Source organism: Colossoma macropomum, unplaced genomic scaffold (assembly GCF_904425465.1).
Source record: "Colossoma macropomum unplaced genomic scaffold, Colossoma_macropomum, whole genome shotgun sequence".
Lineage (NCBI taxonomy): Eukaryota > Metazoa > Chordata > Actinopteri > Characiformes > Serrasalmidae > Colossoma > Colossoma macropomum.
In genome coordinates this window covers 3,532,973-3,648,516 of record NW_023494808.1, presented here as the reverse complement: position 1 = coordinate 3,648,516, position 115,544 = coordinate 3,532,973, and the positions used below count along the sequence as shown (strand labels likewise).

The 115,544-nt window shown below is 39.2% G+C and overlaps 1 protein-coding gene across 1 annotated transcript; it reads right to left on the bottom strand.

Moving 5' to 3' along the window:
- Positions 1-4,493: 4,493 nt before the first annotated feature.
- On the bottom strand, positions 4,494-62,106 carry LOC118797731 (B-cell receptor CD22-like). Its single transcript, XM_036556998.1, has 9 exons — positions 62,081-62,106; positions 19,648-19,714; positions 10,101-10,445; positions 8,581-8,829; positions 7,597-7,857; positions 7,464-7,501; positions 5,740-5,826; positions 5,543-5,623; positions 4,494-4,547 (listed from the first exon to the last, which is right to left on the bottom strand). Exons 2-9 carry the CDS (start codon positions 19,703-19,705, stop codon positions 4,494-4,496), a joined length of 1,173 nt encoding a protein of 390 aa, XP_036412891.1. The 5' UTR covers positions 19,706-19,714; positions 62,081-62,106.
- Positions 62,107-115,544: the final 53,438 nt, after the last annotated feature.

Sequence of the window (115,544 nt, the reverse complement as noted above, 5' to 3'; positions counted from 1 at the left end):
ACTGCAGTTCCTGCTAAGAACACATCTCAAGTCAGGAGCAGACATCATATTGGAGATGATGTCTTCAAGAGAACAGAATATGATGAAAAGCCAGCCTTTGCCATTGAAGACCTGACCTTCTTCCATGTCATGAAACAAGGCCTTTATAAAAATGAGGAGAACAGTCAGGTAGCACCTCTTCCCTTCAAGCCTCAAAGAAGGCGTCTACCCAATAACAGAGAACAGGCCTTCGCCTTCGTTTTTTACAGCGGACTTTCTCGAAGAAACCGGAAATGAAGGAACACTTCTTTGGCTTCATGGAGAAGATGCTGGAACAAGGTCATGCTGAAAAGTCTCCCCCACTCTAAAAACAAGAAGATTGCTGGTATCTTCCGCTGTTTGGGGTTTATCACCCAAGAAAGCCAGGCCAGATGAGAGTAGTTTTAGATTCAAGCTGTCAGTACGAAGGTGTATCCCTCAATGATGTACTCCTGACTGGACCCGACCTCAATAATAGCCTTCTTGGATTGCTTATGCGCTTTAGGAAAGAAGCAGTGGCTGTTACCACAGACATACAGCAGATGTTCTACTGTTTTGTCGTTAGACCGCTAGACAGAAATTTTCTCAGGTTCTTTTGGTATGAGGACAACAACGAAAGCCAGAACGTCAGCGAGTTTAGGATGAAAGTTCATGTCTTTGGAAACAGCCCCTCTCCTTTGGTTGCAATTTATGGCCTCAGAGAAGCGGCGAGAGAGGATGAGGCAGAGTTTGGAGCTGATACCCTGGAATTTGTGGAAAGGGACTTCTATGTTGATGATGGTTTAAAATCACTGCCTACTGCTGCAGCTGCCGTTGAGCTCCTTAAAAGAACACAAAGGATGCTAGCTTGTTCTAACCTGAGGTTGCACAAGATTACCTCAAACTGTGAAAAAATCGTGAGTGCCTTCCCTCCAGAAGATCATGCTAGTGGTCTGAGAAACCTAGATCTGGGTAGTGACACAATGCCGGTTCATTGAACTCTTGGAGTTGCCTGAGATCTTAAGAGTGACACATTCACTTTCCAAGTGTCCAGCGACAAGAAACCGTTCACACGACGTGGAATCCTTTCTACTGTAAACAGCCTATTCGATCTCCTTGGGTTCACTGCCCCAGTCATTATCCAAGGCAAAGCTCCACTTAGAGACCTTACAGCAGACACTCAAGACTGAGATGAACCTCTACCTCTGGATAAACAAGAACTGTGGGAACAGTGGAGAGACTCCCTGCAAGAGCTCCAAAATCTGCACATTCCCAGAACTTACACGCAAGCTTCCCCTTCTGCTGCTCTAAAACGAGGGCTCTGCATCTTCTCGTATGCCTCTGTCTTGGCAATAGGTGCAGTGGCATATCTAAAGATTTTAGGTGGAAATCACCAGACAGGCTTCATCCTTGGTAAAGCTAAGCTTGCACCATGTCCCGATTTAACTATACCCCGCCTTGAACTTTGTGCTGCGGTATTAGCTGTGGATGTGGCTGAAGTTATAACATCAGATGTCGACATTGAATTTGACAAAGTCACCTTTTTTACTGACAGCAAAATAGTCCTTGGCTACATCAACAATGAAAAACATAGATTCTGTGTGTTTGTGAGCAACAGAGTCCAGAGAATTAGAAGAAGCACCCAGCCTCAACAGTGGTGCTATGTGCCAAGCAATTGGAATCCAGCTGATCTAGCAACAAAAGGTGTCCCTGCAGCCTACCTTAGGGACACCACATGGCTCACAGGGCCTGCATTCTTGACTCAGCCAGACGTGACATCTTGCAGCAAAGACGCATTCGACCTGGTGAATCCTGACGAAGGTGTAGATGTCCCGAAGTAACAACATTCGGCACTATTGAACTTAGAACATAATCTTGGCTCAGGACGCTTTGAGTGCTTTTCGATCTGGAAGTCATTACTTCGGAGTGTCGCATGTCTGATACACATTGCTCACTCTTTCAAAAAAGATTGCCCCAGAGAGTCAAGAGATTGTAAAGGCTGGCACCTCTGCAGTGGAGCCTGCATTGCCTATGAGCTTGCACATGCCAAGAATGCCATAATTAAAGCTGTACAGGCAGAAGTTTATACGAGAGAACTTAAGTGAGTTAGAAATGGCGAAAACCTCCCTAAAGGTAGCCCCCTACTTACTCTGAATCCTGTCATGGGAGAGGATGGCCTCCTGAAAGTTGGAGGGCGTATTTCCCAAGCAAATATTAGGTACAATGAAAAGAGCCCTGTAATAATCCCTGGATGACATCACTTTACAGTTCTGACTGTGAGACACTATCACGAGCAATGTCACCATCAGAGGCGGCATTTTACGGAAGGTGCTGTGCGTACCGCAGGTTATTGGATTGTGGGGGCAAAAATATGCATATGCTCTCTTATCTACAAGTGTGTTACTTGCCTGGAGGCTCCTTGGTGAGACTGGAATACAGAAAATGGCAGACCTACCTGTGGACAGAGTAAGCATGGAACCTCCATTTACATACGTGGGAGTTGACACGGTTGGGCCCTGGACCATTTCTACTCGCCGCACTAGAGGAGACCATGCTAATGACAAGAGATGGGCAGTACTGTTCACTTGCTTGAGCGTCAGAGCAATCCATATTGAAATCATCGAGAGTATGGACACTTCTTCTTTCATAAACGCCATGAGACGCTTCATTGCTCTTCGCGGTCCAGTGAAGCAGATGTGCTCTGATCGGGGAACCAATTTTATAGGAGCGTGTAGGAAGTTGAACATCTCTTCCAGCTTAGATGAGAGCAAATTGTCTAAGTTTCTTGTGGAGCAAGGATGCTCTTGGATCTTTAATCCGCCCCAAGCCTCTCATATGTGTGGTGCATGGGAGCAGATGATTGGCATTACCCGAAAAATTCTGGACTCTATGATGCTTCAAATGCAACCTGTGAGAATGACCCACAAAGTTCTGAGTACATTCATGGCTGAGGTGGCTGCCTTTGTGAATTCCAGGCCTCTGATACCTATCTCCATGGATCCTGAGGATCCTTTCATTCTAACGCCTGCAAGTCTATTCACGCAAAAGACCGGTCCATGTCCAGTTCCCCCAGGTCATTTTAATGGTACTGACCTCTATAGACACCAGTGGAAGCAAGTACAAAGTTTGGCAAACACCTTTTGGGACAAATGGCAAAAGCAATACCTGTCTAAATGTCAACCAAGAAAGAAGTGGCAGAACGACAAGCAGAACATTACGGAGGGTACTGTGGCGCTTATGAAAGACTGTCAGTTCAAACAAAACGACTGGCCGTTGGGCCGCATCACCAAAGTATTCCCAAGTGAAGATGGATGAGTTCGCAAGGCAGAGATCAAGGTTGCAGATAAAGCAGGGACAAAGTTGTTACTAAGACCTATGACACAAGTCGTGACAATGCTTCCTGCTGAGTAATGAAGGACTGCTGATGTTTTGTTAAGTTGTGTTGAGCTAAGATAGTGGTATCTTAAGATACCAGGCGAGGAGTATGCAGTCAGTGTATGTATGGAGCGGATTCTTCAAGAGACTTTTACTTTGGCGATGATGTCATCGGCTTTGTGTCACAGTTCAGGAAGTATACTAGCAGAAAATGAGGGGAGAGCCTCATGGTGTTCCATGTATCATAATCTTTGTTCATCTGTTACATTTCATGCTTTGCAGATACACTGCCGGTATGTTAGTTTGTCAACATAAATCTTAATTGATATTTAGTTTGTATTAGTAACATTAGATGGTATTTCATGCAGTGTTAATGGCATGTTCCAGCTCTTAGTGTATCAAGATGTATGCAGTAATCGATTGTCTCCAGTTAAAATTCATGTTTATTTAAACAATGGAAGGCATAAAATACCATGGCAGTGGATTAGTGTTTTAAATATCATTGTATAGCAATTTGTGTTCTCACGTTAGTACTCATACCCTGGTGATGTATTTTCTTGTAGTTTTACCCTACTTCCAGTCAACCATTAAAAGAGACAAACTGGGCTTCCTCTTCAGCGTTGTGATTGGGGGAGGAGTTGTCTATCTGCTGACTTATGCAGGGCGTATAAGGGTGGCAGAATACCCACACTGATCTACAGTATAGTAATAAAAGATTAGATCTGCTGAACAGAGAGAGAGAGTTAATTTTATATCAATTTAATTAGCTGTATTTTAAGCCCTATATATCTGAAAAGAAAATGATGTATTTAAAGCTGGTGAAAAGTTTCTTTGACTAACTGCAAGCCAGGACAGGGATATCTTTCTCTGGAGAATTATGGACTAAATATCTTGACTCACTTTGATTAATAAGTAGAACAAAATAAACTCTACTAACAGATTAAAGTGAGTCCTAGAACGTTCTAGGCTTGTGAGGATGGGGATTGTAATAAAGTGCTGAGTTAAATCAGATTCTGGATCAGCCATTTTGACACTATTTAACATTTTTAATAAGTACCAACCAGTTATAGAAACAGGACTTTTCATTTCTCCATTCAGGAGTCTGTTTAGTGTCTGTACTGTCACTCTGAGAGACAGTAGGGTTTGACGTCATCATTGGTCTCTGGACTGTCTATCTGCAGTTTGTGAGTTAACAAGAAGAGGGCGCTGTTTTGTCTGCTGTGTGAAATTAGGAACTTTAAATGTGTTCATGTTCTTATGCAGTTACACACACACACATTAAAGTTAGTAGAACTCATAAATATGTGGAATGATGTTAAATTACAAAAAAAGCACTTGTAGAAAAAGAAAATGAGCCTAATATACATGAAACCGTTGTACAAGTCAGCATATTTTTACATATTAATTACACAGAAAAGTATAATCATACACATACAGAGAAGCAGAGAGCTGAGGTCCGCCCAGCATGTGAATGTGGTGAGAACACAATGCAGATCACTAACAGCCTCACACTGAGCTTAACATACTGAGTATAAGAGCTGATACACAACATTTATATCAGAATGATTTCAGCTCTTAGCATTTCATACTCTTCATAGAGAAAAGACACTCTGCACTGAATCATACAGATATGATTATATTTACAAAAAAAGAAAAGGTTTTCACATTTTAACAGATATTTGGATTTACAGAAATTAAGAAAAAACCTGGAAGAATTTGAGGCTGTTATGTTACAGTTTGGAATTATAAGCACAAAAGTATTAATTTTAGATGTTCCTTTGTAGATTCTCTACATGAAGTTATGAGTAAGTACAGAGAAATGAAAGAATTTCCATAGTTTTACATCTTAGCAAGAACTAATAAAGAGATCACTGAGTCTCGTACATAAAGAAATGACACAGACTCAGACATTCAGGTTTATCTCCAAATAAACACAGAGCTCCAGAAACACTGAGCTCACAGATATCATGGAGAAACATGAACAAGAAAAAACAGACCTCAGAACAAACATCCACAAACATAGTTCAATACAATATCCTTAATCTTAGTCCTAATCCACAATGTTCACTCACACTGGATCATGATGAAGAGGTCTAAAGTGAATCCACTGTATATGGAGTTTATCACCTTCTCTGTTACTGAGTATCACAGTTTAATGTGTAGAACTCACTGCTAGAGTGTGGTACTCAGGAGAACTGGACTGAGGGTCCAGAGCTGTATACGTGTCATCAGGAGAACTGGACTGAACAGCCTGTGTGAGGGAAAGAGAGAATGAAGCAGAGGAGGAGAAATGAAGAACTCCATTTAGTTTTCTGAGTTAGGAATTCTTTACAGATCTAGAGGGAGGATTTGTGAAGAGACACTTACTGCAAGTGTGTGGTACACATTATCAGAGGACCTGGCTGTGGGCTGAAGAGCTGTGTACGTGTCGTCCTTAGCATTAGGGTCAGCATTCTGGACAGAGGATGGTTAGAGAAGGTGTAGAGAGACTGAAGGAGTTTAGAAATCACTAGTTTAACAATTTACTGTTTGAAACAAATCATCTCGATCATGATTTACTGACTGAAACCAAAAGGTAAGTAGCTCAGAACAGCACCTTGGACAGCACTCTCACCTTTTCACAGCTCCATCTTAAAACACTTCATCCTACTCTGCCATCTAGAGGAAGAGTTTTCGGTAACACTTTATTTTGCAGTGACCTTTTTTACATGAACAATGTAACTGTGTTAAATAGTTCACAATATGTGGATTATTTCTATTATGACATGCAGTTACATTGTGTCATGTTACAAAACAAGATCAAGATTAGAGCCTGAGATGTTTTTGGTGATGATTTTAATATAAAAATGTAAGGATTTTTCAATTATTTGTTATCCTATTTTATCCTATCTGTACTTAGACATCAACACACATGCCTTTACGTTAATTATGTTTTTAGGTTAATTCTTATTCTGAATTGACACTGTTACAATTCTGATATGGACTATATCTATTATTATTCTTCACCTCCTGGACTTGTCCTATAATGAAAGCACCCCAAAGCAAGTGTATTTCCCAAATATCACCCAGTAAAGGAAACTAGGTAGTAAGAAAATGTTGCAAGACAGCAAGAGTAAAGTTGCACTTTTAACAGTCGTATTCTGTCAGTCAGTCCATCAAGGTGGAGCAGTAGAACTCTTATCAGAGAATTTGTAGTGAGGAGAACTGATACTTTATAAAATCAGATGCTAAAAGGCTCCTGAGAAAATCCAAAATGAATGGACGTCTATGGGACATTTGTGCACAGTTGTAACATGATGGTTAATTTATTCAGACAAATACACTCGTTTTCTCAACAGAGAACAACATGAAGTGTTTCAACACTTATTTTTTTTTATGCTTTTTAACTCCAGCTTTGGGACTTTCTAAATGTGCCTTATTTACACTCATGACATCAGTGAGTGCAAATCACTTTACTCAGCCAATGAGCTGAGATTATTCAGCATGTTTTTGACTAATTATTCACATGAATGATACATGTACAAATTAGAAGTGATTAAATGGAATTAAGTACAATGAAATGGCCTACTTAATTTAGTGTTCTTAAGCAGCTATAATGTGGTAATAACACTGTATTTACACACTAATTACATTAAGATCAATATTGATTTTTATTGCTTGTTACTGAGACATTCTAGGCTTTAGTAAACCCATGTAATCACATTAAAGATTAATGTTACAGCATTTTTAAAATAAAATATAATTTAACATTTACAGTGTAGCAAATGTAATCACAAAGACTGATGTTACAGCATTTTTAAAATAAAATATAATTCAACATTTACTTTGTAGCAAATATAGTACAAATATGAAACTGCATTTCTCACCTGATAATCTTGTTTATCTGAAAGTCTTGTCTTCCTATTGATCCTGATGGGCAAAACAATGAATACATTCTAATTACTTCTAATTACTCTGACAATCTATGTTCATCTGTTGACACATTACTAATAAACCCAAACAAGTTATTTTGTTTTTATTGTGGGAAGATTTGTGCTACATTTTACTGACCTGCAGATGCAGATTAAGACAGTAATAAGGACAAAGCTTACTCCTCCCACTGCAATCCAGACTGCATACAAACTCTGACCTGCGGAGAATAGGATCATTTCCATCATTTTAGAGTCCTTATTTTAAATGTGGACACTGAAATATGAAGTATATCTATTATTATTCACCACCTACTCTTAACAGTGACCATCACAGTTCCATTCTGAGCTCCATGTTCATTCTGAGCTTCACAGTGATACAGTCCAGTGTGGTCAGCAGTGATGTTGATTATGCTGCAATTCTGTCCAGATCCTACAGGTGAGGTTCCACCTTCTTTAAACCAGGTGTAGTTCTTCACAGGTGGGTTTGCATCACTGCTGCAGGTCAGAGTCAATGAACTGCCCTCCACTATTCCACCAGAGGGACTGATGGACACTGAAATGTTCTTTGGAGGATCTTCAATAGAAGAAAAATGTAAAGGAAATGATGCCTTTATGTTTATTAAGATTCAGCTAAATTTAAGTTTAACCCCTTAAATATTCAGGGCCCAATGTTTTATTACACGCATTTCTTACTTATGAATAGCTCAAATAGATTGGATTGAAGTCCATGTAGTTACTGAATAATAAACCTGAGTAATAAGGATTTTGAGGGGTTGATACTTCAGCATTAACTCACATGTAACATTAATCTGCACAGCAGTGGATCTTCTGTCTCCCATGTTCATCATGACACTGACATGTGTATTCTCCACTGTCCTCAGATCTGATGTTGGGAATGCTATAGGTTTTTCCTTCTCCTACTGATGTTGATCCCTTAAACCAGGTGTAGTTCTTCACAGGTGGGTTTGCATCACTGCTGCAGGTCAGAGTCACTGAACTGCCCTCCACTATTTCACCAGAGGGACTGATGGACACTGAGACGCTCATTGGAGGATCTAGACAAAATTAAATAATTAGTTGATTTATATTTGCAGGTTTGCATATTATTAAACCTGAAACATTTATCAGACATTTAATATCTTGCTTAATTAATGCAAATGGTGGAAATAAATAAAATAAATAATTATTTTAATATAATTTAAATAAAGCAACAAACAGTGAACCAAGCCCAGAAAGCCAGGATACATTTTTAAAGTCTACATTGATTTACTTTGGGGGAATAAATGAGATGACTCACATCTGACTCTGAGGTTGTGAGCAGTAGAGCTGAGATGTTGATATCCTCTTACAGCACAGCTATAACTGCCTGCATCCTCACTGCTGACTGTCTGCAGGTGGAGCTGGTTGTTCTTGATGGTCTTTGTGGTTAAAGGACGTCCATTTTTGTACCAGATGAATGTTGGGTCAGTCAGACTGCAGGTGGTTTTACATGTCAGATCTGCTGTTTCTCCCTCTGTCACTTCTTCAGGAGTTTCTACATGGAGCTCTAAGACAGTAAGAGGACCATCAGATTAGGAGAGTAAAGCTGTAAAGACAGTGAACTTCATTCATCAAAGTTACAAACAAGTGTAGAAACGAGTGCAGATGTAACTAAACTGAATGATGTTTGATCTTCTATGCTTCTCAGTGAGGAAACTTTTGTACATCAAAACAAACAGTGATCTGGGTGCAATTTATAAATCAGCTTCATAGACGTTCATAGAAGCAAGTGAGAACCTTATTTACATATCATTTGCAACAAGTAGTGCTCATGAATATAATTTAAATGAAGTTTGTCCTGCAGATGTAAAGATGGTCAATCAATATAACAAATATTCAGCAGCTGATGCAACATAAGGGAGGTTTCTGGTCGAGTAGTGAAAGCTTTGAAATCTTGAAACTACAATGAGTTAAAAAAAATAAAATGTGAAATGAACAAAATGTAGCCCTTTTTTCAGATGGGAAAATTGATGTGATTGTTTAGTGTGATTCATTTTATAAAACACTGACTGCTTGAGTGATAATATTGCAGTATATGATATTCTAATGTACTCTGTAAGCTATGATTTGTATTGACAGGTGGTACATTTTATTCAAATATCAATCGGTAATGAGCTCATTTTCAGATGTGACCTCACAAATATTTGATGGATGAAGTCCAATGAAAAAAAAAAATATTCATCTAGTCTTTACACACGCACACACACACACACACACACATATATATATATATATATATATGTTCTCATACCTCCTTTTTTGCTTTTTTTAATTTTGTAGAATTTAAAAACATCTCTGCATTGTGTAATATTTTCACTGTAAACAGAGAAAAAGAAATAGATTTAAAAATGTTTAAAAATGTGTAAATCTTCTTCGATATATTACCATTTTTGAGACACTCTTTTTTTTTCAGCAACGGCAATGTGTGTGTTATTTATCATTTGCCAAATAATTGCTCTTATTATTCATGACTTTAACATGAAAATTCTTTAAATCAATCAATTAATAACAAGACTGTTTTTTGAAAGGACTAATGTTTTTCCATGATTTGACATGGACAGAATCAAAAATAAAATGAGCAGATCAATTTAATCAGGTGTAAGAACAGATAAAATGATGTAGGAGTGAATCAGAACAGAAGCTGAACATCATTAGAGCAGATTAATAAAATCAGTGATGAAAAAACAACATGAATATTCAGAGCAGTCATGAATAAGAAACATTACTCTGAAACCAGAGCTGTGTCTTATAGCTGGGACAATGGGATGATTAACTCACCTGTAACTCTGAGCCGAACTCCAGGTTTACCTGTCCATTTTTGTTTATCTACTTTTGCTATGATTCTGAAGCAGTACTGATGTTCATCCTTCTTCATTACATCACTCAGTTTGAGGGAGAAGTGTTTCTGTTCATCAGTGAAATACTCAACTCTGCCTGAATAATCTGGGTCTTTACTCAGATCAGTCAGCTTCACACCCTTAACTGGGTCTATGTACCAAAAGGCTGCTCTCACTGTAAGATGTTCTGGGTGAGTATAAGTTCCATTTATAAACACTGTGGATCCTTTTAAAGCACATATTTCCTGTTGGTTGTACTTCACACTCCACTCTGTTCCAAAAGCTCCTGAAACATATGATGCATGAAAGAGCTGATTACAGAGTCTGGAGCCCATAAGACAGTCAGAGTTACTGTAGCTTACAGCTTCACTTCTCTCCTCTCTAACTCCAGCAGCTCCTCTACAACACTGAGCTGATTCTGAGAGAAACCACAAACCACAACAAACACTGACTCACCAACAGTCATGAGCAGAAAGATCAGAGGAAGAGGAGGAGCCATTCTCAATGACCTCATCACAGCAGCCTGGAGGATATTTTTAGTTAATGACAGTGAAATAAAGTCTCCACGTCTTCGTTTTCAAATTCCTTAAGAAGTCTAAGATTTGAAATGCTGAAACCATTATGAAGTCTGTCTTTTATTTAGTCAGTTTAATTTATTTAATCAGTTCTTCAACTCTGTGTTTATGATAACCTGACTGTAAAGAACATGAACTTATTATATTTTGAAAAGAGTGATTAATGTGACATTTCTGAGTATCTATGACCAGCAGGTTCTTTCCAAGGGAAGGTCTATACTGAGCAACATGGATCCCCTTCTTCATTCAGAGCTATTCTCCCTTCACAATGTAGATTTAAGGCATTATGTTTCTCAAACAAAAACAGAACTTAACAAACATTGTCTTTACAATGTATTTGTTTTTTATGTTACTACTTAAGCATCACGTGATCATATATGTTCTCCAAACTTTCCCCCAAAACAATCCCACATGAGACAATAAAGATAAACTGAACTTCTTTGAAACTGAAATGGTAGAAATATCAATCTCAACACAAAGACCTAAATTTGTACTGTATCTTTTTCATAAACTAATAAAATATTATGACTCAAACATACATCTTACCGTTCTGTAATGAGGCTCCTCTTCAACGTCCAAGTGATAAATGGTGAGAGCAGAGACAGAACTGAGATGATAAACTAGATGTGGTTAACAGATAAGTAGTCAGGTGAAACTCCCAGAGTTATTAATACACTCATTCCTCTTATAGAATATCTGTGGTCATCTTAGCTGCAGTAAGAGATGAACTTTACCTTCAACTTCTGGAAGGTCCAAAATTATCTCCCAGTGAAACTATGATGTCTTTCTGTTTTAGATGTCTATTAAAATCATTTAATATTAGACATGTACTGATGTAGGACCAGTTCCTCCTCTTCTCCTGCTCCTGTATGAAGCAGTAATGATCACTGGTGTGTTTATCAGTGCTGATCTCAGTACAGTGTTACCCAGCTGATAGAATAAACATCATCAGATCATCTGAAGAACACAGTGACTGATCTGCTGAATGTTCCAGGACTGTTTTTAAGGGATATTTTATTACTGTATGAAATGTTTTAGATGAGACTTCAGATGGATGAGTTTAATTATTTGAATTGTGTTTAACTGACTAACAATGTAAGAGTATGTTGGCTTAAAATATATTTTGACCTAGTAGTGATGTAAGTCTAACTCTGAGTGAAAATCAATCAGGTTAAAGTGGTTTAATTTAGTTAAGCCAACACATCTGCATCTCTGTCTGCTCATGTGGAAGAAAAACACTGGACTTTTCCTTTCCCTCCTTTCTTTCAGGCTGATAAACAGGCAATGCAGTGTTTTTATCGTAACTTCCACTGTCATTTTTTTCTTACTTTTTTTGGTTAGCATGTTGATTAGCACATTAGCTGTTTCATTACTTTGACGTTTTGTGTGTTAGCATGTAAGCTAGCATGTTTGTTTGCAGTTAGCGCAATCTCGGATAAGAAGTCAGCACCCAGCTCACTGTATGCCACTACTTGTCCATGCCCACACATTGAAAGTTTAGCTAGTTTAGATGTGGTCTAATATTCTGCTTAATCACCAGTGGGCCAACTGGACAAAAAGCCAGAGGGCTGCTATGTTTGCCATCAGTGGGCTTATAGTGGCCCACTACCCTACTGCAGACTGAGTTAGTTCAGGAATTAGCACATTGTTAGCACCTTAACTAGAATATTAGTTCACGTTTAATGTGTTAGCACCATAGCTAGCATGTTAGTTGACAGTTCACAGTTGACAGACACAGCAGTGCTGCTGGAGTTTTTAAACACCTCAGTGTCACTGCTGGACTGAGAATAGTCCACCAACCAAAAATATCCAGCCAAACAGCTTCCTGTGGGCAGCGTCCTGTGACCACTGACGAAGGACTAGAGGATGACCAACACAAACTGTGCAGCAGCAGATGAGCTATCGTCTCTGACTTCACATCTACAAGGTGGACAGATAAGGTAGGAGTGTCTAATTGAGTGGACAGTGAGCGCTGCTGTATCTGATCCACTCAGACCAGTGCAACACACACAAACACACCACCACCACATCAGTGTCAGTGCAGTGCTGAGAATGATCCACCACCCAAATAGTACCTGCTCTGTGAGGGCCCATGGGGGTCCTGACCACTGAAGAACAGGGTAAAAGGGGGCTAACAAAGTATACAGAGAAACAGATGGACTACAGTCTGTAACTGTAGAACTACAAAGTGCACCTATATAGTAAGTGGAGCTGATAAAATGGACAATGAGCGTAGAAACAAGGAGGTGGTCATAATGTATATCTGCACTTTGTTTAGTTGTGTGTTATGTGCTGCTGTATTGTGATGCACCGTGTGGCCGGAAGAATAACTTTTATATTAATAATATAAAACTATTGGATATATACATTTTAAAAGTGAATTTGTGTCTGTATTTTCCTGTGGCCTGTTTATAGTATTAAGCTTGGCTGCTGCTGCTGGGGCTCTCATAGCATGTCTGAGGTTACTGAGTGTGCACATTCATATGTGTCATGACTTTAGCCTGGCTAGGTGCTCAGAGGCCACGTCGGGGTATGAATGACGTCATTTTCTCTGAAAGTATGAGATGAACAACAGCAGCAGTAGCACATATTTTCAGGATTCTACTTTTAGAACTGAACTCATGATGATGGGTGTCTGATATGCTGATTAACTTAATGAATCATTGTTGTCTATTGTTACTGACTTTCAAAGGGGATCTTTTTTTTCTGGACATTTTGCTGTTAAGTAGGATCCCAACCCTGTTCCTGGAAATCTACCATCTGACATCAAGATGCTCCTGAAGGCCTTGATTAAAACAAAACTGGATTGGAATTTTGTTACATTATCCTGTAACAACAACAATATAATAATAATAATAATAATAATAATAATAATAATAATAATAATAATAATGATAATAATAATAATAATTTAGTCCTCTGAGTGGGACACACGGAATCTAGCTATGGAGCCCTCCAGTGGCCTGGCACAGAAAGAGCAGCTCTGGGAACCAGCACAGTAAGAAAGGTCCTAAAAGCCGACACTGAAAAAGGACAGGGAGCTACCACTGGAGCAGCAGCTGTTCTGGAAGCCAGCACAGGAACTGCACAGGGAACCCCCACAGGAGAAGCAGCAGTTTGAGTAGCCAGCACTGGATCAGGATGGAGAGTCAAAACAGGAGCTGTACAGTAAATCACCACTGGACAAGCAACAGCTCGGGAAGCCAGCACTGGATCAGGATGGGAAGCCACACAAGATACCAGCACTGGAGCAACCTGGAGGACTGAAACAGGAGCCCTGTGTAAGCATGGAGCCAGACCAGAGTCAAGCACTGGAGTGGCCCAGGAAACATGAACTGAAGCAACTCAAGAAGAAGAAACAGGAGCCTGGGAGCTGGAAGATGACCTAGAGTAGCCACCACAAAAGAGGAGGATCTGGGAGCCACTACAGGCAAGGTAACTTGGGGTGGCAGGATAAGGGCAGATGCCTATTGACCATTGCTTGTACCCTTGATTGTGCCACCACAGGAACAAAAGGGCCTCTACCCTAGTGACAGTTCAATACCTTCTTTTGAGTATCAGGAGAAAATCATCATCATTCTAAAGAAAAGACAACATGACCTACTGATGAACTTTCAGACAGCAGGTCCAGATCTCACTCTGTTCTTCAGATCTGATCAGGTTTGTCATCAAATTGTTAATACTGTACTGAGATCAGCACTGATAAACCTACCAGTGATAAACACTGCTTTTTGCAGTAACAGGAGAAGAGATAGAACTGACTAAATTAAACCAGAACATGCTCTGCACAGAAGACATCACAAACACAGTATAACTAACACATAACTTTGCAGGAGATTCAAGAGAAGCTCATCTTTTGCTGCAGTTAAGATGCTCACATGCTTCCTGTAGGAGGAAGTAGCATGTTAATGAGCCTGGGTATTTTTTATTGAGCATGAGAGCTTACAGTTAAATGTTGACCACATGTAAATCAACACACATCAGTGCTGCCTGTGTTCTCACCATCTCCCATGAAGACACTGCAGAATTAGAATTAAAATTCAGAACCATTAGCCAACTGTGTTGGCACAGGAATTAGACCTCTGCATTTAACCCATCTGTTCAGTGAAACACCCACATACATGCACAGCTGTGAACACACACACACTAGGGGGCAGTGAGAACACTTGCCCAGAGTGGTGGGCAGCCCTATCTGCAGTGCCCGGGGAGCAGTTGGGGGTTAAGTGCCTTGCTCAAGGGCACTTCAGTCACGTAATGTCAGCTGAGGGGATCAAACCAGTATGTCCAGTGCTACTGGGCGCTCCTGCGGGAGTCTAAATGAATGAGTTCCTATTGGGCTTTTGTGCAAATTCATAGTTTGTGCTGAAAGTACACATTCTTTAAAACACACCATTAAACATCAGAGAATATTTCAGTGCAACTGTTTTTGAGTGCTTTTGAGCTGTAGGACTGTCTAACAGTGTCTTATGTGTGTTCTTGATGTCATTGAAAATGAACTGCTTTACTCAGCCAGTGAGCTGATCAGCTTGCCTACCAATCAGTACTTAGTAGCAGTAATTCCAACCAGTTAGCAGTCAGTAACTGTAATGCCAACAAAACAGGATTTCATTTTTCATTTTTAGCTGTATCTCTCCATTCACCCCTCTTCAATGAGGACTTGCTCACAGGCACCCTCTATTGTTTTGTCATGTTTCTGATATAACAAGAGCAACAAGTCCTGAGTCATGTGATGCAGCAAGGAGTTCTGGGAATTGGAGTCCTGGGCAGCCGGGAGGGAGGCATGAAACCAAGTGTAACAGAGCTAAAACAAAAAGGAAAGAACTAATAATAATAATTGTAGTCCTTAGTTGTGTGAATTCTTCCAAAATTATTGTTCATAAGAAATCATTTTTGTTATATATTTCTTGTTACTTTGAGCTAAATTGTTGTTTTATATTTCATTTTTCAAAAAAATACAGATTCTTGCTATGTTAATACTACATACAAGTTCAATTTACTAATTTGGACTACAATTCCCTGCTGACATGCGCACAACTGCCGAAGCTCACGTTTTCTGTTAATTTTGTCCCTTCGCGCTTCCCTTACCCCCAGCAGCGCTTTGCACTATGCTGGAGGTAAGTTGTGTAGAAAAAGCTCTGTGAATAATCTCATATTTTAGGAAGCTCTATGTACTTCTGAGATGAATGTTTGCAAGCATCATCTGTAATACCAGTCATAGCGTTTATGTGCTGCGTTTTGGACAAGTATTAGCGCATATTTAACTCCCTCTCTGTGCTAGCTACAGTTCGTCCACTATACGATCACATAACTAAATGTACTAGCTAAGCTGTATATTGTATTACTTTATGTTATTTTCATGAGCAAATGTGTACTAGTAGTCAGCCCAGCAGCGCTTTACACAATGCTGGAGAGCTATGGGTAGTTGCAGCAAACATAATGTTGAAACGGATTGTGTGTGTGTGTATGCAGGAACAACAAAGACACAGGCAGAGAGGGAAGCCATTGAGTCAGCCGTTTTCTGTGCGTCCATCCTTTTAATGTGAGCTCTATGGTAACACCTACCGTTACACAAGCTGAAAGCAAGTCTGCAAAAAAAACATAAAACATTTAGGAGACCACAAGTAAACATATCAAATCTAATAAAAGTGCGGTGTGATTTGCCTCAAAACAGGCGTAGAAAGTGTTTAGCTCATCTGGAAGTGCAGCAATGATGTTATTCACAGAACGAGTTTCCCTCTTAAAGTCCGTTATTGTGTTTAGCCCCTCCCACAGGCTTCTCGTGTTGGTGGTGTTGAACTGTGATTCCACTTTAGCCCTGTACTCTCGTTTGGCAGCTCTTATGGTCTTACAGAGAGCATAGCTGGCTTTTTTATACTCATCTGTGTTTCCTGATTTAAAAGCAGCGGTACGTGCTTCTATTTGCATTATATAAGATTTTTCATTACAAATTACATTATAGTGTGGGGGTAAATCACTCTTATTTCGGGGTAGAAAAAATATCTCTTTAAACCTCAAGCACAGCCAGAATCAGGACCCAAACCTGGATGATGGTGACTAACTCTCCCAAACACAGTACCTTCCCAAACTGCTTTCACACAACCTGAACATTAACATCGCATACTTGAAAAGGCAACTGAAAACCTTCACTTAGTGTTTTAAGAACTATATACAGCTGGTTAAGCATGTGCAAAGCATCTTGGGAACAAAGCAACACTACAATATTACAAATGTGCATGAGAAGTGTCTTTGAAATTTTAACATGAAGTTCAGATTTTTTCCACCTTTTGCTTTAATAACAGTGAGCACTCAAGCTGACAATGAGCTCAGTTTGTGCAAAACCCTCTGATTAGTAGATCAAATCCACCTAAAAGTGGTCCAAACATGAGCTTTAATGAGGAGATAAGACCTGAAAACATCTTCTCATATGAAGGCCAAGTTTGAATAGTGACCTAAAAAACTGCAGAATATTTCCTTATTTTTCTTAACTTTTCTTTGTTTTAGTAAACTTCTAAAACTTAGGCTTAAAGGCTTAAAATGAAAAACATCCCAGATTTTCCATGTGGTCTCAGACTTTTGGACCCCAAAAGCACAAGATTCTCTTCTTTTAAGATGGAACTTCCATCATATCCTTTGTTCAGTATTATCACTCATTAAAATGTTATCAAACTGTATCCATTCATTCTACATATTCTATATTTAAAAATTATAGTCTGTTGTTTTGCTGTTATTCACAGTTTTATTCACAGTTCCTCTTGTTTTGTTCCTACTTTGTGTTTTTATATTTTGACATTGTGTCTTATTTTATCACTTTACAGTTGTAATATGATATTAGTATAAATAAAACATATATCCATTAAATGTATACTTTTTCTTATTATTGTAATTGTTATTATTTTTCCTGTAGACTATATATGAATGTATGTGTTGATTTCCACAATAAATATCCAGTTTCTCAGAGCAGAGAAACAGCACCCTCCTTCTGTCAATTCACAAACTGCAGACAAAGACACCAGTGATGACGTCAAACTTCACAGACTCTTAAAGTGGCAATAAAGACATTAATCATACCTCTGAATATGTGACAGTATGAAAGAAATGTCTGGCAAAAAAATATCAAAATTAATATACAGTTATTCAACAATATATAACTCTTTCCAAAAAAGTTGTGACGCTGTGCAAAATGTAAATAAAAACAGAAACCAATGATGTGCAAATCGATTTAACGCTATATTTATTGAAAATAATACAAGACAACATATCAACTGTTAAAACTGAGAAGTCTTATTGTTTTTTTTTTTTTGTTTTTTTTTGGAATATATATGCCCATTTTGAATTTGATGCCAGCAACATGTTCCAAAAAAGCTGTGATTGGGATGTGTTTAATGCATTGCTGCCTCAGGGCCTGAAATTCACGGCCATCCACTACTGATTTTTGGCCTTGTGCCTTAAATACAGAGATTTCTCTGGATTCTCTGAATCTTTTAATGATATTATGTACTGTAGATGATAAAAAGCAAATTTTTGCCATTTTACATTGAGGAAGTTATTCTTGAATTGTTAATGTATGTGTGCACAGTTTTTCACAGAGTGGTGAACTCTTCCCATTTTTACCTCTGAAACATTCTTTATATACATTCTTTTCAATCATTATTAGGTTTTATAGTATAATAAACACAATGAAGTAGTTCTGCTAAGGTTACATGGTATTAGTGGTTAAGTTGTTAAAATCAAGAAAAACATTGTCTGTAGGGGGGGTGGGTTGGGTTGGGGTAACAACAGTTAATGTCACCTGTTAGCCACATACTGTTAGTCTTATAGAAACCACAGATCTAAAAAAAAATAAATAAAACCATATAACAGTTATGTTTATATTAACTTATAGTTTAATAATGTAGAAAATTGGCATACACTCTTTGACCATTTTATTATTTATTATTTTTATTATTATCTTGTATTTTTTTTTTGTTAAATACAACCTCTTACCATATTATTACCATGTTATTACCAAATTATTACTGGTGTGTAAAGTAAAACGCAATTTTTTCTGCTTTGTGGTTTTCAGGATTGATAATATACTAAACTGTTTTTTAGCAGCTAATCAGACTTGAAGGAAACATTCAATCATTGATTATCTGTGAAAACAGAAAGATATAACTGTTTGACATGTAGGAGGTGCTCTAACACTCTAATCAACCTACAGAATCTCATGTAAAGAGAGACAGAGAGAGATACATGCCCAGATCCCCCTAAAATCCTAAAATCAGCCTCCATCTTTTTGTTTCATTGTATATCTTCTTGGGTGCCAGTCACCCAAGATCATCTCTGACGACCTTCGAATGTGATTTGAGTGATCTGATTACATTCACTGTGTGTTCTGGGTATGTTTACATTTGGCTTTTCATGCAGTCACATAAAATATGAACATTATCCAATCCTGTGGGGGAACAAAGGAAGAGAAAGTGGCATCCCAGAGGAAAGCAGGCCGGTGTCAGGAACAGGCTGAGGGCTTGAGCATAAAAAGCAACACTGCCTAGCATACTGCTAGCCAATGTTCAGTCTCTGGAGAACAAGTTGATGACCTCTGGGCCAGGATCAATTCCAGAGGGACATTTGGGACTGCAACCTCCTTTGCTTCTCCGAATCATGGCTGAGGCCAGCAGTACTGAACCACGCCATTTAGCCAGCCCAGTTCCTCTTGGTTTACCGCATTTAAACCTTCCTCATGCCAAAATATAAACAGAAGCTGAAACATATGATGCATGAAAGAACTGATTACAGAGTCTGGAGCCCATAAGACAGTCAGAGTTACTGTAGCTTACAGCTTCACTTCTCTCCTCTCTAACTCCAGCAGCTCCTCTACAACACTGAGCTGATTCTGAGAGAAATCACAAACCACAACAAACACTGACTCACCAACAATCATGAGCAGAAAGATCAGAGGAAGAGGAGGAGCCATTCTCAATGATCTCATCACAGCAGCCTGTAGGATATTTTTAGGTAATGACATTAGAAATTAAATGCTTTTATTGCTAACACAATGTTTTCTATGTAGTAATTAATCAATAATCCATGACTGTCTTATGTTAAGATGACTGTGATGAACACAAATGAATTACATAATAAACATGGCTGGTTTAGCAATAGGTGTTGCTTAGACATCTCAGAAATTTTTAGACCAGACCAAGGTCTGTATTGGAAAACATGGAGCACCATCTTCATTCGAAGCTACTTGCCCCTGACAATGAGGAACAATGAGGAACAATGAAACATATGATGCATGATATGTATGTATATATGTGTATGTGTATATATGTGTATATATATATACATATATATATATATATATATATATATATATATATATATATATATATATATCATCATCATTGTTAACCGCTTAGTCCAGATAGGGTCGCGGTAGCAGTTGGGAGAGCAGAGAATCCCAGGTGACCCTGTCCCCCGCAACTTCCTCCAGCTCATTCCCGGGGACCCCAAGCCGCTCTCAGGCCAACTTGGAGATATAATCCCTCCAGCGGGTCCTAGGACGACCCCGGGGTCTTATTCCGGTAGGCCGTGCCTGGTGCACCCCCACCGGGAGGCGTCCCGGGGGCATCCGGATCAGATGCCCGAACCACCTCAGCTGGCTCCTCTCCATGCGGAGGAGTAGCGGCTCTACTCCGAGCTCCTCCCGGATGGCTGAGCTCCTCACCCTATCAAATAGAGTGTAGTCCGCCACCCTGCGAAGAAAGCTCATTTCTGCCGCTTGTATTCGCGATCTCATTCTTTCGGTCATTACCCACAGCTCATGACCATAGGTGAGCGTCGGGATGTAGACCGATCGGTAAACAGAGAGCTTCGCCTTACGGCTCAGCTCCCTCTTCACCACTACAGTCCAGTACAGAGATCGCATTACTGCTGGCGCTTGTCCCAGCCTGCGGTCGATCTCACGATCCTTCTTCCCATCACTCGTGAACAAGACCCCGAGATACTTAAACTCCTCCACCTGGGGCAAGTCCTTTCCCCCTACCTGGAGTGGGTATACCATCCTTTTCCGGGCTAAGACCATGGACTCAGACTTGGAGGTGCTGATCCGCATACCAACCGCTTCACACTCAGCTGCAAACCACTCCAGTGTGCGCTGGAGGCATCCATGTGATCCAGCCAAAAGAACAACGTCATCTGCAAATAGCAGAGACGCCACCCTCCGGCCTCCACACATAATGCCCTCCTGACCCCGGCTACGCCTTGACACCCTGTCCATGAATATCACAAACAGGAGTGGAGACAGGGCACAACCCTGGCGGAGTCCAACGCTAACACTGAAAGAGTCCGACTTAATGCCGAGTATACGAACACAGCTCTCACTCCGGGCGTACAGAGATTGAATGGCCCGGAGTAGTAACTCCGGCACCCCATACTCCCGGAGGACCTCCCACAAGATATCTCGGGGAACACGGTCGTAAGCCTTCTCCAAATCCACAAAACACATGTAGACTGGGTTGGCAAACTCCCATGCCCCCTCAACAATCCGTGAGAGGGTGAAAAGCTGGTCCATTGTTCCACGGCCAGGACGGAATCTGCATTGTTCCTCCTCAATCTGAGGTTCAACTATCGGTCGAAGTCTCCTTTCCAGCACCTTGGCATAGACTTTCCCAGGGAGGCTGAGCAGTGTGATACCCCGATAGTTGGCACACACCCTCCGGTCCCCTTTCTTGAAAATAGGGACCACCACCCCGGTCTGCCAGTCCAAGGGTACTGTTCCCAAGGTCCATGCACTATTGCAGAGGCGTGTCAGCCATGACAGCCCCACAATATCCAGAGCCTTAAGCATCTCCAGGTGAATCTCATCCACCCCCGGTGTCTTGCCACTGAAGAGCTTGCCAACTACCTCAGTGACCTCCACCAGGGAAATGGAGCTTGACACACCAGAGGCCTCTGACCCTGACTCCCGTGAGGGAGGCATGTCACCCGGATTAAGGAGTTCTTCAAAGTGCTCTTTCCACCGACAATATCCTCATTTGAAGTCAGAGTTTCTCCACCCCTGCTGAATACAGCCTGGGCGCAGCCACCCCGACCACTCCTGAGTCGCCGGACAGTTGTCCAGAACCTCCTCGAGGCCGACCGAAAGTCTTTTTCCATGGCCTCACCAAACTCCTCCCACGCCCTGGATTTTGCTTCTGCCACCGTTGCAGCTGCCACCTTTTTTGCATGTCGGTACCTATCTGCTGAATCGGGAGTCCTTCGAGCCATCCAGTCCCTAAAGGCCTCTTTCTTCAGCTTGACGGCCTCCCTCACCACCGGTGTCCACCAGGGGGTTCTTGGGTTACCGCCATGACAGGCACCAACAAGCTTTTGGCCACAGCTGCGCCTGGCAGCTTCCACAATGGAGGTTTTGAACAGGGTCCATTCAGACTCTATGTCCCCTACCTCCTCTGGGACATGAGAAAAGCTCTCCCGGAGGTGGGAGTTAAAATCATTCCGAACAGGGGCCTCCGACGGTCGTTCCCAGCACACCCTCACTATTCGCTTGGGCCTACCGGGTCTAACCCTCAGTCTTCCCTGCCATCTGATCCAACTCACCACCAGATGGTGATCAGTTGACAGCTCAGCACCTCTCTTCACCCGAGTGTCCAGAACATATGGTCCCAAGTCAGATGAAACGACAACAAAGTCGATCATTGACCTTTGACCCAAGGAGCTCTGGTACCATGTACACTTATGAACATCCTTGTGTTCGAACTTGATGTTCGTTATGGACAATCCATGCCTGGCACAGAAGGCCAATAACAATTCACCATTCGGGTTTAGATTGGGCAGGCCGTTCTTCCCAATCACGCCTCTCCAGGTCTCCCAGTCATTGCCAACATGAGCAATGAAGTCTCCCAGTACGACTATGGAGTCTGTGGTCAGGACCCTTTCCAGAACCCCGCCCACTTGCTCCAAGAAGGCCGAATACTCCGACCTGTTGTTTGGTGCATAAGCACACACAACAGTCAGAGTTTTCCTCTCTGCGATTTTAATACGCATTGAGGCGACCCTCTCGTCCACCAGGACAAACTCCAACTGTACTGCCGCCAGCCGGGGACTCGTGAGTATCCCCACACCCGCCCGGCGCCTCTCACCTTGTGCAACCCCGGAGTAGGAGAGGGACCAACCCCTATCCAGGAGTTTGGTTCCAGAGCCGATACTGTGGGTGGAGGTGAGCCCAACTATATCTAGTTGGTACCTCTCAACCTGCCGCACAAGCTCCGGCTCCTTCCCCCCCAGTGAGGTTACACTCCACGTACCAAGAGCCAGTTTCTGCCGTAGGGGCCTAGGCCACCAAGGGCCCCCCTGCAATCTCCCACTGCCTGTACGGCACTGCACCACTCCCCCATGCTGGACCTTGTGGGTGGTGGGCCCACATGGTCCCCCCACGTTGCCTCTTCCGGCTGAGCCCGGCCGGGTTACGTGGGCTGCCTGGCCACCAGGTGCTCGCCGATGGATGCTACCCCAGGCCTGGCTCCAGGGGTAGGTCCCGGTGACCCTCTCCCGGGCAGGGTACACAATGTTCTGTGTCCATTTTTCATGGAGGTTTTTGGATCGAGTTAGTCTGGGTCTTCACTCCAGACCTGTTCGCCCTGGGAGACCCTACCAGGAGCATGTTGCTCCCGACGACTTAGCTCTGAAGATCCCTAGACCACACAAGCCCTTCTGCCACGACAAGGCCCCGATCCAGGAAGGGCCCTATCACCCTAATTATTTTAAATCATTACAGGATGTTATGATATTCGGGGTATTACTGCAAAACAATGAGGTGGTTCTGCTAAGGTTACATGGTCTTAGTGGTTAAGTTCTTGTTATTATCATTAAAGACATTGTTGTTTCTTACCCATAATGTATTTATATGGTCAGGTACAGTGTGATGTTCAGACATAGTTACAGGCTGTAATTACAGTGAAACTAAATGTTATTGCAGCTGTCAAATCCTAACTTACTTCTTTCCATCTAGTTTCTAAGTTTCTGTATCTCATATCAGGTGAAAACAATGCTACTTTTCTGCTTTGTGGTTTTCAGGATTGATAATACATTAAACTGGTTTCTTTAGCAGCTAATCAGACTTGATGGAAATGTTCAATCAGACTGATGAAAAGTAAACTGTGAAAACAGAAGAGCATCACTGTTTGACATGTAGGCGGAGCTGTAACACTCTCGAATCAACCAGTAGAGTCTCATGTAGAAGAGACAGAGAGAGATACATGTGTGAAGTTGAACCTCATAAACAGCAAACAGCAGAAAGAGGAAGTTGCCATCACCATGACTGCAGATGCTGAGCTCACATAGCAGGGCTGTAATCATGTGCAGTGTTAGAGCTTCTTCATTTACAAAACACCAGAATAAGAGTGTATAGACGAAAACAGCCACTACAGCATCTTACAGACAAAATTGATTGCATGCAGTAAAATATACAGTGTATTTTATTTTTAAATTAATGTGTGTATGGATAAAAAACTAAAGATATCTACCATTTTTACGGGATTTCACTTCACCACACACTTTCTGTGATTTTGTGAAAGTCTTTGTGAGGAAAAATGCACCAAGCCTTGTCCTCATATCCAAAATAATATCTGAATAGATACAGTGAGGTGGAAATCAACTTTCCATGTTGTTTTATTCATGTTTCTAAACATGTTGAGCTTCCAAACTGTGTTACTCTTTGGTGAAGTCAGCAATATGCCGACATGTAGGGTGAGAGACCAGGAGCAGGTTTAAAAGCATGTTTTTGGGACAGATTTGTGTGAAATACAGACTGTGCATGTACTGTAACTGGTGAAATATCTAGAGATCATCTGTATTTTAACTCACATCTGAAAATCTTCTTCTCCACCATGTTGGCCTGACAGCTGTAAACAAACCCATCCACTCTGATTGGTCCTAGACTTCATCTCAATGAATTTTGGGAATGCAGGTGAGGATCAATCAGAGTGGATGGGTTTGTTTATATCTGTCAGACAAATGTGGTTGAGATAAGAGTCTCATGAGGACTGCCACCACACTGAAAAGCACAAATATATGTACCAGAGACAAAAACCCAGAATTAGTGACAGGTGGGCCTCTGATGTGAACAGAAGCCCCTGGTCTAGCTATGTGAAATGCTGGACACTAAACTTTATGACACATATGACATGTTTATGGCACAGTTATGTCAATGTTATGTAGCAGGTTCTAGTAATGTATTAGCTCCACTCCCACTCCTGGATAATTAATCTGGGATAGACCTTAAGCCTCCACTGTGAACCCACAAACAGAAGAGAAGTGGATAGACTGAGGGAGTAGATGCTGGAATGAGACTTGAGGACAGACAATTTAACCTTGACATTGTTTTCTTCTATTTTCACTGCCCTGCAGATTAAAATCCCTCAAATTGATAGGATTGATCACTATCATATTCACCTGATGTTTGATCTTTGTCAGTGTATTTGGTGAGACCACAAGTGTCTACAAGCCAGCGTCTGTAATATCTGCCAGGCTTTGCTGAAAAGAAAAGATATTTTATCCTGATTCAAAATCAGTATCACTCCTAATACCTACTGTAACTATTAGACTGAAAACACTGAAACTGATCTCAGATCATCTACTCACAATGGCAAATGCAGTCAGGAGGAAGTGGCTAAGATGTTGCTCAAAAGTGGACCAAATTTGTGGATTTAAAAGAAGTGAAAAGAGAGAGGAGGGGCGTTGGGCCTCTGCCACTTCAGGAAGTCTTAAAGCTTTGATAAATGTGAGCATTATGTATAAGGACACTGCTCACTTTGTCGGGTATAAACTGACCTGTTAGATATTTGAATCATGACCATCATCTGGATCATCATCTTCATTCTGACGCCTGGTGAGTTTTTCCTCTCACATCTGTGTTGAGTTTAAGATGATCTTTACAAACTCAGAGACACACAGTGTGTTAGATCAGTGACTGATAAAGAACAGAATATTTCCTCTTTCTCTCACTCATATTCATCACTGTTACTGTCTTAGTGAGACGTTTCTGTGTAGAGTCACTCGTGTTCTACAGCTGACTTTTCAGACTAAACAGTCCTGAGTAATGTCTCAGCCTCAGAGTTTGTTTATTACTCTCTTATACAACATGTTCTCTTTTACAGCTGGAATCAGTGCTGTAACTACTGTAACTGGATATGTAGGAGAGTCTGTTCAGATAAAATGCCCTTATGATTCTGGATATGAAACCAACATCTGCAGAGGACAATGTTCTGTATGGGGAACTAAAGACATTCCTGTTCAGTCTGGATCTGCTGAAGATCAGAGATTCTCTCTGGATGATGATACAGCAGACAGAGTCTTCACCATCACCATCACTGATCTGAGAACAGAGGATGGAGGAACATACTGGTATGGGATACAGAGGACTAAAGCACTTCCTGATCTTTACACAGAGATTCTATTAATGGTTAAAACTGGACACACGGTTCAGACTGATATCAGTTTTTCATAAACAGAGAAAAAACAAGATAAATTCCTGCTGTGGTCAGTGAGATGATTATGCTAAAAGATTAATTAATTTTATATTGTATCTATTTCTTTTCTTTAGATGCCCCTCCTGCTGTCACTCTCTCCACATATTCTCCTCCATCAGTGCAGTTACAATCCAGACATCTCTTTCCTTTTCCTCCTACAGGTATGAGCTCTTTTTCTCAGTCTGTTTTCTTACTTGTGTCTCCATCAGATCATTCACCAAACCATTAATGTTTGTTGATCTATTCTAACTTCTGTACCAATTGAAGATTTATTCATCCTCAATGATAGATTATTAGAAAACTGCCAGGTTAATTCAAATAATAATGAAAGAAAAACTTGTGTTTTATGGCTGCGCGATATTGACGTAAAAAGTGATGTCAGATATCATGATGACGATATGTGAAGCGATAAATTACTATTAAAATAATCTTTTTTTGCGGGGTGTGTAAACAAAAATCCTACTAACCTCTCTTTAAGTCCCTCTTAAAAAAAACAGAAAAATACAAAAGCACAATTTACTATTCTGCATAATGAAAAGAAATGAAATACGAACAACTACTTACATCAGAATTGTTTGCTGTGTAATGAAAGGCTGAAAAACAGTCAGCATTACCTCAACTGCTTTTTCTATGAAGGCTGCAAAACCAAATAATATATTTATTTTCTATAGCCACAAAAGAACAAATACATATTCTTATTTATTTATTTATTTATTTATTTATTTATTTATTTGTTTGTTTGTTAGACATTGTGACATCAGACATGCCAGTTACATTTAGTTTAAAAATAATGTCTTTCATGCTTCTGGTTGAATGTAGTTACGCACTGTGTTCTTAGTTGGTCAAGGACTCTTATTTTGAAGGTTTTGGGGGGAGTAAGGTGGCAAGCTTCAGTAGCCCATCTGGATAGCAGATAAATTGTAGAGCCTGAGAAGCCTGTGTGCTGTGTGTTTCCCCTTTGCTGCTGCTGTTGTTGAATTTCTGTGATTTAAATTTCCTTTAAAGCTGAGTTATTGGGACATTTTAAGGTCTCAATTTTTGTTTTGTAGTTGAATTCCCTTTAAAGCTTAGTTATAGCGACATTTTATGCTCTCAATTTGTATTTTGTAGTTGAATTTCTATTAAAGCTGAGTTATGGGGATATTTTAACTCTCAATTAGTGTTTTGTAGTTGAATTTCTATTAAGGCTGAGTTATTGCAACATTTTAAGGTCTCCAGGTGTGTTTTATAATTGCCATTTGGCTGAACAGAGGAGTAGGCTTATAACAGTTTGTGCTAGTAATGTAATGACATCGTAACAATAGAAGATCTGTTTTTTGTGCTTTTTAAAAAGGTTCTATGTTGAACAAAACATTCGCTATCAGTCTGAAGAACCATTTCACCATGCAAAGATCCCTGTAATCGTGCAAAGCATTCTTTGAGAGGTCATGGTTCTACACACAATCATATATACAAGCAATAAGGTAGGCTTCCTCTACACATTGAGATGAGTAGTCCCTCTCCAAAAAAGTTTGTTTCATCTCTGGTGCCTTCTCTACAAAATCAGAATGGCAGATGTCTCAATCTATAAAGATGACTTTTAGTAAGCCATATTTTAGGGCTCCAGGGTGGGCACTGCCAGCTAGAAGAAGAGTGTTGAAGTCTGTTTCTTACTTTTAAAATGTGGTAGTAAGACTTCCATTATTTAACTTCTCCTGATACAAGTAAGGTAAACATAAAACTCTCTGAGTTTTATTTCTACCCCTTTATTCTTGGCTACTGCCGAACACAAACATGTTAGACACTAGCTAACATAATACACTTTATTAACAGCAGTTTCAAGAATGTACCTGGAATGTAGGGATGTATTTTTTAACAATAACTGATTACAATAATTATCATGTTTGTATTTTCATAAAAGTATGTATTTAAACAAATATGGTAAAACATAAACCTTAATATAAAATATATCACATAAATGTCTCTGCTTTTCCATGCCGCTTCATTTCAAGTCAAGATAGACAGCCAGTTTCTGGAACAGCACAATGTTGCAATCCCCATCCTCACAGGGTAGCATACAAAATACATATTTGTGGAACCCAACTGGATTGCCCAAAGGGATCCCACTCAGCTCACTGTTCACCCATGTGAGACCAACATGGACATGTTGGCTGGGAATGCTTTGGCAGAATAAGTGCTACTTCATTTAATGATTTCTTCCAAACTGCATTATTTACTAATAGAAGTAAATCATGTTAATGCAGATGTAAAACACAAATCCCAAATATCTATGATCTCTGATGCTTAAACTCTGTTTAATCTCTGATTCCAGGTTCCATCGTTCTGTATGTCTGTGTTTCACTGCTGGTCATAGGAATCACTCTTGGTGTTTTAGTCTTATTCTGCAAATGGAGGAAGCCTAGAGGTACATTAGCAAGTTCCTCACCTGCCACATTTAAAAAAAATACTGTTATACTGAGTACAATGTTCTTTATTTTACATGCTGTGCATCAGTAAATGCAGATAAATATGACTGTTATTCTCTCTTTGCAATGAAATATACAGGGGGACAATGTTCCTTAAGTGATGACCTCTATGATATACAGATAAAAAAAGAATATTGCAATGGCATCTGCCATGGGATGTGCTGAAATGAAGAATGTGGCCATGCAATTTTGCTCTTCTGTGCTTGCTCCCTTTCTAATGGATCCACCCAGCTGGCTGGGGAAGATGGCAAAGGAAACAGCACGGTATGGCTCAGCAGCAGAGCCCAACTGGAGACCGGTGAGAAGGACATGGCACACATCTGCTTAGTACACTTCAACACTGAAGGCATCTGGGAGCCATACTCTGTACAGCTGCCAGTGTTAGCCCGGCATTATGACTGGACGGCGGCTGTCAATGTGATGCAGCTTTGTCTGGCACTGGAGGAGAAAGCACTACAGGTGCTTCTTGATCTGCTGCCTGAACAATATAGCAAAGTAGTGGATATAATCACTGGCCTACCTGGCATTCCAGATGACTGTGCAGGAGAAGTTTGCACTGGATCACTTCCTGAAGATGCAGCTGCTGGCAGAGCTGTGATGTTCAGATCACCACACCAGTCAGCCTTCAAGCAGCCATGGCCAAGGCAGAGAGTTCTCCTCCATCCATCCAAGTACCACCGAGGTGTGGGCACCCCTTGGTACTTGTCCTGGCTGGAACAGAGGCTCAGAGACTTTGTTTGGGTGAGCCTTAAGGTGAGTGCTGTGTGGCGTCTGCCACGGGCTGCACTGCAGTGAAGACCGTAGGTGTGGCCATGCAAAATGGCTTTCAGGAGGTGCCACACTCTTGACAAGAAAGAAATATGTTTACGTGTTGGTTGTGTTTTATTGTGTTCTGTTTTGGGCTAATAAGTATGGTTTTAGTGTTCACCATCATTGAGTATTGTATGATTGTTGATGGTTTTCCCTGCTATTTTCTCTTTGAGTCATTAGCACTAGGCTAAGCATTTCTTGCTGGCTATCGAACTGCCTGTTCAAAATAAACAAGCATTTGCCTGTAATTTTATTGTTGTCCACAACCTCTTGTACACTTGTACTCTTTGTTTTCCCTTCAGGTGTTCAAAGCTCAGTTACATCTCAGAGAAATGGCAGAAGACATAGGATAAGTCAACAGTGAATATTTAGAATGTAAAATGTAGAATACTTAATCATTGTACCCTTATTATCATTATTTTTATTTATTTATTTATTTTTTACAGGATGTAACTGATTATGAAAATGACATACCAGGAAATCAACACTCAACGGCAATGAGCCCAGTCTACCAGAGCCTAAACCCCAACACCAACCTAATCAGATTCACTCTACCAGAGCCTCAACTCCAAAAACAACCAATCAGATTCAGTCTACCAGAGCCTCTACCCCAACACCAACCAATCGGATTCAGTCTACCAGAACCTAAACCCCAACACCAATCAATCAGATTCAGTCTACCAGAGCCTAAACCCCAAAACCAACCAATCAAATTCAGTCTACCAGAGCCTAAACCCCAACACCAACCAATTGGATTCAGTCTACCAGAGTCTAAACCCCAACACCAACCAATCAGATTCAGTCTACCAGAGTCTAAACCCAACACCTGCCCAGCAGATTCAGTCTGCCAGAGTCTAAACCCAACACCAACCCATCAGATTGAGTCTGCCAGAGACTAAACATCAACAGCTAAATCTGCACTTAATAAATTCACTCAAAGTTGAAGCTTGCATCATTTTCTCTACAAATTTCTGTAAGGATATCAGTGTCAGTCTTAAGCTGGAAATTAGGCTGTGGTTTGCTGTTTTCATTTGTGGCTCCTCATTTAGAAAATAATTGTGCCCTAAATGTCAAAGTATTACTTTTGCGCAATTTGTATAAAATTACTTTCACAAAACCTCTCAGTTATCTTTAGTTTCTATTTCTGTTCATGTTTGTAGATTTTGTCTGCTTTTGAAATATAAAATTAATTTGAAATGTCCTATCAGTCTAAACAGTTTCTTTAGAGATTTGTTCCCTTTGATGTCATAGTGATCTTTTTTTTTTTGAATGTTTGTTAGAATTAAGTAAGAGCTGAAAAGTCATTCATTAAAGATGTGTGAGCTTCCTATTGCTTGACTCTGTAACTTCCTTTGTTCTGGTTGAAAAAAGGAATTTGCAGCCATTTCATTGTTGTTTTTAAATTGTATTTCCTCTTTTTTTGTGTACTTAAACAACAATGCAATCATTATCATGAACCCTGATGAAGGCCACAGATTCATAGGCTTTTTTGCTGAATTTATGGATGTCTTCTAGAAATCTGTACTGGCAGAAAAGTAAAGATACTATAAACATATCCAAGTTTAAGCTAATCTTCAAACAATTTGTACTATTTAAGCTTTTGATTCCATCATTTACATTCCATTTTAAAACATCATATACAGAAGAAAAAAGAAAAAAAAAGAAAACTTTGGAAGAAACAAAAAAAAGGAAGTTGAAAATGGAAGTTTACAATGTGTGTATGGATGCTGGGGATGAGACAACAGTCATGCACTACATTTCCTGATTCACCAGCTTTTTGTAAGACAAAGTGCAAAATTTGGAGCAGATACATAAACATATTCAGGAGCTACTCAGCATTTTAAACTAAGTGTCCTTTGTGCATCTCCAAAGTGTCCATAATCTCTCCAACCTCTCCAAATACAATCAGAAGTCTGTCACTGTACATCAAGAGTGTGTAAGAGAGAACTAACAAATCAGAGTAACATTAACCCTTGTGTGGTGTTGGGGTCTGTGGGACATAACTGTACCATAATCCACTGAAATGATATTTTCTAAGCTGTACTGACTCCACACACCCCATCTCGTCTCCACGCTTTTTATTTTATTGTTCTCTTTTAAAACTTTTGGTTATGACAAGGTACAAATACGTACTTTTCAAAAAATATACCTGCACAGAACCTTTATTTCTAACAGTGTAGCATGATATGACGTTGTATTTTACACTGTATTGCATGATATACAATATTCAACAACTTGCTTAACCATATTAGTGTTATAGGCTACAATATTATGCTGGCAGATTATGACTTGCTATACTTTACACTGCATGGTAGGTAATGTTTAACAGCTTGCTAAACAATATTAGCCTAATAGGCTACAAGATTATGCTGACACATCATGACATGCTGTAATTTTACACTGTATGGTAGGTAATGTTAAACAACTTGCTAACCATATTAGCTGCATTGCTAATAGGGTAAAAGATTATGCTGGTGAAAATTTACTGTAAATGTATATTATTATGCATTCTGTCATGTACAAAAGTGAATTCAGATGTATGTAGACAACTTACATGTTGAGCACGGCATTAGTTCTATGCACAAATGCATCCTCTTCCTCAGAGTCTATGCTAGCAGCCACTGAACTGTCACTCTCAGCTTCCAGCTCATCTTTGCACCTAAACGATTCCCCGTGAACCTGACATATTACGTTCTGGTTGTGATGGAATTGAATGCATGTTTTGTAAGAAGACATGAACAAGCGAATAAAGAGCTTTAGTGACATTTCATATACTGTTCAAAAGTGTCATACAGTTGCTTTGAGGATATGTGAACTTTGTATGATGAAATCTTAAGTTGTTTTACATCCTACGCATATTTTAAAAAGGCTAAGTTGTTAGGGGAGGTGTGCTTCATGTGTAAAAATTTTGTAAGTGTCAGGACCAGAGATTTCACAAATTATTTGTGAATCTGGATTTTATGTATGTGTTCTTGCTCAAGCACAACTGCAAATTTGAGTACATGTGTGAATATCATTTTACAAGCTCAAAATCTTTTTGACCCTTTTTTGACTCCATAGATCTTAAGACAAATGAGATGTGTGAATATGAAGAACACTTTTAAAGTTTAAAGAAGTTCCACATAATGTAAATGTTCTTGGAAGAAGCCTGAAATTGCGAGAGCAGCTTTACATTATAGTGCCAAATTATGTAAAACTGCATTTTCCATAGTTTTTTTTTTTTTTAAATGAGGTTGATGTAGTAAAGACAGTTACTGTTTCAAAACACACACTCTACACAGTCCATATACAGAAACTGTGCTATGCTGTTATGCTGCTATTTTTTGTGATGCCATGAAAACCAATAAGTTTATTTACACATCCATCTCTTCAGCCTAAAATACTTTAGCTCCACCCATTCATATTGAAGTTATACAGAGTGTTTCCAGCCCTGTTAGCTTTCTGAATGAGAGACAGTACAGAGTGGCCAATCAGAACAGAGATCATTTACAGATCAGTCTTTAAGGCACAAATACAAAAACAGCCTGATTCCTGTCTGTTACTCATGTGTGAACCTCCGTGTTTGAGATTAACTCATCTGCAAACAATGCACCTTTGTACATGGAAAGGAAAAATTCTACATGCCTGCATAATTTTAAACCTTTTTTATTAAAACATATAGAAATGTAGAGAAGATGTTCTGGCATTTAAATAGCTCCACCCAGCATGTGAATGTATTGTTTACATCAAGATTTATGTCAGAATCATTTCCGCTCTTAGCATTTTATACAATTCATAGAGAAAAGACGTTCTACAGCAAATCACAGACCCACATGTAGCAGTTTGATACTCTTTAAAACTCTTAAAATATCAAATGAAATATATATTAAAAAAACTCTCTGTTGGTGCAGTTTCAGTGGTTCAGTGTTTCCTCAAAGTCTGCAAGAAGATGACAAACACGATTAGGGCAGAGCACACACACACACACAAACACACAGTTCATTTATAACAAATACACATTGTGTTGTTTTAGCTACATTACACTATTACACAACTATTAAAATTTTACTGCAAATACAGTCTGCATAGTTATTCTAATATAGAAGCGCAGAAATAACTATTATCATTGGTGTTTGGTATAAATTTAGTAAATTTAGTCTCTTTCAAAGGGAAAAGTCATCAACATTATATTTAATTTTTGATATCCATAACAGTTTACGTGCTGTAAACAAATTAATAAATAACTGATTATTTTGGACTTGTGTGGACCTGAGAAATTGCACCAAAAATAGGTAAGAAAAATATGACTTTGATCTAGTCTAAGATGTAGATCCACAGATTCCCTAGATTGGTAATCCATTAGGGCCTAATTTTTTTTTTTAACCTGTGATGTCCAGCTCTCCTTTCCCACAGTTTGCAGTAAATATTAGCAGGGACAGAGGGGGTCTAGTTTTAAAATCTGAGACATGAAAATCTGAGACATGAAGCCATTGTAAAGTATTGCATGTTCAAACGTGAATATGAACTTTTTAATTTAGTTTAGACTGACAGTCAGATCCAATCAAATAGTGATCATGCCATTATATTGCCAAAATTAATGCAGAAACCTTTTTTTATTTGCTTTATGTGAAGCCTGTATTTATTAAAATTTTACTGCTGCAATAATGTTAATTTATATTAGCACACTTATGGGATTTGGAGTATTATGTTCCTAGCAAGCTAAGAATGGTGCTATAGTGGCTGCACATGGATATTATAACTGGTATAACTATTTATAACAGACATTCAGGTAATTTTCACATTTTTACTTTGTTGCTGTTTTACAGAGTCCAGAGTTCATTAAATCTTGTCATGTTCTGTTCATGTAGTAGTTGATAGAAAGAATGCTGCTGTGAAATATAGTGTCACAGCTCGGTTAGCCTGAAATAGCCATTAGGTAATATGTACATCAACAGTAGCTTGTAGCTGGCTAGACAGCTCATTTCCATCACTGATCTACAGTGGAGGAAATAAGTATGTGATCCCCTACTGACTTTAAAAGTTTTAATACAAAAAAATAAATGAAACGTCTCATAATTTTATACCAGCTTTATTTTAACAGTGACACATAGAATGTCAAAAGAAAAACTGAGAAAATTACATGAAATGAGAAGTAAAAATTAATTTGAATTTCATTGAAGGAAATAAGTATTGGACCTCCTAGTAAAACATCATTTAATACTTGGTGGCAAAACCCTTGTTGGCAAGCACAGCAGTCAGACGTTTCTTGTAGTTTTTTATAAGGTTTGCACTTCAGGAGTAATTTTGGCCCACTCCTCTCTGTAGATCATCTCCAAATCCTTAAGGTTTTTAGGCATGCATTTGGAAACGCGAAGCTTCAGCTCTCTCCATAGATTTTCTATGAGATTGAGGTCAGGAGACTGGCTAGGCCATTCCATGACCTTAATATGCTTCTTATGGAGCCACTCCTTTGTTTCTTTGGCTGTATGTTTTGGGTCGTTGTCGTGCTGGAAGACCCATCCATGACCCATTTTCAGTGCCCTGGCGGAGGCAAGGAGGTTGTCACCCAGGATTTTGCGATACATGGCCCCGTTCATCTTCCCGTCGATGCGGTGAAGTTGGCCTGTGCCCTTAGAAGAAAAACACCCCCAAAACATAATACTTCCACCACCATGCTTGATGGTGGGGATGGTGTTCTTAGGGTCATATTCTGTATTTTTCTTCCTCCAAACACGTCGAGTTGAGTTGAGGCCAAAGAGCTCAATATTGGTCTCATCTGACCACAGCACCTTCTCCCAGTCTCTCTCGGAGTCATTAACATGTTCATTGGCAAACTTGAGGCGGGCCTGGACGTGAGCCTTCTTGAGCAGAGGAATCTGGCGTGCACTGCAGGATTTTAAACCATTACGTCTCAGTGTATTACCAATGGTTTTTTTGGAGACTGTGGTCCCAGCTGCCTTGAGATCATTAACCAGCTCCTCCCGTGTAGTTCTTGGCTGATTTTCAGCCTTTCTCATGATCAGTGAGACTCCACGAGGTGATATCTTGCATGGAGCTCCAGGCCTAGGTCGATTGACAGTAATGTTGTACTTCTTCCACTTCCGAATAATTGCAGCAACAGTTGTCACCTTCTCATCCAGCTTCTTACTTATGGCTTTGTAGCCCATTCCAGCCTTATATAGGTCAACAATTTTGTCCCTGACATCTTTAGACAGCTCTTTAGTCTTGCCCATGGTGGAGATGTTGGAGTGTCACTGAGTCTGTTGGCAGGTGGCCTTTTATACAGGTGACAATTTGGGACAGGTGTCTCTCATGCAGGTAACGAATTGACTGAGATTAGGGTGTGTCAGTGGTCTGTGGGAGCCAACATTAGTCATGGTTTTTAGGGGATCAAATACTTATTTCCCTCAATGAAATAAATATTATTTAATTTTCTAGATTTTCTTTTTGATATTCCATCTCTCACTGTTAAAATGAAGCTACCATAAAAATCATTGACTGTTTAATTATTTGTCAGAGTACAAACTTTTAAAGTCAGTGGGGGATCAAATACTTACTTCCTCCACTGTATGTCATTACCAGTGACCAGTGAAATAATGAGGAGTGTAGTGAGATTGTAATAAGACTTTCATGTCTGTAACTCACTGCTAGATTCTCGTACACGTGAACACTGGATGAATCGTCGTCAAGAGGAGGAGCGTTGGGTCCATAATTCTGCATAAGAAAGAGTTCCAGAACAACAGAGGGGTTGAAGGAACCATCACTGACTGAATGATATCTAGAATGCTGTAAGAACTCACCTCGTAGATTTGTTCATCCATATTTCCATCCTGCTTAATTTTCCTGCTTCTTCAAAGAACAAATATTATTATTTAGGATAGACAAAGGCATGTTTTTATTACTTGTAAGTGATATACATGTCATGTATTTCAATTAATAATATAATGTAGACTGATGGATTTAATTTTGTCTTTGTAAGTTTTACTAACCTTCTCCAAATAAATGCAGCAAGAAAAGCTGCAATGCCACAAAGTCCAAATCCAGCAGCTATGTACAGAATCATGGAATAGCCTGTTCAGTGACACACACACACCAACAAACACAAACACACATAGAAACACAAAGCAACATTCATGAAATTGAACATTTATTAGTTTGTCAACATTTAAAAAGTGTAACAAATTAATAAGTTATTGGCAACACGTCACAACTTGCCCCCTTTTACCTTGTTCTTCAGTGGTCAGGACCCCCATGGACCCTCACAGAGCAGGTACTATTTGGGTGGTGGATCATTCTCAGTACTGCAGTAACACTGATGTGAAGAATAGTCCACCAACCAAAAATATCCAGACAACAGCGACCTGTGACCACTGATGAAGGACTAGCGGATGACCAACACATGTGCTGACACATATGAGCTGCTGTCTCTGACTTTACATCTACAAGGTGGACCAACAAGATAATAGAGTGGACAGTAAGTGGACACAGTGTTTAAAAACTGAATCCACTCGTACCAGCACAACACAACACACTAACACACCACCACCACGTCAGACACCAAATAGTACCTGCTCTGTGAGGGTCCACGGGGGTCCTGACCACTGAAGAACAGGGTAAAAGGGGGCTAACTCTAAGAAAGAGAGAGAGATAGATAGATAGATAGATAGATAGATAGATAGATAGATAGATGAAGTAAAGAAATGTCTAGCTGTTTCCTTTTTCTATCATTAGTTAATCAATAGTTGCATGTAATAGAAAATGGAACATATCTCAAAATAGCATACAACCATGTGCCTCACCATTCAAAACTAAGAGCACTGCAGCTGATCTCTGAGCTCCATGTTCATTCTGAGCCTCGCAGTAGTAAGATCCACTCTGTAGAGGACTGTATCTGTGTCCAGATCCTACAGGTGAGGCTCCACCTACTTTAAACCAGGTGTAGATCTTCACAGGTGGGTTTGAATCACTGCTGCAGGTCAGAGTCACTGAACTGCCCTCCACTATTTCACCAGAGGGACTGATGGACACTGAGACATTCTTTGGAGGATCTAACAAATAAAACAGATTAAAAAACAGGCTGATAAAAAATTACAATAATTATGACCACACTCTGAATTAAGAAATATAAATATACTCACATCTGACTGCAAAGTTTTCAGCAGGAGAGGGGAGATTTTCATACCCTCCTACAGCACAGCTATAACTGCCTGCATCCTCACTGCTGACTGGCTGCAGGTGGAGTTCATTGCTGGATGGTCTTCCCTTATTTATAACGTGTCCATTCTTGTACCAGATGAATGTTGATCTGCTCCTTGGTGTACAGGAGGTGTTACAGATGAAGGTGGTGTTAAAACCCTCTTTCACTCTTTCAGGAACCACAGCATGGATATCTGGAAACAACGCAAAAGAAAACTGATCAGTATTAATATCAAGGTATTATTGCTTTTTAAAGGATCTTTTTGGATCACATGTTCATGATGCTAAATGCTTTGTAAATGAGGAGAATCACATCTTATAAAGTAGTAGACTCCACTGCTAATGCAGTTCACCTGTTATTTTAAGCTCAACTCCAGGACGTCCCAGCCATTTCTCATGAGGTCTGTTTGTGAGAATTCTGCAGTAATACATGTGCTCATCTCTTTCAGTCACATTCATCAGTCTGAGGGTACAGGTGTTCTGTTTGTCTCTGAGGTACTGAACCCTGCTTGTATAATCTGGGTCTAAAGACAGATCTGGAGGATCTATTTGCTTAAATCCTTCCATCCAAGGTGTATGTTTAGTCCAGAATGTTTCTGTAACCAGACGGTCAAAAGGATATGTGTAAGTGCAGGTCATTTCTACTGTTGATCCCTTTGGAGCACATATGTCATGGGATCTGTATTTCACAGACCACTGCTGTCCAGAACCTCCTAAAACACAGAATAGTAAGGATTAGTAGTGGATTTATTTTAATTAGTGGGATCACCTGTTTCAACCACACTGATTGCTAACAGGTGTATAAAATCAGGCACATAGCCATGAAATCTCCATAGACAAACACTCGTGCAGATTGTATAATTGTGACATGGACATGTTTAGCTACAACAGCAACTGTTTGCATGAGCACTCTGCTATTAGACACATTCTCTGGAGTGATGGCAATGTGGCAGTCTTATTAATGAATTTGGCATTGGCGAACATAGGAGACATCTGCCTGCACAAATGGATGATGGAGTAAGAATAATGGCACTTTTTTCTGTCCTTATAACATTATACTGTGTCTCTTCATCTTATTATAAATGCTGTACACAGTAAATACACTTCAGTAAACTAAAGATCACTTGCACAGAATTGCAAATGAGTAGTGATGATGTTACAGTAGGATCTACTGACTCACCCACAATCATGAGCGAAAAGAACAGAGGAAGAGGAGGATCCATTCTGAGCGACATCATCATTGTTGCCTCGGCAGTATCAGTAAAAAAGCCGCTTGAAAATCTTTGAAAGAGAAATATACATGTTACAATTTCACATCATTGTCAGCTTCATCAAGCGAAGCCAATTCAGATTTTTAGACCTGACACATGAGAGGAGCTTGATTTTCTCCTCTCTCTCACAGATGAAAGCTGTAAGTGCTGTTTATCTGATGGGGACAGTGTTGGTGGTATACCAGGTCTTGTACAGTTATTAGGGGTCTAATTTTCTCTGTCATTTTGTGTTTTTTGAGAAAACTGGCTTTCTCAGTAATTGACAGAGAACTTAGGGCTATGTTCACACAGCAGGTAAAAGTGGCCCAAATCTGATTTTCTCACCAAATCTGATTTTTTGGTTTGGCTGTTCACATTATCTTTTAAATGACATCAGTCTCAACAGATCACACTCCTAAACTGACCTGCATGCGCAAAAGAACAATGCTTCACATTGCTTCATGTGGCTCATCCAGAGGTAAACAATCACGGCTTCCAACAAACGTCAGTCGCTCCCAGAGCCTTCAGTTTCATCTTCGCCAGAATCAGAGGAGCCATCATGAAGCTTCACTAACTGACAGCTGGGTTCATCACCCAGAATGTGTTTGTGCTCACCATAAAAAAGGGCACAGTCACTTCTTGGTTTGTGTCCCTCAGATTTTTTAACTTTGTTTTCAGACTTTTATCTGTTCTTTGATGCTGCAGCCTCATTCTCCTATGGCAACGTTCGGCTTTTAATTTTTGTAGTGAAATATCACCCCAAATGTTTATAAGGTCTCAGCAGCGTGAAATTATCACGAATCTTGAGTTGGATTGACGTAAAAGTCGCATTGCTGCATAATGGATACAGATCAGACTCCAGTAACATATGAAAGCGTCTCAAATTGGAGTTGAAAATATGAGATTCGGTGTGTTTTTTGCTGTTCACACTGCCACACAAATGACACATCTGTATCACATATGAAGAAAAAAAATCAGATTTTTGATGAGACATCCTGCTGCTGGGGCTCCAATGCCCTCCTCCTGGCACTGAAACAGGAACATGCCCAGGAACGAGTGCCATAATGTGTTGTGTGCATATTCCATCCACAGAAGCTTGTTAGAGAGTTAGAAGAGGCCAGACACTGGAGGGTGTGCTCTAGATCTGGGTTAACCCATTCCATCAGGCCTTTTAATCAGGCTTTCAACCCCAGTAGCTTGCAAAACAATACCCAGAACTGGTTGGCAAATCGAGGTCCTCTGTCCAATACAACATCCCTTGATAACCCATGGGCTCAGACTACTTGTTCTAGGAATAGCTTGGCCATCTCCCTGGCTGATGGAAGCTTTGGTAGAGCAACAAACTTCCTCACCTCAGAGAAGCAGTAAATAATTACCAGGATTACAGTGTACAGGGGCAACACCGTAATCCTGGTAATTGGTCACCTCCCAGATTTGGCTCCTTTCTGAGGACCCATCAAACAGCAGCTTCTGCCCCCCACTGGAAGGGATTCACTATGAGGATCAACCAGGGTGTAGCTTCTGGTTAGGACCAGACCGCTGGGACAACATTGCCTCTGCGTCTATCTAAGAGGCATCCACCTTTGGGGATGAGCACTGGGGCTGAGGTCAAATGCTGCTTAATTTCCTCAAAGCCTTCCTGGGCTTCCAAAGTCCACTGAAACTGCCCTGAACTCTTTTTGTGAGGGTGGTCAGTGGCCCGGGTATCATGCTAAAATTCTTCATGAACCAATGGAAATGCTGTACCAAGCAGGGATATATTGGTTTATGTCTATTGGGCCATGGCCTGGACCTTAGTTGAATCCATGCTTAGGCAGTTCTTTGAGACCACAAATCCCAGAAAGGATACTGTCTGAACATAGAACAGTGATTTCTCTAACTTCACCAACAATTGGTTCTCCAGGAGCAGCTGGAGAACTCACTGAACATGGGCTACATGTTTGTCTTGGTTCTTGCTGTAGATGAAAATGTCGTCCAAATAGACAAACATGTAATGATCATACCCTTGTTAATGTAGCACTGGAAGACAACTGGGGCATTTATCATTCATAATTAAGTATTCATAGTGGCCAGATGGGTTGATGAAGACCATCTTCCATTCATCCCATTAGGTTATAGGCACTGTGCAGGTGAAGATGGATGTCTGTTGCAGTGCCTCAAAGGCAGAGGACATGAGAGGTAAGGGGTAGCAGTCCTTGATCTTATTGGGTTCCCAGTAATCAATACAGGGCAAAGACCCCTGTCTTTCTTTCCTATGAAAAAGAAACCTGCTCCCATTGGCTGGATGATACTTAGTGCGAAGGAATCCTGGATGTAATCCTCCATGGCCATTCTGGGGCAGACAGGAAAAATAGTCGGCCCTGAGGGGGACTGATGCCAGGTAACAGGTTTATGACAATATATTAAGGCTGATGGAGGGACAGAAGTTGCACCTTCTTCTTAGTAAAGACCTCCTGGAAAGTCCCCATACTCTAAGATTCTCAAGGGTACTCAAGATAGGTCAGGGGATTCTGAATTTGGGGGTTGGACATTTACACCTTGGAGTACTTGGGCCTTGTAAACAGGAGGTCTGGGACAGGGGACACCACGAAAGGATGGACCGGTTCTGCCAGTCCAGATGGGGATTGTGGAGCCAAGGAAAGCCCAACGCTAACTGCACATGGCGGGAGTTGATCAGGTATAAAGAACCTGCTCACTGTGTGTGAGTGGTTTGGTTTGGTGACTGACTGCCCCTGACTTGAGAGATTGCCAATCGATGACTGAGACAGGTAGGGGCTGGTCTACCGTGATCATGCAAGTGTGTCCCAACTGCATGGGTTGGGGTCATCTCTTTAGTGGACACCTGTGGAGCAGAGCCAACCTCAGAGGTAAGGGGGGGTTTACAGTCAGACATTCACTTCCCGAGTACTCTGTGTCTTTCCCAAAATCTGTTGTCCAATTTAAGGGCGATGTTAATTAGGTCCTTGAGAGTGGAGGGAGGGTCACGTTGGGCCAGCTCATCCTTGAGCTCCTTGCTTAGGCCTTGCTGAAAGTAGCCATTAGTGCAGCACAATGCCAGTCACTTTCTGCTGCTGAAGTGTGGAATTTGATGGCATAAACAGCTAATGACCACTTTCCCTAATATACACACAGGAGACAGGAGTCAGTGTCTCCTCCACAGACAGGATGGTGGAAAGCCTGGTGCAGCGCAGCCATGAACAGTCTGCAGAAGCACACACATCAGGTTGGTTCTCCCATACTGGAGTGGCTGAAGTGAGAGTTTGACCTGAAAGAAGAAAAAGTAGGTATGACACTTCAGCCATTTCTGATGGGAACCTGGAGGGCTGTTGTTCAAAATACAAGTGAGCATAAAATGAGGAAACCTCTACATCCTCCACGACCCCCCATGTAATTTTCTGGGGGTGGCAACTGGGGCTCTGCCCATGCTGACTGAGGAGCAGGGGGGGGAATAACCCACTGTATGTTTGCAATAAGGCCCTGCAATTGGGTTAGTATTTGCTGCAGGGCCTGCACATGCCTGCCAATTAACCACAGCAACCCCCACCTGCTCCATATCAAGTTGCTCGGCTGGCTCTATTGTTTGGCTGTGTCTTTCTGTAATGTGGGACAGCTCACCGGACAGAGGATGTGAACCCAGGTCATTTAAGTTATAGCCCAGAGGCCTACCAGGTAAGCTACCACAGGATTTAGGGAGACAGGACCCAAGTGCCAAGTTAATGTACAATGGGAATGATGAGCTCAAGTAAAAAACTTGAACAAGTGCTGAGGCCAGGGCCATGTGGGATGCTGCATGAATGCTCTACCGCTAGACCACTGAAGCAACAGGAAAGGAACATGAACGCTGAAAGGAACGCGCCTTATAAAGAAGTGCCTGAAAGCAGGTATATAACATCTGAATTCTAGACCCACCCATGTCGGTTCATGCAGGAAGAACTGAAGAAAAGTAAAGAATTTTTTTATGCTTTTTTTATCTGTTTATTTTTATTTATTTGTTTATCTATTTGTTTATTTATTCTGAGATAGAGAACAGAGAAGAGAACCTTGAGAGGAGGCTGGAGCAACTAAAGAAGTGCGGGGGAGTGTGAAACTCTCAGCCTTCTTACCCAAATTACTGGCTGCTTCTGTTGATTCAAACTTAGACAAAGACACAGCAATGTTTGTCTTCTTCTCTGCCCATATGAAGCCCTCTGCCCAGTTGTAGGACATTGGGCTTAATTGGTTCTGAGAGGTACATGTTGTCTTCCTCTAGTGGCTGGGTGGCTTAAAGTATTGAACTCATCAGTTCATTGTCAAGCCTTCAATTACTTCAATTATTCCAAAAAACATATTGGAACATTTTATGTTGTAATGCTATAGTGTCTATACATGGATGTAACCATCCATTATGAACACACAATGTGTTGCTCTGTGATGGACTGGTGACCTGTCCAGGGTGTTTCCTGCCTTCCGCCCAATGAGCCCTGGGAGAGGCTCCAGCAACCCATGAGGATAAGCCGTTTAGATGATGAATGAAAGAATGAATGGCAATGTGTTTACAATACAGATTTTAATAGATGGCACAAATTGTGTTACGTTATTTGATCTAAGTGTAGTGTCATACAGAGTTCTTTCAAACTGTGGTTCAAACGGCTGCTTGTAAAATTGTGTTCTAACAAATATTACAGTGTGACAATTATTGTTGTAGTCAAGACCACTAGAGCCAAGTAAGAATCAAAATAGAGACCTGGACACATCGACTCTGAGTCCAGATCAAGACTTTGTAGCATCCGAGTCTGGGTCAAGACAGAGGCTTTATAGCGGTGGAGTCTGAGTCGAGACCAAGACTTTGTAGCAGTTGCATCCAAGTCAAAACCTAGATTTTATGGCAGTGGAGCCCAAGTCAAAACCAAGACTTTGTAGCAGTTGAGTCTGAGTCAAGACTGTGACTTTATAGCGGTGGAGTCCAAATTATTATGTATTATTTATTACAATATTATATTCTCTAAAACTGAATATAAACCTACTATGACTACTAACATTAAATCATGAAAATATAGTAACAATAACATTTTGATCTGCGTTTAGATGTTTGAACCAATGAGCATCAAAAAGCAAATCAGAACAATTAGATACTCAACAGGTGATGAACAGATTTGATTTAAATACATATAGAGAAAGGACTGTTTTAATCTAGTTTATTCTATTAAAAGTAAAATATTGAAGTTCAAACTTTGATCAATTTACTCAGAATTGTTCTTAACAAACACATACACTGATCAAAACCATATAGGAAAATATACATTATGCCTGGCTGTACAGAGTGTCATCAACACAGTGATAAAAGCATGTGAAAGCAGAAGAAACCATGGTTGCGGTTCTGCAGTTTGATTATTCCAAAAAAAAATTCTAACATAGATTTGACCCAGTACTACCACTCACTTACAGCAGCTTAAACCACAGGAGGATGTGCTACATCAGTTTGACCAGACATACATATTGACTGCTGTATGTTTCAAGTCAGGGTGTTCAGTGTAATTGTGTTTTAGCATGCATATACATCTACATAAAAAGCAACACATTCCCAGAGGTGGTTATAAAGACATAAAGACAAAAATTCATGATTAGTGTACCCTCGACATACATCTTTTACCATGACCCTAAACTAACCCAAACTAACTCACAAAATATTTAAAAGATGTACAGTAAAGTAAGCTTTTCTTACTGAGCTGAACTGAGTGAACAGTGTGGTGACAGAATAAAGCAGCTCTGAAGTGCACTCTCACTTTCTCCAGAGGTTTGCTGTAGAAAGTGCTTTGAGTACAGCTGCTTTCACACTTAAAGACTGTCTGACCTGCATGTTTATTCCTGTTTATAATCAGCTTATTCACTCTTAGAACTTTCTTTTGTTATAAAAAGACTGACTTGTTTTCCATTTGCAGAGTGATTATTTATAACTCTCTATAGTGGAACCTTTTTCTGTTGATCAGCTATACAAGCATCCTTTTGCAGCTTTGTGGCTTAAACCACAGAGGAAGAAGAGCTAGGTTTGGCCCGTGAGTGGGCAGAGTGTTTGTTTCCAACACTGCATAAATTAAGATGCATGAAATCACTTTGTCTGAATTAGTGCTGCATATGGACATAATATGCCAAGTTCAGTAAAGCTACTGGATGTTCCAATGATGATGTGAGATGCAATAAATACCATACAAATCCCATCTATTGGAGCAATTCAGAGGAACAAAAGCACCCCAAAAAAATTTAAACTGATTTTCATTATTCAAGATTAAGATCCACCAGTCACCTCACCAAAGTTGGCAACCTTTTATATATGTCATGTACTTATGTACTAAGTGAGCTGTAGCCTATAATAATTTACTAAGAAGATGAAGGGATATGGCTATTTTTTGTCACTGTAAAAATGTATTTGAATTGAATTTGGTATTTTGGGCTTGTAGGAGGTCCCAATTATTATTATTATTATTATTATTATTATTATTATTATTATTATTATTATTATATTTAATTTTTTCCCATCTAACCTTTGTTTTAACCACGTCAACAAATTTTATTTATGACAGTGGCAAGGCAATAAAGAATATAAGAGAAATTAAAAATGAACTATATTCAAATGAATTTGTTTTCTAAACCAACTAAACTAAGAGAGCAGTGAGTGAAACATGCATTTACACATACACTCACACCTTTCACTGTGAGCATGACACATTTTTCAGCATCAGGCTGCAGTAAGATGCTTATCAGTGTTTGGGGGAGGGGGGTCTCTTCAAGACCTGAATCTGTTATAATGCACTAACATGTACTAATGAATACACACAGCAGCACATTAAAATATGATGTTTTGTGTTGTTCAAATTTAACAGTACTCAGACATTTAGGGTGGACCCACAGACACATTTGTTCAAAATGAAATTTAAAGAAAATTACTAAAGCTTAATGACATGACTGACCACTGAGCAATACCAAACACCCAAACAAACAAACAAACAAACAATCACACACATACAAACACAAGCATTAGAAGAGTTAACATTTTCATACTAGATACAACCACAGGACAGAAACAAACCAGCTCTCACAGAACTTCAAATCATGTTCACCATTATTTTACATGTTTAGAATCATGAAACTTATGCCTCGCAGGAGAAGAGTCAGAACACAAAGCAAGCAGTGTCCAAATTCAAATGTTAGGTAAAAAGTGCATGTTTCTGAGAAAAGAGCAAGGCATACTGAGCTGGTAGAAATGGACTATTGACTGTTTACCACCAAAACAGATGAAAATCATAAACATGACATGAAAAAATATAACTAAAAGAGTCTTTCTTACCTGGATGTGTCTCATCAACACAGTGGTAACAGCAAATGAAGTCAGAGGAAACAGCTTAGAGGTTAAAGCGTGTGGTTTAGCGCACTCTGGTCTTTTACTCAGCTTGATGTAGGCTAGGCTGAGAAACCAACTGCACTCATACTTAAAAGATAACTGACCTGCTGATTTGTTCAGGAAGAAGAAAAGGAAATGACTGAAAAGTCAAATGTGCTCTTTAATTTTTTATGCAGGCTGAAAAGCCAATCAATTTTGTGTTGTTTGCAGAATAAAAGGAAACTGTGTGTCTCCACACCTGCTCCTGGTGTGACAACTTCACAATATCTAATAGAATATTTTTGTATCAGTTAAACTGTCACTCATTTGCAGCTCTGCAACTTAAACCACAGAGTGGTAAGTGCTATGTGAGTTCAGTCAGTGAGTGGGTAGCTTACTGGTAGAAGTTAGCATGTTGCATGTTGACAACACTGCGTATATGAAGAACATCTGCAGGACTGACTGTATCAGGAGGTCTGTAATTAACTACATTATGAGAGCACTTACACTACATGTGCACAGGAAACACCAACTTTCCTCACATTTATCTAGATGTAGTAAGTTCTGACTTTAAACCATCCTGTAATTTGATGACATTTATAGTTGCTGAAGCTAAATTATAGTTTAAGTGGAAGTGATTTATATCTTTTTATTCTTTTTAATCTCCCTGCAATGGACTGGCAACCTGTCCAGGGTGTATCCTGCCTTCTGCCCAATGACCACTGGCATAGGCTTACCCAGAAGGATAAGTGGTCTAGAAAATGCATAATACAAGAATCGTTTTCCAATAGGCTCCCCTTACTGTGGTGGAGTGTGAATTGTCATAAATACAAATCACGTTTTGATTCCCCATTATTGACAGCTGTACAGGTGCAAATAAAAGAATCATGTTAACTGACAAGGTAGAATAATATTACTGGATTTTACACAAATATGGCTCTGCATAGTTTCATTTGTTGTGAACATCAAAATAACAAAAAAGAATAACAAAAGTGACAGGTAGTTTTAGTTTTGGTGAAATACTGCTCGGGTTTTCAACCCATATAGACTGCATTGTTTGCTAAGCATTGAAATGTGGAGAATGTGTGTAATTTAATAAAATGTTGCTGCTGACATGATCTAGGCTATATTGAATATGATGTACATTACAGTATAATATTTTTTATAGCTGAGATGCAACCTTTCAAGGCTTTGTTTGTCATGAGATTGACAAAGACTGGCCAATATGAACTGATTTTATTTTTCTTTTGTTTTGTTTAAGGGAAGTCTTGTTATTTTGGCCTTAGCCCACCCTGACACTATGTCTCCTAGTCCATTGACTCTGTCGTTAATATATGTCCATGCAAACTTTGTTGTGCTGCACTTTTTATTTTATGTTGTAATCTCTTACACTCTAGACTCTAGAGTGATGTTATTTTCTCCCCATGGAAGCGAGGTGGATTTTCATTGTTTTTCTGTTACCTGTGAGACAGATTACTACAACCGTCATGACCCATATTTGTTGGTGTGTGATGTGATGTCATGAAGTGTTACGTGGTTCTTGTGAGAGGTCTTGTACCCGCTCCACCAAAGTTACATAGCACTATAACAGGCATTCTAGGCCAAGACTGGCAATGACAGTGATGCCATCCTCTCTACTATAAGTCAATGTACCATCAAAATGATTTTGAAGCTGTTATTTTAAGGTAAAATTGTTATATAATGTCACTTTAATCAGTCACTTAATCAAATAATGACACCATTTGTGAGGTATCTAACACCAATTTTGTCTCACCTAGCACACCTAGTTTGACTCATTAACTAATTAACAATCTCCTGGTTGGCTGTATCAGGTGTGTTACAGTAGGGAAAACATAAATATGTGCAGAGCATGATATCTACCATAATATATGGGTCAAATACTATAATATCATCTTTACTCCTGGCAAAGGTTTCACAACCGCTAAAACATTGACACCACTCAGGAGAAACATCTTCAGGGTTAAATTACACACCCAGACACCTTCACTTACAACTATTGGACGGTTCATACACTAATTTAATGTATAACAGGTTAACAATGTATCCCTACATTTAACATCAGTAGTATAAATAACATAAATGTATGTAATTGTTGCTCATTATATCGCTTATTGTTAGGACACATGGACAACCTGTTTTTTTTTTTACTTGTTATGTAGTTTCTCCAGACTCTAAAACTGTGAATAGTTGTAAAAGTGCAATAAGAATAAATGTCCGGAACTCACAGCATCAGTCGCATTCTCAGGAACACTGGATGTGTCATCACTAGGAGGAGGGGTGTTACGGCCTGTTTCTACCACCATTGTCAAGTTCACTGATGACACTGTTGTAGTAGGTCTGATCTCTGACAGTGATGAGAGGGCCTACCTGGAGCACCTGGAGAACTGGTGTCAGGATAATAATCTCCTCCCTAAGGTCAGCAAGACTAAGAAGGATAGTGGACTTCAGCAAGATACTTGAGAGGATCTACCATCCTGTATGCATAAATGGAGCTGCAGTGGAAAGAGTGGGCAGTTTCAAATACCTTGGACTTCACATCTCGCAGGACCTGTCATGGTCTGGCTACATCAGCTCTCTGGTGAAGAAGGCCCGCCAGTGTCTCTACAACCTCAGATGCCTAAGAGACTTCAGACTGCCCTCCAAAATGTTACAGAACTTCTGCAACTGCACCATTGAAAGCATCCTCATGGGGAACATCATAGCCTGGTTTGGAAACAGCACCAAGCAGGACAGAAGGGCTCTTGAGAGGGTGATGTGGTCAGCTGAATGCATCATTCAGACCAAGCTCCCTGACCTGCAGACTGTATGTAGCAAGCACTGCTGGACCAAAGCCAGGAAGATTGTGAAAGACCTCAGCCACCTCAACAATGGACTCTTCTCTCTTTTGCAGTCAGGGAAGCACTTTTGCTCCCTGAAAGCAAACACAGAGAGAATGAGGAGGAGCTCCTTCCCACAAGCCATCCAAGCTCTAAACCATGACAGCAAGTGCAACAGGACCATCTCACACACATACACACCCATCACACACAGGACTCTGCACTAAACATTGATCACCTATAATTTATTTATACTACCTCCTGGTCAGTTGCACAGCATTATGTTGCTCCTTCACTTTGTACATTTTGCACCTTGCACTTTACTCTCAACAATGCCATGTATACATTGCACATTTCATGTTTTCATGATGCTTCTAGTGTATATTTCATAGATGGTTATTTTGTTATATTTTTTTCTGCTTTTTTATTTGACTGCTGTTTCTGTTACCTTATTGCTTTGTGTGAGCTGGCAGTTATCCAAGCATTTCACTGTTAGTTGTACCATTTATGACTATTTATGGGACAAATAAAACTTTGAACTTGAACACTGATCATTCGGGAAATGAACTTGAACTCTCCTTTCTCTCTAATGCTAATGCAGCAGTCACCACCTTCACCCAGAGCACTGCAGAACCTGCAGATCTTAGTTACACTTCTTCTGTCTTCTGTAGAGGATCAGTAACCTTCAGCATTATTTTTACGTCCTCTGACATTTTCAATTTGATTTCATGAACAGTGACAACAAAGAACAGCTCAACACTTCGAGTCCATCCATACCAAAACTCTCTCTCTCTCTCTCTCTCTCTCTCTCTCTCTCTCTCTCTCTCCCTCTCGCTCTCATTCTCTGTATAGCAGCTCTCAGCTGGTCTAATCTTTTCTTACTGTGCTGTAAATCACAATGTAATGGGAAAGTGTGAAGTTGTGGTTTGTTCTTATGAACAAATTTTGATGTTCTGTTTTTTTTAGATGTTAAAGGTTAAAGTTTCACCTTCTTTGTTTTTTGTACGTCACCAACTCAGAATGTGGACGATCTCTCAGGCAACCTGAAGGCATAAGTGCAGTCTAAATTAATTAATGTTGTTTTTCTTTATTTGATTTGGTTTAAAAAAATATAAATAAATAAATACATAAATAAATACAAAATAAAAACTCACATCTAACACTGAGGTTGTGAGCAGTTGAGTGAAGATGTTGATATCCTCTTACAGCACAGCTATAACTGCCTGCATCCTCACTGCTGACTGTCTGCAGGTGGAGCTGGTTGTTCTTGATGGTCTTTGTGGTTAAAGGACGTCCATTTTTGTACCAGATGAATGTTGGGTCAGTCAGACTGCAGGTGGTTTTACATGTGAGATCTGCTGTTTCTCTCTCTGTCACTTCTCTAGGAGTTTCCACAAGGAGCTCTAAGATAACAAGAGGACCATCAGATCAGAAGAGAAAAGCTGTAAAGACACTGAACCTCATTCATCAAAGTTACAAACGAGTGTAGAAACCACTGCAGATTTAACTAAACTGAATGCAATTTGATCTTCTCTGCTTCTGATTCAGGAAACTCTTGTACACCAAGGAAAACAGCAATGATTTGGGCACAACTGATAATCAGCTTCAGTGCAGTGAAAAAGAAAGTACTTTATTTATATATCATTTGCAACAGGCCACACCTCATTTGGCTCTTATAAACATATAATTTACATGAAAGGTAAAAATTCCTGCAGATGTTTTGAAAGTGAGCTAATAAGGCAATAATATTCAGCAGCTCATGAGCCGACGGTAGTGTTTAGGATTGGGTATCAGGACCACTGCTCCCCCTACTGGCCAAAGACTAAATATATTTATATTTGTTATAATTACAACAGGTGAAAAAATTAACAAAATTGAGCTTTTTTTCAGATGGGAAAATGATAGGATTAGTTAGTGTGATTAATTTTATAAAACACTGGCTGCTTGAGTGATAATATTGCAGTAAAAGAGCTCCTACTGTACTACATTAACTGTGTTTTGTGTTTTATGGAGGACATAATTTGCTGCATTAATAGTATAAAGCTAAATACCTTAAATGAAATGTATATATAAAGCATTTTTTTAAAAAGTGCACACACACAATTATTGTTATTGAGAATAATTGCTCTTAATGTTCATAACTGAATGATTGTTTTTGAAATCAGTGACTAAAGAATAATCCTAAAATTTTAAAGGGTTAATAATTATTCCTTAATTTGATGTGGAGAGTGTCAAAAAGAAATTGAGCAGATAAACTGAATCAGGTGTAAGAACAGATAAAATGATGTAGGAGTGAATCAGAACAGAAGCTGAACATCAATAGAGCAGATTAATAAAATCAGTGATGAAAAAAACAACATGAATATTCAGAGCAGTCATGAATAAGAAACATTACTCTGAAACCAGAGCTGTGTCTTATAGCTTGACAATGGGATGATTAACTCACCTGTAACTCTGAGCTGAACTCTAGGTGTACCCACCCATCTTTCTTTATCTACATTTGTTTTAATTCTGAAGCAGTACTGATGTTCATCCTTCTTCATTACATCACTCAGTTTGAGGGAGAAGTGTTTCTGTTCATCAGTTAAATACTCGACTCTGCCTGAATAGTCTGGGTTTTTACTCAGATCAGTCAGCTCCACCCCTGGAACTGGATCTATGCCTCAAAATGTTTTTGTAACTGAAAGACCTTTTTTGTGAGTATAAGTTCCATTCATGAACACTGTGGATCCATTTAAAGCACATATTTCCTGTTGGTTGTACTTCACACTCCACTCTGTTCCAAAAGCTCCTGAAACATATGATGCATGAAAGAGCTGATTACAGAGTCTGGAGCCCATAAAACAGTCAGAGTTATTGTAGCTTACAGCTTCACTTCTCTCCTCTCTAAGTCCAGCAGCTACTCTACAACACTGAGCTGATTCTGAGAGAAACCACAAACCACAACAAATACTGACTCACCAACAGTCATGAGGAGAAAGATCAGAGGAAGAGGAGGAGCCATTCTCAATGACTTCATCACAGCAGCCTGGAGGATATTTTACATAATGACATTATGAACAAAATGTTTCCAGATCTTCATTCAAAGTCCTTAATAAGTCCAAAACTTTAAATGCTGACACTGTAATGAAGTCTGTGTCATTTAGTTCTTCATTTCTTCATAACTCTAAGTTACAGTAACTTGACTGTGAAGAACAAAAACTTACTACGTTACAAAAACAGCCATTAAAGTGACATTTTTGAGTAATTTTGCCCAGCAGGTTCTTCACACTGGTCAGTCTATACTGAGCATGCCACAGTGTAGATATAAGGCATCACATTTTGTTCATCAGGTGATAATTGGACATAAAATTTCTTAAGCATCATGTGAACACATGTTCTCCAAGGTTTTTCCCCAAAACAATTCTTCATGAAATAATAAAGTTAAACAAAATTTCTTTTGAAACTGAAATGGTAGAAACATCAATCTACACACAGATACCCAATTATGTACTGTGGACAATGTTTCTCATAAACTATTAAAATATTCTGAAGTTTTAGATGTCTATTAAAGTTCTTTAAAATTACACATAAAATGATGTAGGACTTTATCCAGTTCCTCCTCTTCTCCTGCTACTGTATGAAGCAGTAATGATCACTGGTGTGTTTATCAGTGCTGATCTCAGTACAGTGTTACCCAGCTGATAGAATAAACATCATCAGATCATCTGAAGAACAGAGTCAGTGAATCTGCTGCACATTCCAATATCATTGTGAACACGTCCTCTTAACTTGGTCATGCACTGCACAGGCAGAATCTCAGAAGCTGTCTTAAAGGCCATGGAATTACTACATTATCACACATGAAGTTTTTTAAATGAGATGAAAGATGAGGGATCAAGTGAACACTATGTTTACACTGAGATTCACGTATGAAACTACTCCATCTGTAATAATTGACTGAAGATACTGTAAGGGCCCAGCCTGCGCTGCCAGCCGCCAGCAGAGGGCGACGGCAGCGAGGTGCCATAACCTCAGGGAACTCCATTTCCCAGAAACCCTTGGGCAGATTAGGCCCAAACTGGCACACCTGTGGACTCTTATACTTAAGGCTGTGGCAAACAGCAGCCCTTTGTCACACCTTTGTAGAGGGGTGACCAGTACGGTACTTAGCCCAGGTGAGTATTTAAACTTAAAGAAAAGAAAAAAGGGCTGGAAAAAACAAAAGAGAGAAATGACCCCAAAGCTACTTAAAAACCAAAAGAAGGCTTAAACAATTAGCGGCTCCAAGCTGTACAAAATGTGTTTGATCCTCAAAGAGCAAACAGGTGAAACATAGTCTGAAGTTTGCCTTCCTCTCAGAATCACAGAAGAAGTCATTTTTGTTTTCTGATTATCTCTTATTTCACTTTCAGCCTCAGCGGTTCGAGCCTGGCTCTGAGCCGCCTCAACCCCAATGTGCACAATCACTCAGTTCACACTCCCTCACCTCAGTAAATTAATGTAAGACCCTTTCTCACGGGTTTTCCCCTCTGCGCTTGGGTCCATCTTCCTGCTGTCCCATAACAGATACAGCTTCATTACTTAATTCTTTACATAATACGTTAAATATATGCTTTTTAAACTTCATCCAATATTCTCTCACTCTTCAGATCTTTCTCTGTTCCTTTTTTACCAGTTTCTCCATTCAGGAGTCTGTTTAGTGTCTGTACTGTCACTGGAAGCAGTTGTTGTATCCCTGTTTCAGGGCATCAGCCGATGAATCAAATGCATCCAAAGGCAACCCTGTGTAAAGTATACAAAGGTGGTCACTTCTTAGCACATCAGCATATGTTTGTGTCTGGCGTCTTTTATTGATTTGCTGTGCAGAAACTGTATTAAAACATCAAGGCTGTGTCTGATCACACATGCTGGACACCATGTACACCAACCTGCATCTCCAAGCACAACTCCAACTCCATCATGAAGTTTGCTGATGATACAACAGTAACGGACCTCATGAATAAGAACATGGAGGAGTAGAGAGTGGAGGTGAAACTTCTCACAGAGTGTTGCACAAACAGTCTCTCCCTCAATGTAAGCAAAACCAAATAGATGATTGTTGATTTCAGGAAGGGGAGCAGAGTCTGAGCCTTCTGTATTTATTGGTTGTTTATTGTTTTTTACTCATTGTGTGTGTATATATAGTGTTTGTTATCCCAACAGTATGAACTCATGTCCGTGGCTTAATGTTTATGCACCATAGAAGTAGCCCAAGCTTATTTCGTTATACTGTACCCAGTATATGTATAATGAGTGTAAAATTTAATGTAACTGATATTTACAGTGTACTGTAAGCTATGATATTATTAACTACTAACAATATTCTGAAATAAAGAAAATATCTCACTGTTCTGTAATGAGTCTCATCTCCAATGTCCAAACAATGAATAGTGAGAACAGAGACAGCACTGAGATGATAAACATGTGGTTAACACATTTTATTGTTGCACTGTACTTCCTCTTATAGGATGCATGTGACGTTCTTAGCTGCAGAAAGAGTTGTGTTTGAGATGTTTCTGTACTATCAGGGAAATATGATGTCTTTCTGTTTTACATATCTAATATTAAGGTTATTTGAGATTAGACATGTATTGATGTAGGACTGTATCCAGTTCCTCCTCTTCTCCTGCTACTGTATGAAGCAGTAATGATCACTGGTGTGTTTATCAGTGCTGATGTCAGTACAGTGTTACCCAGCTGATAGAATAAACATCATCAGATCATCTTAAGAACAGACTGAGTGAATCTGCTACACATTCCAATACCATTTTTTGCAAGTTCACCTTGAAATGACCATGCAGTGTCCTTTTGGTTGAGGGATCAAGTCAATATGTGTCAACGTGTACAGCAAAATTTATCCAGAAATCATAGCGACTTGATGCATTTCCCTTTTCAACCCCTCCACAAATGCAAAAAAACTGTTTATAAGCCAAAGCAATAAAATAGAATGCTTAATATATCAACACCACAACTTTCAGTTTATTATGTTCACACAGATTCATGTAGAAAACTACTCCATCTGTTATAAATGACTGATGACGCAGTTTCACTACTTTACTCTCCTAGCTTGATTGTTAATAAACTGAAGGTTAAAAAAATTTAGAGAAAAAAAAAAAATACACACAATACTCCACAGACCTAAAGAAAAGCTTTTTAGCAACAAAAGCAATTATTCACAAAAAGTGTTTCATGGGCATTTTTTCACTTCATCCATTCGTCTCTCACACATCTGATCTTTCCATTTTACCAGCTTCTCCATCCAGGACTCTGTTTAGTGTCTGTACTGTCACTTTACAAGACAATAGGGTTTGGCATCATCACTGGTCTCTGGACTGTCTGCCTGCAGTTTGTGAGTTAACAGCTGTTTTGTTTACTTTGTGAAATTAGAGACTTACACTGGGTTAATGTTCTTATGCAGTCACAAGATTTCATTAGAGATAAGAGAACATAGAGATGTAAAATGCTGGTGAATATATGTTAAACAAAAACACTTTAAAATTCATTAAACAGTTCACAAAGTTTCAAGTGTTGTGTGTGTGTGTGTGTGTGTGTGTGTGTGTGTGTGTGTGTTTTATTTATTTATTTATTTATTTATTTTTTTTTTAAATAGGTCATTGATGTACTGCTGAAGTATTTACACAATCACTTTTCTGGGGGTCCAATTCAATGCAAATGCAACAACTAAATGGAATCCTTATAAAACATTTTTTTTTTTCCTTTGGAAATTAACCCCTAAATATAAATGGAACCACTTCACAAGGCTGTTTACTTTAATATCTTTGTACATTTAATAAAATTAATAAATCATAAACATAGAGGTGCAGAGAGCTGAGCTTCACCCAGCATGTGAATGTGGTGAGAGAACACAATGCAGATCACTAACAGCCTCACACTGAGCTTAACATACTGAGTATAAGAGCTGATACACAACATTTATATCAGAATGATTTCAGCTCTTAGCATTTCATACTCTTCATAGAGAAAAGACACTCTGCACCAAATCATACAGATATGATTATATTTACAAAGTAAGGAACACTTTTCACACATTCTAGCAGATATTTGGATTTATGAAAATGAAAAAAGGATGTTAAAACATGATATACCTGTTTGGCATTATAAGGAAAACAAATAGAACATCTGTATTTTTTACATCTTAGCAGGAACTCTGAGTTTAAAAGCTCAAATAAAGAGATCATCATGTCTTATACTTTAAAAATAACACAGAATCAGACATTCTAGTTTGTCTCCGAATAATCAGAGCTCCAAAAACACTGAGCTCACAGATATCATAGAGAAACATGAACAACAAAGAAACAGACAACCTCAGAACAAACATCCACAAACACAGTTCAACACAACTTCCTTAATCTTAGTCCTAATCCACCATGTTCACTCACACTGGATCATGATGAAGGGATCTAAAGTGAATCCACTGTATATGGAGTTGATCACCTTCTCTGTTACTGAGTATCACAGTTTAATGTGTAGAACTCACTGCTAGAGTGTCATACTCAGGAGAACTGGACTGAGGGTCCAGAGCTGTGTACAGGTCATCAGGAGAACTGGACTGAACAGCCTGTGTGAGGGAAAGAGAGAATGAAGCAGAGGAGGAGAAATGAAGAACTCCATTTAGTTTTCTGAGTTAGGAATTCTTTACAGATCTAGAGGGAGGATTTGTGAAGAGACACTTACTGCAAGTGTGTGGTACACATCATCAGAGGACCTGGCTGTGGGCTGAAGAGCTGTGTACGTGTCGTCCTTAGCATTAGGATCAGCGTTCTGGAGAGAGGATGGTTAGAGAAGGTGTAGAGAGACTGAAGAAGTTTAGGAATCACTAGTTTAATAATTTACTGTTTGAAACAAATCATCTTGATGATCATTTACTGACTGAAACCAAAAGGTAAGTAGCTCAGAACAGCACTTTGGACAGCACTCTCACCTTTTCACAGCTCCATCCTACACTTAGTCCTACACTGCCATCTAGAGGAAGACCTTTGGGTAACACTTTATTTTGCAGTGACCTTTTTTACATGAACAATGGAGAGAGCAGTTACATGGTTCACAATATGTGGGTTATTTCTGTTATGACAGTTACATTGTGTCAAGATAAGACAAGTTACAGACTAGAGCCTGAGATTTTTTGGTCATATTTTTATATTAAAATGTAGGGATTTTTAAATCATTTGTCATCCTATTTTATCCTATCTGTACTAAAACCTGAACACATATGCTTTTACATTAGTTAAATTTTTAGGTTATTTCTTATTCTAAATTGACATTGTCTTATAATCAAAGCACCCCAAATAAAGTATATTTCCCAAATATCACCCCAGTAATGGAAACTAGGTCATAAGAAAATATTGCAAGACAGCAACAGTAAAGGGTTATTTTTGAGCTCATTGTACTTGTAACAGTCTTATTATGTCTGTCAGTTCATCAGGGTAGAGGAACAGAGCTCTTGGCAGAGAATTTGCAGTGAGGAGAACTGACACTTCATAAACTCAGATGCTAGAAGGCTCCTGATAAAGTCCAAAATGAATGGAGCTCTATGGGGCTTTTGTGCACAGTTTATTCAGACAAATACTCATTTTCTCAACAGGGAACAACATAAAGTGTTTCGGCAGTGCTGTCATTTTTTTAGATGTTGTTTAACTCCAGTTGCGGGACTTTCTAACAGTGCCTAATTTAAACTCATGACATCAGTGAGTGCAAAACACTTTACCCATCCAATGAGCTGAGAGAATTCACCATGTTTTTGACTAATTACTCATGTGAAGGATGCATGTACAAATTAGAAGTTTGATTAAATGGAGATAAGCACCATGAAATGGCCTAGTTAAATTAGTCTTCTTAAGCAGCTATAATGTGATGATAACAATGTATTTACACACTTGGAGAAAACAGGAAGCTGATTACCTGAAGATCAATATTGATTAATTTTATTGCTTGTTACTGACACACATTTCACGCTTTAGTAAACCCCATGTAATGACAGGTAAGAGTGATGATACAGCATTTTTTAAATAAAAAAAAATTCAATATTTACAGTTTAGCAAATATTGTAAAAATATGAAACTGCATTTCTCACCTCATAATCTTGTTTATTTGAATGTCTTTTCTTTCTGTTGTTCCTGATGGACGAAAGAATGAATACATTCTAATTACTCTGACAATCTATATTTATTTAGATATTACTAATAAACCCAAACAAGTTATTTTGTTAAATTGTAGGAAGATTTGTGTTTCATTTTCCTGACCTGCAGATGCAGATTAAGACAGTAATGAGGACACAGATTCCTCCTCCCACTGCAATCGAAACTGCAGACAAACTCTGACCTGCAGAAAATAGGATCATTTCCATCACTTTAGAGGCCTTATTTTAAATGTGGACACTGAAATATGATGTATATGTATTATTATTCACCACCCATTCTTAACAGTGACCATCACGGTTCCATTCTGAGCTCCATGTTCATTCTGAGCTACACAGTAGTACAGTCCAGTGTGGTCAGCAGTGATGTTGATGATGCTGTAATTCTGTCCCGATCCTACAGGTGAGGTTCCACCTTCTTTAAACCAGGTGTAGTTCTTCACAGCTGGGTTTGTATCACTGCTGCAGGTCAGATTCACTGAACTGCCCTCCACTATTTCACCAGAGGGACTGATGGACACTGAGACGCTCTTTGGAGGATCTACAGTAGACAAGAAAAAGATATTTATTTCGAGTTTCACAAAGTTAAATAAAAGCAATTAATATGTTGGGAAACTTACACAGAGCATTTAAATACACAGCAGTGGATCTTCTCTCTCCATGTTCATTCCGACTCTGGCATGTGTATTCTCCACTGTCCTCAGATCTGATGTTGGGAATGCTGTAGGTTTTTCTTTTCCTACTGATGTTGATCCCTTAAACCAGGTGTAGATCTTCACAGGTGGGTTTGCATCACTGCTGCAGGTCAGAGTCACTGAACTGCCCTCCACTATTTCACCAGAGGGACTGATGGACACTGAGACGCTCTTTGGGGAATCTAGACAAAATTAAATAATCAGTTGATTTGTGTTTGCAGGTTAACATATTATTAAACCTAGAACATTTATTACATATTTAATATCTTCTTAAATGTATGCAAACAATGCTCTTAAATAAGACAAGAAGCCATTAACCAAGCCCAGAAAGTCCTATGTTTTACTTTGTGGAAAAAAAAAAGAGATGACTCACATCTAACACTGAGGTTGTGAGCAGTAGAGTGGAGATGTTGATATCCTCTTACAGCACAGCTATAACTGCCTGCATCCTCACTGCTGACTGTCTGCAGGTGGAGCTGGTTGTTCTTGATGGTCTTTGTGGTTAAAGGATGTCTGTTTTTGTACCAGACGAATGCTGGGTCAGTCAGACTGCAGGTGGTTTTACATGTCAGATCTGCTGTTTCTCCCTCTGTCACTTCTTCAGGAGTTTCCACATGGAGCTCTAAGACAATAAGAGGACCATCAGATTAAAAGAGTAAAGCTGTAAAGACAGTGAACCTCATTCATCAAAGTTAGAAATGAGTTAAGTTAACTAAACTGAAAGATTTTTGATCTCTGCTGTTCATTCAAAAAACTGTTGTATATCAAAACAAGCAGTGATTTGGGTCTTCATAGAAACAAGCGTGAAGCTTATTTACATATCAGTTGCACAAATTAGCTCTCATAAATACATAAAATAACTGAAGTTTGTCCTGCAGATATATAGTTTATATAACAGTATACTATATGTGAATCAATATAACAAAAATATTCAACAGCTCATTAATCATAAGTGTAGTCTGTGGTCGAGCAGTAAAAGCTTTGAAACTGCAATGATTTAAAAGAATAAAATATGAAATGAACAAAATGTATCCCTTGTTAGGGAACCAGCCTTGTGACCAGAAGGTCGCCGGTTCAATCCCCTTGGCTGACAGTACATGACTGAAGTGCCCTTGAGCAAGACACCTAACTCCCAACTGCTCCCCGAGCACTGTGGATAGGGCTGCCCACCACTCTGGGCAAGTGTGCTCACTGCCCCCTAGTGTGTTTGCTCACTAGTGTGCATGTATGTGGGTGTTTCACTGCACAGAGGTCTAATTCCTCTGTGTGCAAAACACAGTTGGCTAATGGTTCTGAATTATATTCTATTCTGTTAACTGTTTTGTATTGACTGGCAGTACATATTACTCAAATACTAATTAGTACTGAGCTCATTTTCAGGTGTGACCTTTTTCATATTTGATGAAAAAAGGCCAAAGAAAAGCACATGAAAACCACTTTTTTTGGAATAATTTAAAACATATCCTTTTCATTGTGTAATACTTTCATTATAAATAGAGAAACAGAAGTAGATTTTAAAAATTTTAAAAATATGTAAATCTTCTTCGGTAAAGTAACCATGACCATGTTCCAGCAGCAACAATGTGTGTTATTTATAAAATTTGATGAATAATTTCTCTTAATGTTCAAATCAATATCTAAATAATAAAACTGTTTTGAAAGGATTAGTGTTTGTTTGTTTTTTTATGATTTGATGTGGAGAGGGTCAAAAAGAAAATGAGCAGATAAACTGAATCAGGTGTACGAACAGATAAAATGATGTAGGAGTGAATCAGAATGGAAGCTGAACATCATTACAGCAGATTAATAAAATCAGTGATGAAAAAACAGCATGAATATTCAGAGCAGACATGAATAAGAAACATTACTCTGAAACCAGAGCTGTGTCTTATAGCTGGACAATGGGATGATTAACTCACCTGTAACTCTGAGCTGAACTCCAGGAACTCCCACCCATTTTTCTTTTTCTACATTTGTTTTAATTCTGAAGCAGTACTGATGTTCATCCTTCTTCGTTACATCACTCAGTTTGAGGGAGAAGTGTTTCTGTTCATCAGTTAAATACTCGACTCTGCCTGAATAATCTGGGTCTTTACTCAGATCAGGTATCTTATCTGGGTCTATAGTCCAAAAAGTCTCTGTCACTGTAAGATGTTCTGGGTGAGTATAAGTTCCATTCATAAACACTGTGGATCCATTTAAAGCACATATTTCCTGTTGTTTGTACTTCACACTCCACTCTGTTCCAAAAGCTCCTGAAACATACGATGCATGAAAGAGCTGATTACAGAGTCTGGAGCCCATAAGACAGTCAGAGTTACTGTAGCTTACAGCTTCACTTCTCTCCTCTCGAACTCCAGCAGCTCCTCTACAACACTGAGCTGATTCTGAGAGAAACCACAAACCACAACAAACACTGACTCACCAACGGTCATGAGGAGAAAGATCAGAGGAAGAGGAGGAGCCATTCTCAATGACCTCATCACAGCAGCCTGGAGGATATTTTTAGTTAATGACAGTTAAATTAAATGTTTCTACATCTTCATCCAAAGTCGTTAAAAAGTCCAAAACTTTAAATGCTGACTCCATAAATAAGTCTGTGTTTTGTTGAATCATTTCATTTTTGATAACTGTGTTATGGTAACCTGATTGAGGAACAAGAACTTATTACATTTTGAAAACTGTGATTAAAGTGACATTTCTGAGCATTTATGACCAGCAGGTTTTTCACAAGGGAAGGTCTATACTGAGCAACATGGATCACCTTCTTCATTCAGAGCTGTTCTCCCCCCACACTGTAGGTTTAAGGCATCTCATTAGGTTCCTCAAACAAAAACAGAACTTAGCAAACATTTTGTTTGCAAAATACTTGTTTACATTACTTCTTAAGCTTCATGTGATCATATACAGTATGTTCTCAGACGTTCCCCCAAAACAATCCCACAGGAGGCAAAGATAAACTGTACTTCTTTGAAACTGAAATGGTAGAAACATCAGTCTAAACACAAATAGCTAAATTTGTCCTGTATCTTTTTCATAAACTATTAAAATATTCTAAATCAAACATACATCTTACCGTTCTGTAACGAGGCTCCTCTTCAACATCCATGCGATAAATGGTGAGAACAGAGACAGAACTGAAATGTAAAACTAGATGTGGTTAAAAGATAAGTAGACAGATGAAACTACCAGAGTTATATGTGGTCATCTTAGCTGCAGCAAGAGATAAACTTAACCTTAAACTGCAAGATGCAAAATTATCTCTCAGTGAAACTATAATGTCTTTTAGATGTTTATTAAGTTTTTTAATAGTATGCATGTACTGATGTAGGACCAGTTCCTAATCTTCCCCTGCTACTCTATGAAGCAGTAATGATCACTTATGTGTTTATCAGTGCTGATCTCAGTACAGTGTTACCCAGCTGATAGAATAAACATCATCAGATCATCTGAAGAACAGAGTGACTGATCTGCTGCATGTTTCAGGACTGTTTTTAAGGGATATTTCATTACTATATGAAATGTTTTAGATGAGACCTCGGATGGGTGAAATTGATTGGTGTGTATCTGCACTTTGTGGTTCTGTGTTATGTGCTGCTGTTTTGTGATGCACTGTGTGGTCTGAAGAATAACTTTTACATTAATAACATAAAACTAGTGGACATGTATATTTTAAAAGTGAATTTGTGTCTGCATGTTCCTGTGGCCTGTTTGTAGTATCAAGCTTGGCTGCTGCTGCTGCTGGGGCTCTCATAGCATGTCTGAGGTTACAGAGAGGGCACAGTTATACGTGTCATGATTTTAGCCTGGCCAGGTGCTCAGAGGCCACATCTGGGTGTAAATGATGTCATTTCCTCTGAAAGTATGAGATGAACAACAACAGCAATAGCACATATTTTCTGCATTCTACTTTTAGAACTGAACTCATGATGATAGGAGTCTGACATGCTGATTAACTTAATGAATCGTTGTTGTCTATAGTTACTGACTTTCAAAGGGGATCTTTGTTTTCAGGACATAGTTTATGCTAATAAGTAGGAGCCCAACCCTGTTCCTGGAAATCTACCACCAGTTTAGTTTAATTTCAGTGCACCTGGCTCTGACATCAAGATGCTCCTGAAGGCCTTGATTACATGGATTGGAATTTTGTTACATTATCCTGTAATAATAATAATAATAGCTTGGTCATCTGAGTGGGACACAGGGAAGCTGTGGAGCCCTTCAGTGGCCTGGCACAGAAAGAGCAGCTCTAGGAGCCAGCACAGAAGAAGCAGTCCTAAAAGCCGACACTGAAAAAGGACAGGGAGCCACCACTACAGCAGCAGCTGCTCTGGAAGCCAGCACATGAGCTGCACAGGGAACCTCCACTGGATATGCAACAGCTCGTGACGCCAGCAATGGATCAGGAGAGGGAGCCGCACAAGGACCACCACTAGAGCAACCTGGAGGACTAAAACAGGAGCCCTGTGTAAGCAGGCTCTGGAACCCTATATGGAGCCAGACCAGTCAAGCACTGGAGTGGCCCAGGAAGCGTAAACTGAAGTGAAACAGGAGCCTGGGAGCTGAAAGTGGATCCATCCAGAGAGCAGGAACTGGAGCTGTCCAGGGAGCCAAACATGAGATTCAGCTCCAGTAGTAGTTACCACCCCAGAAGAAGAACTTTGAGGAGCCCCCACAAAAAAAGGAGGACCTGGGAGCCACTAGAGGCAAGGTAACTTGGGGTGGCAGGTAAGGGCAGGTGTCTATTGACCATTGCTTGTACCCTTAAGGGTGCCACCCCATGGACAAGATCCAATAGATCCAGATCCAGTTCAATACCTTTTTTACCTTTCAGTACCTTTCTGAGACTGTATAGTGTCAGTAGAAAGCCATCATTATTCTACAGAGAAAAAAAAAAAATAATAAAAAAAAAACATGACCTGCTGATGACCTTTCAGAAAGCAGGTCCAGATCTCACTCTGTTGTTCAGATCTGATCAAGTTTATTCTCATCGACTTGTTAATACTGTACTGAGATCAGCACTGATAAACCCACCAATGATAAATACTAAACACTGCTTCATACAGTGACAGGAGAAAAGATGGAACTAGATAAATTATGCTGGACCATACTCTGCACAGTTTGGTGAGGTCAGCAATATGCAGACATGTAGGGTGAGAGACCTTGAGGTCAGCAGGTTTAAAAGCATTAAAAGCATTTTTAGATAGATTTGTGTGAACTACAGACTATGCATGTACTGTATGTATGTATGTATGTATGTATGTATGTATCTGTATTTTAACTAACATCTGAATATCTTCTTCTCCACCATGTTGGCCTGACAGCTGTAAACAAACCCATCCACTCTGAATGGTCCTAGACTTTATCTCAAGGAATTGTGGGAATGCAGGTGAGGATCAATCAGAGTAGATAGGTTTGTTTACAACTATCAAATAAACATGGTGACGATAATCACATGAGGACTGTATAAACACTGAAATGCGCAAATATATGCACCAGAGATAAAAACCCAGAATTAGTGACAGGTGGTCCTCTGATGAGAATCAGCGAGTAGATCATGGAAAATGAAAGCCAACAGAAGCCCCTGGTCTAGCCATGTGCACTGGACTCTAACAGGAGGGGGAGTTTATGACACATATGACATCTTTATGGCACAGTTATGTCAATGTAATGTAGCAGGTTGTAGTAAAGTGGTAGCTCCACTCCCAATCCCTGATAATTAATCTGAGATAGGCCTTAAGCCTCCCATGAGAACATGAGAACACACAAACAGAGGAGGAGTGGATAGACTGAGGGAGTAAATGCCAGAATGAGACTTGAGGACAGATAATTTAACCTTGACATTTTTTCCTCTATTCACTGCCCTGCAGATTAAAATCCCTCAAATTGATATTAAGGATTAATGTGTATCTGATTCACTTTGATGTTTGATCTTTGGCAGTGTATTCGTCAGTGTTTTCCACAAGTGTCTATAAGCTGGTATCTGTAATATCAGCCAGGCTTTGCTGCTGCTGCTGCAAAAAGATGTTTTATCCTGATTCAGAATCAGTGTCCTGCACTCTAATAACTACTATCACTATTAGACTGAAAACACTGAAAACACTGAAACTGATCTCAGATCATCTTCTACTCACAATGGCAAATGCAGTCAGGAGGAAGTGGCTAACTGGTTACTAAGATGCTCAACTGTGGTTCCCTAAAACAGACCAAATTAGTGGATTTAATAGAAGTGAAAAGAGAGAGAGAGAGAGAGAGAGAGAGAGAGAGAGATGGGTGGGCCTCTGTCATTTCAGGAAGTCTTAAAGCTCTTGTGATAACCTTAAGTGTCATGTATAAGAACACTACTCACTTTGTCAGGTATAAACTGACCTGTTAGATGTTTTAATCATGACCATCATCTGGATCATCATCTTCATTCTGACGCCTGGTGAGTTTTTCCTCTCACATCTGTGTTGAGTTTAAGATCTTTACAAGCTCAGAAACACACAGTGTGTTAGATCAGTGACTGATAAAGAACAGAATATTTCCTCTTTCTCTCACTCATATTTATCACTGTTACTGTCTTAGTGAGACGTTTCTGTGTAGAGTTTGTCACTCGTGTTCTACAGCTGACTTTTCACACTAAACAGTCCTGAGTAACGTCTCAGCCTCAGAGTTTGTTTAGTACTCCCTTATACAACATGTTCTCTTTTACAGCTGGAATCAGTGCTGTAACTACTGTAACTGGACACAGAGGACATTCAGTTCAGATTAAATGCCCCTATGATTCTGGATATGAGACCAACATAAAGTATCTCTGCAGAGGAAAATGTTCTACTCTGCCTTGGGGAACTAAAGACATTCCTGTTCAGTCTGGATCTGCTGAAGATCAGAGATTCTCTCTGGATGATGACACAGCAGCCAGAGTCTTCACCATCACCATCACTGATCTGAGAACAGAGGATGGAGGAACATACTGGTGTGGGATACAGATGTCTTTTCTAATTCCTGATATTTACAAAGAAATTCTATTACTGGTTAAAACTGGTGAGTGACAGACGGTTCAGACTGATATCAGTGGTTGTCTCTATTTCTTTTCTTTATATATCGGTGTCTTTCACTCCACATATTCTCCACCATCAGTGCAGACACAATCTACACCTCTTCCTCCTTTTCTCCCTACAGGTATGAGTTCTATGTCTGATCTTTTACCTGTGTTTGATTGAATTAAGGCACTTGTTCTGTCTCTCTGAATTGTTCCTGTATAATAATCTTTTAAGAAAGAATGACTGAATCAAATGACCTGATCTGAGCTTATAGTTCTGAACTATACTACATTTCTGAACTATACACTTATTCAGTTATTAGTATTATGTACAAAAACATTAATTGAGTAACTCGTTTTTAAACTGTGAACAATTCTATTTTTAACATTAGATATGCTAATGAATTAGTGTTTGTCTGTGCAATTCTATTCAGACATCCTTCATTAGAGGTTACATTGATAAAGAGGAGTTTATTTACTCTGTATAAATGACTTCATTACATATTACACTACTACACAAAGAAATATCTAGTGCTCATGTATAGCTCAATTTTAATCTATTCAAATTAAAGGAAAATTGCACAATTGTTTTCTACATTTCTGTATAGTTTATTCATTAAGAAGAAAGTCATTCAGAGTGGATTGATGTGAAATGGTTCATTATAGAGAAACTCACAGACTCTGATTTCTTTATAGTGGTGGTGACAGAAATCAGGGGTCACAATGTCCAAAACAAAATATAGTCATTTTATTTACTATCTAAAGCCAATTTTGAATGTGTGTCTTCTTCTGTAATGTTCATAATGATAAAATAGCAGTAAATCTGATATATTCCATTTTTTCTTATATTTTTTCTTATATTTTTTTATATAAAATTTACAATATTATCTCATCTACATCTACATAAATACATGGAAATGTACTAACTAGTCATCATTAACATATTTTAATAGATGTCTATAGTTCTTAAATAAAATACCAGATCTTTTCAACTTGTAGGAAGTGATTTTAAAGAAAAGAAACAAAATACAACAGAGGACAGTATTAATAGCACCCTTTCCTAATATTTATCACAGCTGTTTCTAATTTGTCACAGTCTAATCTAGTCTAATATGACTGGAATTCATCAAAGGGTGGCAATAATTGTGTCACGTCCACATTTCCATATTTATGCTTCTTCCCACATCGCTTTTTAGATTTATTTTATTTTTATTTTTTTTTACCCTTAGCTGTGGTATCTTGAACATGATTGTATATCAACCAAAGATGTTTCACAACACATTTTTATTTTATTTCTGCTTTTAGAGGCAATAAACTCTACATATGTCTGGTTCCTATCACCATTACTGTGAACAACTCTGACTGATGATGGAAGGTCTGATTAAAGTATGAAACAAGTGAAGTTTATTAAGTGTCTGTTTTCTGTTACACAGGAAGTTCTGATGACAGAGTTCTCTTCCACTCCACTCCATCACTCTCCATCAGTAGAGGTGTGCATTCCAGGTCCACTCAACTGCATCTTTCTGATACAAGTAAGTTCAGATCCCTTAAAACTCTAATCTCTCCAACACCAATCTCATCTCTTTCTACCAGTCCAGTCTTCCCCATAGACCCTATTTGGGAAATCTCACAATCACATTTATTTTTTACATTGTTTTTTCCGAACAATATTTTTTTTTAAACAATAAATCACTGCAACAACTGAGTGATTCATTAAAAAAATGCTGTTTCATAAATATTCAGTTTAGAACAAATATGGTAGAACTGAAACCTTATTATAAAGCATAGTCTACAAATGTCTCTGCCTTTTCATGCTGATTCATTTCTAATAAAGTTAAGAGGCCTTTTTTTTTTTAAGTGGTTGAAATTGGTTAAAACGTTAGTCATTGTCAAAATGATGGTCCAGAATCTGACTGAATGCAGCACAATCCCCATCCCCAACAGCAGGTGTCACCCACTTTAAAAAGCTTAATGGCTAAAAACTCTTCTTTTTAAAGTTGTAATTAAGTGCAGACTTTAGTAATAGATATTACGTTGATCAATGAGTTCAATTAAATTAAAATGATTCGCAAAATGGGTGTGTGTTTGTTGCGTGTTATTTGTACGTGTTTTTCAACTTTGAATGGCCATTTTTAAGCTAGAATTGCAGCATTAAACCTAGTCTGGATAAGTGACTGTAAACCACTGTTAGCTTGGTGCAAACAGTGCTAACATAACACCACAGCTCCCAGTAGTGAAAATTAGCATTATTTTAGCAAAGGCGGCTTATGTAGTGGTAACTGTATTAAACTCTGCTATATAGCTATATGTGCTATGATCAAACATTGCTTAATAACACATCATAGAAACATGTTATTTCATCTATTTTTTAAGTGAAGGGCGCTAATGAAACTATACTGACTTTGCACTTCACTTTTGATCATGTTGTGATTGAACAGTGATGACTGTTGACAAATACACATTATGGAAGGAATGGGACCATTTAAAATATCATAGAATGTTACATGTTTGCCTATGAGAGCTGTATGTAATACGTGTGATAACCCATCCTGGGCCCAGGTATACTGCCTATTGTTAGAGGGGGTAGGCAGTGGTAGTAAGGGGATGGTTGTAAAGACATAAAAGAGAGAGAAAGTGTTTTATCTACTAAATAAATAAGGTTTTAAGAACTTCAATCAATGATAAAAGAGTTACCAACTGCTAGGCTGTCATAACTCCCAAATATAGGTTACTTACACCACCAGCCACACTCAATACAAATATAAAAATACAAGTTTGACTGGGAGGGGCAACAGTTTTGGTCCAGTTACTCGACAGGAGGCAGAGGCTGATTCAAAAGATGTTTTAACCTTTCTCAGTACATTAAAATCATTAAAAGGAGACGAAGAACATTAAAAGCAACTAACAATAAAAGGACCATAAAGGGCAGCCTAAAGTTCCAGGAGCAGGCTGGATGATGCAGGGAGCAGTTCCAATCAGTCCTTCATTGTTCACAGCATGGGTGCGAACACCTGGCCAAAAACAAAGAAAACAAACTGGCAGTAAGAAATTCTCTAAATCAAGACTCAGCCCCAACGTCTAACTTCACAAAACCTTAGTAGAAAGTTAAGTTCTTATCAACTAAATATAGTTCACATCGCAACAGTGACGGATTAATAAATAAAGAAATGACCCATCGTCTGTTCTTTACTGCCACTGCACAAAACTACATTAAAAGACTGTAGAAATGGCTGCAGATATTCATGCCTGTCCAGGTAGAGATCGCTCCCCAGCAAGCATTGCTTCACACTCTCCTGGGTCCTCTTTTAAAATAAAAGTCTCCACCTTAGGGCACCTGTCTCTCTGCTGATTCGTCTATCATTAGTCCGATTTCATTGGCTAATCATTCAGTTGGGAGTTAATCAGTCACAAAATACATCTAATAACACACAAGTCACACTCAAATCACATGTAAAGCACTTTGCACAGAAATCCACCACAAAATGACACTACAGTACATCCACATATCAAATATACAAATATCTTGCCCAGAAAAGTCCCACTTGCAGTCTATTTTATACCCATTAATGGTCCACATTGGCTAACATAAACAGGCTCTCATATGTATAAATCTGGGTTGCCAAAGGAGGACTCAATTGTCAGTGTTTATTAACCCATGTGAGACCCACATGGACATGTTGGCTTGGGATGCTTTGGCAAAGTCAGTTCTATTTCAATTCAGAATTTCTTGCAAACTGCATTATTTACTGACAGAAGTAAATCATGTTAATGTGGAAGTAACACAAAAATCCCAAATATCTATGATCTCTGATGCTTAAACTCTTTGTAATCTCTTATTTCAGGTTTCATCATTCTGTATGTTTGTGTTTCACTGCTGGTCTCAGGAATCGCTCTTGGTGTATTAGTGTTTTTCTGCAAGTGGAAGAAGCCTAGAGGTACATTAGCCAGTTTCTCACCTGCCACATTTAAAATGTACAATCCACCATTTTACATACTGTGCAATATTAAATGCTTTTAAACAGGATGTTTTTCTCCCTTTGTGATAAAACTTGCAGGGGGTCAATGTTCTTTCAATACTGCTGATATCCATGATATACTCAAAAAAGAATATTGTGAATTTTGTATATTATGGTGTCATCGACAGGCCAGGCTGTGAAACCACTGGTGTAAAAGAAGACACTTATTGTGGTTGTTTTTTTGTTTAATTAGTTGAAATGTTTTTTATATTTTGTTTTTGTTTCATTGTGCTCCATATTGTGGTTTTAGTGTTCACCACCAGTGGTACTGTATGGCTGTTACTGAACTTCCCTGCTATATTCCCTGTAAGTCAGTAGTGCTGGGCTGGGCATTTCTTGCTGCCTGTTGAAGTGTCTGTCTAAAATAAAATCGCACATGACTGTACATGAAATGTTTTCTGCATCTTCTTCACATGGGTGATGCTACATTGCTGATGATACATTGAAATAAGAGGGAAATGGCCACCAAGCCGTAAGAAGTTGAGTGTCACATCAAGGAACTAGGCAGATGGCAAAGAGGACATATCCCAGAGAAAGGGGGTACAGATCACTACGCCTGTTCCCTCCCACAAGCATCTGTAGTGCTTTCCCATCCAGCACCAGACACAGCTGTGTCGCAGCATCCACCCGGCATTACAGCTGGATGGTGGCCACCACTGCGATGCACCTGTGTCTAGGACTGGAGGAGAAAGCACTAGAGTGGATCTGTTGCCGGAACAACATGATAACCTAGTGGACGTTGACCATGGCCCTCCAGCAGTGCTTCAAGCAGGTGCTCGCAGAGAAGGAGCTGTATACTGAAAGGACCCTGAGTGAGTGGCAGTGAAGTGACTGATATGCAGGCAATGCAGGAAGAGGGGATAGTCAATTCTACAAACCTGAGCTGACAGGGAAGCCAGCCAGGAAGAGCAGCTGCCAACGTGGGTCAAGTGCAGCATAGATGGGAAACAGCTCACTGCATTCAGTGACACTGGATCATTGGTGTCACTGCTACATCCAGGCATGATCCCTCACACCAAGAGTGGCAAACCTGCCAAGTGGAAAGTGACGACCATGAAGGAAATGCTGGGCTTGGAGACAGGACAAGTGGAGCTGCTTCAGGGCTGAAGCCACCAATGCTGGAGCAATTGAATAGGCAGGACCAGAACCCATGGGCAGTACACATGAGTAACACCCTAATCATTGTTAACAGCTTACAGGACAATGGAGAAAGCAGAAGGTGGCTGACAGGAGGGCCACCAGTTGCTGGCCAGGACAGTGGACAGGCGCACGTTAGGGATTTTGTTTGGGCTAACCCTTGAGGGTAGTGCTGTGTGGTGTCCAACATGGGACTGTCATGAGGAGCTTAGGGGGTGTGGCCATGCAAAGTGGCTCCAGGGAGCTGCCTCACAACTGGTGTTAGACACGTGTTGTGGTTGATGTTGTTGTTATTTATTTGATTGAAATGTATTTACATATTGATTGTGTTTTATTGTGTTCTATTGTGGGCTGATAACTGTGGTTTTAGTGTTCACCATCAATGGCTGTTGATGACCATCCCTGTTGTTTTTCCTGTGAGTCAGTAACACTGGGCTGGGCATTTCTTGATGTTTGTTAAAGTGCCTGTTCAAAATAAAGGAGCATTTGCCCATGGATACATGGTTTTCCATGTCTTTTTTACACTGATGCTACAGTATTTTGGCTCTCACACATAAAAATGACCACCAACAATGACAACATCAGCAACATAACTGTACTTTCTTGTTTCCCCTTCAGATGTTCTAAGATCAGTTACAACTCAGAGAAATGCCAGAAGAGATAAGGTAAGTCATCAGTGAACATTGAAAGTAAAACATGTATACTAAAGAATATGAATCTATTGTACTTTTATTCTTATGGCTATTTTTATAGGATGTACCCAGTTATGAAAATGATTCACCTGGAGATCAACGCTCTGTGGCGATAAGAACAGTCTACCAGACCCTAAACCCCAAAACCAACCAATCAGAATCAGTTGACCAGAGCCTCAACCCCAACACCAACCAATCGGATGCAGTCTACCAGAGCCTCAACCCCAAAACCAACCAATCAGAATCAGTTTACCAGAGCCTAAACCCTAAAACCGACCAATCAGAATCAGTCTACCAGAGCCTCAACCCCAACACCAACCAATCAGAATCAGTCTACCAGAGCCTCAACCCCAACACCAACCAATCAGATGCAGTCTACCAGAGCCTAAAACCAATACCAGACAACCAGATTCAGTCTACCAGAACCTAAACCCTAACACCAACCAATCAAATTCAATCTATCAAAGTCCAAACCTCAACACCACTCAAACTCAGACCTTATACTGAAGTGATAATTTAAAGTTGTAGCTTGTATCATTTTCTCAGATTTGTGTAAAGACATTGATGTCAGTCTTAAAAGTTTTCCTTTCTTCTATTTTGAATGTTGGAGTTAGTTAAGAGCTGAAAGTTGTTCATTACAGATGTTTACGCTGCCTATTGGTTGACTCTGTAACTTGCTTTGCTCTGAAGTGTTTAATCCGTTTTATCATTTTTAAATTGCACTTCCTGTTCTTTATGTATGTAAACAACAACACAATCATTATTCTCTTCAAACCCAATGAAGGTCTTTGTGCTGAAATGCATTGGTTTCAAATAAAGTGTGGAATATCTTCAGTCATCAGTTGTTGCTGGTTTCACTCTTTTCTATGTTTTTTGCTTTTAACAAGTACCTTGTTGGACAGTGAAGTTGTGCCAGGTGGCTCTTTCCAAGATATTTAGCAGTTTACATGCTGAGTTGAGTAAAGATTTCAGATAAAATGCTCACTCTTCTTACTACAATTACTGAAACACTCAAACACTCTACAAAGGAAAGAATTACATGGCTAAAAACATGACATCACAGAAATTGAGTTGTTATTGGCCTGGACTGGGTTCGGTCTTTCTTTGCATTTGAGATAAAATCCTGTAAGCGTCCAGCCTGCACTGCCGGCTGCCAGCAGAGGGCGATGGCGGCAAACTGCCATAACTTAAGGGAACTCCAATTCCCAGAAGCCCTCAGGCGGATTAGGCCCAACCTGACACACCAGTGGACTTCTCTACTTAAGACAGTGGCCCTTTGTCACACCTTTGTTGAGGGGTGACCGGTACGGTACTTAGCCCAGGTGGGTATTTAAACAAAAAGGAAAGAAAAGAAGGTTGAAAAAAACAAAAAAAGAGCAATTGCCCCAAAACTACTCAAAAATAAAATACAAGAAGGCTTGAGCTACAAAGCTAAGAAGGTGTTTGCTCCACTAAAAGCAAATTAGTGAACGTCTGCCTCCCCTTCATAATTACAGTGTGTCTTTTGTTTTCTCATTACCTTTTATTTCAAGTTTCTAGTTCAGTGTTTGTTTGAGCTGCTTTCAGCATCTCCTTTGTTTGCCGTTTTTCGCACCTTTTTATTTCCCTGGCTTGAGGTGTTTTACCCATCGTCAGCGGTAACTCCACGGGCCGCCAATCAGTGCATTGGCGGTTCGAGCCTGGCTTTGGGTCACCTCAACCCAAACATGCCAAATTCACACTCCATTCCCTCAAAAAATGTATTTAAAATCTTTGCACTTGGGTCTGCCTGTAACGCTCTGACAGAAACCAGACGCTCACGGATGGAAAAGATCACAGCAGTTTTAATCACACAAGGCACAAACGTAGTCGAGTAACAGGCGCGGGTCAAGTTCCAAAAACACACATGAACGATGGGCATAACACTAAGCGAACAAACCAAATAGGGCAGGGCAAAAACATAATCCAAAAAGGAGCGCATCCTCGAGTTGGAGCTCACGTGAGTTCCCCGAGCATTTTGGGTAATGGAGTCCGTATCGGCCTCCGATTATGAAGGAAGTTGTGCAGTGACGCGAACTCCCATGGGATTCTGGGAGATGGAGTCTGTTTCCTTTTGACAGCTTGCTGAATGTGTGACACTGCCTCCCTGTCATCCCGTAACAAATCCAGGAACATTCTCTGATATTGTGCCCAGTGCTGACACAAATCAATAATGATATTTACTAAAACAGAACACAGTTCAGCAATTTTTTGCAGTGTTTAATTCATACTCAGTTTCCTTCACCCAGAGCACTGCAGAACCTGCAGAGCTCAGTTCCACTGTACAGCACCTCATACAGTCTTCTGTAGAGCTTCAGTGACCTTCAGCATTATTTTTACACTTTCTGACTGTGGCATGGCATGTGCTACCCCGGGCTCAAGGAGGACACTGGAGGCAGGATTCAGTGCTGCAGCAGCCATGTTTTAATTCACCCAAATAAACATCACAAACCTAAGTAAACCAAAACTATGCTGGCCACTTTTCAGTGGCTTAAGCTGGCTAGACTTTTTAATCTTTCTCACTCAAGCTCTTCAGCTCTTCACTTCTGCTGCTGCTCATCCCTCTCTCTCTCGCTCTGTTCCCTCTCAGCTCTTTTAAAAGGCGCTCACGCTGCCAGCCAGATCAGCACCGCCTCCCTGTCACCGCCCCCAGCTTGCAGTTTTACCCCCTTACTCACGGCTCTCTCCCTGCTATCCTTGCCGAGGTTCGTCGTCTCCGGGTGTTCGGGCCCCGCCTTCCTGCCGGCTCTCGCGGCCGTTTTCGTCGGGGCCTGGCATGCCACATACTCCCACCATCCAACTCAGGCCGGGAACCGCCGCACCCCACCGGGGAAAGACCCAGTGCCGGGCGGGAGGGTGGGAGAACAAAGCCGCTGCGTGGTTAGGGACTCCCTCAGTGGCTGGTCGCGAGTCTTGGAGGCCGGCATGTCAAGGAAGGCTGTGCTGGCCACAGACACAGCCAGGGCCCCCGCGGCTTTTCTGGCAGCAGGCAGGGCCTCCGCGACTTCTCTGGTGGCAGGCAGGGCCTCCGCGAATTCTCTGGCAGCAGACGGGGCCTCCGCGACTTCTCTGGCGGCAGGCGGGGCCTCCGCGATTTCTCTGGCGGCAGGTGGGGCCTCCGCAACCTCTCCGGTGGCAGGGACGGGAGGGGTGAGAAGCTGGGCTCCAGGTGCCCTCGGAGCAGGGATGGGAGGGGTGAGAAGCTGAGCTCCGAGCGCTCTCGGAGCAGGAACGGGAGGGGGGAGAAGGGCTCCAGTCCTCCTGGGAGCTGGGACTGGAGGCTTGAGGGGTGGTGAGAGGGGGGCTCCTGCCCCCATGCACACCGAGGGTTTCCGCTCCGCCAGCAGGCTCCTGACCATCTGACAGATTGCCACCTGCTGCTGCTCAAGTTGCTTCCAGTGATTTTCAGCATCCTGGAAGACAGCCTGCAGCTCCCGCCAGCTGGCCAGGTGCAGGTTTACCAGGGTCTTGACGGCCTCCTCTTCTGCCGTGGAGACTCCCTCAGTGTGTTGCCGTCTTCCTCCTGGGTTTCGGCACCACTGTAGCACAGCATGTGCTACCCCAGGCTCAAGGAGGATGATGGAGGCAGGATTCAGTTTAGCAGCAGCCATTACTTTAATTCACAAAGCAAATAAACAACACAAAACACTGGTGACTTTTCAGTGCACCACTTTGCAACTAGACTTTTCAGTCTTCCTCAAGCTCTTCAGTCTCTGGCTGCTGCTGCTTGTCCCTCTCTCTAGCTCTGTTCCCTCTCTGCTCTTTAAAAAGGTGCTCAGCACCTGAGCCGAGCGGGAACGAGAGCTCGCCGCTCTGCCTCCCCGTCAATGCCCCCCAGCTTGCAGCTCGGCCACCTGGGTCGAATATGAGGTGTAGTGAAGCGGCCTCACTGCGTACCAGGGGGCGGGGCTCGGGCGGTGGACCTTGGGACTCTTTCCTCCTCCCGCCATCGCTTGCATCACTTGGCGGGCTCAGGCTTTGCGCTCCGCCCCCTCCACACTTGCGGCTCTCTCCCCGCCATCCTCGCCGGTGTTCGCTGCCGCCTGATGTTCGGGCCCCGCCTTCTGGCTGGCTCTCATGGCATCATTGTCGGGCCTGGAGGCAGGCGCATGCCACACTGACATCTTAAATTTGAAAGATTAACTACTATTTCAAAATATCATATGAAGCTCATTTGCATGTCTCAACACTCAGAGCTCTGTTGGGATTATTTTGTTGTTCACTACAAAAATTAGTAATCCATTGGTTTCAATGTTTCATAAAGAACTGTTGTCAATAAGTATTAATGACATTGAATTTTGTAAATTGATGTGATTCATTTGATAGTGTTTAAAAATGTAAATCAATGAACTGCTAAAATATAATGAAATATGATCACATTTTTGTTCACAGAATTCAAACATTCAAATCCCATGAAGTCAGACTTCAAATAACATAATGTCTGTGATCATATCTCAGAACTGTCAAAATAAAAATGAATTAATGAATATGAATATTTCTGTCAAAAAACAAGTTGCCAATAAAGCACAAGGAAAAGATTTCTAAATAGGACACTGCTTCAACAAATTAAGATATGAGATTCAAATATATCTTATCCATCTAATGAAATGTTTACTACAAGTGAAAAATGAAATATTTCATTGCATAGCTTTAATGTTCTTTAATACTGTCAGTTCAGATCCATGCACAGTAACAACAAAAAACAGCTCAAAACTTCAAACTGACAAAACAGCAGCTGCACCTAAAACAAAGTTCTGCCTCTGAAATTTCACTGTAAATCAAAATGGTTTTTCTAACTGTTAAACTTGTCTTTACTTAGCAAAACACATGTTTAGTGTTTTCTTATGATATTATTAAGACATCAATAGAAAACCAGCACATAATTGTAAATTAACTCTTAAAATATAAACTTTAATATTTAGTCCTTCATGAACTAACATTATTATAAACCAAACCTCAAAATAATGTAAATCCAAACTTGTAAGTAGTGACCTAAAGCCTCAGGCAACCTTAAGACATGAGTGCTCTCTAAATTGGTTACGATTATCTTGTGGGCACACAATATGCACATCTACAATTTGGCATATGAATAACGTATGACTGTCTACATTCATTTCACCAGAACTTCTTTTAACATCTCTTTACTTTCACTGATGTTGCTTATTAAGATTTTATCAAAGAGTCCTGAATGGTCCTACTCTAAGATCTGAACAACCAAGTGAGTTAAAGTTGGGAAATGGACTGCACACTGCACACTACTGCTAGACTGGTGCTAATGTAACATTGGAAATTCCATAAAGGTGCTTACAGAATATAGCTTCTTGTATATGTACATCTCCTCGTATACCCACTTCAAGATCAACCGAACTCAGCTGACCAGTGAAGCCTCCGATCCTTCTGCAGAGGAGATGGTACTTACAGTGTCTACAGATGAGGTGAGCTCTGTTTAAAGTGCACTCATGCTAAGCCAGCGAACCCAATGGAATCCCTGGATAGGACCTAAAACTTATTACCAACCAGTTGCCTGTCACTATCACAGACATTTTCAGCCTCTCTCATGCAAAGTCTACTGTTTCCACCTGCTTCAAAACCACAATCATCATACCTTTACCAAAGAAACCTAATGTTACATGCCTCAGTTACTATCACCTAAGCATTGCACTTACTTCTATCATAATTAAGGGCTTTGAGTGGCTGTTCTTGATTCATCTTCACAGAACTCTGGAAACTCATTAATTCACCTACCATGTGAACAGATCCACCAAAGATATGATCTCTCTGGCAATTGTACACGGCATTTAACCATCTGGAGGCAGGAACACCTATGTAAGAATGCTGTTCACTGATTTGAGCTCAGCATTCAGCACAGTTATCCCTCCTAGACTGGTCTCCAAGCTCAAGACCCTTAGAAACAGTCACAAAATCTAGGCTGTGTCTGATCAGACATTGTCTACATACTGTACACCATGATAGCATTGCCAAGCACAACTCCAACACCATCACTGATGATACAACAACAGTGGACCTCATTGATAATAACATGGAGGAGTAGAGAGAGGAGGTGAAACTTCTCACAGAGCGGTGCACAAACAGTGTCTCCCTCAATGTAAGCAAAACCAAATAGATCACTGTTGATTTCAGGAAGGGGAGCAGAGTCTGAGCCTTCTGTATTTATTGTTTATTTATTGTTTTTTTACTTATTGTGTATATATAGTGTTTGTTATACCACCAGTATGAACTCATGTCCATGGAATGGAAGAAGCCAAACATGTTTCATTATACTGTACCGTGTGTGTGTGTGTGTGTGTGTGTACATATATATATATATATATATATATATATATTCTGAAATAAAGGAAATTTCTTACCGTTCTGTAATGAGTCTTATCTGCAACATTCAAAGGATGCATAATGAGAACAGAGACAGCACTGAGATGACAGACATGTGATTAATGCGTTTTACTGTTGCACTGCATTCCTATGACGTTCTTAGCTGCAGCAAGAGTGTTTTGAGATGTGTCTGGACTTTATCCAGCTCCTCCTCTTCTCCTGCTACTGTATGAAGCAGTAATGATCACTGGTGTGTTTATCAGTGCTGATCTCAGTACAGTGTTACCCAGCTGATAGAATAAACATCATCAGATCATCTGAAGAACAGAGTGACTGATCTGCTGCACATTTCAATACCATTTTTAACAATTTTGACAATCAATACCAATTTAACAAAGCTTATTATTTCAAAACCACAACTTTCAATTTATTGTATTCACACTGAGATTCATGTATAAAACTATTCCATCTGTCATAAATGACTGATGATACAGCTTCACTACTTTACTCTGCCAGCTTGATAGTTTGTAAACTAAAGACTACACAGATCGAGAGAACAAAACAATTTCTAAATCACTACACAGTTCATAGGAAAAGCTTATAAGCGAACAAAACAATTATTCACAAAATGTGTGTTTTATACACATCTTTACTACACTTCTCAGATATTTCTCTATTCCGCTTTTACCAGTTTCTACATTCAGGAGTCTGTTTAGTGTCTGTACTGTCACTTTAAGAGACAATAGGGTTTGAGTCGTCACTGTTCCCGACTGTCTGTCTGCAGTTTGTGAGTTAACAGGAAGAGGGCGCTGTTTAATCTGCTGTGTAAAATTAGGGACTTGAATTGTTTTAAGGTTCACTTGCAGTTACACATTTTTATTAGAGTTAAGAAAACATAGAGATGTAAAAAAACTGAAGAATTCAAGTAAAACACTTTAAAAACACTTTTAAAACACATCTGACACTCATATATAAACTGTGGCATCTGCTTATAAAAAAGACCATGTTTTTAATGGGCTCTGTGGGGAAGAGTTCATGTAAATGCAAATACTAATGAGGATCCTGATAGAACAATAAATCAGTTCCATCTGGAGAAAATGAGCTTAATATATATGAAACCTTTTTCCAAGGCTGCATATTTTAATATACTTTATTAAACAGAAATGTACAATCATTAACATACAGAGATGCAGAGCTGAGCTCCACCCAGCATGTGAATGTGGTGAGAGAACACAATGCAGATCACTAACAGCCTCACACTGAGCTTAACATACTGAGTATAAGAGCTGATACACAACATTTATATCAGAATGATTTCAGCTCTCAGCATTTCATACTCTTCATAGAGAAAAGACACTCTGCACTAAATCAGACAGATATATTTATATTTACAAAGAAAATTAAGCTTTTCACATTTTAGCAGATATTTGGATTTATGAAAATGTTAAAACGGAGGTTAAAATATGAGACGTTAATATAAATGTTTGGCATCATAAGGAAAAAAATTGAAATACTCTAAAGAATATTAAAGTATCTACATGGATTAATGAGTAAGAACAGAGAAACAACATAACATCTGTAGTTTTGCATTTTGTAGTTTAGTCATGGAAATCCTGACAGCAGAACAAACAAATCACAGGTTTCGAATAAGCAATAGATTTATTTAGGAAATGAAAGTGTTACAGACCAGACAGTGAAGAGATGAGAGCGTGCTCTGAATCGTTTTCCGTTACAGAGGGGTTTTATACTCTAAACTAGATGTTGGCTGGATACCAAATAAGGGGAGGTTTGAACACTGTTGTTATCAGTCTTTGGCAGATTTATCTTATTATGACATAAGGTGGCCATATACGGTTGTGAGTACATGCAGCTTCTTCAGGTCAGGCTGTACGTGCATGACCTGAGATGCCCTGACTAGAATATCTTATGAAAGCAGAAGTACTGGGGGGTGCAGGACAGGTGACCAAGGTCAATCGCTATATGAGGATATATCCTGTTTTTGTATCTAGGCAGCTAAGCACGTCTACCAGTCAGAGGACAAGGTATTTTGTCCATGACCTTTTGCCCGTACATAGTCTTACACTCTGCAAGCAATAAAGCAAATATATGGAATTGATACAATTTCCATAGCACATCTCAGCAGGAACTGAGTTTAAAAGCTAAAATAAAGAGATCATCATGTTTTGTACATAAAGAACTAATACAGACTCAGACATTCAAGTTTATCTCCAAATAATCAGAGCTGCAGAAACACTGAGCTCATAGATATCATAGAGAAACATGAACAACAAAGAAACAGACAACCTCAGAACAAACATCCACAAACACAGTTCAGTACAACATCCTTAATCTTAGTCCTAATCCACCATGTTCACTCACACTGGATCATGATAAAGGGATAGTAAGTAAGCAGTAAGTAAGTAAAGTGTATTTATGTAGTGCTTTTTACAACAGGTGTTGTCACAAAGCAGCTTTACAAGGAAATCAGCATTACAGAAAGAAATCCGGGTCCGAGCCCCCATGAGCAAGCCAGTGGTGACAGTGGCAAGGAAGAAACCTTGAGAGGAACCAAGACTCAGAAGGGGAACCCATCCTCCTCTGGTCAACACCGGATAGTAAACATTGTTAGTATAAAGTATTGTAGTACAAAAACAGGGAAAACAGGTGGAGCAAATGATTAATGTGAATAGTTCAGTTCATGCAGCAGCAGCGGCAGCAGCATCAGTGGGGAGATTCAGGTGAATCTCCCGATCAAGGCAGAAAGCAGCATCAGAACACACAGGATGGGCAGCTGTTCAACTCGGCAAAGGAAAGAAAGGAAAAACACACAGAGTCAGTTCTGTAATTGGTGATTGATTAATTTGATTAGTTTAAATGATTGATTAGTTCAAATTATTAATTTTGATTAGTTCATGTAGCAACAGCAGTAGCATCAGTGGGGTCAGGTTGTGAGGGTGAGGTTTGCATGGCGTTGTACAGCAGGAGGCTCAATGTTGGTAAGCTGGTCCAGAGGGCTGGTGAGCAGTGGCACCCGATCGAGGCAGAAAAGGCAGCAGCATCAAAACGCACAGGATGGGCAGCTGTTCAACTCGGCGAAGAAAAGAAAGGAAAACACACAGAGAGTCAGTTCTGTAATGGGTGACCGATCACAAATTACAGTGTTAGCAGAGACTCTGGCAGGTATGGAACTGACAGGGAAAACTAATTGCCAAAGGCTTGACTATACAAGTAAGTTTTTAGCTTAGACTTAAACACTGAGGCTGTATCCAGCCAGCAGGGCATTACAGTAATCCAGCCTTGAAGTAATGAATGCATGAACTAACTTTTCTGCATCCTGTAGAGATAATGCATTTCTCAATTTAGCAATATTGCGGAGATGCAGGAAGGCTGTTCTAGTAATATTAGTTATATGTGCGTCGAAGGACAGATCAGGGTCTATAATGACACCAAGGCTTTTTACAGATGAGCTTGATGCAACTGAGAAATTGTTAAGTTTAAGTGTAAGATTAGACAGTTTGTTTCTAGCTGCTTTTGGGCCAAGAAGCAGAACCTCTGTTTTATCCGAGTTTAGAAGGAGAAAGTTACTCGACATCCAGTCCTTTATGTCTTTTATACAGTCTTCAATCTTGCTAAGTTTAACTTTATCATCTGGGTCGCTTGCTAAATATAGCTGAGTGTCATCGGCATAGCAGTGGAAATTTATGCCGTGTTTACTGATAATGGTGGTAGCATATATAATGTGAAACAGAGCCTATTTTACTTTTGTGAGAACAGATGATTCACCGTTTATATTAACAAACTGATAGCGATCAGAGGTAGGACCTGAACCAGGAAAGAGCTGTTCCTGTTACCCCTACAAGGTTTTCTAGTCTGTCTAGTAAGATAGCGTGGTCTATTGTGTCAAATGCTGCACTAAGATTGAGAAGGACTAACATTATCTTGATCAGAAAATAATAATAGATCATTTACAATTTTTACTAGTTTCTGTACTATGATGTGGCCTAAAGCCAGATCGAAATTTTTCATGCATTTCATTCCTATGCAAATAGGAGCTTAATTGTTTTGCTACAACCTTTTCCAAGATCTTTTCCAAGATATAAAGGGGAGATTTGAGATGGGTCTAAAATTTGATAGTTCACATGAATCGAGGTTCACTTTCTTAATCAGCGGTCTAATTACTACTAATTTAAGAGATTTTGGGATGTACCCAAGGCTAAGAGACGAGTTTATTATTGACAGAATAGGCTTGGTTATTTCTGGCAAAATTTCCTTGAGTACAGAGTACGGATCTAACATACAAGTAGATGATTTTGCAGAAGAGACTATTTTAACTAGTTCATTTTCTTGGAGTAAGGTAAATGATTCCAGCCTCTCTGCAGGGATTATAATATTTTCAAGGTTGAGGCTGGCATTATAAGGCAGCAGGTTTGTAGAGTTTAATTGTGTATTCTGAATTTTCTGCCTATTTCTTTCAGTTTTATCACTAAAGAAGTTCATAAAATCGTTGCTGCTAGAGGCTGGTGGCATCTGGGCTTCAGTAACGGTTTTGTTCTCTGTTGTTTTAGAGATTGTGCTGAAAAGTAATTTAGGATTATTCTTGTTGTTTTCTATTAGAGAGGAGAGAGCTGAGCGGGCTGTAGCAAGTGCTCGTCTATAGTCTATAAGGCTCTCCTTCCAGGCAGACTGGAACACTTCTAGCTTAGTCAGGCGCCATTTTCGCTCAATTATCTAGAGTAGTTAGAAAATTATCCTTTAAGAGCTTGATCAGAATATCTAACTCGGTAGGATTAGATGGACAGCTGACAGAAGCTGATAATTTTGGAAGGTTTCTAATAAAGCTACCAGCTGTGGAGGGAGTTATTGTCTGCTTGGCGCAATAACATTGATCTAAAGTGAATCCACTGTATATGGATTTGATCACCTTCTCTGTTACTGAGTATCACAGTTTAATGTGTAGAACTCACTGCTAGAGTGTCGTACTCAGGAGAACTGGACTGAGGGTCCAGAGCTGTGTACGGGTCATCAGGAGAACTGGACTGAGGGTCCAGAGCTGTGTACGGGTCATCAGGAGAACTGGACTGAACAGCCTGTGTGAGGGAAAGAGAGAATGAAGCAGAGGAGGAGAAATGAAGAACTCCATTTAGTTTTCTGAGTTCGGAATTCTTTACAGATCTAGAGGGAGGATTTGTGAAGAGACACTTACTGCAAGTGTGTGGTACACATCATCAGAGGACCTGGCTGTGGGCTGAAGAGCTGTGTATGTGTCGTCCTTATCATTAGGGTCAGTGTTCTGGACAGAGGATGGTTAGAGAAGGTGTAGAGAGACTGAAGGAGTTTAGGAATCATTAAATAAGTTTACTGGAAATTTACCACTCTCAAACTAATTAAATTACTGTTTCTAAGTAGGAATTTAGGGAGCTTAAGACCAGAAATTAAGAATATTTTACTTTTTTTACTCTGTAAATATGATTTTTTTTTCCTTTTCCAACACAGAGAATATAACCATTAACCTTTCTAACTCAGCTTGACTCCACACTTTTATTTGATGCTCTTTATCAAATGCACTTTCATTTGGGAGCCAGAGCAACAGCATTTAGCAGCTTGTGAGCCAATGGCAACACTCAAAGGAGGAGTTTGAGTTTGAGGGGTCAGCTCCCATACTGACCAAACGTAATGTTCCCCCCACTGGAAAAAAAAAAAAAAAAGGTAAAAATACATTTTTAAATAAAATTTTCTTAATAAAAATTTCTTTAAATAAAAATTTCTTTTAAATAAAAGTTTTAGATGGCACAGTGTTGGGTAAATATGATATATTAGGGAGATATACAAACACAACATTATTACAGTGTATGAGGTTTCTTCACTAGATGTTTATTTGTTTATTTTTGGCCAGTGTCAGTAGTAGAAAACAAAAAAACACCACAAAAATATTACATGATCTTGATAATAGTTTTGGCTAGTGTGGCATGCACCCACCCCCCGGGCCCCGAAGATGACGGCCGCGAGAGCCGGCAGGAAGGCGGGGCCCGAACACACAGCGGCGACGAACCTTGGTGAGGACAGCAGGGAGAGAGCCGCGAGTGGGGAGGGGGCGGAGCACAAAGCCCAAGCTCCGCCGACGGACGCGAGCTCCGAGTGGTGCCGAAACCTGGGAGGAGGACGCCAACACACTGAGGGAGTCTCCGCGGCAGAAGAGGAGGCCGTCAAGACCCTGGTCCACCTGCACCTGGTAGGCTGGCGGGAGCTGCAGGCTGTCTTTCAGGATGCTGAAAAGCACTGGAAGCAGCTTGGGAAGCAGCTTGGGAAGCAGCAGGTGGCAACCCGTCAGATGGTCAGGAGCCTGCTGGCAGAGCAGCAACCGGAGGAGGACTGGAGCCCAGCTTCTCTCCCCTCCCCTTCCTGCTCCGAGGGCGCTCGGAGCCCGGCTTCTCTCCCCTCCCATCCCTGCCCCGAGGGCGCTTGGAGCCCGGCTTATTTCCCTTCCCGTCCCTGCCGCCAGAGAAGTCGTGGAGGCCCCTGGTTCCCGGCCTGAGTAGGGTGGTGGGGGTATGTGGCATGCGACGAACCTTGGCGAGGACAGCAGGGAGAGCCGCGAGTGGGGAGGGGGTGGAGTGCAAAGCCCGAGCTCTGCCGACGGACGTGGGTCACGCAAGTGACGGCGGGAGGAGGACGACGAGGATGACGGTGCCGGGCACGAGCGAGTCCCGAGGTCTTTAAAGGGAAATTCCATCAATCCTACAGTGTCTGTACAATGTTAATGGTGGTGAAATTATGCCTTTGACATTGACTCGGTAGGTTTTTCTAGAACCAATGCTCTGAATAACTTTTTTCAATCTTAACGATTTATTATGCAGAAAATTAACAAATTGATGGAATTTCCCTTTTTAAGTTTCTGTGAAATGAGGAAGTGCTGAAAGCTCTCGTTAGCTCTCGTTAGATATTACAAAACTCAGTAACATAACAGTGGTTTAGTTCAGTGCCAAAGAAGCAACTGAACATTTTCTCCTTCTCTCGTTTTCATCACTGCTGTTATTATTATCTCTGTAAAATTTTTGTGTACTTTTTGTAGTCATTTATAATCTCAGGCTTGTTAAACCAAAAGCTTTTACAAAGATTTTACAGGGTTTTCAGTGAGAATCTCCACTTACTTTTCATCTCGTATCTCTTTACCAGCTGAGTAAGGTCTTAGACCTCAGGCGTTCATTAATCTCTAATACAACACCTTCTTTTACAGCTGGAATCAGTGCTGTAACTACTGTAACTGGACACAGATGAATTGTTTTGTTGTGTCTCCAGTAAGAGGAAAATGATATTCAAACTAAATTTTACACTGCATCATTTCCATTTTCCTCTGTTCTCAAACTCTTCTGTTGTCTCTCCCACATATTCTCCTCCATCATCAGTGGAGACACAAACCACACATCTGCCTCCTCTCTCAACTACAGGTATGTGTTCTTTATCTCAGTCTGTAAATGCAAACAATAGATTAAGAAGTCCAGTTGTGCTTCATTGATGAACAAAGACAGATGCAAATGGAAACGAGCTTCTATCCTCATGAGGCCAACTGTTCAAGTGGCAGCCGCCCCAAATTAACATTAAACCAATTTTACACTATCATTTTTCATTGTGCTCTGTCCTCAAATTCTTCTGTTGTCTCTCATGTATTCTCCTCCATAAACAGTGGAGACACAAACCACATACCTGCCTCCTCTCTCAACTACAGGTATGTGTTCTTTATCTCAGTCTGTAAATGCACACAATGTATTAAGGATTCCAGTTGCGCTTCATTGCTAAAACAAAGACACATAATTTAGTGAAGTTGCTGATTTCACAGATTTTTTTTTTTTCCAGAACTGTTTCAGTATACACACTTACTCATTTAACAATGGGACAAATAGAAAATTCACATTAATGTCCTTAACTAGAAGAAAAGCATTGCAGGTTTATTTATATACAGTGAGAGGAAATATCAGAACACCTTTTGTTCATTGTACTTCAAGAACATTCATCCACTTCAAATTTAAATGTGTCTTGACTTTGTACTACAAAGATGGGTTTAAAAAAACAAAACTGTCAGGGAATCTCACTTGCCACTCCTATTTAGTTAATCTGCTGGCTAAAGTTTGAGTTTTTGTAATTGCAAGTCTAACTGAGAGACCTTTGTAACTTTGGAGAATTGAAGATGGTTTATCAAGAAGAATAGACCAAAATTGAACCACAATCCTGTAAAAAGTTAATTACTTCTCACTATAAAGTTCTCAAAGCTGTAACTGCCAACAGCTTTGAAACAAATGTTATTAATTCATGTTGAATACTTTTAAACATGTTGATGTTGGTTTCTGATGAAGAATGTATAGGCATAAGTCAAGAGACATTGTGTGTAAAGCTGAAGTAGACATAGGCACTGGAAGTATAATAAATAAATCTCTGATATTAATACATTCTTCAATAACAGTGCTAGAATTTAGCCAAACCAGTCGATTAAATTTTGGATAAACAGTGCTTTTCTCAATAATGTATGCACTCTTGAATGAACCCTCTGAGATGAAGGAAGTGCAAAGTGAACAGAAATTGCTCAAGTGTAAAGGGCATGGGAAAAAAAAAGAAGTGGAAAGGGACACAAATGACCTTCTAGTCCAGTCATTTGGTAATAATGCTGTGCCAGCACCCCATCTGAGGGCCAAGCCTCTGAAGGCTAAACCTATGAAATTTTGCACAATAGACTTACATTTTACAGAACAAGAAAAAAGTGATGCTCTAAAAACATGAGGAACTTGTTAGTGATATACAGTTTGATGTCATTCTGTTTGTATCACTTCATACTGTTTGGTACTTCAGTAGAGTTTAAGGTAACACAGAAGGCCTCATCAATTGTATGCAAATGAGTTCATATTTTAGAAGTCACTGTTATGTAACAGAGCAGTCTTCAGCCTATACAGCCTGCTGAAGAAGCAGGATGTTAATATTACTTCAACAAAATGGAGATTTTATTTATTTATTATTATTATTTTTTTTTTGCACAAGTCAAACTAAAAACAAAAACAAACATGTTGTCCCTTTTACAGGGGCGCACACACAGCCAATGACACTCTACTAATGGAAATCTGTATTAACAAGCTTCTGTGCTCGCAAGGCTGTTGGGCCCAAGAGGCAGCTGCCACAAAATTAACATTTGGTATTCATTTTTTTTTTTTTTTAAGGTGGGTCACTCCTGTCTGTATGGCTATTATTGTAAATAAAAGCAGTGGAAATTTGGCAAACACTCTTCAGGAAGCATCTAATCATGCTGATATGAAACTGACTGTCCTCAGTAATTACTGAAAAAGCATACATTAAAAATTACATTATACATTACAAAATTCATCTTTATCAAACTTCAGCTAGCAGGAAGACAGGCTACTTAGACAGTTAAGAGTTATCATCATAATAATGTTCCTGATTATTTCTTACTTGCATTACATGATGATTTGCGATCAAGAAGCTAGTTCTCATCTACTGTCTATCATATCCAAATACAGAGCTTGTAGCTTTCTACAGAGATAAACATAGTGGTGAAGTAAGTCTTATGGCTAAGCCACATCTGATCTGAGGTCACCTGAGAATCAGCCTCTCTGGTTTGGTAGTTTCCTGACTGTTCCTACATTGAATCCCATAAAACCATCCCGAAACTGCAACTACAGAGGACTAGACCTCAGTGAACTCGGGCTAGTTCAGCAAGGAGGTGGACCCGAGTGCAGAGAGGAAAGCCCATGAGAAAGGGTCTTAAAAGAATTAAATGAGGTGATGGAGTGTGAATTGAATGATTGTGCATGTTGGGGTTGAGGTGGCTCAGAGCCAGGCTTGGACCGCAGATGTACTGATTGGCAGTCTGATGAGTTACCGCTGTGGAAGCCCAGGCAAAAACGGGAAAAAACACAGCAGCATGCTCAAACAAAGGCTGAGATAGAAAAAGTGAAATAAAAGATAATTAGAAAACAAAAGACACTTTATCTAGGTTATATTTTATTTAGGCTAGAAAGTATAAATTAATTAAAGTTCTGTTTTTTTTTCCATCTTTCAGAAACATCTGATGACAGTAATGTCTCCCAGTCTACTCCAACACTCTCCATTAATACCTCAGTGGATTCTGAGCCCACACAACTGCCTCCTTCTCCAGGTACAAGAAAGTTCAAATAATATAAACAGTATTTGTGTGTGTCCTCTCTGTCTCATCTTAAGTACTCTGAATTTACATCTTTGCTCCTGAAAAATATCAACATGAGTTATAAACAATATAGAAACATTTACAAACAGAAATGATGAGATACATTACGGCTTTTGACAAGTTCATGTAATTAATATATGCTTCTTCAAGAGTACATATATATATATATATATATATATATTCGCACCTCACGATTCGATTTGATTACGATTCAGAGGGCTGCAATGCGATTATAAAACGATTATCGATGCATCTATTTTTTTCTACACAGGATTTTTATTTTCTCACTGTGTAAGGACTTGATACTTTTAAAACAAAGTATCTGTAATGATCCATAATGAAGGTACTTCCAATATCTTTTATTAATAAAACAAATGAAAGTGATGTAGTAAGTGAACTAGGAGGCTCTCATTCACTGCTCTTGTTTGGAGCACATGAGATGCAGACTGCCACTCATGTGTGATAAAATAATAAAGTATCTTTGAGACGGGACGTATCCAACATTGCAGGAAAGACTTGGTTCTCAGAACCAGCGTGCAGACTGTAGGTCACATAGGAATGCAGTATTGTCTAGCTAGTAGCTAACAAAAAGGCAAAAGAGGAGATTTAAGACGAACATCGAGACGAATGGACTTATTTGCATTTATAAGCAACGCAGTTGGTTTCCTGGTACGTTAAATCTGCAACGAGAGACTGTCAAACACTAAAAAGTTGCGAAGATGAAGTCGGCTTCTCTTTCGAATTCTCCCATTCCACCTTAAATGGTGCCGCATTTACATTTGGCGCCTCAGTCAGAATTTAAGGTGGAATGGGAAAATTCAAGAAGCTGGCAAATGAGAAGTGACTTCAGCCTCATAAAACAGTCGAATGTTGAGAGACATTTTACAAGAAACTGATCTAATTTTGAGGAAAAGTTTTCTGGCAGAGATGGGAGGAAAGCGGCTATAGCTGAAAATTAAAGAAGAGCAAAGTAAGTCTACATTTTTGTTTATATTTTTTAACCTATACTAGGACATTATCACACACTGAGACATACTGGACATTAAATGCTGTGGATCCCAAGGTGGTTCGATTTTTTTTTTGAAAGGACAAAATGGCTCTTCTTAACAATTGGGTTGTCGACTCCTGACCTAACCTGGCTTTAATGCAGATGGTGCTTGTTGGATTTCTCGCTCATCCAGTTGTGTTTTTGTTATGTGCTGCCACAGACTGTCTGGGCGCTGCACTTCCAAGTTACACCTTTGCATTCCGTCAACATTACGTAATAAAATTAATTAAATTAAAATCGATTTTCCCCCCACAACCAATATATATATATATACACACACGTATATATATATATATATATATATATATAATAATTTAGTCTGGAAGAAACATATTAATTACATTCAAACAACATTATTTACATTACGTTCCAAATATCCATGACATCCTAAAGCATTGCTTATTTTTTCCCAGGGTTACACGTTTATGATTATAAATGTTGGTATTAAACCTTGACTACCCTCAACAAAGAGGGTCACTGCTTCCTGTAAAATGGTGTTTCAGCACTGCAGCAGAAGAGATATCTGACAAGCTAATTCCAGTTCTTTCCCTCTTTCCTTTTGTTTTTCTATTTTATTCACCTATTCTCACTGTATATCCCAAACGTTTTGATCGAAAAATTTGAAAAAAATAAATTAATTAATTATTAATGATAATTTAAAAATTCTTAACATGTTAGGCAGCTAATGTGACACAATCTTTCCCCATTGTTTTGGACCACTTCTGTTGGTCTGTTTATTATGAAATTTTAACAAAGCAAAGGGTAATTGGACTTTTCAAATTATGTAGAAATATTAAAAAAAAATTGAGATTTTTCTTTATTCTTTAAATTTTATTCATTATTATATATTTTGTTTTATTTTATTTTTGTTCCCTGACAGCAATGATACTGAACTACTTTAGATGTTTAGATGTTATTTGCTTTTATTCTTTTAAAGTGCCCTGCAGAGATGATTAATGTGTAATTGAATTGAATCTTTGATTCCAGGTTCCATCATTCTGTATGTGTGTGTTTCACTGCTGGTCTCTGGAATCTCTCTCATTGTTCTAGTGCTGTTCTGCACACGATGGAAGAATTTAAATACATTATCAGGTCATATACATACACTCACACACGCACACTCACACACACACACACACAAATATCATTAAACATAACCAATAAAAACACAACTAAAATACCGCGTTTTTTTCCTATTACCTCTTCAGATGCTCCTAGCTCAATAATACCACAGACAGATTCCAGAAGACTAGAGGTAGTGAATGACACATGACTCTTTTATTTTGAAGATACTATCATCACTGCTCTGGAATTTATATTGTGTTTGTTTGTATAGGATAGAACCAACAATGAAAACCATCCACCTGAAAATGACTACTCCATAATAATCAATCCACTCTATCAGAGTGGGAACCCCAACACCAGCCTATCAGATTCAGTTTATCAGGGTGTTAACACCAGCATCCAACAATCTGATGTACTCTTTAAGAGTGTAACACCCAGCAGCAACCAATCAGATCCAGTCTACCAGATTGTAAACCCAAACACAAAAAAGTAAAAATTAGCCAAGCTGAATGTACATCCCAACACCAGCCAATCAGACTCAGTCTATCGGAATCTAAACTGAGATATCGATCAGACAGATTCAGTCTACTAGATCATGAACCCCAAAACCAGCCAATCAGATTCAGTCCAGCAAAGACTAGATCGCAGCACCAGTCAGTCTGATTCAGTCTACCAGAGCATGAATCCCAACACCAGCCAAGCAGATTAAGTCTACCAAAGCATGAATCCCAAAATCAGCCAATCAGATTCAGTCTACCAAAGCATGAATCCCAACACCAGTCAATCAGATTCAGTCTACCAGAGCCTAAACCTCAACACCAACCAATCAGATTCAGTCTACCAGAGCCTAACACTAACACCAACCAATCAGATTCAGTCTACCAGCATGTAAATCCAAACATTAAACAATCAGATTCCGTTTACCAGAGTATAAATACCAAAACAAGCAATACAATTCAGTTTACGAGAATTTGATCCCCAACAAATGAGGAGAAAGTCTTCTCATTTACATCATTAACACGTGAGGTACATCTCAGACCAAAACAAATGGGTGATAGAAGGAAAAATCCTGTTTTTCACTGTTTGCTTATTAGCTACTACAGTAAGCTTAATAGAACACATTTTCAGATGTTTTGTTCTGAAATTTAAGAGAAAGCTTCATTACTTATGAAGCTACTTTTTGTCAGCTCTTCATTGTCTGTAAAATATCAGCAGGAAAATAATTTATTTTGACTTTGAAAATGTATTGCTCTCAATAAAATGACTGCTTGTAAAAAGACGTATAACTGTTATTAATAATCTAGAATATTTTGTAGCCCACTATATTTACTAGCTTGCTACTTTAATGAGCCACATATGGTCAGTGTGACTCCCTGTTGTCAGCTGTGTGATGCCTTATACAAGCTTATTACCTTTTTGTATTCTTGTTTACCATTCAATTTAAAAATTGCTGAGTATTTGGTTTTTCAGTGCTTAAAACATTACAAAATTAAAAGTACATATTCACACATGCATATAGAGGTTAAGATTCTGTGAAATACTGGCTGATTTTCCACTTGCAGCATGTTTGCTTTGAACACTTTTCATTTCTAACACTCATCATCAATTTTAGCTGAAACCACCGAGAAAAAGCTGAGATTAGATTGTGGTTGAAATGCTAGAGAAAAGCAGAAGTTAACATGCTTCATGTTCACAATACTGTGTACACAAGGATTGCCAGTAAGTGACCCTCATGCTGACGAGTAATACATGATATCCTGTGCTTGTTTTGTGTCTAATTGTATCCTCTTTGTTTTGCTGTGGTATTATTTTGAGTTATATCACTGGGGGAAATCAGTCCAGCACATTTGGATGTTTTCTATGCTTTAGCACAGGAGGATATAGAAGATCATTTAAAAAATATTAATGAAAACTTAACCCAGCCAATTCTGAAGCAGTACTCATGTACATCCTCCTTCAGTACCTCACTCAGTTTGAGGGAGAAGTGTTTCCTGAAAACAGCTCCTGAAACATATGATGCATGACAGAGCTGATTACAGAGTCTGGAGCCCATAAGACAGTCAGAGTTACTGTAGCTTATAGCTTCACTTCTCTCCTCTCTAAGTCCAGCAGCTACTCTACAACACTGAGCTGATTCTGAGAAATATGCACAAATGAGTAACTCTCAACAGCACACATAGTGTAGACATTAACCAAACCTTAAATGAAACAATGTACTTCTACAGAACTTCAATATATCTCCACTGTGTTCATGCAATAATAACAATGATAATAAAAATAACAAGTCTGTGTACTGATGGTGCTTCCAAAAGCAGTTTGGCACTTCAACACTTGCTTCACAATAATAGCACACTTGCTTCACAATAATAGCACATGCAGTTGGTTAGAGCAGATGTAGCTGAGCAGAAATTTCAGAAACCGAGTTGTGGCCAAGGGAGCATCCTATGACAGTGCCATGTTTAAAATCACTGAGCTCTTCATTATGATGCATTCTATTGCCAGTGTTTGTCTATGCAGACTGCATGGTTGTCTTCTTGACACATACTAAAGCAATGTTTATACAGCTGTTAGTAATGGGTGTGGCTGAAACACCTTAATAATTAGGAGGAATGTCCGCATACTTTGGGCCACATAATGCATATCATACAGCCACAGATTTTTCTTTTTTTTTTTCTTTTCGTATTTATGGCCACATGTACATAATCACATGTAACACTTCAACAAGCTCTGGTCTCTTACAAGAGCCTCCAATGTCTACCAAGCCACCATATCGAGAGTTTTAGCTCCATTTCAGACTAAGTTTCTGGGAGCAAGTAGTTAAACAGAGAACCGAATTCTGATGTCTGATAACTAAGATTTGCTACACTGAATGTGTCTGCAGTTTGTGAATTGAGAGGAGGAGGGCGCTGTTTCTCTGCTCTGGGAAACTGGGAATCTTTATTGTGGAAATCAACAGATACATTCACATGTAGTCATAATAGCAAAGCTAATAATAATAATAATAATAATAATAATAATAGGAAGAAGAAGAAAAAGAAGAAGAAAAAGAAGACAATATTTTGACATAAGTTTATTTATGACCCAAGATTATATTACAATTGTAAAATTGATCAAAAATAAACATAACATCAAATAGTACAAATACAATGTAAGAAAAAAACAAAAAGAAGGCTTAAAACTGTGAATAAAAGTAAAATTACAAGATAAAATATAGAGAAAAATTAAAAACACAAATATTGTGGTTCATTTAGAAGGACTTCATACCGTCTGATGACATTTAATGAGTGATGTTGCTGAGCAAGTTTTGTCTTAAAACAAAAGAGGCTTATTCAAGATTAAACCTCAAGTCCAGTAAGTTTAACTGGACGAATCAGGAAAAAAAGGAAAAAGTATTTTCCTTTTTATACATATTTATTGAAATGTAAAGAAGGCCATGAAGTACACTGTGAGGACTGTAACAAAAGATTTGTATTAAAATTTCATAGGAAAAATGGCATCATTCAATAAATAATCAGATGTGGTCATCCATTGGATTGTTGGTAGAGTTGCGGTTGATATTGATGGTGATGGTCTCAGTGATGCTGCAGGTGATAGAGAATACAGTGTGTTGGAGCAGAACACACACATATTTAGTTCATTTATAACAAATACACACAAGATATGCTGTATCTTAGCAACATTACATTATTACATATTTATTATTATATCACAACTTCCAGACTTGCAATGTGAAGCGTTATATGAATACCAGTATTTCCAATAATCTGATAATTATCCACCTGTAATTCACCTATCTAGCAGCTCTTAATGATGACCAGCCTTTAAAAAGTGTGTTAACAGCTCCAATTTGATTACATTATTTATTACAAATTTTATTACATTTTCATTACAATTTTATTACATTATTATAAGTTTTGACTGACACACCATTTCTGTTCTTGACATGTCACATTGCATTGCATAGTGCTGGTGTTCTAATCCATGAGCTTGAGAATAGTGAGCTGTATGATCTTTCCTCTGATGTTTATAAGGACATTGCTAGCCAGATGGTAGAAACTACAGATACTCCTTTAAAAGGTGTTAAACATATGTTAAATAAGTCATAAGTTCTCTCAAGTTTTAGATGACAAGTTTGTAATTTCTAATTTGTCTTGATGAGCAGACTTGACATTTCCAGTACAGACACCCTCATGTTTTTACAAGGTTATACTTCACTTAGTATTATTAATATACAGCGGCTCTATATCAGACCCATGTTTATTGTCAAAGTGTAAATAAACATTCTTTTTAATCTGTTTTGTGGCACAGTTGTCTCAAAATCTAGTAATAAAAATGAAAAGTATAATATGTGCTGTAATCAAAGTAATAGACTTGAAACAGATTGGCTCAAACACTTCCATGCTTGCTTTGACAGGGGAAATAAGGTGGAGTTCTCCAAAACGGATTGACCAGCCACTTACACTCTCCACTATGGATGTCTGTCACACTCTGAGCAAGGTGAATGAACGAAATCCAGCTGGCCCCGATGGAATACCTGGCTGTGTGCTAAAAGCCTGTGCTAAACAGCTGGCTAGGGTCTTCACTGACATTTTCAATGTGTCGCTGGCCCAGGCAGTTGTCCCAACTAGCTTCAAGACCATCATCATTGTGCCAGTGCCAAAGCATTTGACTGCTTCAGCTCTGAATGACTTCTGCCCTGTCACACTCACCTCCATCATCTCCAAATCCTTTGAAATCCTATTTTTTTTTCTGTTCTGTCTGCCTGTTACACTGGACCCACACCAGTTTGTTTACCACCGCAACGGGTCAACGGAGGACACCATTCCTACAGTGCTCCACACTGTACTGGCCCACCTGGACTGTCAAGACTCATGTGTCAGAATGCTGTTCCTGGACTTCGGTTCAGCATTTAATACAATGATCCCCTCCAAGCTGATCTTAAGGCTTAGCCAGCTTGATATCCCTATCCACGGCACCAGGGGAGCAATTGGGGGTTAGGTGCCTTGCTCAAGGGTACTTCAGTCATGGGGATTGAACCAGCAACCTTCCAGTCACAGGGCTGGTTCCCTAACCTCCAGCCCACGACTGCCCCTTAGGAAGAGCTTATTCCCTGAGGCTGTGTCCCTGCTGAGCTCCACACCATCACTTTAACCACATCTTTGCACTCACTGCAATGTTATTGTACTTTATGCCCTAATATTATTGCATTATTCATATTTGCTCAGTCTATTACTGCACTATTCATATATATTCATATATTAGTAGAGAAAGCATTTAAATCATCTTAAAGTACTAAGATCCATGTCATTAATTGTTTGTCTGAAAGTGTAGTTGGATTATAGTGTAATAACAATGGAATAAGACTTACTGGGATATTCTCATAGTCATCAACACTGGATGAGTCATCAGGAGGTGGAGCACTGAGGCCTGAGCCCTGAGAACAGAGAGAATTAGTCATATTTTAACTAATGACAACATTGACATTAAACCACACACATTTTGAATGTTTTGCTCTTGCGATATTTTACATAGTAGCTTTTATATGCAGGTGAGATCAGAACTATTTTTCTTCACAAACATTCATTAATCTGTGTTCATCAAAACTGTTTCAAAACGTAATAATAAAAATTAAGAATGAAACTGTGATACAATCAAAATAACACACTCAAGGTGGAAAAATAATCTTTACGATTTCCAGTGATCAGTAAAAGAATGATGAGTAGTTAAATCATTCACTTCATCTTAAAGTACTAAAATATGTATCATTACTTGTTTGTCTAAAAGTGTAATTTGATTATAGTGTAATAACAATGTAATAAGACTTACTGGGGTATTCTCATAGTCATCAACACTAGATGAATCATCATAAGGAGGTGGAGCACTGAGGCCTGAGCCCTGAGAACATAGAGAAATGGGTCATATTTTAGCTAAAGACAACAGCTTACATTGCACTGATGCTCCACCTTAAACACTGCAGGTAATTCTGGTGACATTAAACCAAACACTTATTTTGAACATTTTGCTGTGATATTTTATACAGTAGCCTTTATATGCAGGTCATATCAGAACTATTTTTCTTCACAGAGTGTAAATAAATGTTCATTAGTCTGTGTTTGTCAACGCTAATTAAGAATGAAACTGTGATACAATCAAAATAACACACTCAAGGTCGACCATTAATCCTTATGCTTTCCAGTGATCAGTGAAAGAATGATGAGTAGACACATAATTCACTTCATGTTAAAGTACTAAAATCTGTGCCATTAATTGTTTGTCTAAAAATGTATTTTGATTATAGTGTAATGACAATGTAATAAGACTTTGATTTTTGTAACTCACTGGTATATTATTATAGTCATCAACACTAGATGAGTCATCATCAGGAGGTGGGGCACTGAGGCCTGAACCCTGAGAACAGAGAGAATTAGTCACAATTTAGTTAAAGGCAACAGTTTGAATTGCACTGATGTTCCACCTAAAACACTGCAGGTAATTCTGCTGACATTGAACCAAACACTTATTTTGAACATTTTGCTGCTGTGACATTTTACAGAGTAGCCTCTGATATGCAGGTCATATCAGAACTATTTTTCTATTTTTCTTCACACAGTGTAAATAAATGTTCATTTAATATGTGTTTGTTAAAACTAATTAAGAATGAAACTGTGATACAATCAAAATAACACACTCAAGATTGACCATTAATCCTTACAATTTCCAGTGATCAGTAAAAGAATGATGAGTAGATAAATCATTCAATTCATCTTAAAATACTAAGATCTGTGTCATTACTTGTTTGGCTAAAAGTGTAGTTAGATTATAGTGGAACTCACTGGGATATTATCACAATCATCAACATTAAATGAATCGTCATCAGGAGGTGGGGCACTGAGGCCTGAGCCCTGAGAACAGAGAGAAATAGGCACATTTTAGTTTAAGGCAACAGCTTACATTTCACTGATGTTCCACCTTGAACACTGCAGGTCTGCTGACATTAAACCAAACACTCGTTTTGAATGTTTTGCTGTTGCAATATTTTACATGGTAGCCTTTATATGCAGGTAAGATCAGAACTATTTTTCATGACAGTGTGTAAATAAATTTTAATTAATCTGTGTCTGTCAAAACTAATTAAGAATGAAACTGTGATACAATCAAAATAACACACTCAAGATTGACCATTAATCCTTACACTTTCCAGTGATCAGTGAAAGAATGATGAGTAGATGAATAATTCCCTTCATCTTAAAGCACTAAGATTTGTGTCGTTGCTTGCTTTCAAGTTTCTCCTTCCTATAAAATGTAGTTGGGTTGTGGTGAAATAACAGTGTAATAACATTTCAATGTTTGGGTCTCACTTGTATATTCTCATAGACATCAGCACTGGATGAGTTGTCATCAGGAGGTGGGGCTCTGAGGCCTGTGTTCTGCAGAACAGAGATTTAGAGGTCAGGAATTATTCATTTTTATCCATGGAAACAGTCTTAATTGCACTGGTATTCAACTTTAAGCTGTTGGTTGATAAATTTATAGTTAGTTTACATTTAATTGGATGAATATGTTTAGTGTAGACATCCTGAATATTCTGTGTTATGATACTTCATTCAGTAATGTTTATATCCAGCAGTGATTGACTGGAATGGTGTTTCTTCGTGAAGTGAAAATAAACAGTTAATCTTTTGTGAAACAGGTAAAATCTAGTAGTGAAATTTATGAATACAAATCAAGAAATATAGCTGCAAGTGGCAATGAGCAGGTCCAAGAAACATATAAGCACAAGAAGCTCTCATGCACTTTGAGCCAAACAGGCCAAATAAGTTTGGGCCTTCTAGGCAGACAGGCTGAAAAGAAGTCTGAGTTCCTCAACAGGCCTTCATTTGTCATGAACAATGAGCAGGGGCTTTTAAACCTAAAATATGTTTATATTTCAATTTACTGATCTACAAAGGTTTGAAGAAATACATGAGTAAAGGTAAAAATGTCTTTGTTGCGTTTGCAAAGTATTTTGTTTCTTCATGTTAAAGGCTTTCATAAGCATGACATAAACAGACCCAATGGACTCAGAAAGGCCCTTTTAGCAAAAAGGTGAAATTCGGTCAGAATTGGTCCAAAGGTCTCCACATTATGAAAATTGATCACGGACCTCCATCAAAGATGTTCACCGAGTTTTATTCAGATTGACCTTTTGACCTTGGTATAATAAGCTGTAGTCTTTAAATGAATAGTTCGAAATACCAAAGAAGGAGTCCAATTTATGACATAACATGTAATTACAACATTATTCAGATGAGTGAACTGAATCAAAGGACACCTCTTATTTATCTGTAGACTTTGCAGTATCATTGTGATAACATTTTTAACGATTTTAGGTGTTTTTGAGTGCTAAAGTGTCGCCTATGGGCCAATCATCATCAAATTTTGCGTGCCATATCAGAGTCTCAATTTATAGATAACTTCACAATTTTGAGATGATCGGATGAAGGACTGATGAGCTATAGCAATTTAAGCTAGCAATGCCATGACCTCAATGATTAAGTGCTGGAGGGAGATCATAATGAGTAAAAAATTGAAAAGGTCCTTTAAAATTTTTATCTAGAGAGGCGACAGAGTATTTCTAGACCAGTTAGCTTCAAATTCCATGAACTAGTTTGAAAAGTGCTATTTTCAAACAATCAACAATTGAAAAAAAACTATGCACTTTTTTTTTAGCAGACTTATGATGACTAAAGTGTGTGGAACACTGCACTGCATGAGGTCATCTAAGTTATTTAACCAAAAATGAAAATCTGTACAAGATATACTTGACTTTCATTAATAAAATAGCGCCCCCCAGTGGTCATACATTTTGAAACTTCAAGGGTTGTTAGAAGGTGGAGAGATAGTTACAATTGTCAAGTATCATGAGGATTGGCCAATGGTAAGCCTGTCAAATGGCTGCTGAAATCTTATGGGCTGATGGTGGCCATAAATTTCAATATATAGAAGTGTCCTTAACGATGCACTGATAGTCTTATTAATAGATGCTATGTGCAAAATTTCAACTTGATCAGATGTATGGATGCTGAGTAACAGCTATGTAGCATTTACAGCGCCCCTAATGACGTATGCGCACAAAAATGTATAGGTGTCCTCAGAGTCTCATTAGGAATAAACCTGTCAAGTTTTACATTTTTTGGCTGAAGGATTCTCGAGTTACAGATTTTTCAATTAACTAAGAATTATTTTGATATTTCCAGAAGGATTCATTTGCATATGGCAGTCATATTGTTTACAAAATTAAAAATGTGCTCAATAATTATTGAGGATCAGGCTATGCTGAATTATTGACACCAAAAACATGAGGATAGGATGAAAACTTTAGGACTAATTTGCAAAAGTAGGTTTCACATATTATGCAAATTAGCTCAAAATCTAAGTAGGCGGAGCTAAATGGTTGTTTTGTTGGACCCAAGAAACCAGGAAAAATGTGTCTTGTCTGTCAAAAATCTGGGGAAGGAGTTAAAGGGCCAAAAGCATTTTGTTGTGCTATAGGGCCCCTTTTAGGCTGATTACAGTATCGGGATAGGGCTCATGTTGGACGCCTGAGTAGCAGGAGGGACTACTACCTATTGACCAAGTTTCATGTATCCAGGGCTTTACGTTTTGGTCTGGACAATTTGTTTTATTTGAGAAAAAGAATAAGAATAATAAGAAAAACTCTAACAATAACAATAGTTTAATAACAATAAACTGTAGTGAAATGAACAGATAAATAATTCACATCGTATTAAAGCAGTGAGATCTGTGTCATTATTTGCTTTCAGCATTCACTAAAATGTAGTAGAAATGTGGTGTAATAACACTGTAATAAGTGTTTACTGTTTGCAACTCACTGTTATATTTGCGTAGACATCAGCACTGTCAGAGTCATCATCAGGAGGCTCAGCATTATGACCTGTGTTCTTCTGAACAGAAAGTTAGAGAACAGGTCAGAAATTGGTCAGTTTTTGGCCAAGGGCAACAGGACCCACCACTGACTGACTGATACCTAGAATACAGTAATGGCTCACCCCAGAGTCTCGTTCATTCGTATTTCTGGTGTGCCTCTTCCTCCTACTTAAAATAAAAAAATAATAATTAATTAATATTTATTAAAATAATATGCAGACTCTGAATGTGGTGTGTTCTTTTTAGATAAAAATCTGGAGCGCACCAGATATTATGAGGGGATAACCAGATGTTAACCTAAAAAAAAATCTGCTCCATGTTCCTTCAGAGACTCCATAAAATAACTAAGATGTGTATTATTGTTCGTAATTTATAATATAGTGACATTCATTTGTTTCGAGAAAATAATTAGAATAAGTGATAATACTGTATTTGTAACTGTATTTAACTTAAATATCTCTGCCTAATTATTCTCACCTTCTGCAGAAAAATACAGTGAGAAAAAATGCAACCCCACAAAGTCCGACTCCTGCAGCTGCATACAGAATCACTGCGTGTCCTGCTGAAAAGAACAATACTCTAAAAAACACATATATATAACCAGACATTTATTGAATAATTACTTATTAATCACAAGATGCAGAAAATGGAACATTCGAAAACAAATTCATACAGTCGTATACCTCACCATTTAAATCGACTGGCACCAGATCTGATCTCTGATCTCCATGTTGATTCTGAGCCTCACAGTAGTAAGATCCACTCTGTAGAGAACTGTAACTGTGTCCAGATCCTACAGGTGAGGTTCCACCTTCTTTAAACCAGGTGTAGTTTTTCACAGGTGGGTTTGCATCACTGCTGCAGGTCAGAGTCACTGAAAAACCCACCAGTACATTTCCAGAGAAACTGATGGACACTGAAACATTTCCTGGAGGATCTACAGCAGACAACAAAAAAAGAACTGTGACAATAGTGTTAAAAAAATCACCTATTTGAACCTTAGAAATCATCAACATACATAGAACATTAATCTGCACAGCAGTGGATCTTCTCTCTCCATGTTCATTACGACTCTGGCATGTGTATTCTCCACTGTCCTCAGATCTGATGTTGGGAATGCTGTAGGTTTTTTCTTTTCCTACTGATGTTGATCCCTTAAACCAGGTGTAGTTCTTCACAGATGGATTTGCATCACTGCTGCAGGTCAGAGTCACTGAACTGCCCTCCACTATTTCACCAGAGGGACTGATAAACACTGAGACATTCTTTGGAGAATCTACAAATAGATATGACATTTTAAAATGACTATGGCATCATATTACCTAGATCTTTTATTGTTTGTTTCTAATACAATAGTATAATTTAATGTATTTACAGTATATATGAAGAATGTGAATTACACTCACATCTGACTCTGAGGTTCTGAGCAGTAGAGTGGAGGTGTTGATATCCTCTTACAGCACAGCTATAACTGCCTGCATCCTCACTGCTGACTGTCTGCAGGTGGAGCTGGTTGTTCTTGATGGTCTTTGTGGTTAAAGGACGTCCATTTTTGTACCAGATGAATGTTGGGTCAGTCAGACTGCAGGTGGTTTTACATGTCAGATCTGCTGTTTTTCCCTCTGTCACTTCTTCAGGACTTTCCACATGGAGCTCTAAGACAATGAGAAAATCAACATTTTATATATATATATATATATATATATATATATATATATATATATATATATATATATATATATATATATATATTCATTTATTTATTTTTTAACTGTTACTTTATTTTCAGGAACCTTTGTGGTCCTGTATAATATACATTACCTACATTGAAACTGTACATTACAGTGTGCTTGAACAGGTAAAAATCAATTAACCAGATATTTGAAGCAAAGCAGCATGAGCATGTCAAAGCACTACCTCACCCTGAAGCCATTCTGGCTAAATTGAGATTAAGATCTGTCTCATTTATGAAATAGTCTTTAACTCACCTGTAACTCTGAGCTGAACTCCAGGTGTAGCTGCCCATCTTTCTTTTTTTACATTTGTTATGATTCTGAAGCAGAACTGATGTTCATCCTTCTTCATTACATCACTCAGTTTGAGGGAGAAGTGTTTCTGTTCATCAGTTAAATACTCGACTCTGCCTGAATAATCTGGGTCTTTACTCAGATCAGTCGGCTCCACACCCTGAACTGGGTCTATGAACCAAAAGGTCTCTGTGACTGTAAGACCTTCTGGGTGAGTATAAGTTCCATTCATAAACACTGTGGATCCTTTTAAAGCACATATTTCCTGTTGGTTGTACTTCACACTCCACTCTGTTCCAAAAGCTCCTGAAACATATGATGCATGAAAGAGCTGATTACAGAGTCTGGAGCCCATAAGACAGTCAGAGTTACTGTAGCTTACAGCTTCACTTCTCTCCTCTCTAACTCCAGCAGCTCCTCTACAACACTGAGCTGATTCTGAGAGATAACAGAAAGTGAGAAGAGCTCTAAAGGTGTTGCAGCAGAGTCAAAGAAGGGGCGAGAGAGAAGCACATACTACCAACTGAACACCGTGAATATGGTGTAGCTCCAGACATTAACAACTTACTTAACTAACCTATTTCATGTGTATTTCAAAATCACAACAATCCATTGTGCTGTTGTAGTGGTGATGTTTCAGTAAGATGTGCTGACTCACCTACAATGATGAACAGAAACAATAGAGTAGGAGACACTCTGAGCGACACCATCGCATTAAAGCCTGCAATAATAACACATGACAAATATACTCTTTGCAGACAAAATTTGAACATCGATTCATCCAGCCAGCTGTTAAAACACATTATATTATTTTAAAGTTCTAAGAACTGAGTAACTGCAACTTATGGTGGTCTAAATCTATTTTGATCTTAATATACTTAGTTCTAAGTCACCAAACCTCATGTAGTCTGTTATTATTAAACCTATTCTGATCTGAAGAATCAGTCTTACCGCTTTGTAACGAGGCTCATCACCAACGCCCAACTGACAAGAAATGAGAGCTGTGGCGATAGATGAACTGTTCAAATGCATGTGGTTAACACAAACAAAGCTGTAAGCTTTTGCACTTTATAGAGACATTCAAACTTTTTAATATACCAACTTCCTCTGGCTGGTTACATATGAAAAATAATCTGCTGCAAAAACAAAATTGTCTATCAGTAAAAACCATGAAGTCCTTTCTTTTCCCATTTCTAACATTAAAGTTCTTTGCAATGTGTTCCATTAAAAGCATTGACCTCTCCGCAGGACTTTAACCAGTTCCACCTCCTGTTATCAGTGCTGATCTCAGTACAGTGTTACCCAGCTGATAGAATAAACATTGTCAGATCATCTCAAGAACACAGTGAGATCTGGACCTGCTTTCTGAAAATTTCTCAGAAACTGACATGATGAGTGATATCATAGGTGTTTCCCCTCCTCCACTTAAGCACTGACTTAATGCAAAGACTGCGGCTCCAATGCATACGGTTACTGTTTCTGACAACATGAATAATTTCTAGTCTTCTAATTCTTGGTTTGTTTGAGGAAATGTAGGAAAATCTCCATATAGTACATCCTGTTGTTATAATATCACTTTTATAGCAGATTTGCAGTTTGTCCTGGCTGTCATGCTGCAGTTTACTGTAGTCATTCAAACTCACAGCTCAAAAGTGCTTTATGCAATGAAATGCTGAACAATTTGTTGCCATTTCAGATTTAATCCCCAGTTTGTTTGTCAATTTGATAAAAAGGAGCTCCTGTTAAGGTAGTAGGCCACTAGAGACTATAATATTTACCTGTCTTCACAGTAGCCATGAAATTGATTTTTGAAGGCCTTTTAGATTATTTATGCATTGTTTTCTTCATTAATATTGATAGAATATGTATGGATGGGAATATGGTTCTCAAAATTGGAAGCAAGCTAGATTTTCATCTTTGTAGGTGAGCTAACGAGTCAATATTTATAAAAGTGTTTGTGTTTAAATACATTATTTGGTCTCACTTTATTTGGCTAGTCCACCACAGTTCCCTACAGATTATCAACAGATGTTTCTGATTATTAATAAACTATTAGTTGAAACTCAGCTGATTGTAAACAGTGGTGGGGTTAGGGTTAGGATTTGGACCAAGGTAAGGGCTGGGTTTAGGTTTTGGGTTGAGTTTAAGGTTAGGTTTAGGATTATAGCCAGGTTTAGAGTTAAAGACAATTATGGTCAGTTTAGTAGATATTTAGTGGAATGTGGTTGTGGAATGTAATTTGAAAGTATATTAAGTATCTACAAAGCATCTAAAGTGGACTATCCAAATAAAGTGTTACGCATTATTTAATTGAGACAGATGTACCAAATGTATTGATATCAAGAAGGATGCTGTGTAGAGAACTGTTTTTACGGCAGAAGGTCCTCAATCCTGCCCTTTCACTCCCCATTGCTCGCTAACAGCTCAACACAGAGGCAACATTGTTCTCATTTAACTGTATAGAGTTGTGGTGAAAAAAATATCTTGTTTAATGATATTAATTTAAAGTATCCAAATCAATGTCCATTATGCCAGGACAGTAGTCAATAGTGCGGCTGCAGAAAGAGGCTACTTTACTCACCACCTTTGTTAGCCATTAGTCAAATGCAGGCATATAAATCATCAGCATGCTTATTTTTCACTGTGTTGTGTTTTATCTGTGAGATGACTTTTGTGGAGATGGGGGCTGATTTTATTTAGATTCATCATAAAATAAGTATTTGATATTACTGTCAGAGGTGCCTGGAAGTATTTAGAAGAGCTCAAATGAGAAATAAACTGAACTCTTTATGGAGCAAGAGTACAATGGAGTTTAGTATTAATAACAAGATTTAATTTGTAGGACATTAATGGTGAAGCCATATTGAGAGACCAGCACAGCACTGAAATGGGCATTTATGTCATCAGAAGAGGGTGGAGAATATGAAGACGGTGACGCTGATGGAAACATTATTGTAGGAAGCATCAAATCAGTTGCACCAGACTGCAGTAATGCTAGGAGTAATCTATGTACTGAATATGGGTCACCACAATGGGCGGAAATGCTGCTATGAATTTGTACATTCCTCATGCCAAAGGATGGTGCAAAGCTCTCCCCTAATATTCTTGGTTTGGAGAACAAAATCTTTGGATAGTCAAAGTAGGCTGTCCATTCTGGAAATATATGGAACTTTTCACATTAGCTTCTACTTTGATTGAAAAGCAATGACCACATTCCCTGATATATGCACAGGAGATGGGAGTCAGTGTCTCCTCCACAGACAGGATAGTGGAAAGCCTGGTGCAGCGCAGCCATGAACAGGTCTGCGGAAGTACACACATCAGGTTTGTTCTCCCATACAGTAGTGGCTCAAGTGTGGGCTCGACCTGAAAGAAGAGAAAGTAGATATGACACTTTAACCCTTTCTGATGGGAGCCTGGAGGGCTGCTGATCAAGTGCAAGTGAGCGTTAAAGGAGGAAACCTCTACATCCTCCAGGACCCCCATGTAATTTTCTGCTGACTCAGGAGCTCATTCGGGGGGGGGGATAATCCACTGTATATTTGCAATAAGGCCCTACAGTTGGGTTAGTATTTGCTGCAGGGCCTGCACATGCCTGCCGATTAACCACAGCAACCCCCACCTGCTCCATATCAAGTTGCCCGGCTGGGTCTATTGTTTAGCTATGTCTTTCTCTAATGTGGGACGGCTCACCAGACAGATGTGAACCCAGGCCATATGAGTTATAGCCCAGAGGCCTACCAGTTAAGCTACCACAGGATTTAGGGAGACAGGACCCAAGTGCCAAGCTAATGTACAATGGGAATGATGAGCTCAACTAAAAAACTTGAACAAGTGCTGAGGCCAGGGATCGAAGCCGGGCCATGTTGGTGCTGCACAAATGCTCTAGTGCTAGACCACTGAAGCCGCAGTGAAGGAACGTGAATGCTGAAAGGAACGTGCCTTATAAAGAAGTGCCTGAAAGCGGGTATATAACATATATCTGAATTCTAAACCCACCCATGTTGGTTCATGCAGGAAGAGAGAACAAAGGATGTCAGGGGAAATCTGGTTTTCTCAGAGAGAACTTATTTTTTATTATTTTTTTTATTTTTTAATTAATTATTTTATTTATTTATTCTGAGACAGAGAACAGAGAAGAGAGCCTTGAGAGGAGGCTGGAGCAACTTGAGAAGTGAGGGGGAGTACAAAACTCTCAGCCTTCTTACTCAAATTACCAGCTGCTTAAATATCAAATATTACACTGTGACAATTATTGTTTTAGTCAAGACCACTAGAGCCAAGTAGAGAGTCAAAAGAGACGTGGACACATCGACTTTGAGTCAGGACCAAGACTTTGTAGTATTCGAGTCTGAGTCAAGACAGAGGCTTTATAGCGTTGGAGTCTGAGTCAAGACTTCTGAACTTAGGAACCAGTGAGCATCAAAAAGCAAATCAGGTCAATTAGATCCCCAACAGGTGGTGAACAGATTTGTTGGTGAACATATGTAGAAAAAAGACTGATTTATTCTAGTTTATTTTATTAAAAATAAAAATATTGAAGTTCAAACTTTGATCAATTTACTCAGAATTGTTCTTAACAAACACATACACTGATCAAAACCATATAGGAAAATATACAATATGCTTGACTGTACAGAGTGTCATCAACACAGTGATAAAAGCATGTGAAAGCAGAAGAAACCATGGTTGTGGTTATGTGCTCAACTGCACTCTGACCTGCTTTTAAGAAGGCTTGATGTAGTTTGGGCTATGAACCCAAATGCACTCAAACCTTAAGGCTAAGCAACAGTGTTTTTTTGCTGCCTACAACTGCGTATTTTTAAAATGTAAAAACTTGTAGTTTGATTATTTATAAACATATATTTTACCCAGTACTACCATTCACTTACAGCAGCTTAAACTACAGGAGGATGTGCTACATCAGTTTGACCAGACATACATATTGACTGCTGTATGTTTCAAGTCAGGGTGTTCAGTGTAATTGTGTTTTAGCATGCATTTACACATACATAAATAGTAACACATTCCCAGAGGTGGTTATAAAGATGAAAATTCATGCTTAGTGTACCCTTGACACACATCTTTTAAACTAACCATGACCATAAACTAACCCGAATATTCAGAAAATATTTAAAAGATGTACATTAAAGAGGGCTTTTCTTACTGAGCTGAACTGAGTGAACAGTGTGGTGACAGAATAAAGCAGCTCTGAAGTGCACTCTGACTTTCTCCAGAGGTAGAAGGTGCTTTGAGTACAGTTGCTTTCACACTTAAAGACTGTCTGACCTGCATGTTTATTCCTGTTCATAATCAGTTTATTCACTCTTAGAACTTTCTTTTGTTATAAAAAAGACTGACTTGTTTTCCATTTGCAGAGTGATTATTTATAACCCTCTATAGTGGAAACTTTTTTCTGTTGATCAGCTATACAAGCATCCTTTCACAGCTGTGGCTTAAACCACAGAGGAAGAAGAGCTAGGTTTGGCCAGTGAGTGGGCAGAGTGTCTGCTTCCAACACTGCATATATTAAGATGCATGAAATCACTTTGTCTGAATTAGTGCTGCATATGGACAAAATATGCAAAGTTCAGTAAAGCTACTGGATGTTCCAATGATGATGTGAGATGCAATAAATACCATACAAATGCCATCTATTGGAGCAATTCAGTGGAACAAAAGCACTCAAAAATATTTAAACTAATTTTCATTTTTCAAGATAAAGATAGTCTGATAAAAATATATATAGTTGCAGGCTAAATATTTTTTTTATATTTTATAGTGACATTATGACAAAAAAATGGTAGAAGAGCTGATTTGAGAACCACAGGTCTACATGTTAATGGTAAGGACTTATGTGCTGTGGTTGAAATCAGTGTTTTAAGTAATGCAAAAATTAATATGCACCTGTGCATGCAAAATTGAAAATTGCACTGCAGTCTCAGTTAAACAACCAATCCACCAGTCACCTCACCAAAGTTGGCAACCTTTTATATATGTCATGTACTTATGTACTAGTGAGCTGTAGCCTAATAATAATTTACAAAGAAGATACAAAGAAGGGATATGGCTATTTTTTGCCACTGTAAAAATGTATTTTAATAGAATTTTTGGTATTTTGGGCTTGTAGGAGGTCCCAATTATTATTATTATTTTTATTATTATTATTATTATTATTATTATTAGTAGTAGTAGTAGTAGTAGTAGTATGTTTTATTATTTTTTTTTCATCTAACCTTTGATTTAACCATGTCAACTGACATTATTTATAACTGGCAAGGCAATAAAGAATATAATAGAAATTAAAAATTAACTATATTCGAATGAATTTGTTTTCCAAACCAACTTAACTAAGAGAGCAATGAGAGAGACATGCATTTACACATACACTCACACCTTTCACTGTGAACATGACACATTTTTCAGCATCGGGCTGCAGTAAGATGCTTATCAGTGTTCGGGGGAGGTGGGGTCTCTTCAAAACCTGATTCTGTTATAATGTACTAATATGTACCAATGCATACACACAGCAGCACATTAAAATATGATGTTTTGTGTTGTTCAGTGTATTTGAAATTTAACAGTACTCAGGCATTTAGGTTAGTCCATTTTATATCCTATTTATTTATTTTACTAGTGGACTACTGTTGGAAATAATTCGGCCTACATGCAGTGGTGAAGTGGTGCAAGTAGCCAGTAGCTTCTTAGAGACCTCCACCCCAACATGTGTGCAACCATCCACACATTGTGAACACACACCATTTTCTCAAGTAATCTACAGCTACAATACTTCCTACAGTACTGCCATAAATTATTATTATTATTATTATTATTATTATTATTATTATTATTATATATAAGTGTTATCACTGATTGTAGAGAATGACAGCAGGGAAAAGAAAGACAGCACAAAACATAACAACAAGAATGTACAGCTCACACTTTGAAGAGTATGAAAGTGGTGATCATCAATCAAAGTACAGTACAAAATACACACAAATGTATTTGGAAAATCAGAGGGTTCACTCTGTACAACTGCAAATACACACCACTAACTACTAACTATACTACTGCCTACAAACACACAAACACAGAGTCACACCCACAGACACATTTGTTCAAAATGAAATTCAAAGAAAATAACTAAAGCTTAATGACATGACTGACCACTGAGCAATACCAAACACCCAAACAAACAAACAAACAATCACACCCATACAAAAACAAGCATTAGAAGAGCTAACATTTTCCTACCTTTACCTAGATACAACCACAGGACAGAAACAAACCAGCTCTCACAAAACTTCAAATCATGTTCACCATTATTTTACATGCTTAGAATCATGAAACTTATGCCTCGCAGGAGAAGAGTCAGAACACAAAGCAGCAGTGTCCAAATTCAAATGTTAGGTAAAAAGTGCATGTTTCTGAGAAAAGAGCAAGACATACTGAGCTGGTAGAAATGGACTAATGACTGTTTACCACCAAAACAGATGAAAATCATAAACATGACATGAAAAAATATAATTAAAAGAGTCTTTCTTACCTGGATGTGTCTCATCAACACAGTGGTAACAGCAAATGAAGTCAGAAGAACCAGCTTAGAGGTTAAAGTGTGTGGTTTAGCGCACTCTGGTCTTTTACTCAGCTTGGTGTAGGCTGGGCTGAGAAACCAACTGCACTCATACTTAAAACATAACTGACCTGCTGCTTTGTTCAGGAAGAAGAAAAGGAAACGATTGAAAAGTCAAATGTGCTCTTTAATTTTTTATGCAGGCTGAAAAGCCAATCAATTTTGTGTTGTGTGCAGAATAAAAGGAAACTGTATGTCTCCACACCTGCTCCTGGTGTGACAACTTCACAATATCTAATAGAATATTTTTGTATCAGTTAAACTGTCACTCATTTGCAGCTCTGCATCTTAAACCACAGAGTGGTAAGTGCTATGTGAGTTTAGTCAGTGAGTGTGTAGTTTGCTGGTAGAAGTTATCATGCTGCATGTTGACAACACTGCGTATATGAAGAACACCTTCAGGACTGATTGTATCAGGAGGTCTGTAATTAACTACATTATGAGAGCACTTACACTACATGTGCACAGGAAACACCAACTTTCCTCACATTTATCTAGCTGTAGTAATATGCTTATGTTCTGGTGTGGTATCCAAAGTTCTGACTTTAAACCATCCTGTAATTTGATGACATTTATAGTTGCTGAAGCTAAATTGTAGTTTATTTTAAGTGGAGGTGATTTCTATCTTTTTATTCATTTTAATCTCCCTGCAATGGACTGGCAACCTGTCCAGGGTGTATCCTGCCTTCTGCCCAATGACCACTGGCATAGGCTTACCCAGAAGGATAAGCTGTCTAGAAAATGCATAATACAAGAATTTTTTTTTTGTTGTGTTTCCAATAGGCTCCCCTTACTGTGGTGGAGTGTGAATTGTCATAAATACAAATCACGTTTTGATTCCCCCTTATTGACAGCTGTACAGGTGCAAGTAAAAGAATCATGTTAACTCACAAGGCAGAATAATATTACTGGATGTTACACAAATATGGCTCTGCATAGTTTCATTTGTTGTGAACATCAAAATAACAAAAAAGAATAACAAAAATGACAGGTAGTTTTAGTTTTGGTGAAATACTGCTTGGGTTTTCAACCCATATAGACTGCATTGTTTGCTAAGCATTGAAATGTGGAGAATGTGTGTAATTTATTAAAATGTTGCTGATGACATGATCTAGGCTATATTGAATATGATGTACATTGCAGTACAATATTTTTTATAGCTGAGATGCAACCTTTCAAGGCTTATTTGGCATGAGATTGACAAAGAATGGCCAATATGAACTGATTTTATTTTTCTTTTGTTTTGTTTAAGGGAAATCTTGTTGTTATTTTGGCCTTAGCCCACCCTGACACTATGTCTCCTAGTCCATTGACTTTGTCATTAATATATGTCTATGCAAACTTTGTTGTGCTGCTCTTTTTATTTTATGTTGTAATCTCTTACACTCCAGACTCTAGAGTGATGTTATTGTCTCTCCATGGAAGTGAGGTGGATTTTCATTGTTTTTCTGTTACCTGTAAGACAGATTACTACAACCGTCATGACTCATATTTGTTGGTGTGTGATGTGATGTCATGAAGTGTTATGTGGTTCTTGTGAGAGGTCTTGTACCCGCTCCACCAAAGTTACATAGCACTATAACAGGCATTCTAGGCCAAGACTGGCAATGACAGTGATGCCATCCTCTCTACTATAAGTCAATGTACCATCAAAATGATTTTGAAGCTGTTATTTTAAGGTAAAATTGTTACATAATGCCACTTTAATCAGTCACTTAATGAAATAATGACACTATTTGTGAGGTATCAAACACCAATTTTGTCTCACCTAGCACATCTGGTTTGACTCACTAACTAATTAACAATCTCCTGGTTGGCTGTGTCAGGTGTGTTACAGTAGGGAAAACAGAAATATGTGCAGAGCATGATATATACCATAATATATAGGTCAAATACTATAATATCATCTTTACTCCTGGCAAAGGTTTCACAACCGCTAAAACATTGACACCACTCAGGAGAAACATCTTCAGGGTTAAATTACACACCCAGACACCTTCACTTACAACTATTGGACGGTTCATACACTAATTTAATGTATAACAGGTTAACAATGTATTCCTACATTTAACATCAGTAGTATAAATAACATAAATGTATGTAATTGTTGCTCATTATATCGCTTATTGTTAGGACACATGGACAACCTGTTTTTTTTTTTTTTTTTGTTTTTTTTACTTGTTATGTAGTTTCTCCAGACTCTAAAACTGTGAATAGTTGTAAAAGTGCAATAAGAATAAATGTCCGGAACTCACAGCATCAGTCGCATTCTCAGGAACACTGGATGTGTCATCACTAGGAGGAGGGGTGTTACGGCCTGTTTCTACCACCATTGTCAAGTTCACTGATGACACTGTTGTAGTAGGTCTGATCTCTGACAGTGATGAGAGGGCCTACCTGGAGCACCTGGAGAACTGGTGTCAGGATAATAATCTCCTCCCTAAGGTCAGCAAGACTAAGAAGGATAGTGGACTTCAGCAAGATACAGGAGAGGAGCTACCATCCTATATGCATAAATGGAGCTGCAGTGGGAAGAATGGGCTGTTTCAAATACCTTGGACTTCACATCTCGCAGGACCTGTCATGGTCTGGCTACATCAGCTCTCTGGTGAAGAAGGCCCGCCAGTGTCTCTACAACCTCAGATGCCTAAGAGACTTCAGACTGCCCTCCAAAATGTTACAGAACTTCTGCAACTGCACCATTGAAAGCATCCTCATGGGGAACATCATAGCCTGGTTTGGAACCAGCACCAAGCAGGACAGAAGGGCTCTTGAGAGGGTGATGTGGTCAGCTGAATGCATCATTCAGACCAAGCTCCCTGACCTGCAGACTGTATGTAGCAAGCGGTGCTGGACCAAAGCCAGGAAGATCGTGAAAGACCTCAGCCACACCAACAATGGAATCTTCTCTCTTTTGCAGTCAGGGAAGCACTTTCGCTCCCTGAAAGCAAACAGAGAGAATGAGGAGGAGCTCCTTCCCACAAGCCATCCAAGCTCTAAACCATGACAGCAAGTGCAACAAACAGGACCATCTCACACACATACACACCCATCACACACAGGACTCTGCACTAAACATTGATCACCTATAATTTATTTATACTACCTCCTGGTCAGTTGCACAGCATTACGTTGCTCTTTCACTTTGCACATTTTGCACCTTGCACTTTACTCTCAACAATGCCATGTGTACATTGCACATTTCGTATTTTCATGATGCTTCTAGTGTATATTTCATAGATGGTTATTTTGTTATATTTTTTCTGCTTTTTTATTTGACTGCTGTTTCTGTTACCTTATTGCTTCATGTGAGCTGGCAGTTATCTAAGCATTTCACGGTTAGTTGTACCATTTATGACTATTTATGGGACAAATAAAACTTTAAACTTGAACATTGATCACTCGGGTAATGAACCTTTCTCTCTAATGCTAATGCAGCAGTCACCACCTTCACCCAGAGCACTGCAGAACCTGCAGATCTTAGTTCCACTTCTTCTGTCTTCTGTAGAGGATCAGTAACCTTCAGCATTATTTTTACATCCTCTGACATTTTCAATTTGATTTCATGCACAACAATTGACAACAAAGAACAGCTCAACACTTCGAGGCCATTCATACCAAAGCTCTCTCTTTCTCATTCTCTGTATAGCAGCTCTCAGCTGATCTAATCTTTTCTTACTGTGCTGTAAATCACAATGTAATGGGAAAGTGTGAAGTTGTGGTTTGTTCTTATGAACAAATTTTGATGTTCTGTTTTTTTAGACGTTAAAGGTTAAAGTTTCACCTTCTTTGTTTTTGTACGTCACCAACTCAGAATGTGGACGATCCCTCAGGCAACCTGAAGGCATAAGTGTGGCCTAAATTAATTAATGTTGTTTTAGGCATAGACTGTGCACAACTAATGCGTACCACATGCATTATATAAATATTTGAATGCATTTCGCCAGTGTTTTAAATTCTCTTTACTTTTACTGATGTTGCCTATCACACTGAGATTTTATCAAAAAGTCCTGAACGGTCCTACTTTAAGGTCTAAACAACCTAACGAATAAAGGTTTGAGAAATGGAATGCACACTGCACACGACTGCTAGACTGGTGCTAATGTAACATTAGACATCCCATAAAGGTGCTTTTTAGCAAATTAGCATTTGTTTCTAAGCCTTAAAATACTCTTTTCTAAAGGAAATTTTCTCTGGGCAGTTTTATATAAAAGCTCAGTGAAAGTCTCCCAGTGGCAGCAGTGTGGTGGAGGAATGTAACACTGGCATATTGGGAATGTAACACTGGCTCCCCTTTTTGGTCAGTGCTGAGTACTTCATCATTCTGAATCCTGACTGTATCATACTGAACATCAGCAGCTCCAGAGTCAGCAGAAGCAGCAGCAGCCTGTACAGGTCTGGATGTGTTGTGTGTAACGGTGGTGTAGAGGACATCATCCTGAGAGTGAAGAGTTCATGGAGAACAGTTTAACCCTCCTGTTACCTTCAAATTTACTAACATCTTTTATCCTTGCAATTTATCCAGCAATTTAAACCTCCAGAAAATGATTATAATTAAAATTGTCACCCAAGTTTATGTCACATATTTTATGTTTGTTTGTTGACTACTTAAAAAGCCTTTAACCCCTCCCCCCACCCACCCCCCTTATACATCCAGGAGACCTGTTCCGTGACTATGGAGAAATATGCAGATCACCATAAAATCTCATTGATTGACCTAAAATTGGCTATAGAGATCTTTTTGGTGTTTTAATGGCTTTATATTATTTCTAAGTACATATTTTTGTTATCTATAACATTTGGAATATTTTATAATTACAAGGGGCCAACAGGCAGTCATGCGTCTGCAGCTGTATGTGGCTATGACCTCGTCCAAGTTATCAACCCCTCCCTTTGTCTTGTTGTAGTCCAAGACCATTTGTGGTTTTCTGTCTTCTCTGGTGCTCAGGACAGCATCTTTGTGCATAGTGCTCATCAGCAGGACAGATTTTCCCTTTCTTGGGGCAATAGAAGACGACAGTGGCTCTGTCAGTAAAGGGGGCCTGGATTGTAAAGAAAGGGTAATCGCTGAACCCACTTGTCCCATACATCCCATCCAGTTTGTCGCGCTCTTGTCGGCCTTGCCTTGTTTCTCTGTCATCAAAGCATATGACACGGGAGTAAACATGGAATGTGTTTAGAGACATGGTGGCTGGAAATATTGCCCTTCCAGTGTCAGCAGCCCAAAGGCTTGCTGTTGCTTTACCTTTTGACCACTTGCAACCCAATGTAGGCTTGCAAGTGGGTCACATCCAAGTCTTTCCAACTATCCCCATACCCACGCCTCCCCTCTAAATTTGTCATCTCAAGTATATCCTTTTCAATTGATGGTGTTATGAGAAGCTCAGATGCTGATTTTATGTTTTGGACATGGCATGAC

Excerpts from the sequence above, each read along its gene's own strand:
- LOC118797731 (XM_036556998.1), bottom strand. The coding sequence starts at position 19,705 with ATGAGATCATTGAGAATGGCTCCTCCTCTTCCTCTGATCTTTCTGCTC. Across the intron at positions 5,827-7,463 it reads TCTGGATTGCAGTGGGAGGA|AATGCTGACCCTAATGCTAA; the intron begins GTAAGCTTTGTC and ends TCCTCTGTCCAG. Across the intron at positions 5,624-5,739 it reads ATGTGTACCACACACTTGCA|GCTGTTCAGTCCAGTTCTCC; the intron begins GTAAGTGTCTCT and ends TCCCTCACACAG.